At 48.2% G+C, this 144,179-nt stretch overlaps 1 protein-coding gene across 1 annotated transcript; it reads right to left on the reverse strand.

Moving 5' to 3' along the window:
• Window positions 1-1,375: 1,375 nt before the first annotated feature.
• Window positions 1,376-113,718, reverse strand: P3H2 (prolyl 3-hydroxylase 2). The gene is made up of 15 exons (XM_065410940.1): window positions 113,284-113,718; window positions 33,694-33,840; window positions 32,142-32,331; window positions 26,540-26,671; window positions 24,270-24,412; window positions 23,100-23,189; window positions 21,705-21,745; window positions 20,215-20,309; window positions 13,788-13,915; window positions 12,478-12,573; window positions 12,237-12,387; window positions 11,647-11,764; window positions 10,884-10,959; window positions 5,494-5,634; window positions 1,376-1,468 (listed from the first exon to the last, which is right to left on the reverse strand). The coding sequence occupies exons 1-15, from the start codon at window positions 113,716-113,718 to the stop codon at window positions 1,376-1,378; spliced, it is 2,076 nt and encodes a 691-aa protein (XP_065267012.1).
• Window positions 113,719-144,179: the final 30,461 nt, after the last annotated feature.

The following is a 144,179-nucleotide window of genomic DNA, read 5'->3' on the forward strand; positions in this document are numbered from 1 at the left end:
TCCAGCCTGCCAAGGTGCTCTTTGCTTTGCAGCTGATCGATTGGGGTACGACTCACCCCTGTGCATGGGGCCAGCACTGAGGGTCAGGATCCTCACTGGCTTCAGTGATTGCGCTGATTTAGAGCAGCTGAGGATCTGATCCTATAGCCCTCCCAGCCTGGCCCCAGAGTTATATTCACCCTACGAGTGGAGAAGACGACACAGCAAGATACGGACTTAGTGGCCTACCGGAGCTCATGAGCTTAACAAACAGCCTACGCTACCCCCAGAAGAAGCCAGATCCTTCAAGGCATTACACTTCGAGTGAAGAACGCAGTAAGCACATAACACCGACAGGAGCATAAATGGCTTTTGCTGCGGCAGGGCATGCGCTCACTCCCCGGGACAGGATGTAGCTACAGTATCTTGCCCGTGAACAGATGCAAAATGCACACCCAGCAGCATGTCCCCATAACATCCTTGACACTGTCAGACGCTGTACTGCATGGGCCTGGGGCTGGGGACTTCTAACCTTAAATTTCACCAGTAGTGGCACCAGTTAGTGATGGACCAATGATAGGCCATTGATGGACCTATCCAAAGATGACAGCAGGAGGCTGAGTTTCTTTCCTGCACCCCAAGCTGTTAATGGGGAAACTGCAATCACTGAGAGTGCCAATCTCACTGTGGAGCAGCTGGAAATCAAGCGGCTTGGCTTAGTCCCCTTTTCTTCACAGCCCTTTGCCTGGGCCTTGTGCAAAGCACATAGAATCATAGAATATCAGGGTTGGAAGGGACCTCATGCGGGAACCTGCTGCAGAGAAATTCCATCTTGTGCTCAGTGGACATGATTTCTTAAAAGACAATTCCAACCCCCTGGCTGTGCTCAGCAATTTATGGCCAGATCCGAGCCATGCACTTCCCGGAGCAGGATTCAGACCTAACTCCGCGACTGGCTCTGGAAGGGGAGACACCACAAAAAACCAAACCAGCCAGGTCTGACCCCCACTGCACGAGCCCAGGACAACGCAAGCACTGTCCAGTTCCCCTCACTCTGCGGTCAGCGCCCTGCTGGGAATGGGGCGTGTGATCCTCCAGGAACTCTCACTCTATGTTCTCCTTGTCTGGGTCTGAAGAGAGACCCCTGCCTGAGGAATGGGAAGAGAGCCTGCCAGGGGAATAGAAGTGCTGGGGAAGACCAGTGAAGGCAGCCAGAAGAATCGGCCCCAGCAGGAGAGGTGCGCACATGGGGCCCAGAGGGAGCTGTGCCAAAACACAGAGGCGCCATGTTCGTATTAACCACTTCATTTATACCGAGGCTCTGTATAAAAATAAAAGGGTTCTAATAGGATTAACAATATTAAATAAATATTTAATCGAAAGTCCTTGGCCTAGTTTATAGCTCGTCCTTTGGGTTGATGTTCAGGTCGCTGGCTCCTCGATGCTCTTGGTCTAACGTCGCTATCACTTCGTCTGCCTGGATTCGCTCCTGCAGAGAAGAGGAGGAGAAGATTATTTAATCTATTTATTACTGACCTTGGAACCAAATGTAGGAGTGGGCTGATAAAGTTTGCGGATGACACAAAGTTGGGAGGTATAGCCAATTCGGAGAAGGATCGGGATATCCTGCAGGGAGATTTGGATGACCTTGTAAACTGGAGTAATAGTAATAGGATGAAATTCAATAGTGAGAAGTGTAAGGTTATGCATTTAGGGATGACTAACAAGAATTTTAGTTATAAGCTGGGGACGCATCGGTTGGAAGTAACGGAAGAGGAGAAGGACCTCGGAGTCCTGGTTGATCGCAGGATGACTATGAGTCGGCAATGTGACGTGGCCGTGAAAAAAGCTAATGCGGTCTTGGGATGCATTAGGCGAGGTATTTCAAGTAGGGATAAGGAGGTGCTGCTTCCGTTATACAAGGCACTGGTGAGACCTCATTTGGAGTACTGTGTGCAGTTCTGGTCTCCCATGTTTAAAAAGGATGAACTCAAACTGGAACGGGTGCAGAGAAGGGCCACTAGGATGATCCGAGGAATGGAAAACCTGTCGTATGAAAGGCGACTCGAGGAGCTCGGTTTGTTTACCCTAACCAAAAGAAGGCTGAGGGGGGATATGATTGCTCTCTTTAAATATATCAGAGGGATAAATACCAGGGAAGGAGAGGAACTATTTCAGCTTAGTACTAACGTGGACACGAGAACAAATGGATATAAACTGGCCGTCGGGAAGTTTAGGCTTGAAATTAGACGAAGGTTTCTAACCGTCAGAGGGGTGAAGTTCTGGAACAGCCTTCCGAGGGAAATAGTGGGGGCGAAAGACCTCTCTGGCTTTAAGATTAAGCTTGATAAGTTTATGGAGGGGATGGTTTGATGGGATAATGTGATTTTAGTCAATAGGTCAATAACGTGCCATCGCTGGTAATTGGTAACAATGGTCAATGAGGGTCTGGCTGGAGAATCTTGCCCGCATGCTCGGGGTTCTGCTGATCGTCATATTTGGGGTCGGGAAGGAATTTTCCTCCAGGGTAGATTGGCAGAGGCCCTGGAGGTTTTTCGCCTTCCTCCGCAGCATGGGGCAGGGGTCGCTTGCTGGAGGATTCTCTGCAACTTGAAGTCTTCAAATCATGATTTGGGGACTTCAACAGCTGAGTCAAGGGAGAGATTTATTCCAGGAGTGGGAGGGTCAGCTTTTGTGGCCTGCATCATGCGGGAGGTCAGACTAGATGATCATAATGGTCCCTTCTGACCTTAAAGTCTATGAGTCTATGAGGAGGAATAAACATCAGCAGCAGTGTTGGTGTCTCCTCTCGTCTCTGAGCTATTTCTCTATCAAGGAGGAAATTCATCCTGGCACGGAAGGCCAGTATAAGACCTCGGCACAACTCACCTGGGGACACGGTGCGGTCTAATGGATTGGGCACTAAGCTGGCACTTGGGAGAGCCATTCTCAGCTCTGCCATGACCTTGCTGTATGACCTTGGGGAGGTCACGTGACTGATCCGTGCCTCAGTTTCCCCTCCCACCCTTTGACTGTCTTGCCTACTTAGATTTGAAGCTCTTTGGGGCAGGTCTCGTCCGATGCACGTACAGCACGTAGCACAACACAAATCACGACAGCACCGCCATGTACATGTGTCCTAAACTAAGGCCCCAAGGGATGGACGGGCTGTGGTTGCCAGAACCCAGAAAGCAGAAGCACAGTCTAACAACTGGATTAGTGGACTCGGTGTCAGGGCTCCTGGGCTTTATTCTGTTTTGCCGATGATTTGCTGTGTGCCCTGAGGGAGCTGTTTAACCCCCCCGTACCAGAATTTTGCCATCGGTGAAAAGGGCCCCACCAGGCTGAAGTAACTAATGGTTGTTAAGGGCTTTGAGATCACTGGCTGAAAGCACCGTGCGCTCACAAAGCCGGGGTGCGCTCCTGGTCCTCCCCCTTGCTGTGGATTTCCACTGGGATACCGGTCATTAACTGAATTGTCCACTAGGTGTCACTAATGCTCAGCATAAACATCACTCCAAGGTTCTGTCTACACTGCAATTAAGAACCTGCGGCTGACCCCTGCCAGCTGACTTGGGCTCGGGGGGCTTGAGCAAAGAGGTGGTTTAACTGCAGCATAGATGTTCGTGCTCAGGCTGGGGTCCAGGCTCTAGGACCCTGCGAGGTGGGAGGCTCCCAGACCTTGGCCTGCAGCCCGCAGGTTTCTGTCTGCAGTGTAGTCACACCCTCAGAGCCGGGCCCAGATTGCAGGCCCTGCTTCGAGACCTGGCCAAAAACGCAGCCCACGCTAGGGTCACACGGGAAACCCTCTGGGCATTTAACTCAAATCCATTTCCTTTAGCATCCTGACCCCTGTCTGTGCGCTCACTGGCGGGAGCCAGTCTTTGGAGGAGGGAAAAAGAAGTTACAAAAACAGGAGGTGAGAGGACGGCAGAATTGCGAGGTGAATTTGGGTCTGGAACAAACCAGGGACACTGGAGCTATGTCTACACTGCAGCCTGGGGTGTGACCGGCGGCTTGTGCAGATGGACCTTGCTAGCTCACTACAAACAGCAGTACAAGCCCAGGACGTACTCGCTCGCGAAGGCCAAGCCGCGGCGTCCTCGTGGCTATGTACAGTGAGCAGGTCTGCACCCCCGGCTGCAGTGTAGACAGCCCTGGGGAGGTAGAGCTGGTTAATCGCAGAGCAGTGAGCTTTCCCTCCATCCCTGCACACCTCCCTCACGCTGGGAATGACCGATAAGGCGTTGCTACAAGAGACACACGGGCAGATTTTCAGAAGTGCTGGGGGAGCAAGGAACTCCTTTCCCTGGGTCTCATGCAGCTCACTCTCTGAAGACCTTTGAAAACCCCGCCCCCAGTTTTGATGCCTGTCAGTGACAGAGGCAGCTCTAGAAGCTCAGACTGATGTGGGTAGAGGCGGCCCAGGCTTCAAGGCAATACACATGACGGGGTGAGGAAGGAGCGTGTAGCCCCTGGCCCACAACAGGGCACAACGGGCCAGGTGCACTATGGGTTTTCTTTGTGTTCCTCTGAAGCGCTTTGTCATGCTTGGGGCAGGAGGGACCTGAGGAACCACTGAGCTGATCCAATACAACAAATCCTCTTCTAGGGTGACAGTCCCCTCTGGGGAGAGCCCAGCACTAGGGCTATGCACCAGGCCAGTCCCATTCAAGGACTAGTCCCAGGACTTGACTGGTGCATATGTGATGGCTGCCACCTTGGCCCAACCCAGGGGTCCAGCCGGTGCATGGGTGACTGGGTGGTGTTGGTGGCTTGTGAGATACCAGAGGTCAGCCTGGATTATCTGGTGGTCCCGTCTGCCCTTACACTCTACCACTTGCAGAACAAAGCGCACGAGTCTCTACAGCTTGAGCCAAAGAGCCCAGCTCTGTAACAGACTGACCCCCTCAGACCAGGCACAGCAGGGGACATAAATCACACTAGCTAGTGGGTTACACAGAGACCTGGCACTTGCCCTGTCACCCTCTAAGTGGAGGTTTCAGTATAACCACGATCTGCCCAGCCCTCCACCCCCCCCAGTGTCGTAATAGGCAGGTCCCAAACATGGCTGAATTTATCAGCGCAAGCCCCTCTGAGGCAGGACAGGGTACTGTCCCCACTGTGCAGATGGGAACTGGGGCCCAGAGAAGTGAAGGTCACACAGTTCAATCCAGATCTCCTGACTCCCAGTCCAGGCCTGCTACAATGCATTTATTGCATTCATTGGGGGAAGGGTTCATTTTGCTTGGGGGAGGCTGGTTGATCCCAAAAGTCACTTTCCATCAGCATGACAGTATCCAAAGCCCTGAAGATGGGTTCCACCCAGCTATGGAAACATCCCCTGGTTCCGAGGCAGACACAACACCTCTGCCTAGGCAGGCATCTTTGTGGCTAGGCAGAGGGGCCTCTTTGCTGCACATGACGGAGCTCCCTGGTTTTCCACTAGCTCCCCGCTGTACCCCCCGTGCCATTCGTGACTGTCTCTGCTCCTGCCACGATGAAAGAACTCACCAGCTCTCTGTAAAGTGGGTCCAAAGTGAACCAGAGGGCCACAGCGCACCGCTGGCCTTTGGTGACTGCTTTGACCCCATGGGGGTTCTCCCCGCCGGATGAGAAGCTGATCATGCGCCCACACTTTGGCTTGATAGAAGCCTGTAAAAAAAAAAAAAAACCAAGTAAAACATTGCAAACACAACCAGCATTTAGACTCATGGCAAAGAACCAGCATACTGCAGATCTCTTGTGTTGCCCTGGATTCCCGTCAGTTCAGGCCCTTGACTTTAATGGATCTCTCTGGATAGCTCCAGGATACTCAAAAACTTAGTGCCAAGATGGGCATTTAGCTCCAGAAGAAGGGCTCCGTCCTGTTGCAGAGGAATAACCCAGAAAATATGATGCAGTGTGCAAAGTCTGTGCAACATTCAGTGCAACACATTCAATCATTGCAAACCAGCTGTGCTCAAACTAGGTAATAATTAGATGTTCCTTCAATGAGATCAGGTTGACCATCACACTCTGACTGCATACAAGGAAATAAGGCATACATTTCTGACAGTGAGGGTAACTGCTCCAATGTTTAATTTACCAAGGGTCACAGTGGATTTTCCATCACTGACCATTTTTAATCAAGGCAGGATGTTTTTCTAAAAGACCTGCTCTGGGAATTATTTTGGGGCAGTTCTCTGGCATGTGCTATACAGGGGTCAGACAAGATGATCACAAAGGTTCCTTCTAGCCTTGGAAACCAGGAATCTATGAAACACGAGCAATGTTCCTCTTCTCCCTCTTTTGGAGCCATATGTAATTTCTGATGGGGCCAGATAATATTCAGAGATGGCTGAAGCTGGCTTTGGGATAACTTATGTCTTGTGGCTAGCTATATAAACAACATATAAAGCAAACCTGACCCTGATGCTGCTACAATCTAGCCTGGCTGAATTCACACTGAATCACTGCAACGGCGCTGCAAGGGGGACTGGCAAGCCCCCAGGAAGCAGGGCCCTGCCTGATGTCCTGCAGCGGGTGTGGTGACTTTAAACTGCCTGCTTCAGCCTGGTCCACATGGCTCAACGTGGGAGCAGTTCTAGAGTCAGCAAAATGACCAGCTGGGATAATAACCCCCCCCCGCCCCCCCCCCCCCCCCCCCCGCTTCCTGCAGAGTCACTCCTAATATAGGGTAATCTTCAGTGCTGGAATACAAAAGACTCCTGAATTTCAGGACAATTGGACCAGCCCCGGTCAATCGATCTGATTTCCCTTGCAGCCTGCGTGGCTGTGGAGCTCCTGCAATATCTGGGCTGAACTGACACACCATAGGGGTGACTAGCACTTTTGAAAACAGACATTTCTCTAAAGGCCTGGCATTGGACTCCTTATTCCGAAAGTGCCTTTCAAACAGAGAACTGGACAGTTGATATTTCATACATAAGAACATAAGAACGCCCAGACTGGGTCAGACCAAGGGTCCATCTAGCCCAGTATCCTGTCTGCCAACAGTGGCCAGTGCCAGGTGCCCCAGAGGGAATGAACAGAGCAGGGAATCAAGTGATCCATCCCCTGTTGCCCATTCCCAGCTTCTGGCAAACAGAAGCTAGGGACACCATCCCTGTCCATCCTGGCTAATAGCCATTGATGGACCTGTCCTCCATGAATTACAGGCAGTCCTCGACTTTACAACGTTCGACTTAAGACATTTCTGAATTGACACTCTGATTTAACTTACGACAATTGGTTTTGACTTTATGACATTCGGTCCCGAGTGGATTGCGGTTCCAAGTTACAACATTTCGACTTACAACGCAATTTTCAGGAACCAATTGTGTCGTAAGTCCAAAGACTGCCTGAATCTAGTTCTTTTTTGAACCATGTTATAGTCTTGGCCTTCACAACATCTTCTGGCAAAGAGTTCCACAGGTGGACTGTGCGTTGTGTGAAAAAATTACCAGGTACTTCCTTTTGTTTGTTTTAAACCTGCTGCCTATTAATTTCATTTGGTGACCCCGAGTTCTTGTGTTATGAGGAGGAGTAAATAACACTTCCTTATTTACGTTCTCCACACCAGTCATGATTTTATAGACCTCTATCATATCCCCCTTAGCCGTCTCTTTTCCAAGGTGAAAAGTCCCAGTTTTATTAATCTCTCTTCATATGGAAGCCGTTCCATATCCCTAATCATTTTTGTTGCCCTTTTCTGAACATTTTCCAATTCCAATATACCTTTTTTGAGGTGGGGTGACCACATCTGCATGCAGTATTCAAGATGTGGGCGTACCATGGATTTATATAGAGGCAATATGATCTTTTGTCTTATTATCTATCCCTTTCTTAATGATTCCCAACATTCTGTTCGCTTTTTTGGCTGCCGCTGCACTCTGAGTGGATGTTTTCAGAGAACTATCCACAATGACTCCAAGATCTCTTTCTTGAGTAGTAACAGCTAATTTAGACCCCATCACTGTATATCTATAGTTGGGATTATACATAACCAATGTGCATTACTTTGCATTTATCAACACTGAACTGAATTCAAAGGACTCATAGCAAGCACAAATTCTGTCTTTAAATGAAGGTGGCTGGAGAGTGGAGGAGACAAGGATGGGGAAACACTTACAATCTAACCCTACACTGTGATTGGCTTATTTCTTTAACAGGATATCACTTGTATCATTCTAGGTGGGTTAACAGGAGTGTCGTATGTAAGACGTTGGAGGTAATTGTCCTGCTCTACTCAGCACTGATGAGGCCTCTGCTGGAGTACTGTGCCCAATTTGAGGGAAGATGTGGACAGACTGGAGAGAGGCCAGAGGAGAGCAACAAAAATGATCCAAGGTTTAGAAAACCTGAACTATGAGGAAAGTTTAAAAAACGGGGCAGGTTTAGTGTGGAGAAGAGCAGACCGAGAGGGGACCTGATAACAGTCTTCAGATATGTGAGAGGCTGTTATAAAAAGAACAGGGATCAAGCGTTCTCTATGTCCACTGAAGAGAGGATCAGAAGCAATGGGCTTAATGTGCAGCAAGGGAGATGCAGGTTAGACATTAGGAAGAACTTTCTAACTCTCAGGGGAGTTGAGCTCTGGAACAGGCTCACCAGGGAGGTTGTGGAATCCCCGTCACTGGAGGCTTTTAAGAACAGGATGAACAGGGATGGTCTAGGTTTTCTTGGTCCTCCCACAGCGCAGGGGGCCGGATTTGATGACCTTACTTTTCTATGATACAGTGTTGTTGAAGCCATGTTGGTCTCGGGATAGTAGAGAGACAAGGTGGGGGAGGTCATATCTTTTATTGGACCAACTTCTGTTGGCGAGAGAGGCAAAGTTTTGTACCTCACCCACCTTGTCTTGCTTGCTTCAAATTTGACCACTAGGGGGTGCAGAAGCTCAGTCAATTGGGCAACCACATGAAGTAGGATCCTCGGCCAGCCTGTCTGGTTTTTTTTAATAAACTTTGTGTCTTAGTCTAAACCTTTTACTTAATGGATCAGAGATTCCAAAAATCCACTCTGCAGAAGTCAGGAATCCTGAGTGATTGTAGGCGCATGGGCTGCCAGCAGCAAGGTTACGACACGGCTTTAGTAGGGAAAGTAACAAATACTTTCCTCATGGATTGTATTTTCTAAATGGACAACCAACCTAATTCTCAATCAGAGAGGGACAATCCCCTCTCATTGATATATTTTGCTTTCCACAACCAAATCTCTGTCCAACTTCTCATGAGTGATGTACCCGAGAATTCAGATTCTAATATCTAAACTGTATTGTTAAATCTATTCACCTAAATGTGGGTTATTGCGGATTATGTACTCTACGTATCATATGACTTTTAAAAACTAACTTTGTATTTGTGGATAATCTAAGCACTATACCCAGATGTACAGACACTCTTTTCCCAACCTATGTATTATATAATTTTTTTAACATTAGCTTTAATACGAATTTTAAATTTGCTTCCACTTGTATCTCCCATAACTAGGGTGACCAGATGTCCCAATTTTATAGGGACAGTCATGATTTTTGGGTCTTTTTCTTATATAGGCTCCTATTTGCCCCCCCCGGCCCCCTGTCCTGATTTTTCACACTTGCTGTCTGGTCACCCTACTCATGACAGAGGAACAGAAATTGCTTGTTAGCTTAATTTGGTAGCAATAAAAACCCTCCCACCGGTTAAGGCTGTCCTCATTGGCCGTTGTAGAGAGGGGGTGGCTGTGGGCCACACTGAAGACCTCACACTCTGGGTAGCCTTGTTCTGCAGCATTAGAACGGTGAATGTCTTTTCAGATTACACCCAGAATGGATTCTAGTCTAAGGTTACCAAAGCTAGGGATGTGACTGTTTTATGGAGGGGCCCACTCGTCTGAGGTCATAGCTGAAGTCATCTGAAAAGCCCTGGCTGTCCACGGCCCCAGCTGTGGCCCTTTTACTGGATCCCAGAATGCGTTACCCTTTTCACTCCTGAGGGCCCAATCCTGCTGCCACTGAAATCACGGAGTGTTTTTCCATTGCCTCCAAGGAGACCAGGGTCAGTTTTGTTCAGCAACAGCGGCGTGTATCTTTCCCGCACTCCGCCCTGCTGTCTCTCTGTGTGACTCAACTTGGAAAGGAAGTTAACAAGCATCTTCCCGAGTGGCTCGACCAATCCCTGCTCGGCTGACACACGCTAGCAGAGAGCGGAAGAGCTCTGTGAACACGTCCCAGGGAATGGAGTTAGCAGCTTGACATTTGTGCTGCCTTATGAACAGGTTCCCTCTAGACCATCACTGGGTGGCCAAAGAAGAAGGCTGTTTGTCAGGACACCTGGGTTCTCTTTTTAGGCTTGATGCTAACCCGCTGCACAGCCTTGGGCAAGCTGCATCACCTCTCCGTGCCTCGGTTTCTCCATCTGTAAACTGGGGTAATCACCATCGCAATCCTCCTCACCAAGGCATGAGACTTATCTAATATTTCTCAAGTGCTTCGAGCTCTTCTGACGGAAAGCACTGCTGAATATCAGCGTCATCGTCAGACCGTGCATTTCGTCTAACTCCTCTGCCATCAAACGTTGGCCGATGGGAAAAAGCAGTAGACCAGCTCTGTTTACTGCATTGCTCAGCGTTAAGTGTAGGGAACAAGAACTCTAAGGGCCCAATCCCTCAAAAGGGTATTCAGGTGCCGAACTCCCATCGAACTCCTAAATACTTCCGAGGCGTTGGACCAAAGTCCCACGCACCATGGGCAGTTCATAGTGTTGGACACTTGTGAGACAAGATAGGCGGGACCAGCCTCCGGTTCAGGAACTCCCATGGGGCCTCCTCTCCCCTAGTACAAAAACTGGCGCTCTGGAGGAACGGACTAGGAAGGAAAACAACGTGGATCTCCTCAGCCAACCCACTGACATCGGCTTTGCCAGCCAAGGCGGTTTACTTACAGTAACAGTTTTGGCATCCATCTCCGTGAATATAAACTCCCCGCCTTCGAAATCCGTGTTCATGTACAGCAGAGCGCTGGGGGAAGAATGACAAGATCCCAGTGAGGCTGGCTGGCCGCCCCTGGGCGGGAAGGGAGGGGCTCACAGTGGACATTAACACATACAGGATTTGCCCCAGCAGATCTGGCCCGTGGGCCAGTGGGAAGAAGAATGCTCACCACTCTCCCAGGGCCCACTCCGCCTGCCAGGGAAAGGCTCCCACTGACGTCAATGGGAGGTGGCTGGGCCCACAGGATTTCAGGGGTTCGAGTCCCGCCTGTCCTGTGGGTGCTAGCAGGGGCAGGTATGTGGGGGATGGAGATGGGGTGGGTAATCTCCCCTCTGGGTTGTATCTAAGCCCAGCAGGGACGCACCTCCATCCTTCCTGGCATGGATGTGCTGACCATGTCCCCAGACTGGCCAGCCTTGCGAGGTGGGTGAAACAGCCTAGAACGCCATGGGGCTGCCGCAGCCAACCGCTGCCTGGACCTTGGCCCCAATTCCTCCTAAAACCACGACCGTACCATGGATCTGGAGCCTGCCTCCTCAGCCCATCGCTGGCTGGGATCTACCTGCTCTAGGGCGGCCGACCTTTACCAGGCATCAAAGCGGGCTCTCCTGGTCACGCCCCACCGACCTGGTGCCCAGCGAGGAACATGCCCGGTCTGTTTCCCCGGCCTGGCACCTGCATCTGGCACACGGCATCTCAGCCCCGCGTTCCTACCTGTAATCCCGGAAGGTGTAGGCCGGGGGCTCCTTCCAGCACTCGCTGGCCTCAGGATCCAGCAGGCAGTTGTCGGCATGGATGGGATGGCTCAGGTCGTTCCTTTTCTCCTGCTGGCCTAGGCAGTACCACGCGGGGGGAGAGGAAGAGGTGAGATGAGTGTGACAGGCTCTCCGAGCTCAGCTCCCCACCGTGGCCTTTGCACTTGGGAGGGGTCTCGCTGCCAGCAAAAATGCAAAGACCGCGGGCGAAGAGGGGGACTCCGGGGAGCCCGGAGACAAAGAACTGACACCTGCCTTGAGCCCACCGCAGCAAGGCAGGAAACACCGTGGGTCAGATGGAACAGACACGCCAATCTGGGGTGACTGAGAGCAAAGGGGGGCACTGAGACAGAGAAGGGAAGGAGGAGAGGCAGACGAGAGATGAAGAACGAAAGAACGAACAAACTCATGCCCCCTGCAGGTGGCTTCCTCCAGGGAGGACGTGGGGGAGGCATCTCCGAGGCAGGAGACAGTACAAACAGCGCCGTTCCCTCCCTCCGGACTGTTTCTTTAGCACTGAGCCGCCAGGCCGGCCCCTGCCCCCCTTACCCGGCAGGGCGGTGCGGCACACCATGTGCGTGTAGGAGAAGTAGAGGGTGGAGTTCAGCCGGAAGTAGGACTCCACAATCCTGCGGGCCTTCTCGCTGACGTCGTAGAACAGGCGGGCGCTCTTGAGCGGGACGCGCCCCTCGTAGCCGAACTGCAGGGCAAGCACACGCCAGAGTGAGCACCGGCCGCCCAGAGGGCAGCAGAGCACCCCCCGAGCCCCGGAGAGAGGGGCAAATCGCACCTTGAGAGCTTTGAGGACGGTGGCCCCTTCAAACTTCTCATTGGGGGTGTGGGGTGAGCTTTTCCCACGATAGCCATCTCCAGCCAGCATGATCCCCTGGAAGAAAAGACATGAGCAGAGGTCAGAGGGCAGGGACATCGATTATCCTGAGCAGAAACCCCCAAATCCGGTTTATCCTGCTCTCCCCACCCAAAATATCTAACCCTCACCAATAAGAAATACTGATGGAATTAGGCGAGTTCCCTTCTGCTTTGGTCACCGTCAATGGCAATGGCTAAGGGCCGATTGCAACATCGTTACTGGTTGAGATGACAATTGAGCCGCCATGGCTCTGTGACAACCCAGAGAGATTCAGGAGTGCAAGGCTGTGTTTTTAGCTCAGCTACTACTTTGCTTTCGGGCAAGCCACTCCACCACAGTGCCTCAGTTTCCCCCTCTCTAAAATGGGGATAATGGTCCTTATCTCCTCTGCAAAGTCCTTGCAGATCTCTGGGTTGAAAGCACTATGTAAAAGCTGGGTAGTATTGTTCGAGAACACAGCTCAAATTTTGCTAAAGAAGAAAAATGGAAAATTATCCTCGCAACTCATGAACTTTCCTTAAATGTCATCCAGTTTTTTTAAAATGAAAATATCTGCTGTGGGATTCAAGGCTCCCCACCAAAGTCTTGTTGAACTCAAAGCTTACGGCCCTGTGTGCAGAGAGAAACCGGGAGAAAATGATAGACAGCTAGCGAAAACGGCCCGCTGCTATCACTGTCCCCTCTGAGTGAAATGCAAAAAGTAAACAAACTGCACCCCTCGGGGAAACGCGAATGAGATGATTCAACTCACTTCAGGGGCTACCTGGAACCCAGGCAAAGGGATTATTTAGGGGTGGGCTATTCCCTAATGGGGTCTTCTTATGTAACCAGCAAACACAGTGGGCCACATCCAGAGCTGGTGTCTATCGGCGCTGCATGGGCCGGCAGTGGGGCTGGAGAGGACTGCAGACGGCCGTTTGATATGCTCCCCTAGTGCACGGATCACACCGTTTTGTAACCTCTGACCCTGGATACACCCACGCAACTCCCAGAGACCTCGTTAGCGGTTACGTGCGTGTGGGAGGCTGGAATTTGGAGACACGTTCTTTGTGTTTGCTGGGGGCCTTGTGCAGTTAGGCAAAACCAGACAATTACACCCTCTGCACATGACTCCCCAGCCCAGATCCTCTGCCCACGTGGTTCCTCTGCAACCAGCAACCCCTCCGACCCCGCCCCTCCACCCAGCAGCCCCCCCCCTTACAGCCCCCCCCGCCATCTCAGATGCTCACATTGGCCACTCTGCGCAGCTCCTGGCACTCCTCCTCCGAGATGACGTTATCCAGTAGCACTCGCTGCGTGCCGTTCAGCTGCTGGGAGTTATAGATGAACTGCACGTCGCTGTAGAGCAGAGACCCGCCTAACGGAAAGACAGATACAAAACAACCCTGAACAGGACACCTCTTCACTGGCTTGTCAGTCACACGGAGGCACCAGGCCAGCTGAGATCACCCTGGTGGCGTTCCAGAGGCCTGGCTTCACAGCCGTGTAACAGAGAGCAGGATCTGGCCTGGTGTCAATAACAAAGACACAGAGGTGAAATCCACTCACTGCGAGAGTGCCAGAGATTCCCACTTTCTCATCAGGCTCTTTGGCAACGCACGGGCCAGACTCTAAAACGCTGCACAGAGACGCAACGGGGCCCCGGACACCAGCTAACTGGCTTTTTCGCAGAGCAGCCAATAGAACCAATTCCTATTTTAAGTCGACCCTAAATTTCCACTGCATGCGTTCTGTACGAGCCTTTTTGTATTTGGCTCAAGGCACCGGCCCCTGGAATAGTCATCAGCATTTTTTCTGTCTTCTTTTTACTCTGCGGCTGCTGGGAGCGAGCTGCATTACTCCTACCTAATGCTGCTGACGGGAGCTTTCATTGAAGGCCAATCTGCGGTCATGGAGCGGATCTGCCCCCCACCCCACCCCACCCCACCCCCCGCAGGGCTCCTGGGAGACCAGGAAGCTGTGGAAGTGGCAGTTCTGTGCCGCTGGGGACCACTCCATTGTGCTGCTCCCAGTAGCCTCACCCCTCCAGTGTCCCCCCTCCAGTTTGCTGAATCCTTCTCGTCTCTCGTTTTCTACGTTCTAAGCTCCTTAGCGCTGGGCCGGTCTCACGATGCGTGCGCAGCAGCTCGCACGAAAGGGCCTGGCTTCCCAAACGGGGCCTCCAGGGGCTAGCGCATCACAAATCAGTCCTAGTCCTAAGGCCCCATTACTGGAGGGGTCATTCCTAAAGGCCCTGGGAAGGGCTGGAGACAAAGCTGACTGCTGCCATCACAGGCAGCTCGAACACCAATGTTCCGCCCCCTTCTCGTAGGCCTGCAGCACCCGATTCGGCCTGGCCGCCCTTCCGTCACGCCAGAGAGGCGGCCGGGCCGAACTGCAGTGAGCAGCATTGCAACCTGGCCCGCAGGGTCACAATGCCGCTCAAATTGTCCTGACAGAGGAGCCAGATCTGCTGCCTAGTTTATCTATTGCTAGAAGCGCCCCTGGCTAGATTCGCTCTATGAAGGCAGGCCTGCACCTCCCTCTCCCATCATGCTCTGGGGCAGACCCCCATTTTCCAGGCCTGCAAGCTCGTAGGGGCACTAAAATTATTTCAGGCCAGCAAAACTTCATCCCGGTGTCCTGGCGCTGCAGCCGTACGCAAGCCTGCTGTGACTCGGCCTGATGCGGTATGCTTTGGCTACAGGAAAGCCGTCAAACACCAGCTGAAGAGACATCGCATGTTTTACTGGGCATGGGGACGCACACAGTTGTTTCCTGTGGTATTCCCTGGAGATTCCAGCCAAGATCCCTTTTTTGTGGAAGAATTTTACATAATCAATTCATATCTGTTCACAATGGGTAATATCTTGGGTTGGTTTTGAGGTCCCCTTGAAATCTACCAGGCAATGTATTGTCCCGATAGCATGGAGATAATGCCGTCTTCACTTGGCACAAGTCTGCCTTGGGCCAGCATTCCATACTGCAGATTGGGGTCAGGACAGGTTTTTTGTCCTGGGTTTGTACAGCGCCTAGCTCCTAGGAGCTAGGGTATTACAAATAAATACTAGGCAGTTGGTGAATCGGACGCGTACCTTGCAGGGAGCGGGGAAGTGATTAGCTATTTGGCTCACACGCTCGCTCTCCTGCGCACGGACACGGGATGAGGCCGCCCTCATCCAAACAGAAAAACAAGACAATGAAAACAAAGTCTGTGTGTTTCGAAAACTAAATCCTTAACCAGATGTTTCTCGGGGGGGGGGGGGGGGGGGGGGAGGTGAAACGCTTCGGAGCCACGGGAAACAGAACTGCTGTTGGAAAGCTGCAATGAAAAGCAGGCAGTGGCAGCACAGCACGTCTCTCGAAATGTGGCACGATGGAGCATTTCTACTAAATCCTCCTTTCTTTGCCAACTGCAGCACATTGCTGGTTTGGAAGGGCTCCAGGCCAACGGAGGAGACACCATAGTGAGTCGAGATCCCATCGCTTGCCGAGGAATGATCTGCAAAGAAGATTTAGGTTTCTTGGACGGGGAGCATCCCTCACAGTCCGTTCTGTCGCTTGATGATAATATTTATTATAAACACGCACGTATCAGAAAGAGAGTCCTGGATCCAAACCTCCCACACTCGGGGCACTAGTCAATTGGGCTCTGAACTTCCTGGATCAGATTCGTCTCTTATACATACCCAATACAGTGGGCACCTCTAAGAAAGTTTTTGTTCCTGCTTCCTTCTGGATTTGCTTTCAGTAGCTCCCCATTGCTGGCAGAAGATCAACTTCAATAACCAGGATGGAGTTGTTAAAAAGTGAACCACAAATATCCAGCAAGCTGACATGGATGTGCTGCATGCCCCCGCCAGGGAAAGGAGGGTGACTGCTACGTCGCAAACATGAAACTTCATTTTCCTTCGGTTTGTAGGTGCTGATCTACCTGGCGCCTGTGCTGTGCTGGGTCCCAGCATGCACGGTGCTGGTGAGCTCTCCAGTGCAAACGGGGAAGTGCTAGGGCTTTGCTCATGGCTAGACTGTCTTTACAAAACCGAAGGATTTGCCCTGGCCTTGCACTGTTCACGTGGAGGTCTCCAAACACTTTACAGACATCCACCGAGCCTCTCACTGGGAAGCAGCAGCATCACTACTTAGAGGATGGGCAAAGGCAGGCCCAAAGGGGTTAACTGGCCCCATGCAGCTGGGAATGGAACCCAGGAGCTCTGACTCGCAGTCCTCTAAATGTAACCAGGACCAGCAGACACAGTGCTGAAAGCGATCTGTCCTTGTCGTCCTCATCTCATCTAACTCCGGGCCTCCCAGTGGTTAGGATAGCTCCCAGACAGGCCCATATAAGCCACCAAACAGCTGACCAAGGGCTCAATTCTGTTTGCTTCACCCAAGCGAACAATCCAGTGGAAGCGAACAGGACTCCTTCTGGGAGTAAAGCGAACAAGATCTGGGGCCTGATCCACTGACCACAAACCAGCGGGGAGTCAGACCAACGGTCCCAAGCAGTGAAAAGATCAAGGGATTAGGAACAGAGCCTATTACTAATCCCCACCCTACGCCATTCAGGAATGGAGCTCGGGAGGCTTTTCATTTTTGGCGACATTTTTGTAATTCCAGCCATCTGCTGGGGAAAGCCACGAATGACGCCGACTGTATGTTACGGTTACAACAGATCATTTGCAGCCAAAAATAAAAAAGGAGCCGTATTCGTTCTGACAGCTCACATGTGCTGCGAGATTCATTCTGAATCAATCCTCCGGCCAGCTTTGTGCACACACGGGGGCGGCCAACCCAAAGGAGTTTGGCCTCAGAGTTTGGAGGCAAAACCCAAGTACTCAAATTCTGAGGAGACACCAAGACCTTCTGAGGATCAGCTGTTTGGAGAACCAGCAGCTCCATTCCTGCAAAGCCCAGCAGCTCTAGCCCCATGGAGCCCCTAAGCTTTGCAGCAATGCAGGTCCACGTCATGTTCAGGACTGGAGAAACCCTGCACACACCCCACAGGCAATGAAACCAGCAGCTTCTGGAATAATGCTAACGCTGGGAGTTCGGCTAACTTCGGCAATCCTCATCCCTTCCCTGCTCTGCTCCGTGCCCTCGCCAGGCTCAGAGGACACAACCAATCTTGGGTTAAACCTGAATTTGAGTGAATCAAGGTTTGCCTGTAACTTCAAAGCCAGGTGAACCCTTAGCTCAAAACAAATGTGGTCTTTGCATCCCGAGTGCCTGTTCCATGTGGCCAGGGCTGAAGCGAGGATGGCAGGAGGTGGCTTGGTGCGTGGAGAAGCTGAAGCTGCCGTCCCTTTCCTCCAGGTGCTCTGGGAGCCCATCCTCAAGCGCAGTATTTTCTGGAGAGGCTCGTGATGCGCTGGCTGGCTTTGGCGTCTGCCAGGGCTGACCCTGCAACATTGGGATGTTTATCCTGGCAGAGAGGAGCCCAGTGTGGGTCGAGATCAAAGACCAAAAAAGCCTGAAGGAACAGAAGGCCTTACAAATGTGTTTTGGTTCCTTACAGCCGGTTTGCACAGAGCTGACCCAGCCAACTTGCAGCCGCCGCCTTGGGAGCTGTAGTGTGAACACTGCATCCTTGTATCACACCTTCGGTATGTACTTGGCTAGGATCCTCCAGCTTTCCGGGCCTGTGGTTACAACTGCAGCGGGATCAAGGGGAAACCTAACATCACACACACACATTGTGACGGTGCTAATGATTTGTTTCGCCTCCAGTGTGTCTCGAGACTTTATATGCTCATGAAAAGAGGGGCTCCGTTATCTAAGGCAGTACGTGCGTCAACACAAGCTGGAATGGAACAGGGCAACAAGATCACTGGCATTTTCTTGGGCTAAATCTAGACACCCAGGGGGCCAGATTCTGATCTAAATGACACACGTGGGAATCTGCAGCAAGCCCACTGAGCTCAATGAAATGATGCCTATGCAAAGCCAGGACGGGAAAGAATCAGGTCCCAAATGTGTCATGGACAGAGTCTGTCACAAAGGGTTTTCTGGGCAAATCTCTGAAAGGAATGAAAAATAAAACCCATTTTTTGGAGAGTGATTTTTCAGATTTTTTACAAACAAAAAACAATCCTTTTTCCTTATGCCCCCCTTTTCTCTTTCCTTTCTTCTCCCCTTTTTTCACTGGAAACAGGGAAAATAAAAAGGAAATTAAAGGTGGGGGGAGACAGAAACTGAAAGTCTTTTAGTTTTGGTGTGTGTTTTTTTTACTGAAAACTTGGAGAATTTCAGCTAAAGTGAAAATTTCCCACAAAAAATTAAAGAAAGAAAAAACAAACCAAAAAGGATTCGACTAAAAAATCCCAATTAGCTTTTGTACCAGGCAGCTTACTCGGGAGCTCTCAAGTACCAGGCTTTCCGACATTGCCTGTGCTGTGCGAGAGCAATATATGGATCGCTTTCCACGATGGTGGGCCAAACGCAGCCCCCGGAGAGACATGCAGCGTGGTCCAAGACTGCGGGGCCACTCAACTCAGGAGGGAGTGTTTGTTGCTGCTGAGAGTTGTGCCTGGATATTAAAGACGACGGTGGCCGTGATGTGCTTCGTTGCACGCAAACTGGGCACAGCCGCTGATGATCTGAACAAGTAGCTGATGTGGCCCTGGCAAGTGCAAATGTTAGTTTCCCCCAGTGTTGATCACACAGTGTTATTCATGCTCTGCGTCGTTTTTGCCTGCCGCTGCTGACCATGATTTCCAAAGGGAGCAATGGCCAGGATTACCCAGGAAGCATTGCAAGATCTTGTTACAGTGACAGCCACAGGGCAGAACCCTCCCTTCCCCCATCCAAAGAGCAGAGCAAAGGTCCTCATATTTGACGTGATTTTCTCTCCCGCCCAAGCAAGGTGGAGCCGGCTCAGCGGTGGAGACAGGAGATCTGCTATGGCTGGCTTGCTGTCAGGCTGCTTTGTAGCGAAGGAATGGCTTTGGAGTTTGGCAAGAGCGCGCCTGATTTCAAAATCATCCTAGGGAAAAGCTCAGCTGTTAGTATAATAGTTGGTGGCTATTCTCTCTGGCTGGGAAACAATTACTGAGCCAGCTGAAAACTGGCAGATAAATGTGCCTACCAGGCGTTAGAAGGAAATAACTTGAACCAAGCCAAGATATGAAATTGCGAGCAAGGAGAACAAGTCAGCAGTGCTTACTGGAGTCGGAGGCTAGGCCTAGGACTACTAGCAATGGGGTGGGGGCTAGGAATTCCCCAAAAGTCTAATGCTTCACGGTCACTCAGTGTGCGACTCTGGGCGACAGGGAAATATTCCCCTCCCGGGGTATCGTGTGAGGATTAACGGCCGGACCACGTTTGGAAGGTGAAAGGCGCCCCAGAGCACTAAGGGGATAGAGTGCTCAGGCTCAGTATAAATCACAACACGGGAACGGCCATTTCCGAGCCGCACCTAATCCAGTCTCCCATCTCCAAATTCTGAGCTCAGTGGAGAATGCTCAGCAGCGTGCAGAGTTAGGCCCTAATTGCAGGGCATCATTAAGTCCCTCACTTTGGCACCGTCACACAGAGTTGTAACAAACAGAACTGCAACTCCCACAGCAGACACCAGGATGTGACTTGGTGGCTTCGTCCCCTCTATTGACAGAACTCGTGTCTTCATTGCTCCCAGAAAGCCTCTGGTTTGGGTGGAGATCCCTTGTGCAGACTTACCCTCCCGCAGTTCTCGATCCATTTGGGGCGCAGGTTTCTTTCCCACAGACAGGGCGGGACCGTCTGCCAGCTCACTGTTAACACCCGAGGGGACTCTGAGGAGCAGGAGACAAGAGGAAAAGCCACGAGCTTTCAGTGGTTTCAGATTCTGGGAATGCTGCTTTTTTTGCAGCTGTCAGAAAATCAGTAAAAGAAATACATTGGAAAGGAAAGGTGGCGATGTTCAATACAGAGTAGGCATTTTGGGTGCCCAACCTGAGACTCCTTCAAAAAAAGAAACCTGAATTTTTTTGGCAGGGCAAGGTCCTGCACTTGCTGAAAATTGGACCTCTTTACAGTGTCTGGGCCCCTAAAATCATGAGTCACTTTTGAAAACATTGGCCTCAGTGCTGGTTGCATGATCTTGACCAGGTTGGAACCGGTGGCCTGCAAAACGTTTGGGAACACGTCTAAACCGGTACCACCAGAAACTAGCACTTGAGGAAAAGAATAGCATGGGAGACATGCTTAATAATTCAAATATCCAGTGCTGTCCTATAACAGCACAGCTCCTAACAAACCACGGGATTGCCACTGGAGTAATGGGTCACAATCCATGTGAACTGCCTTTTTAAAAAAAACCAAACAAACCCAAACCTTTGGGGTAGTATTTTGTGCTTTTGAAAGGTGTCATATTCACACCAAAGAGACTGAAGCTCCCCAGAGCAGGTTCCTTAGGTTTATGGGCAGTAGCTGTGCATGCCACAATGCCTCACCCATGGAGTTTATCTGTGACCCAGAGGCACTGCAGAGACACGTACAGCCCCACCCCTGCTCTGTGCTCTCTGAGCCCGTCAGGTGTCACAAGCTAAACGCACTAGGTCCATCCTTATGGCAGAGACCTCCCAGGAACACCTACATGCTGCAGGAAGGCTAGGAGAGCTTCCACAGGTGGTGCTCTCCCCTCTGAAGGAGTCCGGAGCCCACGGCCCAGCATGGTGCAGGGAGGTGAGGTGCTAGGCTTTGAATGAGATGAGAGCGTCTCAGAACCGTGTGTTCTAAGAAGAGCAGAATGTTCTCCGCACTCACACACAGCACTTGGGCTCAGGAGATCTGGGTTCTAGCTCTTGGCTGGTTGGGTAGCCTTGGTCAAGTCACTTGGGCACTCCGTGCCTCAGTTTCCCCATCAGTAAAACCTGGCTGACACCATTTCCCTACTAGATAAGGGTGCTGGGAGGTTTAATTCATTAATGTTTGCGAGACACAAACCACGATGGGTGCTACAATCTAGTCTGTAACTAGATTGAAAAGGGACCCATCGTTTCTGCTGAGTTACTGTGCTTGCTGGGACATTTGGAGTTCAGGACTGGAAACACCAGGTACCGCTCCAGCTCTCTTCAGCAAACAGACTGTTCTCTCGATCACAGCAGCGTCCATTTTAAAACCCGGTGTTGATTCCTGCGTAACCCTAAATTCAGAAAACAAGGTTGTGCCTTTGGTCAGTGACTTACCTGTGCTCGTCCTGACGGGCGCCGGAGCTGCTCCAGTAGCGCTGCAATGAGAGAGGGGGGTTGGGTTCTTTACACGGAACCAAAGTGACTCATGAAAACAATTCGGGAGGAAAAACAAAACATTTGAGTTTTTAAACACTGGAGATGGGAATGTAGAAAAAACGGGTTCCTGGGAATGTGCAGGTGATGTCTGTGCTGGCATGTCCCAGGGAGCACGTTTACACACCCTTTCTGTGACCTTCTCCATGGACTGTAGTGGTCTCTCTCTCTTACACACACACACACACACACACACACACACACACGCTTTTCTCCATCCAGCTATGCCAAAACGCATGCAGTGGTGCTTGTGTTGCATCTTGCTGATCTCTGCAGGAAGGGCAAGCAACAAACCAGACGATGTTAGCAGCTCTGACATACTCCACAATACCCTAGAGATGGGCCAAGATGTCTTTGGTTCTGAACTTGAGTATTCCCCAAGTCGAGCTGTGTTCAGAGTCCAGGTATTACAGAGACAAGCCACGCTATGAAGTCTACCTCCACATTCAAACTTCTACAGACTGTGAGAGGGTCCAGATCCTCCTATCTCTATCAGGACCATTCCTCCCTCACGCGTTAGGGAAAGGTGCACAGGTCACAGTGTCAGCAAATGGCACAAAGTCCAGGTAACAGCCACAGCATTGGTTCTCCCGAAGAAAGGCTGAGGCAGAAGGGAAAGGAGCGAAGAATCCGAGTGCATATTCCACTCTGCACTTCCACATGCGTGGAGTCATGGGTGCATGGCTTTGGAGCACTGTCGCAGTCCAGTGGCATTCAGGATGTTCTCTAATCTGCAAATCCATTACTTCAGCTGCTTACAAAGGATGTTCCAATGGCTAACACACTGGCCTGGGGTCCACGTTCAATTCTCTGCTCTGCCACAGCCTTCCCTTGTGCCCTTGGGCAAGTTACTTCGCCGCTCTGTGCCTGCCTCAGTTTCCCCAACAGCAAAACATGGCTAACATGACTTCCCTAGTAGACAAGAATGCTGGGAGGTTTAATTCATTAATTGAGTGCTTCATGGATGACAAAACCACAATGAGGGTCATAAAAAGGCCTGTAACTAGATTGAAAAGGGGCCCATATTAAAGAATGTGAGACAGCCACCTACTACAGTGATGGGGGTCTAACAGGTGAGGTCCGTCTCTTTTACACACTGGTAACACCTATATGCCTTGTCAGGCTAATAAATTCTTCTGGACTTAAACGGACATTGATAGACCGCTCTGAGACATACTGCACCCCTCACCTCACACGCTTGGCCTTGCTAATGGGGACAGAAAACCGGACCGAAACCAAGCGGCAAAGTTTGGAACTAACAAACTGTAATGGCCAGGAAGAGCTACATGTCGTTACCGGCTCGGTGTATACGAATCCCAGGCCAGTTGCTCCCATCTGCAAGAGGTCAGATTCCAGCTTATGACGCCTCAGAAACTTGGCAGCTTCCTGCAACAGCCAAGGGAAGGGAGAAGGAAGCGTTAGGCTGGTCAGGGCATGAGCCTCCAATTCAGGATTCCTGCGTGACCTCGGGTGATGCACTGAGGCTACAAGCGCAGATACTTGCTGCAGTGATGGAAGGGGTTTTCCGTCGCAGTAGGAGCCGCCGAGAGGCAGTACCGAGGAAGAATTCTTCCATCGACCAAACGGCGTCTACACTGGGATTTAGGTCGGCTGAACCATGTCTCTCAGGGGTGTGCATTTTTCATACCCCTAAGCAAAGGAGCTAGGTCAACCTAAATTTTAGGTGTAGACCAGGCCTCAGGTTCTCTGTACCCCTCCTTCCCCTCGGCACACGGGTATAACAGCCCTGCCCTACTGCACAGGGCTGTTGTGAGGATAAATTCCTTACCCATTGTGAGGCACTAGGCAAATGGGAGCCAGATAAGCATCTAAGATACATCCAGCTCTGGCAGGATGACACATCTCTCAGGGCTGTGACGGGAACATTCTCCAGCATGGGAAAGGTACCCACGACGGGAAAATTATCGCTACAAAGACATTTCCTCCAGTGGTGACTCAATAAGTCCTGTTTCGTCATCTGACCCAAGGCTAGTCCCCACCCCACCTACTGCAAAGCTGTTCCCTGCAGAACAGTTTGGAGTGCTTTGCCCAGTCTAGCTTTAAATGACTCAAGCGATAAGACTGGCTTTCACCACTTCCCCAGCTGACTAACAGCCGTCAATGTCTGGAGTTCTCCTGGTGCTCCTTACCCTATTTCATCACACTGCTCCTACTCCTGTCCTCCTAAACAATCCCTCTCCCTCCTTGGGCCGTACACATACATGGGCATCACATCCGCCCTGCTTGGCTGTCATTGGGCTAAACACTGTCACATCAGCCACTGGCATTAATCCTGATTTACACCAATGTGACCGAGAGAACCACCTGGCCCTTAACCCTTTAACCTTTCCTCAGAATTGGTGACGGTACGAGGAGATTGCCAAATTACTGCATCGATTGAGCTACTTCCAAACAACGCTTCAGTTGTGGTGCCGTGCAGGGTCATTTCAATACGTTTATTCTCACCTCTCTGGGTTTGATGGTCTCCGGGTCCATAGTCTCTTCCAAAAGGCTCTTGTAATAATCCGCGTTCTCCAAGACAGCTTCATCGTCCGGGTGGAACAGGAGGTAGGACTTGGCACACTCCAGGGCTTTCACGTACTCACCAACTGCAAGGGAGCAGAGCAGAGGTTGGGGACGGCATGGAGATTACCTGGCATGACCGATCCAGGGGACTCAGGTGTGACAGGTGCATTGCATTGCACTGAATGATGAGACTTTTCACTCAGACAGACTTTCACCCGATGGTCCCCAGGCTCATGACAGACATTTATGAATCAGCTCCACCACAGCCTTCTGCAATAGCTCTGTCTTATACTCTCAATTTTACATAGAGGGAAACTGAGGCACAGAAAAGTGGTGTGACTTTTCTGAGGCCACCCAGCAAATCAGGGACAGAGCTAGGACAGAAGCCTGGAATCAGCAGCAGACCACAATCCCCGAGAGAAAATAAGGGGGATGGAATTCAGTGAATATGAGAAATGAGCAACCTTCCAGTTTTAAGTATGATTTATGATTCTCATGTTGTATTGCCACATTTGCTTATTTTCCCCTTCTCAGGCTCTTAGTATATTCCTCTCTAGGACACTGTAATTGTGGGTGCTTTTAATAAACAAACAGACCATTGTCTTATCCTACATGTTGTTTTACTATCGACAATAAGCACAAGTAATTACTTTTATGGTCTTGCCAATGCTCGCGGTTTTGTTGCGACTCTCGCAATCTTTGGTGTTTATTTTAGGTTACTACACGAGATTCTCAGTTCACCTTTCGTTAAAAGAGAAGTTTATAGCCCTAGTGGTTGCAGTGAAAAGCTCACAAACATGAACTCCAAAGGCTCAGAAACCAGAAAGCCAATGAAAAGATCCCAAAATGTATCATTAAAAAAAGAATCTCGTGATTGTTAAGCTAATCTCAGGAGTTTGTGGTGGTTGGTTGTGAGCAAATGAGACTTTTTAAAGCTTATTTAGGGGCCTAAAGACACAGATAAACCCATAGTGGGATTTTCAACAGCGCGTTGGCATCTAACTCCCCTACCTGGTGCCTGTTTAGGCACCTAAATACCTTTAAAAATCTGGCCCTTCACTCTTTGCACTTCATTCAGCTTGGAGAGTAACACTAGACAGGGCTTTTCCACTCTCCGTTTCTAACCGGATTTATTTTCTAGTTCTCATGCTCTCATAGACTAATGTCAGATGGGACCATCGTGATGATCTATTCTAGTCTGACCTCCTCCACAACTAGGGTGACCAGATGTCCCGATTTTATAGGGACAGTCCCGATTTTTGGAGCTTTTTCTTACATAGGCACCTATTACCCCCCACCCCGTCCCGATTTTTCACACTTGCTATCTGGTCACCCTATCCACAACGCAGCCCACAGAACCTCACCCACTCTGAAATAGACCCCAACCTCTGGCTGAGACACTGAAGTGCTCAAGTCATGGTTTAAAGACTTCAAGTTTCAGAGAATCCACCCTTTGCACTAGTTTAAACCTGCAAGTGACCCACACCCCAGGCTGCAGAGGAAAGTGGAACCCCTTCCCCCCCCCCCAGGGTCTCTGCCAATCTGACCAGGGGAAAAATTCTTTCCAGACCCCAAATATGGCGATTGATTAGACCCTGAACATGTGGGCAAGACCCATCAGGCAGATACCTGGGAAAGAATTCTCTGCAGTAACTCAGAGCCCGCCCCATCTATTGTCCCATCTCCAGCAGTTGAGTATTTTTGTTACTGGCAGTCGCCAATGGGTCACATGCCATTAGGCAGTCTCGTCATACCGTCCCCTCCATAAACTTATCAACCTGAGACTTGAAGCCAGTTAGTTTTTTTTTGCCCCCACTACTCCCCTTGGGAGGCTGTTCCAGAACTTCACTCCTCTGATGGTTAGAAACCTTTGTCTAATTTTGAGCCTAAACTTGTTGATGGCCAATTTATCTCCATTTGTTCTTGTGCCCACATTGGCACTTAACTTAAATAAATCCTCTCCGTCCCTGGTATTTATCCCTCTGATGTATTTATCGAGAGCAGTCAGATCTCCCTTCAGCCTTTGTTTGGTTAGGCTAAACAAGCCAAGCTCTTTGAGTCTCCTTTCATAAGCTAGCCAGTGCCATTACGTTGGGATGGCACACCCCCTAGAGGAGAATATTTAAATCCCCAAATAAAACAGTCTCCGCTAACCCAAAGAGTAACAAAACCAAGCAAGGGCTGCTAGAAATGGAGAAGCCCAGCTTTACCTCTGTAATAGGCAAACTGCAAGTAGTCGTAATGGAGGGGAAGGTAGTTCTCGATGGGTGATAAACGCCCGGGACGGGTGGCAAGTTCTCGGACACACTCATGTTGACACACCAGGATCTGCATGTAGTGATCTGCAAGGGAAAGAGAGATATGACAGTGTCTGTGCTCGGAAGGCTGATGATCAGCTCTTGAGAGGTGAGCTCAGCTGGGTTTATGGAGACCAACTTTCATGTCACAAGTAGATCAAAGACACAGGGGCCCCCATCCTGTAAGCTGCCGAGTATATCCGGAGAAGCCAGTGGGACATAAGGGTGCTCAGCAAGTTACAGGAACACATTGTCCATGCCCAATATCTGGGACTTCTGCCATGTTCTAACAGGACCCGTAACTAAACTCGGGTATTGAGCATCTTGCAAGCACATAGTCTGCAGACACAACTTGGATGCAGGTGTCTGATGTTTTACTCCATGTCAATTTCCAAGGGTGTTAATTTTGCACAGGTGGTGAGGAGAGACTATACTGGAAAAGCTACTATTTCTGTCTAAAGCCACAGCAAAGCTACCTCGACGTACAATAGGCCTCTTGAGAGATCTGTGCAATGGGAATTAACTGAAGTTGTCGGACTCTGAGGGTCAAAATGAAGTTGAGGGACACCAAGAAAGAGATCAAAGGAACTTGAGATGTGAAAGCCTTATGAAGTCATCTAGCCCATCGGGTGAGGAATAGGGTAAGATTGCTCCCTACTGCATATTTTCCAGTGGGTTGTTCAATCTGTTTTTAAATGTGTCTTGCAACAAGGTTTCCACTGCTTCCTTTTGGAGACTAATCTACAAAGGAACAGGATCTATTAGAAAGTTCTGGCTGATGGGCAGCCTATAATTTCCCGTGTTCAATTTCATCCCTTGACAACGAAATATACTCCTGTCGGAGAACTCTTTCAAAAGACTCTAAGAACTGGATCTTTGATCCTTTTTCTATCGCAACAGCATAATGCACAATAGGGGACACATACCAGCTGAGTGACATTCTGAGATTAATACTGCTGCGAGTCAGGTTGGGAAGTTCAGTGCGAACACTCAAGCTAAACTGGCCGGAATGTGTACTGCTAATATTAAGGGGGGAAATGCTATCGGCAGACGACCTCTGTTCATCGCTTCTTAAAGACGACAAATGTCTCCGGTTAATTTAACGGACTAGCAAGCATCTGCCATAAACAAGATTTCTAATTAGTGAAAGCATACAGTACATGTGCTGTGTCAGCTGTAGCATTTATAAGCCAAAGCGGACATCTGATTCCACTTTGGGACCTTTTCTGCAATGTACTTACAAATTGACTTTGCTTGCTGCATCTCTGTATACAATTAAAATCTTTAAGGAACAAACATGGGTTTGAAATAAAACATGCGCTCTGCTACCAGAGCGCTCCCCCAAGCTGCCAGAACGCCGGCTTTAGGAATTTGCATTGAAATCAAGTGGAAACTCAAAACTGTCCCCGTTTTGCTCTGGGGCTTCAAAGAACTGTTAGCGTGAGTGGACATTTGATTGTCCACACACACACAGAATAGTGCACTACAGAGAGTGGGGGAGGGGGAAGCTAAACTTTAAATCTATCGGGAGCATCCTAGATCTGAAGGTTGGCAGCAGATCCTAATATCAATCATCACTGACATATAGTGCTTCCCCTCAATGCTCTCAAAGAGTCCTTCAAAATTTTACAGGCTATAGTGCAGGAATCATTACCCACCATTGAAATGCAGCCATCTCTGGGGTGGAGAGTGGCAGCACCACAACAGCCCACAGCAGCACTACAAAATAGCTCAGGATAGGAAATGAAACACTGTTTTGGAGAAACTTAAAACTGTTTTCTCAATAGCATCAGAATTCCTTCTTTCCATTAAATATAATGAGTCTGGGAACCAGAGACCTGTCAGTAAATTATGGAGTAAGACATCCTGTAATGTATCACTCTCAATCCTATGTAGGAAGACAAATAACAGCAATGGGAGTCTACATTATTTTGCCTAGCTGCTTCAGTCAAGCTGGTTTCTATGGGTGGCTGGATGGCTCTGGGACTTGGTAACGGGCTATAAACTCTTTCACCTCCTGGCCATGGAGTTAAATCTAAGTGAGAACTGAAAACCTCTCTCATATGATGGCTGTTCAGTGGCCTCTGGGAAGTGAGTTTCTTGGTCTTTCCCAAGTTCCCAATGGACAGCCTCACAAAAACCATTCGCACCACTGGCCCCAGTAAGCAGCAAGGCCAACGACTGAGTGGGCTACGGACACGGAAGAATCTTCTCCGTCTAGATGAGGTCCCTCTGCGTCCATTGTGAGAAACAGTGACAGGGCGCGGGTGGAGGGAGGTTGCACTGCCCACACTTTATCTGCTCCGGGGCTTTACTTTCCAGAGCAGCGGGTGTGGCACCCTTCACTAATGCCACGGCAACGCTCCTCTTCCTCCTGGCACGACTTGCTGCTCTGACTTTTCCCCAAACGACACCCCCGCACACATTGCCATCAGAACGTAACGCCACCGAGCGCAGCAAGCACAACATACGTGCACTAAACCAGCGTGACTTTTTCCCACTGGGAATGAGTCCCACCTGCAGCTTTGCCAAATGATCTCCCCAAAGGAGGCTGATCAAAGCTGACTGACGCTAGGGCTGTCTCCTTGGGACTCTCAGCAAAGCACCCTCTGTTTGGAAAGGAGGTGGGACCTCAGCAGTGCTGGTCTCTGGGAGCATACTCCAGGGGGAGGAGGAGCAGCAGATTTTCCTGGTCTCATGCATGGATGCCCAGGGTTTGGTACAGGTAACCTGAGAGGATGGATGGCAGAGCGGTATTAGCCTATCACGTGGAGACTCTTAGGGCTTATCCGCACACAAAAGTGGGACTTTTATTATATTGGTGTAGATTTAACTATGTTGGTATAGTTAAAGCACTACAAGCCTCCTAGTATGGACACAGTTACCCTGGGATAGCTTATTCTTGTAGGGGAAGGGGAATAAGATATTGCAGAAGAAGACACCTTTATGGCAATATAACTATAGCTACACTAGGGTACGTACTGGTATATCTATATTGGGGGGAAGGGGGAAATGACATCCCTAACTGACATACAGGTATGAAATCTACCTGTGGATCCGGCCTTTGAAAACTTCTCTTTTTTTCTTGCATGACTAAATATTAAAAACAATCTGCTGTCTTGTTCCAAAAATGATCAATCGATAAATCATCAGACAAAGTCTTCCCTCTTGTTTTACTAATTGTTTCCTGTCTCATTGGTCTCAGTTAGGCTCTCAACTTTGTGCTAGCAAATGAGTTTTGACACAAATAAAAACTAATCTGCACTTGAATGGAAATATTTTCCCTAGCAGCAGACGAAAAACAATCCCCCAAAGACCGTGCATCAGCTCTCAGAGCTGACAGGCCAACTGCAGATATAGGACTTCTGAAGCCAAGTGGGCTTTCCCTTACTGCTAATTACAGGCAATCCAGTTTATGGAGAGAGGGTTCCCACTTAACCCTGCCTTGCTCAGGGCCACACATGCAAATCAAAGGACAGTATAGCGGCAGTGTTCAATTCCCTGCATGGGTTTCTAATCTCTAGTAATTCTTTGCTGTTTTCCCATTATTTTAGCATCTATCCTATTTTTTTGTCAGTGTCCCCAGCCTTTTCAGACAATGAACTGTTCAGAATATGACCTGACAAAATCCCTCCCTCCCGGATGAAAACAAGGGATGAGGTGTGCTGGGCCTATTTATCATGCCTGCCTGTCCCGGGACCCAGCCGTGTAGCCCTCCCCACCTCAGGAAGTCTAGGCAGATGGAAGGTAGGATGGCCATGTGGGTGAAAGTACAGGACTGGGATCCAGGAGTTTTGTGTTCCAGTCTTGACCCTGCCAATGACTCGCTGACTGATCACAGGCAAGCTGCTTCCTCTCTGTGCCCCCGTTTTCCCCTCTTTATAAACAGGGGGGTAATTCCTCTCCCCGGGGTGCTATGCAATGTTTGCACAACGCTTTTAGCTCCCTCCGCTGGAAAGAGCGATAGAAGGGCAAAGTCTAGCGGTTATCATTCACTGGGTTGTGAACACATTATCCTGACACAGGGGCCGTGTTGCTCCCAACTCCAGGCTCCTGCATGCCCGACTTTGGAGCATGCCAGAGGGCCCTGCAGGTCAGCAAGTGCACAACTGGCAGGATCTGGATTCCTGACGCTTGGGGGTTTTGGTTCAGCCTGTTAAGGTGACAGGGACCAGTCGTGAAATTCAGATGCAGACTCATCGTGGACTTCAGGGATGAACTTGGACCCCTGCATGCACAAGCTCAGGAACAGCCTTCCAATCCGTATTCGGGGAGCACGAAACCGGGCTAGTTTTAAGATGGAGCATGATAAGTTTACGAATGAGGTCCTATGACCGGGCCGCCTCCAATGGCAGGCACCGGACTCTATGACTGGGGCCCTACCAAATTCACGGCCATGAAAAATGCGTCATGGACCATGACATCTGGTCTCCCTTCATGAAATCTGGCCTTTTCTGTGCTTCTACCCTATACTTCACAGATTTCATGGGGGAGACCAGCGTTTCTCAAACTGGGGGTCCTGACCTAAGAGGGGGCTGCGGGGGGGGGGGGGTCGCAAGGTTATTTTAGGGGCGTCGCAGTATTGCCACCCGTACTTCTCCACTGCCTACAGAGCTGGGCAGGCAGAGCGTGGCGGCTGTTGGCCAGGTGCCCAGCGTTGACAGCAGCACCCAGCCAGCAGTAGCGTAGAAGAAAGGGCGGCAATACCATACCATTGCCATCCTTCCTTCTGCGCTGCTGCCTTCAGGGCTGGGCGGCCGGAGAGTGGCAGCTGGGCTCCCAGCCAGCAGCCGCCGCTCTCCAGCCGCCCAGCTCTGAAGGCAGCGCCGCCACCAGCAGCAGCACAGAAGTACGGGTAGCAGTACCACAACCCCCCCTACAATAACCTTGTGAACTCCCCTCCCTCCCCCCCACAACTCCTTTTTGGGTCAGGATCCCTACCATTACAACACCGTGACGTTTCAGATTCAAATAGCTGAGATCATGACATTGACGATTTTTAAAATCGTATGACCGTGAAATTGACCAAAACGGACCGTGAATTTGGTAGGGCCCTAGCTATGACCCAGGAGGTTCCTTCAGTCCTGTGTCCTTACGCACATTGTTCTAGACCCCGTAGCATCTTCAGAACACTTTCCACACAGCTAGCTAGCGCACGGCACGCAGCCCGCTGGTCAGGCAGACATTAATGTCCGCATTCGGCAGAGGGGAAAACGGAGGCAGAGAGGCGGAGAACCCACACCACCAACTGTAATCAATGAAAATTACAGGTGCTCAGCACCTCTGAACGTCAGCCCCAGGCCCACTGAAGGAGACTGTTTCCGATTCAGGATTAAAAGGAGGAGTCCCTGGGTCCCAGCTGGCTTCACAGTTCAGCACTGCTGGTTGTTGAAGGGAAGCTGCTTTGCCAAATTCAGCAAAGGTGTTAAAGTTTCTAGTTGAAAACACCCCAGGAGCCAAGGCACATACACGTCCTGTGCCTCAAAGGGACTTGGGGACTGGTTAGAGACCTCACCTGCAATTGCTTCATAGAGGTCAGCTTTATACTCCAAGTACTCGTACTCCTCGAACCGCTGAGGCCCCTCGCACATGACCCGGCACTCCACATCCGCGGTGTAGTAGCCCCGCAGCGCTCGCTCCAAGGACTCGATGGCCAGCGCATACTCTTCTTGATCATAGTGCTTCACCCCTGCGCTGTAGTTCTCCTGCAAAGAAGCCCGGCAGGCTCATTAGGCAGCCGGGAAGTATGGGAGGTGTTGTAACACTGGGACTAAATCAGTGCCCGTGGGGCACATTGGTCTAAAAGAGAATCCTGTAGAACTGCACATTATGCTGAATGAACGGTGATGTTTGCTTAACGAACCTCCTGTGTGTACATTCTCCCGAGCTCTACGAAATCATTAGCCAGTGACTGCGATGAGCCCAGTTTTGGGGTTCATTTCGGTTGCTTCGTAAAGCAGTTGTAAAGCTGGCTTAACCGGCTGGGCACCACTAGATAACACGTGGCCATATCCAAGACCTTACGGAGTCAATGGGAGTTTTCCCATGGGCTTCGGATCATGCTCATGGACCTGACTTAACGCCGGTACCTCGCCCAGCATTGGCACTGGTGGCATGGCTGGGAAAAGAGACACATCTGTGCTCTGGATCAGTCCTGGGGCTGGAGGAGGCAGGGAATGAAGATGGCTTAAATACCCCTTTGTCACTCCCACCTCACTCATACCATCCTGTGCAGGGTGCATCTCAGGCGGTCTGCAGAATCTGGCCCCATGTAAATGTGTGAGAGCCAGGATGGGTAAACCCATTTACAAAACGTGTGCAAAGCCTGCCATTTACTGAGCCGTCCGTCAAACCCGGCCATTGCTGAGACTGAGAGCAGTCAGCGCGTGAGTCAGCAGCTCCGCTAAGGAGAGAACAGGTTGGAGCGTTGGGTCACCAGGCATACGACAGGGGATACGTGTAACTGAGGATGTGCAGTCAGCGCCAAGAGGACACACATCGGAAAAGAAAAGGGAATTCTGACAGATTTGCTTTCCCAGTTGAACCTTCACAACCAGGGAACACTGGCATGACCACTGCCAGCCAGGGCTTAGCCCTCAGAATTTCACATTTGATGCATCGCCTTGGATGTACATGGATAAAACAGGTGGGTGAATGCCCTGGCTAAATGCATATGGCTGGAATACAGTGAAAATACAGGTGCACAGATGCCCGTATGGAAGTGTAAATGAATGCAAAATGAGCATGCTACCAGGTCTATGCTTACTGACGTAAACCAGAGACACTGTGGTTACCTCTTGGCCATGCACAGGGTAACGGCGCAGCCAGGCAGATGCTACGGGGTGGAAATTGACAAACGCTGCCTCACAGACATGGCAGAAGACTCGCACACCGATATTCTCGTGCTAGCCCGCTAGAGCTCACATCACAGCATTGTAAATGCCGTCCAACGGAGCTTGGTCAGTAGCCCGTGTTACCTTCCTCCAGGCCCAAAACTCGTCCCCAAGCTGGCTGACATTTGACATACTTGTTCAGCTGAGTGGGAAACCATCTCTCTCCAAACTCACCATGTGCGGCTTGGCTTCTCGATCAACCAGACGGACCTTCCCGGCCATGGTTTTGTAGTTCTCAATGTCCTGCTGCATTTCCATGTGCTCAGGGTTTGCCATGAAGAAGGTGTGAGCTGCATCTGCTGCCTCCTCCAGCTGGTTCAGCTAAAACAAGGGAAGAAACAGCCAACTGGTAAGTGCCCTGCTAAGACAAGCCAGAATCGCCCTCCGTGTGAAGGCACCACACTCAAGATTTCTTTCGCCACCTGCCACTGCTCGGCATTCCGGGGGTATCTGGGCCCACCCCACCAGCTGCTGCTGAAGACAGGGAGGAAATCCTGCCATTTCGTCTGTTCTAAGGGTGAATCAATGGCCGAAAGCAAGGATTGGGAAGGGACCAGCAACAAATGAGATAAACATTGAGTGATGAGCGAAATCAAGGAAAAACTGAGCATGAAGAACGAAGGAAGTGATTTCAATGCCATAGCCAGCCTGGTGCAGGGCAGTCAGGAGATTGGGAGTCTGTTCCCACCTGCCTGCGTGACCTTGGGCAAGTCACTTTGCTTCTCCGTGACTCAGTTTCCCCAAGTGTACTATGGGGTAGCAGCTCCTTCAGAGGTGGGTGCAGGCACAGAATGGCAGTAACTGCTGCTTGGAGCCAGTAAATATACACAGCCTGGTGCTGAGACTGGCTATGCCTAAACCATCGTCGCCACGTCCCCCCAACACGGCGCAGAACGCAAACCCTAGGGGACTTGTGGAAGAAATCTGGGAGGGTCTCGGGGGAAGCTTGAGAGGCCACATGAGAGCGAGAGAGAGAGAGAGAGACCAGCCACCCCTCCCATTCTAGACCCCCCCTCAACTCTCTGACCGAATCCCCACAGAACCCCGCACTGGGAGCGGCGTGATTGTCCGAGAAGCGTTCTACGCAGCAGGCCCAGCACCCCAGCTGCCAGGCCACGGCTGTGCGGTTTGCAGGCCCCCCGGGAGAAGTGAGTTAGGAGGAGGGATTTCCCAGGTGCACAGCCCTGACTCCATGATTGGATGTTATCTCCCTGAAATGCCTCCTGCCTGCGTACGACACCAGGAAGCAGATTCCAACCACACTTGTGCACATGTGGGAAGTTCATTCTCGATTACCACCGTTTGATGGAGACCCAGCACGCCAGCCTTCCTGCCAGAGGGACCACAAAGCCTGGCCGGCTCCCAGAGGATGTCGTTCTCTCCCGGGAAGAGAACAAGAGCCCGTGCTGGACGTTGGCCAGTTCACAGTGTCACGGCACAGCATGACTGAGGGTGTAGGGCTGCGAACACGAACCGCGTGCCACTTGGACAGCACCGTGGGTTGTCGGTAAACCACACTGGTTTGTTTGCTTTGGTCCTGTCTGCTGCTCAGATTCCCAGACCAGATAATCGGCGTGGGGGCCCTTACATCTGTTGCCTTCTTTCTTAGTCTATGCTCTGGCTCAAGACGTAGGTTACAACGAAGTAGCACGCCCTGCATCAGCAAGTTGTCTGCCCAGCACACAGCTGGACCAGCTTGCACCAGCCGGACTTTGATTTGTGTGACTGGTCACACTTCATATTACGCTTCTATTTAGCAACAGTTGATGGAGGGTTAATACATGACTGACAGATGTTTCAACAAATGGTCAAGCAATTGTCAGCGTGTTTGCCTGGTCTATAGGTTGCTTATGACATGGGCTATGGGAATTTATAGCACCTTCTACAGGTGTTCATACCCCTCTATAACATGTACTACTTGTGTCTAACATTGATCAATCCTTTCTAAACCATTCATCAATGGAACCTAAGTAATAATAATTGTGACCATTTTACGTACGGACATGCCTCACTAACATCCCCACACCTCATGAACTTAATTGAGTTTGCCCTGACAACTCTCCTGTGAGTATCATCAGCTACATTTTATCCACTGGGGAGCGCAGACACGCAGAGGTTAAGGCCCAGATTCATAAAGGGAATTAGGCACCTAAGTTTCACTAATTTCAATTGGTGTTAGGTGCCTAAACCCCATTTACGCCTCTGGGCCTAAGTGACTTGCCAAAGGCCGCGCAGGAAGAATGTGGCAGAGCTCCAAGCTCCCAGCCTTGTATCCTAACCACAGGATAATCTTGTCTCTGCATCTCTCGCTGCTTTTGCACGTTTCTGACCCCTTTCCTCCATTGGTTTACAGCACATTCCGGTCAGTCCCTGAGAAACAAGCTATGCTGCTAGCAGTGGTGCAATGCGCTGAGCAAAGGGGCGAGGGGAACAGACACACTACGTAGCGTGGAGCATGGCATTATCTCTGCACAGAATGTTTACGCCCTATGGCGGAATTGCTAGTTTTGCATCAAAGGCTTGTCAAAGCGCAGCCGTGACATTCGCTCTGCAAATATATTTTCACATCTCATGGCAAAAGAAATCAAAACCTGAACTGCTTCGAGGGAGGGGGAACCTGTGATGCTTTAACTTCACACTGGATGAAAACAGGCCCATTGGCAAGCTGGAATGTGCTACGTTCCACTAGGAAACCAGCCACGTTTCGAGCGAAGGTCAGCCCGCTCTTGAGCGAAGAACATGCAAGAAAAGTCATGTTTTTATGTTCCAAATGCAAAAAAAGGTCCTGGGAAATCCCACAAGGCATTGATGATTTGCAGGCACGACACTGCCCCAAACTGAACGGGTATATTTAATATTAGCCTAGATCATCCCAGGGAAACCCGAAGGCAGGAGGACACCTCCACAGGCAGATCTCTCTTGCTCAACGCAGAAGCTGCTTCCGTGATACTAGCCCCCACTGCCTGGCATCCAGCAGAGGGCTCTCCACAAGGTCAGGAGCTCAGCGGGAGTTTGGGAGGAGTGGGGTCACCCCACCACAGCCGTGTGGTAATTACCTAGAAGGGGTGTCCATCTGCAGCTCTACTTCTTTTCTTGTGGCTCCCTTCAGCATGGGAACCCGAAGCCATCCCAGCTCGTTGGGATCCCCTGGAGTCTATTGAGGACAGAGCAGCAACTCACTCCACGGGGGGCGGGGCAAACTCCAGAAGTTGGTGCTCAGTGGCTTTTCCTTCCCTGTGCGGCTCTCAGGCTACATCTGCACGACATGCGAGGAGTGCGATTCCCCCGGCTCGAGTACACATACGCGAGCTCTCCTTGAGCGAGCGCGAGTATAAAGAGCCGTGCAGCTGGTGGAGCCCAGGGAGCTGCAGCGGAGGCACGGCTGAGCCTGAAACCGGGGGGTACGCACGTGCCTAGTCTAGTTTCAGGCATCCGCTCCTGCCCGGCTCTTTATACTCGTGCTCGCTGAAGGAGAGCGGGCATGAGCCTGTGCACACGAGCAGTGGAATCACACCCCTCGCCTGTAGTGTAGAGGTAGCCAGACTGGCCTGTCTGCCCAGTAACTAGCTACCAAGGGACAGCGGCGGGTGGCTGACTCCGGCTCGCGGGGCTCCCATCGTCCAGACAGCAATGAAACAGCCCCGCAGCCCGAGCCCCGCACACATGAGTCAGCTGGCACGGGCCAGCCCTGGGCTTTTCTTTGCTGTGTAGACATACCCTAAGTCAGTGGCTCTCAAACTTTTGTCCTGGTGACCCCTTTCACACAGCAAGCCTCTGAGTGTGACCCCCCCTTATATATTAAAAACACTTTATAATATATTGAACACCATTATCAATGCTGGAGACAAAACGGGGTTTGGGGTGGAGGCTGACAGCTCGTGACCCTCAGTTTGAGAACCTCTGCCCTAAGTGGTAACTGGGCTTGGCCACAGCTGGCCAGATGGCACGCACAGCTGTCGTCTGCCTAGCAGGGCTGCAGTGCCCAGGATGCCTGGCTTTGGCGAGGGCTTGTTCACGGGACGTTGTGACCAGAACAGCATTGTAAAGAAGCCCCGTGTTTATGTTTAATGCTGCTTTGAGCAGGCATGGCCTGGAGCTGGGTAAGAGTGGCAGCTGGGAGCAGAAGAATTCCTCTGGACGCAGCAGGCCCGGCTGAGTTGCTGCAAACCTGTTCCCATTCGGAAACTGGAGCTGGCTGCCAGGGTTCATAAGAGAGGCCAGTTGTTTAACTAGCATAGCGACACCTCCGCCTGTACTATATGTACGGTTCAGCGGGGCTTGGGAAAATACAAGGCTCAATGAGGGTGTATATTTTTGTTCTGAGGCAGCTTTTTCTAAATGTTTAGTGGGAACATATTTTGGCAGCAAACAAACTGGCTAGTACCATTCGAGTCTCCTCTCACAAACAGAAATTCAAAGTGGCAAAAATGCATGAAGAAGCTACTGAATTGGATTTCCTTTAGGGCTATAAGAACTAGTAGGGAATTAAAAAGTACAGCAAGCCACTGAAAATAATTTCACGTGAACAAAAAGCAAGCGAGCAAGCTTGGGGAATCAGAGAAGTGTCCCCAAGTCCAGCCACTCATTTTCCAGACTTCCTAGCGTTCTCCCAAAATGAGGCCCTGTGTTCGTGGTGTAGTGTGGGGAAACTTGACTGTCCATCTAACTTGACTGGTCAGAGGACAAAGAAAGTTGGCCTGTGGAATCATGGGATACTTTTGGCATCTTCCTAGAGCACAAGTCCAGTGGGGCTGTGTCTACACTGCAAAGTAATAGGGCTTGAACCCTGGGCCCCAGCTCGATTTAGGCTTGAACTCCACACTCTGGGTCTGAGCCCTGGGTTAAGGTGATTTGTGTGTAGATGGAAGGGGGGTTAGGGTTGAACCGGAGTTTGAACTCTGGGCTTACATTGCAGTGTAGACATACCCAGAGGGATAAAACACCCGCGGTCCGGCAGTCCGAGCCTCGCGAGGCCGAGTCAGCTGACCAAGCCTCAGGTTTTTCAATCGCAGTGCAGACATGCCCTAAGGGACTTAGCCTGGGGGCACAGGAATCAATTGCAGAGCTGGGAACAGAAACTGTGTCCTTACTGTCACTCCCATACCTTCCCCGGGTGGCGTGTGGAGGGGACGCTGCAGTCCCATTTCGAACCCATTCTCAGATCACATGGAGTTTGAAATACAAACTTGGGTGAAAACAACTTTCTTCCAGGGGCTGGAATCCTACAGCAGGTGCCCCCCCGGTCGCATTCAGAATCCTCCTGGCTCTGTGGCAAATGCTAACATGGAAAAACACTCCAGATGAAGATGGGGACCAACTTCAGTGGCATGCTCCATGCACTTTGCCTATCCTGTCACACTCCTGCTTTTCTCATTGGTAACAATGGGCTGAATCAGGCCTCAAATCAACACACGCACTTTGCCTGGGAACTGAAGCTCACTGAGATTTCCACCACTGTAGTCAAGTTTCAGACAATAAAAACCTCTAAACTGCAGATTTTGTTCTATTGCCCTAACTCAGCCAAAGTCCACTGGCTGGTCCAATTCCCAGCAGACCCAGAGCAGGACTGCCTGAGAAGGAGCATGCGTGATTGCCTTTGAAAAGAAAATGCAAGCCCCAGTCAGAAGGCTTGTCATAACAGGCTCCAGCTTTGTCCTTTGATTGAACAGCGAAGCGCCAGGGCACAGCAATGCCCAGAGGAACTTGAACAATTTGCCCTGTGCAAACTTGAGAATAGTTTTGGCTTTAACCCTGTAGTTACAACCCGTGCAGGAAACAGAGGTTGGCTTTGCTCTCCCTGCAAAAACAATAGCTCTCCCGTTTGTGTATTCAATCCAAACAGAAGTAAAGGTTTGAGCTTACACTACACTCAATTACAGACCTAAAAGTGGCAATTCTTCAACAAAAATATAACTTCAAAAACAAACAGACTCCAACGAGAAACTGCAGAACTGGAATTAATTTGCAAACTGGACACCATCAAAGTAGGCCTGAATAAAGACTGAGTGGATGGGTCATTACACAAACTAAAAACTGTTTCCCCATGCTAATTTCCCCCCCTACTGTTACTCACACCTTCTTGTCAACCGTTTGAAATGGCCCATGCTGCTTACCACTATAAAAGTGATTTTTCATCCTGCTGAATAATAGCCCACTTTAATTGATTTGTCTCGTTAGAGAGGGTAAGGCAACTCCCATCTTTTCATGTTCTCTGTATAGATCTTCCTATTGTATTTTCCACTTCATGCATCTGATGAAGCGGTTTTAGCCCATAAAGGCTTATGCCCAAATACATTTGTTAGTCTCTAAGGTGCCACAAGGACACCCCATTCTTTTTGCTGATACAGACTAACACGGCTGCTACTCTGAAACAAAAGAGACAGTGAGTGAGAGAGAGAGAGAGAATTATGTCTTGCAATGTAGTTGAACAGGTAAATTCTACTTCATCCATTTTACAGATGGGGAAAATAAGGCTCAGGGAAGTAATGTGATGTGCCCAAGGTCATATTATAAATAGGGGTCAGTGCCAAGAACTGAACTCGGGAGTCCTAACTCAAAGTCTCCCCTAAACCCTAGCCACAGAGGGTACGTCTACCCTGGAATAAAAGACCTGCTGCACAGCTGTGGCTGGCCCGGGTCAGCCGGCTCGGGCTCGCGGTGCTCGATTCACAGGGCTAAAAACTGCAGCGTAGACATTCAGACTCTGGCTGAAGCCAGGGCTCCGGGACCCTCCCCACCACGGGGTCCCAGAGCTCAGGCTGCAGACGGAGCCCGAATGCCTACACAGCAATGTTACAGCCCTGCAGCCTGAGCCCCGCGAGCGTGAGCTAGCTGACCCGGGCCAGCCAGGGGTGTTTAATGGCTGTGACATACTAGAGCATCTCAGTGACACGGTTGTAAGAATGTTTTTAACGTGGACAAAGCAGCTACTTACTGAGAGCAGAGTATCAGGAATCTTGGGGTCCAGTCCGGCTTCTGAGGGGAGTGATCTCTAGTGGTCACAGACCTTTCTGTCTCTATCCTTGTCCCGTCTCTTTCCACCCCAACCCCAGATCTCTGTGCCAGTCTTCTTGCTCGCTCTCAGTCTCCCCCACAGGGGCTCCTTGCCTGATCCGTCATACCCCAAACCCCAGCTCCCAGTCTCCCCTACTCAATCTACTCCCTCTGCCTCTTCCTTGCCTTCCTTTGCCTGAAGGTGGGGAATTGAGAGTACAAGAGAGACAGGCTCCCTGCTCTCAGTTACAGGGCCAGCACCCTTGGCCACCAGGAGTAGCAGTTGCAGGAAAAGTCCTATTCAGTCCCTGCACCCCCAGGCTGGAGCATGTCGGTCACTGTGTGGGATGGTGCATGCATAGTCTGGTCACATGCAGTAGCTGGGAGAGATTGGAGCATGCTTTGTGCAGATGGAAGCTTCAGAGATTTAGCTGCCAGCATCTGTAAACTGAGATTTTTCCAAAGTCTTATAATTTGGCCAAATTTGGATGCATTTTCATGAGAACAATAAAAGCCACAATCCTGGCACCAGGGCGACCCCCTCCTCCCTCACCAGCTCTGTTCCAAAGCATGGGGGCACTAGCGCTTGTCAATGAAATGGTTATACAAATGTTTTTAATATGGACAAAACAACGTATTTTCTCATTCTGAGAAAAGACAGCCATTTATGCTGAAAAACTGTCCAAAATGCACCCACCTGGAAAACGTCATCCCCAGTGGTTGAAGTTTGGCAAAGTTATAAGTGAAACCTGGGTCTTACAGTAAGAAGTGTCAGGCAACCTTCACTAGCGGCAGTGCTACCAGTTCAGCCTAAAATTGCAGTGGGTTAATTGGTGACAAGAGGACACTAGGTTCATTCGAGAAAAAGAAGCCACTGATTTGAGAGTACATTGATGATTGATCTGAAGGAAATCTTTGCACTACTCAGAGCTATTTACAGCGCAAACTTCAGCCTTGATCTCTCATTCTTGTGAACTTGGCAGCCCTTCACAGAGTTATGCTTCCAAAGGTTGTGTATTTATTTCTACCACTAAGCTCACTCCAGCCCTCGGCAGCACCAGGGTCGGAAGCAAAATGCTTTGGGTTGTGATGGCATTGTTCTTGCGCTTTCTTTTTGAAAGGCGTAGAACCTGTGATGGTTTCAGCTCTGCCTGGGGAAACTCGCGCTTGTATGGAGGGCTAGAATAATCCCTGGACGATAGAGAAGTTCCACCTAACTCCTCAAAATAGGGTGCAAGCAGTGTTGAGCTCGAGTGCTGGGTGAAACTCAAAACAGAACATCTGAGCTCCACCCTTTCAGGTTACCCCCTTCTTGTTTGCTTCTGAAATATTCAAGTTCCCATAGAAGCCAAGCACCGATAAGTTTCTACTTGCCTTGGAGTGTTTAACTAGAAGCACATATATAAACAAATTCCAAACTGGTAAGCTATTCTCAGAAGCTAGGGTACAGAGGTATTATGAAACACATTGGGGTCTGCTGCCAAATTCCTTCGAGCCCCAAGGGAGAGGAAGAATGGTTTAAAGTACAGGACTTGGACTCAGGAGACCATGGCTCAGTGTCTGGTGCCACTGCAGAGCTCAGGCAGGTCACTAACTGATGGAGAGCTAAGTCACAAAGTAGAATAGGAATAACAATAAATAATGCTTCTTTCCACCACCTTTTCTCGGTCTTGTCTATGTACAATTTCCCTGGGACAGGGACAATGTCTTACTAAGTGTACGTATAGCGTGTGTGTAGCATATGAAGAATCCCATTCTTGATTGGGGAAACTATAATATTAACAACAACTACTAGTGGATGGAAATAGGCAATGGAAAAACAGGATCTCAAAAGCTATATATTAGAATTTGAGAAAGTACAGAGAAGGGCAAGAAAAAGGATTAGGGGTGTGAGACAGCTTCCATGTGAGGTGAGATTAAAAAGATGGGGGCTGTTCATCTTAGAAAAGAGATGACTAAGGGAGCCTATGATACAGCAAGTGAATAGGGAAGTATTATTTATGCCTTCACATAACAGAAGAACCAGGGGTCACCCAATGAAAACAACAGGCAACTGGTTTAAAACTAACAAACGGAAGTACTTCTTCATACAAAGCACAGTCAACCTGTGGAACTCATTGCAAGGGGATGTTGTGAAGGCCAAAAGTATAACTGGGTTCAAAAAAGAATGAGATAAGTGCCTGGAGGATAGGTCCATCAGTGGCTCTTAGCAAGATAGTCAGGGACGCAACCTCATGTTCTGGGTGTCCCTAAACCTCCAACTGCCAGAAGCTGGATGACAGGGATGGGTCACTCTAAATTGCCCTGCTCTGTTCATTCCCTCTGAACCATCTAGCGCTGGCCACTGTCGAAAGACAGGATCCTGGGCTATATGGACCATTGGTCTGACCCAAAGTAGCCGTTCTTATGTATCAGGCCCTTACAGTACAATACATCTTGAATTACACTAACACTCCCGGAATGATGTTGCAGGAATATCTTCAAAGTTTTACATCAAAACCTTTATATTTCAGCTGCAAGGTCACAAACACAAGATCCCTGAAATACTATTGCAGGGTCAGTTTGGCTACGGCAATGATTAGAGCAGGAAAAGGAGAAAAAAAATTGAAACATTTTTTGAATTTTGAAAAAAGAAATTAAATGTTTCAGCTCAAAACCAAAACTCTTGTTTCATTTTGTTGGCAAATGGAAAGATTTCAAAGGAAGTTTGAAAACCCATTTTTCATCAAAAAATGTTTAGATGAAAGAATTTCAACTGGTTGTAATTTCCACTTCTCCTGCAGGGGGTGGACAAAACTGTGGCAAACTACTGAATACAATATTTGTTCTGTGTTTGTACAGCTCCTAGCACAAGGGGGTGAAATCCAGACCCTATTATAGTCAGTGGGAGTTTTGCCATTGGACTTTAATGGGGCAGGATTTCATCCAAAATTAGTGACTTTCGGAAACTTAGATGGGAAAGATTTGAACAGAGTAAGGGCTGAAGTCAGACTGCAGGATGGACCTCAAGTTAGTACCTGCACGGTCTTAGCACGATTTATAGTGTCACTGGACTTCTAGAGTGCAGCTAGTTGGTTTACTTCAATAGTGAAAATCCTAAATGGGGAATGACCACCATTGCTCTCTCAGGCTGTATGGTAAAGTATCAATACAGTGTTAGCAACTCGCTCATAATTCACCCTCTTTCTGGTTTCTATTATGAAGCCAATACAGTCTTTCCCCAGCAACCCAATCTAAATCCTCTGCCCTTCTATGATTGCAGTGTAGCAACCAGCCAGGTTTAATACATAATATTCTCTAATGTCTTCCCATTTGCTGCCATAAGGCTGCCAACACTGTACCACCCAGGTATCTGGAACGTGTCTTCACATAGAGTATGATATGATCAGCACTTTGGCTGCTGCTTCATTTTTAAAAGGATAACATCATAAAATAATCGTGTAATCCCAATCCTGAATGCCCACCTGCAATCAGCTGTGGCTAGCTCAGCTCCATTCCAGGAGAGGTGTTTTTAACTTGGACTTGTGCATAATAATAATTCTGCTACGGACTTGGGCTCATTCACATGGTGATAGATCCTAAACACCCCAGACTGATCCCAACTCGCTGGGAAGACTCCCATTGATTTCAGTAGGGTTTGGATCAGGCCTCCAGTCCAAGGCCCCGTTGTGCCAGCTGCCATTCAAATACACATAAAAACAGTCTCTTCCCCTACACAATCCGCAACAAGACTCAACGACAAAGCAATGATGGTCAGCGTTTAGCTATTATGACCCTAACCCTGCAATCACTTAGGCACGTACATGACTGGCCCTGTTCACCCGGGTACATTGAGTGCAATTGGACCACTCATCTGAGTAAAGCTATGCATGTGCTTAAGTGACTTCAGGATCAAGATCTACAGTGCTGGAAACAAAATGAAATGATCTATTGCCAGATTTTTGGAGCAAGGGATCCATGGTGTTATAGTGGCTTCTTCCTGCATTTTTCTCTATGTGTGTTTACAGACAGACAAACAAAGTGCATATTCCGTACAATGTAACTAAGTCACAAAAACATTTTCAGGTTGCAAAGTGAACGACTCTGAAGTTAGGAACTGCCAGAATGAAATGTAGCCTGTTCAATGTTAATTCTAACTCCTTTTCCATCAAGTACACGACACAGAATTTAATTACATGGTCTCCTATGACTTGCCACAGGCTGCCCTCCCTCTCCCATCTCTTATTTCAATACATTATCATCTATCAGGATCCGTGAGCTGTCCAGTGTGACTGGCCTAATTCATCCCATTTCGATGATCGATTTCAGGGCCAGTCATGCAGTGTGGGAAGCTGGGGATAGCGGGGAGAAGGGAGGGAGGAGAGAAAAAATAACAAACACACATCTAAATTCAGCAGCCTCTGGAAACTTGGAGAGACCCACAGTTCTCCAACTGTGCCTGAAGAATTTGGTCTTTTCTTTGCAAATGGCTTGGCACAGCTGATCGCTGTGCGCACTTCAGACGTTATCAAGCACACAGCTACTTCTGTCGGGGGTCAATTTATAATGCAGTCCTAATTTCCTCTCCAATTTGTGTTTATGAAACGCACTTAATGTTCTGCACAGACTACTTCCCTGTGAGAAATGCTAGGCAAGCAAACACAAACAAATCAAGCACTTCCCTCGTCTTGTAGCTTTCAAAGGCATAAATACACTGCTTTCCCCTTGAAATAGCAGCCATTCCTCACTCAGACGAGGGCTCTTCAAAAAACGGTTTGAACATTGGAGCACTCACTCAAGGAGGAATGTGCAGTGACCACTGGCCAAAGCTTATTTCATTCCACAGGCCAGACCTGAACGGACGCTTAAAGAAGTGAGGCTTGCCCATCCCAGGTCACTGTGGTGGAACACATGACTTTTGCTAGGGCATTTCTCACTGCCGTGGCAGACACAGAAAGTCACAGCATCCAGATCCATCCAAACACATCCCTGTACACAACTCCCTCCCATGAGACGTGGCGCCCACCAGGGTAAACACAGTGCAGCCTGGATGTGAGTGGCGCTGGTTGAAAGGATGTAGGGATACACGGCGATACTATGGCGCCCAACAGCATAGAAATACAACAGACAGAACATCCTGCAGCAACCGCTTCCGGAATTATTTATGCCAATTTACATTCATTCAAATACATCTCTGGGTTACCTAGGGAGGTGGTGGAATCTCCATCCTTAGAGGTTTTTAAGGCCCGGCTTGAGAAAACCCTGGCTGGGATGTTTTAGTTGGTGTTGGTCCTGCTTTGAGCAGGGGATTGGACTAGATGACCTCCTGAGGTCTCTTCCAACCCTAATCTTCTATGATCTCATTGGTAAGGATGCTTTTCCTGTGCTAAACTTTATGGGGTGGATTGCAACTGGTAGCGATGCCGGTACATAGGTTAGGGAAGATGTGCCAGAAGATACATGGTTCAGGAGCACAGGCTGACGCTCCAGAGGGTACGTCTACACTGCAATGTAAGCCATGGGTTAGTAGAGCAGACCCTAGGTTTGTTAGCCTAGGGCTTGAACATCTACACTCATTTGTAACTCCAGGTTAGAAATTGTTGAACCTGGGATCCAACCTGGAGCTCCAGCATCGGCAATATGAGTCCCTGAGTCTAACCACCCATATCCCAGACTTCCTAGTGCACTCCCAAAATGTGGCCTCTTTAGCCCTGTGTTTGTGGTGCAGTGTGGGAAAACATGGCTGCCCAGAAGACAAAGTCAGCCCGTGGAATTGTGGAACGCTTCTGGTGGACTCCCAGAGCACTACTCTGGAGGGGCCATGTCTACACTGCAAAGCAATAGGGCTTGAACCCTGGGTCAGACCCTCCACCACCCCATGGGTCCTGGGTTAGCGCGATTTGTGTGTAGACCAAAGGGGGGTTAGGCTTGAGCCTTAGTTCAAACCCTGGGTTTACACTGCAGTATAAACGTGCCCAGAAGGTTTGACCATAACGTGTCTCATGAGCCCGGGCCTCTGAAATGAGAGGGGCTGGAAGGGCATGGGACATCCCCCCTCTCCCTGGGGCATCTGAAGTGGCTGGACTCAGAGACCATAGCATGTGCTGTGTGGAAGGCCTGAGAAAGGATTCCAGCTGCATCAAGCGCACCAGTTAAACTAATTGATCCAGTTTTCATAACTTCAGGGTGAGTGGCCGGCTCAGGGATTGGTAAGAAGTTGTGGAGCCTGGTGTGATACTGACAGTCATTCCCGTCTGACATGGAGTAACAACATGGGGGTTCAATCCAGTTCCAAGTGGCCAGGTGTCCACATCACATGAACCAACACCACAGCCACTGCTCAAGAGAGTCTCGGAAGTCCAAGGGCTGAATGGACGGTGGAGAATGGAATGATCTCCGGGCACTGGCTCCCTCCAGCTCAGGGGTTGAATAGCATCAATGGGCAGCCGGGGGGAAGCTTGTATGGTTGCTGACCCCTGTAGTGCCCGTTTAACCACAGAACTGACATCTCCCTTTGGTACCGGAAAAATCTGACCTCTTCGGTCTTTTTAATCAAGTTGCCAGCTACACTTCTAGCCCAGAGAGCTTCTCCCTGCCTAATCTGCAACAAGACCATAGTTGAGACTAGGTCGCCAGCTATTTACATCTGTCGCCTTGTAACTTGCTTCTGCCTGCTCAGGCTGAATGCTCTGCAGCAGACACAACACAATCATTGTCCAGTCAAGTGAACATTTTAATTCCCCTGCTCTCTGTGCTGATGTGCTCCACAACCCTGCGGTGTCTCTTGCCGCTCAGCACTCAGGTTGCTAGGTCACTTGGGTAACGTTTTCAAAAACACCAAAAAAACCTACGATCCAACCCCAGATGCTCAGCTGTACACTAGGGCTACCAGCAGGTAGCAAGACGCCCTGCCATGCATACTGCAGTAAGTTGTCAATGCACTCTTACATTAGCAGGTGTTTACAGAAATGAGAGTTGCCGAACCAAAGAGGGGTTTTCAGACTGTATATTATTGCAACCTGCATCACACAAATTGACTCAAAGTACACGAACTCTGGCAAAGGAGTGAAAAGGAAGCTACTTGAGTGGGTTTCATGCATCTTTGAAAGAGCTGAATGGGCTTTTCTGTGCCTTCCTTAACTTGTTTCTGTCTTTTGTCAGAAGTCTGCAAGCTGTTTTGTTGCCTTTCAGAGCAGAGATATCCTAGGTGTACGCAAACATATCTTGAAGCAGAACGGTTAGCGCTGCCCGTTCATGCCATTACTGAATGCTGTACTGGGGGAAGAAGGAAACGTTAGACGGGAACCAACCACCTCCAATTCAACGTGCCCTGGGTGTGATGATATTCACCAGGTCTAAGATGGGTCTTATTGATACCGCTGTTCCCTCGGACACGCGCTCCTCTTACATCTGTCCCGAAATATCACTCCAGACTTTAGCATATTAAAAGAAGGTGACAACCCTAGTCTGCTTCAACTGTGTCCCAGTTACCCCAAGTCCAACATTCATCGCCAGGCATGACCCGCTTTGAGTTCAAGAGAGGTGCCAGCATCAGAGAGAGAAATCTGCCCTAGAAAACTATATTCCAAGAGGGGGCCTTTGTCCATAGGTCTCAGATTATTAGGTGGCTGTATAGGCCTTCAAGTGTGAAAATCCATTTCCTTCACAAAACACTTGTCTATTTGCTGTTTACCCGCTCCGTTACGCACAACTGGACTCTGTGCTACAACCTGCTTAGACAGAAGGTTCTTACCTTAAAAGATTTAGTCACGACATTGCTTTTTCCTCATTGCCTTCGACATGCTCACGAACCAGGACAGAAACGCACATACTTTATGACTCTTTGGAGGCCCCCAACTTTTTTTTGGAGAGACTCTTCCATCCCCAAAATGGAATCAATCTCCAGTTTACTCTGGATGTTCCCTTTTTAAATAGTTTCAATGTGTCTCAAACTAGCACATTAGTCTTCTGTTGGAGGAAAATGGAGCAAATTTGTGAATTGGCACGAGATAAACTCATCACAATAAGGGAGGGTTGGCCTGGGTATGTCACTGAAAAAGCTATCTTGAGAGGCAAATTATACATACTACACAATCATACTTACCAGTATGCACACCGGCATGGGCATGCACACACAGTAGAGCCAGACTGCATCAGGTTTTGGAACAGTCTCCAAAAGGAGGTGGCCCTTTTGAGCATCCTTACTTTGGAAATTTATAACTGGGCTGAACAAACTCCAAGAAAATATTCCACGGGGAACAATCCTGCATCTGCTGCAGGGAGCTAGACTAGATGTCATAACGGATCTCTCACTTGGGTGATTATCTCCATGTTATATGTTCACATTCACACACAATGGACCAAAAGAGTCTCCAATCGGATAAGGCCACTTTGTAGTGGGTAAGCAACACAGAGTGGCCATAAAGCAGCCGGAGGAGGTCATCAAAGAATTCCCCCTGTACCAAGGAACTCTCCACTAGGGTAAAGCCAGTGGAAGCACCGTACTACCTTCTGCACTAGCTACCCCCCATCCCCAGCATAAGGGGAGGAGCGCGCCGGGGGCATTCCAGGGGTGGTGGGTGATCAGATTAGGGTGTGGTGGAACACAGTTTGCTTCGCCCCATCCTCTGGTGGTTTAAGGTAAGGTTGCACAAGGACAGTCCCAACTTGCACCAGGGCTGATGAGTCCTGAATCAGAGAGCCCCAACTGGCCCCCTGCAGCTCCACACTCTCCACGCTGCCTAAGCTGTGCTCAGATGGAGTTGAGAATCAAGCCTTTCGTACGTATATTTGTGCTTGTGCATCACATGCCTTACACACTCGCACGAACACAATTCAGCAAGTCAGGCAAAAGGATCATCACTCATGTCCAAGTGACTTGCTAAACCATTTCCCAGAAGAAAAATACTTCCCACACTGAATTTGATTCCTACAATATGTCAGGGGAGCATGCAGCAGGAGATCTGCTTGTGTTCATGGTTCTGTACCGAGCCTTCAGTGTGATTGATCATGCAAAATGCGCCAGTTGGGATTTTCTCCCAAGAAAACATTCGATTCTGTTTAACACACTCAGAAGACGGCTAAGTCACGCATTAAATAACACTTTATAAAGAAAACTTTCCTATAACACGCCCTGTTGGCTCTCTTGGCACATAGTTAAGGATGAAGCTGAAAACTGTAAAAAGAAGCCTGTGCCGAGAGAATTTTTTCCTCCATGCCAGTAGGTACAACACACACAGCCCATACTCAAGTTGAAGTCACGCGAAGGATGCATCTGGCAGTACGCAAATTCCACCACCCTATTTTGTGGTGCAATACTTGACCAGGAAGATTCACTCATACCAGTGATACATGGCCAATGGGACATCTGGCAAAGTTGAGCCCTTGCAGCAGAAGGGAGAACTGGGCCCAAAGAACCTACTATTAAAAGAGATCAATCTACAGGAACTGAAGACACCAACTAGCTATACTGTAGCTTGTGGTGCAAAACACTATACATTTGACAACCCAGGTGCCTCATCAATTTCTCCTGCTTGGGCCTGGTAAGAAATGTATGTATTCTATGTATTTAAATGGATGCAAACATAAATCAGATGGCAAATGAGTAAGTGGCAAAAGCTTCTCCTTTCATAACTCCCATTGGGACAGGCAGAATTTTATTCAGCCCTTGGGAAATGCCGCAGAACAGTTTACCTTTTGGAACTTGTAAGAAAAACACGTCACATATTTTTTGGTCAAGCTAGATCAATAGACTTACAAGCGCAATCCCGTTCACTTCCTGGGCCTCTGAGGTCTTTTGTGGCCAGGCATTATTGCCTTTAAAGCCAGACGTGAACAGCAATACACAGCACCAAACACTAAAACGCTGTTTAAAGACCAGTGCAGATGTTGCAAGGCAGGCATTCTATGCTGCAGTACAGACGATGCCCATGGGCATCTCCCTATTCGCGAACTTACAAAATCCCTCTGGCAAGTACAGCTATTAATCACATGGAAAAATATCATTCAGAGAGGAGTTCATGTACTTTAAGTTAATGAAATTCAGCAGCTGGAAATAAGTGGGAGGAGTCAGCGTTGGGGGACCAGCCAGCTCCCAACAGACTACCAGCAAGCATCCTATGGACCACAGTTTGAGGCCCTCTTTCATAAGACAAGCACAATAACTGGCTTTAATCTTAGATTTCCAGGATCTAACGTGAGGAGTTATAAATGATACACCTGTATTCACTTTAGAGAGATACATGGATGGGGTCCACTGGCAAAAATATCTGAGGTAGTGGGTATTAATCTGCACAGACTAATGGGTGGGGTACTTGTATGTGAAGGGAGGAAGGTCAAGGATGAAATACTTCAACCTGCTTGAGGCCTAAATTGGCCTATGCTTTCGGGAAAACACAAATGTGCAGCAAGAACAATTGTGGCATATGTCACAGAAATCTGACAAAGACAGGGAAGCAGGCCTGTGCTTTTATTTTATTCCTTGCAGCCACTAGGCATGAGAGCATGACAATACTTGATATTTATATCGCACCTTCCAACGTTAAAGATCTGAAAACATCTCACAGAACCCACCACGGAAATGCAGACGCTTCCTCGGAGATGAGGGGCAGTAACCAAGCAGACCAGTGGCACGCAGATCAGAAGAAGTTTGAAGGAAGAAAACCAGGGAGCACTCCTACATTTACTAAAAGGCTTGTGGGATCCAAGGTGCAGGCAGAGCAGAGATGACCTCCGTTTTTAAGGCCTAATCCCAAAGACATGTAAAGTGCATAGAACCCAATTTACAATATGTACACCAGCAAGGATGAAGGGCTGATCAGAATGCCAGGATCGGAACCTGTGTTTCTCATATAATTCTAATCTAAAATGTAGGCCACTCAAACATCCCCTTCATTACAGCACAGAACCTCTGCTGGCTTGCAGACTCCTGCTGTGATGGAACAGCAGTTCAGACCCATGCTCTTGTAGTTGAATTGAGGAAACATGTTGTATAGGAAGATCTATGAGCGTCACAGTAAACTCTGCTGTACACAATAGGCTGTTCTACCTACCTACCAACTATTAACAGAGCACACGGAGCTTCACAACAGCAGGCTATGCCGGTTTTCTCTCAGGGTACAGCAATTCTTCTACCTGTACTGTACCCGCTGACACCTCCCTGCAATCTCTGTAAAAAGCAGTATTGTAGGTGTTAATTAGGAGGTTCACGGTGCAATGAGAGAAGTCAGAGAATGGCTCACAGAGTCTCTCTACGGGCACGACAGTCCCCTTGACAGAAGATGCATCAGACAACAGACCACTGATATCAACCATCCTCACTTCCTCAGTCTCAGCTTATCCATTTCTCTTGCCTTTTTTCATTTTTCCCTTTCTGGGAAGACATATGCCAACAGGACTTTTTGAGGTGAGGGGTTCGTCTGCTCGAGCTTCCCGCCTCTCATCCAATGTTCTAACACACCATTTCGAACACCACAACCACTGGCTCTTGTGAGGTTTATGGCGTCATAAGGAGAGGCTGCATGACACCAGGTGTGGGAGCAGATGAAGAGCTAAGCAGCAGGGCCGCTGTTTTCATGCTGATGTCTCTAGCAGTAACTAAAAAAAAGATTGAAGAAAAACAAGACAGAAAACTGTAGGAGCCAGAAATACTCCAACAATAGAATGTTTTCCCCCAGAGTGCAACGAGGCTCAGCACCTCTTCAAAGACTCAAATGATGAGCGCTTCCAAGAGCTGCTTCTTCCCGATGCCCTTTCAAGAGAGAGCTCGAGTTAGTTACAACCATCAAGCGCAGGCAACCATGACACGACAGCGATCCAGCAAGTAAGAACACACTTTTTTAATTATGATTATTGACTTTTCTGACTTAAAAACAGACTTGTGTCTAGCTGCAACTGGCTAGTCTCAGCACTGCTCCAAGCCCGAACGTGGCTCTCTGACAAAAGACAATTTATCTTCCCAGGAACGTATCAACTGACCTTAATAGTGAGTTTGGTCCATTTGTTATTTTTAAACTCCACAGTATTTATTTTAAAAAAGTGAATCAGTGAATAACCCGGAGGGGCAAGCCAGGAACAGGACTGCGCTATCTGAGAAAGAAGGTGCTATCTGCGTACACTGCAAGCAACACCACCCCTGCAAGAGGGGCAAATAGAGAGAGGCAAATTAAAACTGTAAAATCCCAAAGAGAAAAACAGACTTCCCATGTAACTATTCCCACCAGAATCTTTGACAGTCTTTAAGGAAATGGTTTTGCCAGCCACAGTGTTTTCAGAATGGCTTTTCCAGGGCTGGATTCATAGCTCAGTTCATCACGCCTACCAAGTGCTGAAAGCATGAAAACACAAGGATGGCAGACAGTAAAGCCACTGCAGATTTAATTAAATAACCACCCCCATCATTATTTGATAGAAATTATGCAGAGACTAAACAGCATTTAACCAAAAAGAAGACTTCAGGATCCTTGAAGGGACGAAGGGAAGTGAGAAAGGCAGCCAAATATTCAGCAGCCGTCCGGTTTCAACATTCATTTTTGGGAGGGCCGATAGTTCTGTTTGGGGTGGCCTGGATGGATCTCTGAACCTCTCCTCATCCATCCTGCAGCAGTCTGGAGTGGATATTGACATGCTGAGGAGCGGTAGAGGCTGCACACTTACACACTTCTCTAACCCAGGCTGCTGATTCTGCTTGCTTGATATAAGATAAATAATACCTCACTCCATAGCTAATCCCACTAGAGTTGATGGAGTATGGGTAATGGGGGCTGTCAGAGTTTCAGCGTAGCTTCCCCTGTCTTCCTGCTCCGTGATCCACCCAAGGGCCCCCACTTAAAGGCTCCTGGCTCTGAGCCATCACCTCTGTTGGGCAGAGAGCCACGTCTCTCTCCCTCCTGACTAGGCTTTTTCAGGCTGCACAGTTTCCTGCCTACACGGTGATATCCCCAGCAAGCCAGACTGCCGAAACAGGCCACTGTCTGTGCTTTGCTTTCTCTTCAAAGGCTATAAACAGTGTCATTGCCAGCAGGAATAAGTCACCACACAGCTCTTTCTAAGCAAGTACATTTATTCTTAAGGTGAAAGCATTACAGAGAAAACCTATACGCACGCTAAAAACTTACCAGCGATCATCACCAGCTCCAACCTCAGGCGCCGGTAGGTGTCAATCCTTCAAAACCCACAACTGCATTTTGCCCCGGGTTACACGTTCATAATTGTCTCCGATTCAGAACCGGAACCGAGGCTGGACAGTTCACCCATTTCTTTATACAAACCAGGGCCTTTGATCTCCAGTCTCTGGGAACAGTCAATCAGCAGACAGTGACATACACCTCAAGGCGGAGCTTAAAAAGGCAGAGCTTCTGCATAACCAGAAGTGGGGCGTTTGCATTAACTTCCACCTAGGGATGCACTTAACACTTATTGCACCAAGAGTCCATTCCTGTCCAGCACATTTTCAAAATAGTCCTTTGACCTCCCAGGCCTCATGTCACATCTCCTCCCCTTCCCTCCCCCACCCCCGGAGAAGTTACATGCATTCCTGGCCCACAATAACACGTAAACCATTCATTTACAACTACGCACCTCAAAGATACTTAATTCAACAGGGGTTTCCAAGGATATTGAAGGAAATGGCCATCTCTGCTAGCTAATTTTAAGATGCAGCTTGATAAAATTATGAACGGGATTGTATGATGGGCTTGCATGCAATAGTAGGGGACTGCACTTATGACCTCTGTTCCTAGAAACTTCTCCTAGAGTAAGGCTCTACTTAACATGAGGATGTGAGCTTGCAACTAACTCAATTTACAAGATCATTCTTTCTGGAGAGCATGGAAAGCTTTACAAGAGACTTCAACCCTGATCCCACGAACCCTCTAACTTCTGGGACTCCAAACAGCCCCTTAATTTGCTCACTGCAAGAGAAGTAACATACGTAGAAGTGTGACGAACTGGGACTGTTCTTAATGTGGTCTTTGAATGCTGAGTGGGGAGTGTTGGCTGGGAAGGCAGGGGAGTTTGGCTAGGACGGTCTGCATTGGGGGATGGGAGACTGGCCGAGGGAGAATACCTGAGCATGTAACATGAGAACCCAGGAAGGGGTTAGAGGCCAGGTGACACCTTTGCCCGGGAAACTGAACAAAGGCTGGGGAGAGAGTTTCAGGAGCTGGCTGGTGGAATGGCTGGCAGGCAGATGGGGCTCTGATCTTCCCCCCAGGGGGCTGTGGTGCCCCTGGGACCCCAAGATGCATCTAATGGGGGGGTCCTGTTGTCTGTGCCTGCAAGACCTGTCTTGGACTGTATTCCTGTCATCTAAATAAACCTTCTGCTTTACTGGCTGGCTGAGAGTCATGGTGAATCGCAGGAAGCCGGGGGTGCAGGGCCTTGTGTCCCCCCACACTCCGTGACAAGAAGTCAGGAGAAAAAGGCAATTAGGGGAATGAAAACATACCTACAGTTCTGGAGCATTAAAATTCCACCTGGCTCGAAGGGTGAATTCCACTGAACACCCTGAATTCCCGCTTACAAACAAAACCAAACAAATGACACTCCCTTCCTGCTCTAAAGGTGGGATTTGAAGACTTCAGGACAGTAGAGTACATTATTCTCCCTAGGGTTTGGCTGAGGTCATGGAATAAGTAAAGAGCGGAAGCTAGGACATAGTTTTTTGGTTTTTTTAGGAAAGAGGCTTGTAATGAAAACAACACACACACACTTACTCTGATCCACGCATCTAAACGTGTAAGACTCCTGCAGTGAAACCGGAAATGTGTGCAGATTCCTCCATAACTTCACCGAAATCCACAAGCATTTGGGTAAATCAGGGCAGATTTTCACACAAAGTTTCATGCTGGTTGTTTCATTGTTTGGAAACCAAACCAGGAAAAACAAGCGACAAGAGCTGGGTTCCGGGCTCATGAAAGCAAAAACCCTGTGGAGAGTTCCACACCAGCATCAGAGAGATTGATCTCGAGTAAGCACTCAGATTGGTGGTGGAGTGACAGGTGCTCTGGCCAGGAGAAGATGGGAATCAGCTTCGTCAGGCAGAGGGAAATGCTCTCAGCATGGCAGATTTCACACTGAAACGATTCCTGTGCATGGTCCCATGCAAAATTGAACCTAAGCACTCCCTGAAGGAAAGGCCCTCTTTCGACGGCCCATGAATGTTATAGCCAAGGCTGACTCACAGGAATAAAAGAGCTGTCACGATCCCTCGCATAGATATCATGGTTTCCATCCGGAGGGTTTCCAAAGCATTTTCCTCACTCGATAAAATTTCATCACTCTGAGGTGGAAAGGGTCAGCTGTTTAATAATGCACAGTGAAAATCCACACTACCCTTCAGAAGGAGATCTAATGAAGGACTTGGACAATGGGCAATGAAGGGAAATAGGTGATCCACTAATGTGTTCTCTTCTTCTGTAAAGCTTCTGGTGCCTGTAGAGTCTGCCAGCAGGAGACTTTCTCTCCTTCCCTCCCCACAGCAATCAAATAGCTAAGCAGCATAAATCAGCTCCAGTTTCTATATAGCTGAAGCTAGCATAGGAAAGGACCAAGCCTGTGTTCCTTTTGGAGGGGGCCCGATTCTCCCCGCAATATGCCAGTTTTACACCAATGCAATTCACTGACTTAAGTGGAGCGACTCCTGATTTGCACCAGCACGAGAGAAGAACCAGCACCAGTGCCCAGCACGAAATACCTCTGCCAAGAAGTCCAGCAATGGAGCTGCACTGGGCTGACCTTGGCCCACGCTTTCAGCGAGAAAGGCCGCATGCTGGCTGGACAATCACCTCCACATGCTACAGGAACCACAAATCTCAGCTGGATTTGCGGCTTCTGAAATGAAAAAAAAAAACCTTTGCTTGCATTCCCGGGCCGTGCCTTGGTTAGAATGACTAAACACTTATCAAGTGGACAGCTTTCATTTCCTGAGAACCTGGATCCAATTACTCCAGAACCCCCCCTGCTTTTGACTCAGACACGGAGGCACACGGGTCTCCGAGCCCTCCTACTACAAAGTTAAACTTTGCTACTGTCTGACGCGGAGAGAATCCAGCCAGAGTCCAAAATGGCCAATTACTGTGATGATTCAGAGTGCTGGGCTTGCTTCACACCACGCAAGAATAATAAATTATAATGCTTTGCAATGTTCCCATACAAGGTTCTTTATTAACCTTTACTAAGCCCTTCAAACCCCCTGTGAGGGAGGTGTCGTTGTCCCCATACCACAGATGGGGAAACTGAGGTCACATGGCAAATCAATGGCAAAGCCAGAAATAGAACCCAAGAGTCCTGACTCCCAACTCCATTGCTTTAAGTACCCAACCACAATCCAATGCACGTTTATCAGGACATTCAGTACAATGGGAGGTTAAAGATTCTTTGCATAACGTTCTGAATAGAACGCCATTGGCCGATCATTGCAGTAGAGCAGTGACATTAACACAATCTCAACGCTCATTGTCGCCGGTTTGTAAAGAGACGTGATACCTCACACCCCACCAGGTTATTCTTGGTTAGACAACAACCACAGCATTACAGGGCTATAATTCTGTTGTCAAACCACAATTCAATCAGTGCGGCTACAGAGGCACCTGCTCTATCCCTTGAGCTAGAGGAAAATTCCTCCATCAGCACGAGCAATCTCCTTCCAAACTTCCAGTCAACCCCAGGGCTGGAATCTCCTCATGATGAAGAGGTCTACAGCAAATCGTGGTATGAAAAGGAGGAGGCAGGTGGAAAATATGTGCCAAGAGAGATGCCCACGGATAGACTTGTGTGAAACCCTGCACTCACAATGCCAAGACTAGGGCAGGCAAAACTAGCTATGGAAGCACAGAGGCAGTTACAAGAAAATGGCACCTACCCCACCCTACCCTTGGGGGACATAATGGGCTTAACCCAATTGGAAGTCCCCCTCATTCCTCCTGTGCATGCACACACCACGTATGGCCACTCTCTTCAGGGACTGTGCCACAGGAAAAGGTGGCTGTATCTACACTGGAGGCTGGGCTACACTACACAGTTAGGTAAGTGCCCTACTACACCGACATCATAACACCATCTCCACGACAGACGGAGGGCTGATGTCAGTGTAGTTAGGGTGACAGAGTCTGTGTAGATGCTGTGTCCCTTACATCCACTGTTGGTCGCCGTGACATTGACAAGAAAGCCAGGCAGCTAGAGCCCAGGTGCCCCCCCTCTCCTGGAAAGCTGGGCGGCTGGACCCTGCTCCCAGATGGGAGCCAGTGCGAGAAGGGACCAAACACGGGACCCTTAATTCTCTACCAGTGCAGCTCAGTAGTGGACAAAGCCTATGCACCAGCAGAGCTATGTCGGCACGGCCCCTGGTGTAGATCCAGCGAATGCCGACAGGAGTTCTTCTGCCGACACAGTCACACCACCTCTCTGAACAAGGTTCGCCAAGCGGACAGTAGCACCCTTCTGTCGGTATAGTGGTGTTCACACTGGAAGTTCTGCCGGCATGACTATGTCAGCGGGGGGAGGGTGAGATTTTCACACTCTTAGCTGGCACAGCTTTGTAGACCAGGCCTAAGTTGCGTTTAATAACACTAAGCTATGGCCTGTCGGATGCTCTCCGAAAATTGTATCTCCTGTTCTCCTCATTTTTCCAACTCCAAAAATTAGGAAATACCACAAGAAAATACCATTGTTTGGGGAGGTGGGGTTACAAGTTTCCATAGGTTGAATTCTTGCTTTTCTGGACACTGTCTGTCTCTCTGGTAATCCAGAAGGCTAGGGAGAGCATGATGGGCACATCACGTCTCACAAAACGACTCCACTGCTAATGACCACCACACTGAGACAAAAGGTAGCTTGGATGAGACGTAGGGGAGTTTTTATACTAGCGCGGTCCTGGGCCTCTCTTTAGCAAACTCACTGCCAGCCATCCACAGCTCTGTCTTTTTTGATAACCCACAGCACGAAACCATAAGGCAGTGCGCTCTGCACATGGTCTGAGATGTGCTGTGCATATTAGAAAACACTTTTCTTGGAACGTCTGGCTGGACTCGTGGTGCAGACATCGCAGTGCAATGCCAAAGAAACATCTTTTCCCTCAACCCTCCACGCAGGTAGTCAGAGTGCCAGCTTCTTTCTCGCTCGTGCCCAGGAAGTTTGAAACAGAGTTGCGGCACCCTCTGCTATTCCATGCCTTGGCTCCCCCCCTGTTCTGCCAACTCCCATCATTCCTGACCTGCTGCACCTTCAGTTCCTCCAGTCCTGAGCAAGTCGCGCTGCTCTGCTAATACCTAGCCCAGCCATAACACCGCAGAAGGATTTGCAGGCTCGGGGCACACTGGCAACGCTGTTCCAGTCTTGTGAGTGCCACTTGGCTGTGGGCAGCGTGGAACCAGCCCTATCCCAGCCAAGCTCTGACACGCACAGATCTGCCAATTCCTTCAGCAGCAACTTTTTTCCTAGTCCCAGGCCTCGGCTATGCCAATGGGACTCCATTAATTGCCCATGTCGGCAGATCCCTTTGCAGGATAGGAGCCATGAACAAGGTCAGTGGTGGGCATTCCTTAATGGTCTCCTACCCTCCTTAATTCGTAAGAGCTGATGGGCTCTCAGCACAAGCGCAATGGCTGGAGGAACACACAACCTGGAGTTATGTGCCACTGGGAGGAGTGAAGCTGGTTCAGTTGCCTGCTGCTTTACTTTCCCTCTCTGACATGGAAGAAAGCAGGCGACTTGGTCCTGCTCCAAGGAGCCCAGTGGGTTGCCAGGATGAACTAGACAAACAGCAGCGTAGAGCCCGCAGAGAGCAGGGTGTGCGTTTCACCTGACTGAACACAGAGGCTCTGCTGCATGGCTCCACGCGATGCCAACACGGGTTATTTCTCCCCTGGAGTGAACCTTAGTACTTCTGACAAAGCTGCCATTATTCATTCAGTACAGTATGGCGGCTCCCTCCTGCGTCCCCACCAATGACATCACCTCCGAAGACCGAGACATTACCCGCTGTCTGGGACAAAGCCATTCCCCGGGATGTAGAAAACCAAGATGAGTATATGCCTTTATTCGCAACACAGGGGGAGTCAACTCTGGACAAGAGGCCAGTGTAGTCTGTGCTTAGCCCAGGGACCTGAAAGTCTGAGCTGGTTTCTAAATCCTGCCTCTGACTCGCTGTGGGCTCTTGGACAAATCTCCAACCACCTTGTCACTCAGTTTCTCCATCTGTTCAATAGGTCTAAAACCCACTTACCTACAGACCCACGCTGCTGGGAGGCTGAGTAACCGCACTGGAGACTCTCAGATGCTATTTTAAGGGCCTAAGATGTTGCAATATTTTCCTACTGACCTTAAGATCGTTAATTAGTCCCCTTCAAGGGCTCACTCAGCCCTTATAAGTGGCGCTTTGTTGCTGCTCCTGTCCACACCCTGGTCCTTCTTTGAAAGTCAAATACGGCTAACTCCATACAAGGCTGTTTAGAGAGAGACTGTGAAATCCATCAAGGGGAAGTCAAACAGGGTCAGGCTGGTTTCGTCTTTGCCAGCCTGAACTGTGGCCAGTGGTGGCTCTTCCTTCCATCCGTGACCTGCGACTAACAAGGCTCTGCCTGTCTGCAGAGTCACCAGCGTGGGGGGGGGGGGGGGCCTGTTTTACTCCCAATAAGGGAGTCCCCAGCTGCGCAAAGAGCTATTTCAGCTCCAGATGAAATAGCTACAGTGAGAAAGGTTTCAGAGTAGCAGTGAGAAAGGGAGATGATGCCAAGGTAAAGTCAGAGAGTTAAAAGGGAAAATCCCCTCCCCTTGTTCCTAACAGCTGAAACAGGCTGGAAAATGAGGGTAAGGGGAAGCCCGCAGAAAAATTTGACTTTTTGTTGAAAAAATGAAACCCGAGAAGCAAAAATGTTTTAGTTTTCAGCTGAAATTTTTCAATTTTCGGGTTTTCCAACACTTTCCACAAAAATTTGTTTCGTCGAAACGCCAAAATTTCCTTCCAAAAAGATTTTTGATGGAAATTTGTCAAGTAGGCTCAGTGACAGCACTCGAGGCTGATGAAGCCAAAATAAGTTTGCCATCTAATCAACTTCTTAGCCTTCATCCAATTTACTGTCCCCGCTGTGCTGGCCAAGAACAATATAACCGGAGTAGTCCATTTCACTTTCTGCGTACAGTGAGTTTCACTGCTGTTTTCTCCTTTCTCTACACAAGGGTCTCCTGTTTGGGTTTCCAACAGCGTAGCTCAGGGAGGGAAAGAGGAATAAATAAATAAACTCAAACACACCAGTTTTCGGGGACATTAAAGACAGACAAAATTTCTATCAATTATATTAACAACAATGATTTCTTGTAACACTCTGATCTCCACAATATTTCACAAGGATTCCTACAGCTGGCTGTGTGGCAGCACCAGTTCAGGATGAACTGTGGAAGGGCAGGGAGTACAAATGTGACGCAGAAAGGTATTGAGGTAGCCAGAACGTAATTTGGAATTTGGCCAGGATACCAGGTCTAACCTCTGTCGACCCAGGATATTTGGTGACTACCAGGAGTAAGGAGCATGGTTCTGCATCTTCTCTAAAAGATGGTCCCTCCAGCAGCACAGCATTTGCTACATCAAGGCCCGGCACTGGTCCAGGAATGACTTAAAGAGAAGGGCATCGATTATGGAGGAGTTACTCACACCATTTCTGGGCTCTCATCCAAGTACAGTTTTGCTTTGCTTGAGTGATCGGTTAGGGCTAACGCACGGCTGGTAGGTACAGCGGCACAAAAAGGCACGATAACATTCCTTTTAACCAGGTGCCTCATGACAGGCCCAAGGCGGCACGTACCTATAGCCAATAGAACTAGTGTGCAAAGAGGGGACAACAAGGAAGGGCAGCGGACTGAGCAGAAGTTTTTGAGAAGTCACACGGAGAGTGGTGGGAGTTGAAGGAACTTTATCTGGTCAAGACAGGGTCTCCACTAGGACCCAGCTCCTTTGTCCCCCTGTAGTGATGGCCCCTGTTACACTCACACCTCAATGACTGTCTGAAGTCCTCCAGCTAGTGACTAAGCGCTAGAAACAGCCTCCCCATCTATTGTGATGGTTTAAAGGAGGCAGAAAAGTTGCCTGTTCACTCAAAGGCCTGTTAATATAATTGATCATTCAGTCTGATCCCAGTCTCACAACATGGGCCAAGAAAGTATGCTAAATGTCTACAAATAAATGAAAAATGAAATCAGGCCATGCGGGGCTTTGGTGCAGCGCCCACCCTGTGTTTAATTTGCCAGGGTCTCTGAAAGCTCTGATCCTTCAGCACTGGGTCTAAAGCTAACAAACGGGGACGGGGGGGGGGGGGGGGGGGAGGAGAAGAGGTCAGAAGTCAATGTACCATGAAGTTGGCTTCCTTCAGAGCAGCTTCCGGAGTGGATACAAATATTTGACTTTTCTCTCCCTTCTAAGTTTTAATTTACATGCCACTAAACCTCTGGGTTTGTTACAGGAAGCAGCAGTTTGCATTTTCATTGACTTAATCTCAACATTATTTCTCCAAGGGTCTGCATGTTTGCTTTCCCCGGTCGTTCTGCAGAGCAGGAGTTAGCCCTCGGCACAGCATACTGTAAAGTTCCCCTGACTCAGAACACGCAGGGATGCGATTTCCAGGAACTCTCTGATTTCACAGAACTATCAAGTAGTACGTACCCTGTCAGGGCCAGTCCCAGGGGCTCCCAGAGGGTGTAGTACCACTGCACCGCTTGGTTCTTTTTTTTCTTGGCCGCTGGGGGTGGGCGGGGAAAACATTTTCCACCCCAGCCAGCGGCAAAACAGCTCGGACTGCTCCTGTACCCAGCTACTTCCCCGTGCAAAAACAAGCGTAATTATCAAATGTAGATGTAGTTCACACACAGATACACAGTGCCAGATCCGGTAGGATAGAATACCCTCACTAGAAGTAGTTTCATTGCACCTTGTAATATACCAGGTGTATCCCTAACCCACAGTGCAGACCCCACCGGCACTCCTAGAAAACCCACCTGCCTCTGAGCCTTTGTCTGCAAAGTGTCATCAATACCCTTACGGTGCTAGGGAAAAATCGAAATAGCCCCATTCCCCCACCAGGGAAGCTGAGCGCTGTTCCCTTAAAGAGTCTCTAATGTAATTCATCCACAGCTTCACTGGCCTCTCCTCTCCACCCATGGAGGCTCAGGTTGCATCTAGCAGTCTGAGCAGAGGTGAACCCATCCTCTGATCTCAGCTGCTCCGAGCCATCAGCGGGCTGCCCGCTTGCTATGCTAAGTACGATACGTTACTCCAGCATAAGGTACTACGGAAGAATCCCTGCTAAGAAATCAAGGGCCTATAATGAATATTCATCTATAATAAAAAAAGTCCGCCGCCAGCATTGTCTGTAAACCACACACACAGGATATCACAACCGCACATCAGCACGCGCTGTGCAATACCCACCAAATCTAATCAGAAACCACAGTTTAAATCCTCGCTTACAACTGGGTTTCCTTTTTCAACTCACAGCATCCGAGGTTGTCTCCATAGACACAGGGCTCCCATAGGATTTTACGTTTACAAGAATTATTTCATCTGGGGGCAGGAACTAACAACAGAGTACAACGGTCCCATAGAGGCTATAAAACAGCCTGGCCCCTGACCTGAACAGAGCAAGCAATTTACTGGGGGGGGGGGGGGGCGGGAAAGAGAGGCATTTATTAATCTATTAAATTAAATCAAATGAGGATTCCCTCCCCCTTTCTAATGGGCTGAACCCGTCAAAGGGCCAACAGCACAAGAAGCACGGCACAATGGGTTTGTTTGGTTTGAAACGCTTTACACTGCTGAAGCTGACCCAACGCTGCCTTCCAAAAGCAGGCGGTGGGATTACAGGCTTAAGGCATGACTCACCCTCCTGCCACTGCCAAAGAAGTAGTTCTGGAGTGAGGAAGTCACAGGAAGACTTAAATTAGAGAGTGGGAAAAGAAGAAGAAAAAAACCCTCCCCAGACTGACATGTAGGTTCTGCTCTCAACCAGATAATCAGAGGCCTTGCGGGGAATACAGCATATACTATGAAAGGGAGAACTGTGTCTATGGTTTTATATATGTGATTATATAATTAACATACACACTGTCTGAATTTATACATACCACATATACATGCACACACACTTGCCTGGAATAATTTTTTCTTTGATAGGTGAGTACAATTTCAATGTCACCAACGTTTTCTAACCAGCTGTAATGTTGCTTTGCCTGTGTGTCTCCTTAGTCCATGTCTACACTATAGGGCAGGGGTCGGCGACCTTTCAGAAGTGGTGTGCCGAGTCTTCATTTATTCACTCTGATGTAAGGTTTCGCGTGCCAGTCATACATTTTAACGTTTTTAGAAGGTCTCTTTCTATAAGTCTATAATATAGAACTAAACTATTGTTGTATGTAAAGTAAATAAGGTTTTTAAAATGTTTAAGAAGCTTCATTTAAAATTAAATTAAAATGCAGAGCCCCCCGGACCGGTGGCCAGGACCCGGGCAGTGTGAGTGCCACTGAAAAATCAGCTAGCATGCCGCCTTTGGCACACATGGCATAGGTTGCCTACCCCTGCTATAGGGACTACTGCAGCATCACTACAGAGCCACAGCCATGCAGACATAACCCCACAGGGTAGACCAGTACACACATCCTTGTGGGTACGCAGAGGTCTTCCAGGGGGGAACATCAACTCATCTAGAGATTTGCCTAGTTTTACAACAGGCTCCATAAAAAGCACTAGCGAAGTCAGTAGAAACTAAAATTTCATTCAGACAATGACTTGTTTATACTGCTCTGTATACTATACACTGACATGAAAGTACAATATTTATATCCCATTTGATTTATCTTATAATTATATAGTAAAAATGAGGCAGTCCGCGATTTTTCAGTAAGAGTGTGCTGGGACACTTGTTTTTTTATATCTGATTTTGTAAGTAAGTCGTTTCGAACGGAGGGTAACTTGGGGTATGCAAGCCAGATCAGACTCCTGAAAGGGCCGCAGGAGTCTGGGAAGGTTGAGAGCCACTGGTGTGGACGCACCCTACAATAATAAAAGGGGTAGGGACAGCACCGCCCCGAGCGACAGTAGCTAGGTCAATGTAAGCATCCTTCTGTTGACCTTGCTTAGCTGCATCAACTAGGGGAGTTGGTTTATAGACCCCTCCGTGGCCTCCCTCTGCCTTCTCCATCACAGAGCTCTTCCTTCTGGTCGACAGCAACAGACTGGGGCGCGCTGCTTTGGAGTCCATGAGCACCACTCCAAAACTATGGGGTTGCTGCAGCGTAAATCAAGTTGCATGCTACCAGAATGCCCACTACCCTAATCAAGTGTTTGCAGGAGTGGGGCCTTAGATTATGAGCTCTTGGGGGTTGTGTCCATGCCTTGCTTATTTGTCTGTTAAGTGAAGCACCTGGCATGATACTGAGTGACAATCACGTGGGAACAAAGGCCAACTCTAAGGAACCTAGAGCCTGGCTTGATAATATTTCCCAGCCCCGACCCCCGCATAGGTATGCACTTGGCTGACAGTACAGGATCTGATGCACTGCAGATCAGTGTCCAGTAGGAAGCTGACAGATCAGTGTCCAGTCAGACCACTAATGCGGAGAAAAGAAATCTAAAGCTGGGGCCAACACTGCCAATAATTCAAACTGCTGCAAAAAAAACCCACAGAGACGCAACAGTGAGAGTTAAGGAGGTCATGTTAGCAGGGCTTAATTTGCTCCAGATCTTGCCAGAGTTTGCCCCTCTGGGCTTGGACGTTGGGAGCCTTGGCCCCTCTGGGCTTGGACGTTGGGAGCCTTGGCCCCTCTGGGCTTGGACGTTGGGAGCCTTGGCCCCTCTGGGCTTGCCGCGTCAGTTATGAAAGTAAAAAAAATGGCTTGAGCCCCTGCGCCTCTCTCATTACAAATTAAGCCCTGCCCATTAGCCTCGTTACTGAGACGTCCTGCTCTGTGTTTGTTTAAGGGAAGCCCCCGTGTTTCCGGTCTCTCTGGTCACTGTGTATTTTGGCAGCCTTTTTATTTTGAATCTGGATGAAGAATGCATAATACAGTCTTAAGGAGTTTGTCAAAGAGGGATAAAGTTTAGCCGGGAAATGGGGAGAGTCTTTTCTCTGTAGCTGTTCTTGTGGGTAAACATTGTATTTGCCGTGCTTAGGTAATCTGAACAAGAAAACACATGCTAGGTGTCTGATCAATCAGGAGAAGCCAGCCCTGATATAAACCTACCGGCTATAATCACAAGGTCTGTTGCTTTACAAAACTGTATTGCTACACTGATTATAATATTCAGGAGCGGTTCCTATAGTGCAATTATTAGAGACAGTATCAAAAGCCGTTTCTCCTCCCTTGGTGTTCACACCTCAACTGCTAGAAGAGGGCCTCATCCTCCCTGACTGAACTAACCTCATTATCTCTAGACTGATTCTTGCCTGCATATTTATACCTGCCCCTGGAAATTTCCACTACATTCATCTGATGAAGTGGGTATTCACCCACAAAAGCTTATGCTCCAATACGTCTATTAGTCTATAAGGTGCCACAGGACTCTTTGTCGCCTTTTTACAGATCCAGACTAACACGGCTACCCCTCTGATAGTATCAGGTTGAAATCCCACCTATATTTAAAAAAAAAAAAAAAAAATGGACCCTAATCCACTTTGGACTCAACACCTGCACCAAGCCTGGCCCTACCAATGTTTGTGATCTTACTTAGAACTGGTGTGGAAAAAAAATTTCCTCACAAAAAAATTAGATTAAAAATTAACCTTTTTCTTTTCTGTCAAAAATTTCTCTTTGAAAACAATTTTTTTTTTATAAAAATGGAAATTTTGGTATGAAAATTTCTGTTTTTGCCAAAAGGTCCATTTTCCTTTGGGAAAAACGTTTGGAGCTGCATTTTTCAAGCCAGCTCTAGTTTTACATTTTCTCTCACCTGTTGCTGGGCGAAAGACCCAAGAAACCCTGCCCCTGAGAGTAACCACTAAACTGTGCTCCCTCCTCAAGCAGATGCTCTCTCTAATTTGCAGATCTTAGGTAAAAGAGGCTGAGTGGAGGCGGGGCTTGGGGGGGGGGCAGAGCCTTGGTGCAGTGCAGCAGGCGGCACTGGGGCCCACAAAAGACTTATCCGGCTTTGTGGTGCTGAGCACACCTGATTTTTTTCAGTGACTGCTTGAGCCCCGGAGCACCCAAGGAGTCAGCACCTAGAGCCGCCCCAAGGGAATTCTCTGATTGCTCCCCTTGCAAAACTCTGCACTTCTCTTGTGCCAATGGCAAATTAGAGCCTGCGGCCTCAGAACCATGTCATAGAAGATCAGGGTTGGAAGGGACCTCAGGAGGTCATCTAGTCCAACCCCCTGCTCAAAGCAGGACCAATCCCCAGACAGATGTTTGCCCCAGATTCCTAAGTGGTCCCCTCAAGGATTGAACTCACAACCCTGGGTTTAGCAGGCCAATGCTCAGGTCAATGCTCAAACCACTGAGCTATCCCTCCCCCCCAGGGAGGTTCTTGAAGAGGGGAGAGCAGGCTGGGAAAGGACAGCAATCAAGCAGCCCTGATTACTCAGCCTCTGACAGTCAAGAGTGCCTAGTCCTCAGCACCTAGGGGCAAATCTGCAGCTCGGTACACAGTCTGAGCGTGCTGCGGCTGTGCAGTGGGGTACTCTGGGGGTGGGGGAAGAAGGGAGCGACCGCATCAACCTCCCAAGCTCCTCGAGCAATTCCACAGCCTGCCAGGCTCTCGCAGACGGCCCACCGCCATGCCCCACCCGTGGCCATGAGCTGCTGACCGGGAAGCAAGCTGAGCACGGAGGACAGACTTGCATGTCAGGTGTGTGCAAATGCGAGCAGGCACTTTCCAACCCATTGAGACCACCCGAGGTCAAGCTGCTTGTCAATAGCCAGGCCAGGGAAAAGAATGCAGATACCTAGGGCTTGATTCTCCACTGCCCTTCTCTGTGTAGTTATTTATACCAGCACAAAGAAAGATACTTACATAGGAATGTGTGTATGTGCGTACACACACCTCCATTCCGATACGTCAGCATACACATATATACAGAATATAGGTACACTTACATATGCAATATACAAACATTATATAGAGACTAACTTTTTATTTAAAAAAAAAAAATGTTTGGGGCCCAAGCCAATTTGAGAGGGTCCCTTTAAAGCTAACAGGAATGGATCTCAAATCCAAGTTTTGAAGAGCCAGCCAGACTTGTAGTGTTTTTTTCCTCTCTCTCATTCTGCTGACTCCCCCACGAGAGGCAGAGTTTATAAAATATCTGGTAATTCCATTTCAAGAACAAAGCCAGCTGAAGCAGCAGCTGGAGGTAGTTCTGTGTTCAATAAAATGTCTTGCTTTTTAGTTCGAGAAGTGGAAGCCGTATTTTAAGCTACAAACAATTATGGCTCAGAAACCATCTGGGGCTCTGAAAATGGTGCAAAATCTTGATTTTAAAAGGACTGTTTTAAACTTCTGCCTCCGTTTCAGTTGTGACTGTTGGCGAAAGGAACCCTGGGTAGCAGCAAGCCAGTAAATCCTTAAGCTACTACAGAGATATGAGGAAGGGGGGTAACGGCAGAGACAAAGGGGACGTTTTTGTCAAGGTATTCTGCATCATTTTTTAAAATTAGCTTCAATCACTGTTTAAAATAAACACCCTGGACCTTAAAACTAAGTAACTGAGACTCCTGTTGCACTGCACACATACCAACTTGTTATTGTAAGGTTGCACAAGAACACTGGGTTGTAAACACTGGCTTCTTTCTGTCGGGCTGCTGAGTGTACTGCACTGCATACAATGGTTTGTTATTGTAGGGTTGCACAAGAACACTGGGTTGTAAACACTGGCTTCTTTCTGTCGGGCTGCTGAGTGTACTGCACTGCATACAATGGTTTGTTATTGTAGGGTTGCACAAGAACACTGGGTTGTAAACACTGGCTTCTTTCTGTCGGGCTGCTGAGTGTACTGCACTGCATACAATGGTTTGTTATTGTAGGGTTGCTGACAGGTTTTATCTTCTGAGAGCCCCGAGGTATTTATTTTTATTTTAAAAAACCTCCTACATATGTAAAGTTTTAGGTGGATTTTGCAAACAAGTAAGAAAAAAACAAACTAAGGGAGAGATGTTTTTAACCTCTTGTCTCCCCGCCCCACCTTGGCACTGTCTCCCTGAAGGGAAATATTCTTGTGCAGTGGACAAATAAAGATTCGAGACCTGAGCCCAGCTATTTGTAAGAGCTCAGCCTGCAGACTTTAGACCTCCCCACCTTTGCTCCCCACTAAAGTGTGCAAGGGTATGTCTACACTACGGGATTAATCCGAATTTATATAATTCGAATTTAGGAAACCGATTTTATAAATTCGAATGTATTCGGCCACACTAGGCACCATTAATTCGGTGGTGTGCGTCCAAGCTACCGTAGTAGCATCGATTTCCAGAGCGTTGCATTGTGGGTAGCCAATAACATCTAATTGCCAATAACATCGAATTGCGGCCACACTAACCTTAATTCGGATTAACAATACCGATTTTGACGCTACTCCTCTCGTCGAGGAGGAGTACAGAAATCGAATTAAAGGGCTCTTTAATTCGAATTAAATGGCTTCGTTGTGTGGACGGGTCAAGCGTTAATTCGAATTAAAGCAGCTAAATCCGAATTAAAGTCGTAGTGTAGACCAGGCCCAAGTAAAGCATGTTACCAGCATGGGCTGAAGATATTCCAGTCACTGACTCAGAGAAGGCAGCCAGGACAAGGGAAAGGGGAGAAGCAATCGCAGGTAGAAAGAAAGACCCATTCGAGTGGCCATGTGCTGCTCCCAGCGGAGCAGTTTACTCAACGCAATATTCTGTCTGGAATAAAAACCCACAGTCTCAAATTCATCCCTATCAAAAAGAAGGGGGAGCCGCGGAGACCACTGCAGTCTAGACAGGTCCTCAGCAGCATAACCGCTGGCCAGACTGCACTGAAAGCACCTGCCGCCCACCAGCAAGCGGTGGGGTGATGGATGGAAAAGGCCACGCTGCTGCTCCATGTAGCTCTTCGCCATCCCCCTCTCGGAGGCACAGCAGGGGAAGGAGAAGTGCAGGAGGCCCGGAGAAGGCTCCTAGCCCATATGTCAACTGGGTTTGAACCATCCTTCCAACTCAATGATCGCTGGGTGCAACTTGCATTGACTTCAATAAAAGTCACCTGTGTTTACATGAGGACTGAATTTTCTCTTTTTCTAGGCAGCTGGTTTAAAACCAGCCCAGCTGCGTAATAAAATAAAAATAAATAAATAATAATAATAAATACCTAGCTCTTTTCATTCCTAGATCTCGAAGCGCTTTACAAAGCAGGTCAATATCGCCATCTCCATTATACAGATGTGGAAACCGGGGCACAGAGTGATGATGTGACTAGCCCAAGGTCACTGAGCAAGCCAGTTTGCTCTGCTGCTGCCCGTGCTGTCCCTGATCTGTGGGTAACCAGAGGAGGTTAGACTCTGGGGCTGTCCATCTGAGCAGTGACATTCTCTGCAGAGAAGCCGAACGGGACAGAGAAGCATTGCAAGAAGAAACAGTGAAAGGCTTAGACTTCTAGTGACTCTAGGAATGTGTAGGAGCTGCTTTCCAGCTGGTAAACCACAGTCGTTATAAAACCAGTTATGAAGCCTGGGCTAAAAGCAGAAGGGAATTCTGTAACACAGACGCCACGAGTCTAGGGAGTCAAGTGCTGTAAACCAAAGCCTGAAATTCATGCAGGCCTAAGCACTGCTCTGGTAGGAGACACCCAGGACACACAGCATTCACACAGCCCACCCCGACCCCATCTCCACTCGCAGCAGCAATGAAACAAGGCTTCGGAAAATCTGACTTCACGCACACGGTAACTCGAGATCCTCCGGAACACGACCGGCTGGGCGTCTGGTCTGGGGTGGCGGGAAGCAGGGAATCGCTGAATTGCATTTAGAGGACTCCACAACCAGCTCTGAACAGCCAACTTGACAAAACCTCCAGGCTTCATTTTGTGCAGTCCTAAGGCGCGTTCACAATGCCACCCGCAGAGTGGGAATCAAACCCTCACCCTCAATGCCATCCTATAGCAAAGCGGTGGGCTTCAGGCGGGGCAGTCGTACCCAAAGCTCCTGGACAATGTGGAGCAACCCTGAGGCCGATGTAGACACCGGACCACGAGACCCACCGAGACCTGGCAGCATACGTGCCACAGAATAGCCATTAGATGGTAGCAAGGTTCAGTCCCTTCTGAGCTGGGCTGGATTTGAACTGGCAGTCCACAGGGGAAAGGCACCACCAAACCCATAACAATCTCCTCTCCCACATCCCACCCCAATCGCTGCCTTACACCTCCCTGGCCCTGCACACAGCTCAGATCATGGCAAAAAGGAAAACAGGTCAAACAAATCCTTTGTTCCTAGAGCTACAGAATGGCTCTACAGCCAGAGGGGACGTGAGTTCACGTGCCCCTAGAACTCGGAGGCGGCAAGAAGAAATGCTCTTCCCATATTTCCCTGCTTCCCATATTTCCCTGCTCCCACAACAGAAACATTTCTCTCCCCACTTCTGTTCAGCCTCCTGTACATTTCGGGGGGGGGGGAGGGGCAAATATTCGGGGTCGCCCGCGAGTGATCCCACCTATGACCATCTCTGCACGCAGCTGCCCCTGAACCTGAGTCCCCAGGGTGCTGAGACTCACACGCTCTCTTGGAAGACGGCTAAGCAGCCCCCTTTCTGCTGGACGCCCGCCCAACGGAGGCGCCGTCCTCTTGGGGGGGGGGGGGGGAGAGGACAGGCCGGGAATCTGGTCCAGGATTTGGGTCTAGCTGGCTGCAGGCAGGACTGCAGCTGGCTCCACAGGGAATAGTGAAGGGGGAGAGGGGGAATTAATTCCATGAAGTATCTGACAGCTGGAAAATCTGAGCCACCATTGTTCTCAGCCCCTTACTACCCCCGGGCCCTGCCTTCCCCTCTCCAAGTCTGTCGGCTGAAGAACTGCGGGGATGAAAGAGTAGGCGTTGGGCTGGAAACACTGACTCCCCTCCCAGCACAGAGGAAACCCTCGTTGGAGGTTCCAGGCTCCCCACCGCCCCCCTCTCGGGCTGGCTCCGCGTCTGAAGGGTCAAAGGCTCTCGCTGCTTCTGGGCAGCGGCTTGCTCCCATTTTGCTCGCTCAGCGCAGTTGTGCTGCATCTCTGCACGGGGCGCTAAACTCGCTGCTGTTGCTACGGGGTGAAAATACTCCTCCGAGGCCACAAGGCCGCTGTCCCCTCTGAGCTGCCGTGCGGGTGGGCAGGAGCGTGGCCGGACGCGTCCCACAGCTCCAGCCTGGAGAACGTTACCTCCCCCACCGTTCCCAGCCCTGCTAACCCAAGAGGCTAGAGCAGTAGCTAACCTGTGAGCTAACCTCCAGAGGGAACCTTTGGGCCTTTGCAGGGACCCGGCCTGCCCCTCTCCACAATGTGGGAAACGAGGCCTTTGCCTCAGTCCGGCTTTGGCAAGTCAAAATTCACAGGCTGGTTGTGGGGAAAGAAGGCAAAAGTTCCAGGTTTCAGCCAGAATCGCCAGCTCCCAGTCGCTAGCAAAAGGGCAGCGCATGGTACCAGTGAGAACAACCACCCACCTACCACCTACCCTCTGCCTCCTCAGTCTCACTCCCCTTCCTGCTAACGAGCCCTTCCAAAATGCACTAGACCCCAGGCTACCTCCCAATAGCAAAGCCCTCAATCAAATCCACCACTGAAAGCACCCTGAGCTGCCCCCCATCCACCACTGATTTCAGGCCACCCTCATCATCCAAGAAGATGGGAAAATGCCTGAGAACACAAGTCTTAGACTATCAGGGTTGGAAGGGACCTCAGGAGGTCATCTAGTCCAACCCCCTGCTCAAAGCAGCACCAATCCCCAGATAGATTTTTTTTTTTTTTTTTTTTATTACCCTAGTTCCCTAAATGGCCCCCTGAAGGATTGAACGCACAACCCAGGGTTTAGCAGACCAATGCTCAAACCACTGAGCTATCTCTCCCTCCCCACCCAGATCACCCAGAGGAAAAGGTATTTCCAGACATCCAAATTCACATCCCCAAGGGATACAGTTAGGGTGCTAACACCAGGACAAGGCTCCTGGTTACACTGCAGCGATTGGTCAAATTTTAACCCCCAGGGGTTAGAAAGCGATTTTTATCTGAACCGTTAAAATCGTTCTCTGCGTGCTCCCGAGCTCTGCCCTCACAGGACTGAAATGACAGCAGCATCTTTGGCCTTCCGGACAATGTGTAAGTAAATGAACCACAGAGATTGTTTTCAAAGCGGATGCTCATACGCAGCGTCAGACCCAGCACTGACCTGCCTTCCTAATAAAAGTCTTGTCTCTGGTTCATTGGGGGGGGGAGGGAGAGGCTTTCACCTCCTGAATGGATCTGGATGCATCATTCACCAATAAAGAGCTCATGAGCAGCGTGGTGACTTCATCATCTCGCAACTCGCCCAAACTTGAATTTCCCCAGCCACAGATGGTGGCAGGTGGCGGTTGGAAAGTGGCACTTGCTGACAATTTCCCCAATTACATTTCCTTCTCCTGGTGGAAGCAGGCAGATTGGATTGTTTTGCAACTGGAACTAAGAATAACAACTCTCAAACCACGCTGATGGAGTAAGACAGGCGCAACCACAAACCCACGCACACACCACAATGGCCTGGAACACAGAAATGACATGACATACACAATAACCGTAAGTGGCTTGAAACTTACTCATTACTGAGCTATTAAAAAACAGGTGGGGAGCGTTCTCCCAGCTATATACACAAGAGAGAACAAATGTTAACTATGGTATTCTACTCCCTGAGCGGAGTTAAAGTAATGGAGAATGCTGGGCCACACACAATGCAGAGGAAACCTCGATATTTGAAAACGTATCTTTAAAAAAGTTTGACAGCACCTATAAGTGCGCGCGCGCGCGCACACACACACACACACACACACACACACACACACACACACACACAGAGTTCAGTACAAATTTCTCGCCATCTCCTCTGTTTCATCTCACACAACGTACATGAGCCAGCCTGATCAAGATGAAGTGCTTTAATACAAGGCACATTCTGCATGGCACCTTCCCTTGGTACCCACTGTTCCCCCATGCTAGCTAGCACATCCACATAAAAACAAAAAACAAAAAAAAACCCCACCCTCCTAAGGAGAGAGTCAGAGCATCTCCAAGCCCTCAGAGCGGCCCCTCTCAGAAACACCGCCGTGACTTTTCCCACTGTTCACATTCCTTCACCCAGCTGGGAAACATGCAATTATTTATATTAATTTATGTTCACACCGGCCAGCGTTGGTCTGGAAAAAGGCTTAAATCCTACTGAAGGCTGCGTGGTTAAGGTATGATGTAATACAGGCAATGGAAATTCTCCTGTACAAGGGACATGTAGATTGTCAAGTTCCAGCAGCAGTTGGCCAGGGGCTCACATAGCCAGCTTACATCCGCTTCCCCCCTTTAGGTGTTTACCCCTTCCTTTCTTACAGAGCCTAAACAGATATTTAGCAATGCTGAAGGCTCATTGCATCTCTGCCCAGAGGTAAACGGTCAACTGAACCTGCAGGGACAGGAACCGACCCTGTTTATCTCAGCTCATCAAGAGACTATGCCCAGCCTGTCACTCCATGCTGAACCTTTGGCTTCGATTTGTGCCCCCACTGCAGCAGGTGGTTAATGCTACATAGAGCCTGGCTGGCTATTGAGCTCACCTGTTATCAACCTCCGGTTTGCACTGATCACTGGCCAGAGCTCTGCAAAATGTACCGTTTGGTTTCCAAGAAACTCCAGCCTCCCTGAAGAACATCCCCTTCAGCTTGGGCAGACATCACCTTTTCCACCCCTCGATCTCAAAACACTGTACCGAGCAGAGTAAGTACCATTATCCCCATATTGCAGATGGGGAAACAGAGGCACAGAGAGTTGAAGGCACCAAAAAGCAGAGGCCTGCATTTTTAAAGGTCGTTAGGCATTGCTGAGCTCAGCCAATGGGATTTGGGCTCCTAAAGGAGACTTGGGCCCCTAAATCAGTTAGCCATTGCTGAGCTCAGCGTCACCATACGTAACGACCTTTAAAATCTGAGCCAAAGTGACTGGCCCAAGGTGTCACAGTGCATCAGCGTCAGTCAGAATTCAGTTCTCTTAACTCCCACTCCTATGCCCTATCTGTTGGACCAAAATCCCTCCTGATTTACAGCAGGGGTGGGGGTGGTACTCTGGGCTTGTTCGGGGTAGGGAGAGGAGAGCTAGGGGAGGAAGAGCTTGCAAATTCTGAACCTGTGTGAACCGGCTCCCCCAATGTTCAGAGAATCCATCAGCCTCAACCCCAGCTTTGAAAGCAAAAATGTTTTGCACAGCTCTTATCTCAGCCCGTCTCTGCAAAGCCCCTGTAATGCAGCCAGGAGTTTTGGCCTAGAGTTTCCCTTAATTAAGCACTGGGAATTCTGTAGTGAAATGTTAAGAGGCTCTCACATTTGCAGAATGCTGGTACTTGGAAAGGGCTGGCTGAAACATTAAGTCACCAGCTCTCTGCAAGTATAGGATCATCAGGATATAAACAAGGAGCTTGACATGTAAACAGCTTTGTCATTAATTTCTGCGGCCCCACCTCCTCCCCCGCAGGGTCTGGACAAGAAGGAGAAGGCAGCTATAAAATGAAGAATTTAACTTGGCTTTTAATTCAGCGCTGAGGAGATGCAACAGAACAATCAGATCGAGTGGGATTACATACCAGAAGGTAGATGTGTGGTGTGGATCTGTTTTTCAGCAATGCAGCCTTGGAGGATTTACATAACCCAAAAGCTTTAGGTTCCCTTTTAACAGAGAAAAGCAACAGAGGGTCCTGTGGCACCTTTAAGACTAACAGATGTATTGGAGCATAAGCTTTCGTGGGTGAATACCCACTTCGTCAGACGCATGTCATGCCACAGGACTCTCTGTTGCTTTTTACAGATCCAGACTAACACGGCTACCCCTCTGATACTTTTAACAGAGAGAAGACAGAATCCATCGGAGGTATTATTCCTCTTCCCACTCCTTTTGTGTTGAACTCATTGGCCACTGAACCTTCTGCATGAACTTCCTATGGTCAAGGAAGCCTACTGATAAGGGGTAATGTTTCAGCACCATATGCAGGGAATTACACACATAATTCCTGCTAACATTAATGGGAACCGCAGATCTCCTGCACGTGGTGCTGAAACCGTATTTGGAAGCGCAATAAAAATCAGAATGACTAACTCACACATGCTATTCAGGATCAACAAATGTAGACTATATAACATCTAGAAAGAGTGAAGCGTGGTATGCCTGCATAGCAACATAGTACATTGTCTGTTAAATTCTATAGAATTTATCTGTTGAAGACGATGATGTCCTTCCCTATGTTTTTTTTTAAGCCACCCCTATAACAATTCTCCATTCAATTTTATAGGGTGATTAAAAAAAGGTAATGATCACCCTCCTGGTTGGCTACAAAACATTAGCAGGTCACTTTTTTGGTTATTTCCCAGACCTCCAGAAGGAAGAGAATGCTGAGGGTTTACCGCTCCTTGAAAGCCATCTGCAAAGATAGCACAGCAGGAATTTGACCGTTTATGTCAGAAGGGAGGCCAGGTCCACTGGAGAGGTTGATTATTTTCCTAGCAAGCATCAGCAGTTCAATACATTCTACATTAGTTAAAAACTGGAATGAATCTCGCCCTCCTGTTTAGTGGGACAAACTAGATATGGATGCTAAGGAAACCCAGTAAATATTACAGGTAAAAGGAAAAGCTTAATTACTTGTGTGTAACATCTAGAGTACTTCTGAGATCTTATTGCTACCATAGGGGGGAGGGATTTGAGCATTAGCCTGCTAAACGCAGGGTTGTGAGTTCAATCCTTGAGGAGGCCACTTAGGGATCTGGAGCAAAAATCAGTACTTGGTCCTGCTAGTGAAGGCAGGGGGCTGGACTCGATGACCTTTTGGGGTCCCTTCCAGTTCTATGAGATAGATAGGTATTTTGAATTATGGGCCCAGAAACAAGGCTACAGAGGAAACCCTAAAGATCAAACACATCATTTGGCATGAACGTGCCAAAGCGAGAAAACAAACATATGGAGCTTACTCCCCTTGTACAAGGCGGGGGAATGAACTGTAACATCTTAAGGCAAAGTGAGAGCCCTAAACTAAGAAGGGAATAATTAAAAAAAATAAAAAATTGTTTCTAACCTTCTATGTAATTATGCCCGCAATTGTACCAAGTGATGCCTTACTAATGTACATCAAACGACATGGGTGGTCCACATTGACCTAAATTATTTTGTCTCCTCCCCCACCCCCACTTCCAAGGGCAAGTAAAAGGTTATTATTATTATGGGACAGCTATAGAAAAGATTTTGCATTTGTTCCTGAAGGTGTGAGTGTCATGGCCAAGGTTCACTCATGTGGAAGGGAGTTCCACAGTCATGGGACAGCCACTGAAAAGACTCGATCTCCAGTCCTACCCGTGCCATTGAGAATCCCATTGTTCTTGGACAATGCAGCAATCATGGAAGGATTTGGTGGAGAAAGACATGGGGTCTGAGATAGCCTAACCCTAGCACATTGAGAGCTCTGAAGACCAACACCTAGATCTTAAACTCGCGAGACTATGGACAATCATTGAAGCAATCAGAGCCCTGTGGTGACAAGCGACCCATATCTGACAAGCAAGCAACTTGTTGTACTTGCCAGACTTTATTTTAGGTATCTGGTTTCATTCCCAAGCACAGTGTGTGGTTATAATCAAGCCTGGAAGCCAAGAATGCCCAGAGCACCGAGACCTGGCTTACGTTGGACAGGATGGGGTATGGACCTCAAGCCATTCTGAGATGGTGAAGCCTAACCCTGCCCTGTCTCAACCAGAGCAACCCAACTGATACCAAACCCCATTGGGGTCACCAAAGGTGTAGGTCAAAGACAAATGTAGCCCAGGGTATCTTGTTTTTAAGAAGTCTGAATTATGGGGACCGGACAAGAAGGCTCCCTGATAATGAGTGAGTGTACTTGGGCGAGATGCATACAGCAGAGGGGTTATGTGCTCTTACCCGGGCTAAAGGAAAGGATCTGGAGGCACTGGATGGCTCATAAAGGAGCCTCTTCCAGGCACTCATCAGCTCCAGTGGGGATACAGCAGCCACAGGCCCATATTCATAGCCTGTTGAACAGCCTGGTGGTGTAGATACTCTCCTACTTTCCAAGCAACACGTATTGCATGCCCTAATCAGATTCTTCTTAGAGACCTAGGCCCTAAGCCAATGCATAAAAACAGGCAATCCTCAACCTTTCGGTGGGAAGGGGAATAAATATATTAAACCTTTGTATGAATCCAATGTTTGTCAGACATGCTGGGTTGACAGCCCAGATCAATGAAATCCTCTCCCCCCCACATCATAGGGCAGATACACCACTCCGGAAGCTTTACCACACTGCACTGACAATGCGCCTCAAAACTCCAGCCCCTGAAAATACCACCTCTATGGATGGTGACGTTACGGTCTCCAGCTATGTTCAATCCCCCCCATTTCTGCCAAGACAATGCCAATTGCAATGGTGGTTTTCACCACATGGGACGACTAAGAAGAGGACTAAGATTACCCAACTCATTTCACATGGGCCCCAAAATACCCTTTGGGTCAAAATTACCATCAGTCACTATCAATGGCCTGAGCTGGAGTGGAATGAAGGACTCAAAAGGTTAAGAAGTGCCACAGATCATTACTAATACCCTGACCTGTCCTGTTCCCTTAAAAGCAGTTTCACAAAAGAAATCCATATTTCTTATTCCCCCAAGTACTAAATTTCCACTACCTCAAAAGGCATCAAATTCCATCCCTTTGCTACAGCTTCAAATTTTCACACTCTGGTTCCAGACACCTCATTAGCTTCCTTGCCACTGGTCCAAGATACAGGGTGTTTGCTCTTAAACATGGCAGAAGCAGTCATCACGACTGTCTGAATACATGCTGGCTCCAAGATGTCTCATCTATTTTTTAAATACATAAAGATTAAATTAAGCAGACAGTTGTAAAGCCATGGGGTTTGCAGTTTTCTTCCTGGAAAACTCATGCTAATCCCAGTTCCAGAAATAATACCAGCGATGGTCCTCAACGTTGGAAGGCAACATCCTCTAATATCTTTGAAGCCACCTGTTAAACAGGGCAATCAGTGATGGCCGATGGTGCCTAGATGCCTGTTTAGGACGTATTGCAAAGTCACACCCGTAGGGTAAAAGTGAAGTTGGTATTTGCAAGCTGGTGGGCCAACTCCTTGGCCAGTATGTTGAATAAAGCTCGGAACAGCAGCAGGGATTTCACTCCCTTTTTTCGGGATTTTCTCTATTTAACAAAACAGTTTCAGCTCAGCTCAACTTCTATAGTTCCTTCCTGGCCTTTCCTATTGCCTCTCCCCATTAAGTTTTCTGCCACTGCTTCCTGCAGGTATCAGTCTTAGCCCTCCCACTGCTGTAGCTGAGCACCTCACAATCTTTCACGTCTTCATCCTCACAGTACCTTGTGGTGCAGGGCAGTGCGGTTATCCCCATTGTACAGATGGGAACTGAGGCACAGAGAGACTAAGCAGTTTGCTCAAGGTCACACAGGAAGTTTGTGGCAGAACATGGGTCCCCTGAGACCTAGGTTAGTGTCCTAACCACTAGACCATCTTTGCTCTCTGTCTCCTATCAGACCTTCTGCCTGGCTGGTGCAGAGAGTCCCTCTTGGTCCTTCCATTTTCCTCCCTGAGTAGATTCCCTCTTAGAGGAAGTGTTGTCTCAAATTTGTCATGAGTTGGCTGGTCAGCCAGAGCCTTGAAACAGGGCATTGGGTCGCTTGCATATGCCCCAGTGCCCTGTTACAGTACTGCTTTCATCTTTAGAAGCCATAAACCAGTGGTTCTCAACCAGGGATATGCATACCACTGGGGGTACGCAGAGGTCTTCCAGGGGGTACATCAGCTCATCTAGATATTTGCCTAGTTTTACAACAGGCTCCATAAAAAGCACCAGTAAAGTCAGTACAAACAAAATTTCATACAGACAATGTCTTGTTTCTACTGCTCTGTATACTACACACTGAAATAGAAGTACAATATTTATATTCCAATTGATTTATTTTATAAGTATATGGTAACAATGAAAAAGTCAGCAATTTTTCAGTAATATTGTGCTGGGACACTTTGGTATTTTTAGGTCTTATTTTGTAAGCAAGCTGTTTTTAAGTGAGGTGAAACGTGGGGTACGCAAGACAAAGACTCCTGAAAGGGGTACAGTAGTCTGGAAAGGTTGAGAGCCATTGCCATAAATTGACGGTGTTTGCCTTTGGTTCCCTTCTCGTATCAACTGGTATTTGAAACACTGGCCTTTCTCCATTCCTTCTTCCACTCTCCCTCTGTAATACGAAGCAATTTTTTTCTACAAAAACTGAAAGAAAAATTATTTAGAGCATATGTCCTTAATTTTGAGACATTTATATTTTTTGGCCTGCATGTTTTCAGCATCACCCCGCCAAGTGCTCCTTGCTGCTTGGCAGGCGGACAAAACCTGCTCAGCCATAAACAAATGAACTTCAACTTTTTTTTTTTTTTTTTTTAAGCGTGACGGGGGAGTTGGACAGTTGTTAATATGATAAGCTTTTTAACTAGAACTTTTAAACATTGGGAACCTTTCATGTAAACAGAGTAGAAAGACGACATGGAAAGCTATTTGAAACGGTTCTCTGCAAGGTGGCTGATGCTAGTAATTATTAGCCATCCATTCGAGTTATCTGTTCTGCAAAGGTACAGAGGGGAAACAAAGCAGGCAACTGTATTCATTTTGATTTATCTGCAAGTGCAAATTAATCACTTGCTTTAATGATAAGGCCAGGAGGAATTCAGGGCTCACACCACCTCTCTTTGTAGTGGGGGAATTAGAGAAGTGTGGAAAAATTCCATTTCCCAGTTTCCTAAAGGCATGAGGAGGTTTGGGGAGAATCAGACAGGATGGCCCCTCTTCCGCACACAAGCTGGTAATTCCAAGTGGTTTTCTCCAGGAAGCGCTCTAGCATAGAAGGGGCCTAAGCTGCATAGTTCAGTGCTGTCTACATCTGAAAACACAGAAGGAATTTAGAAAGGCAGAAAGCTAATCTTCCAAGGTGGAGTTTGACAAAGACGTGTGATCTAAAGGACTGATCCAAAGCCCAGCGAAGTCAACGGGAGCCTTTCCGCTGATTTCAAGACCAGACCCTAATCCTGAGGTTCCAGTTAACTAAATACAGTCAATTTATAAAGAATCCAAGCTAGCTCAGAGGAAGAGAATGGGGAGAGACTTCCTCTGTCTGGATCAGATAACTCTAAGTTACCCACTTGAGAAGACTTTGCTTACATATACGAGACCACAGACAACTCGGCAAGAAACTAAGGAATTCAGAGTCTTCAGCTCCAGTTACTGTCTCTATAGTGTTATGAAGCCCCTCCGAAGGCAGCCAGCTCAGACTCAGTGATGTCATCTTATTTTGCTGGGTCCTGAATCAGAGATCTAGCCCCATGCCTTTCCGCTTGTGGAGGTTCTTCTCATGCCTTCAGTGGGCACCACGGCTGTGTAATACCCAGCAACGTGTAGCCTATGCTCTGGAATGCCCCTTTGGCACGTCAGCCTTATTTTCCACTTTTACATACCACATGCAGAAATCCAATATGTCCTGTGCCTGTTACTGAACTGCCACTCAGGGGGACCTGGTATCACACAGACCTGTGTGCGGCAAGCCAGGGAATCTGCACTGGAAGCTGAACAAAGTCAGTGTTATCGCGGAATAAAAACCCAGGCCTCCCCTGCTATTTATTCAGGATCCTTTGGCATCCAATGCAACTTCCTCAGTGATTTCAGCATTTCTGCCCTAAGCCTTGTCCCACGGCCTCTTGCTTGGCTGTACATTTTGCACACCCTGTCCATGTTAACACTGGCCATGTTCATCCCCTGGTCTGCACCCATAAACGATTGCTAGGTGGGAAGGACCAGTTTTAACCCACTCCCCATCTGTGAAGAGATTTATGGATACATTTGCAATCCCAGGTCTATGTAACTTTATGCACAACTGTGGGCGCGCACACACACACACACATTTGCATCCACTTTGCAGAGAGTTCAAAAGAAGGGGGTAACTCCCTCCCTCACCACACATTCACACACACAGCACAACTACTGATGCAACACTGCACTGTGAGGAGAAATAATTCTTACACAGCTCTGGCTATGGCTACACTGGCGCTTTACAGCCCTGCAACTTTCTCGCTCAGGGGTGTGAAAAGCGCCAGTGTAAACAGTGCCCCAGTGCTGGGAGCGCGTGTAAGCTAATCCCCTCGTGGAGGTGGAGTACCTGCAGCGCTGGGAGAGCTCTCTCCCAGCGCTGGAGCGCGACCACACTCGCACTTCAAAGCGCTGCCGCGGGAGCAGCAAAATGAACTATAAAATAGCAAGAGAGTCAGAACTTAAAACATGAGAAGGAGATTGTATGTAGAATGTATTGCGTATTGGTGACTCAGTCCACACACACACACACACCCCTACCAAGACACTGGGAACAGCACCCAGACATTTTCCAAACTGTCCAAAAAACTTCTTTGAGCACAAACAAAACATGCAGAACAAATCCCAAACCCCCAAGTGTTCACACACTATGCAAGATACCATCTGGTAACAACTGCATTTCCTCATTCTTGGATCTGCTCCCTTTTCGGCATCTTTCCTCCTTTCTCAGGGATTCCTGAGGGTTCTGCCAGGGGAATAAAACAATCTTCCAAGTGCACATGCACACAAAATAAAAGAGGCTAGTTACTTTAATTGCATTTCATTGGGATCCAAATAATGGCTTGGCTTCTCAATGTCAATAGATACTAAGCTTATTTATCCAAATAACATAATAGAGGATATCACACTAGGAGAAATCCACCAGTCCAGCAACTTGGGACAACCAAAAATGCTGGGGCCTGGAAAAGTGAAATGTAATGACTTACTGCCCACAGTTATGCTTCTCATTTGCACTTAAAAATCCTGGATCCTTTGACTGACTCACGTCTGATATGAAACGGACCATGAAAACCACCCTTTCCTCACGTTTCCTCCCAGAAAGGCAGACGTCATGGAAGATGTCTGCAAAATTATTTTGCTAACTCCACTAACCAGTTGCATCTTCAATGGTAAGAATATAGGTGAAAAACAGCAGCTACAATAAAAACCTGGGACAAGTGGGTTTTCCTGTCAGATGACCTCATTTGATATCCAAGTTGCACTTCACATTTTTTTTGTTTTTAGTCTGAGGGACCTGAAAATAATACATGGAATGGGTTTCAGGGCAAGCTGAAGAATACACATCTGGGAATGTGACCTTGTTTCAAATCAAATGAAACTGGTATATATCAGAGTGGAATTCACAACAATCCTCCCACCTTCCAAACAAGCTATTCCTGGTAAGAGCCTGATCCTGAGAGGTGCCCAGAGCCCTCAACTCTACTGAAACCAGAAGCTGAGAGAACTGGGCATTTTCCAATAGCTTCTCAGTCTCTTGCAGATCAGGACCTCAGTTAGGAGCAGATATTTAGTGTGAACCCTTGGCATCTGTAGCACCCAATGACATGGAAACGGAGAGAAAGCAGGTGAAAGAAAGAAGCTACTGAAGAAATGGGCATCTTTCAAAATACAGGATTAGAAAGTCCATCTGCAGTGCCAGTTCCAAGGCACTAAAGGTTCGCCCAAAAGATGTCAGGGCAGTTGGCTAATTGTGTAAGTGTTGGAAGTAGTACCGTGGGTGGATGCCCATAAACACTCTGGGTGAAATCCTGGCCTCACTGAAGTCAGGGGCAAAGCTCCCATTGACTTCAGTGTAGCCTGCACGTCACCCTATACCTACAACGTTCACCCAGTCTTCAGCTCCCCAACAGGGACTCCGATAACCCTGACTTTCGTTTCCCTTGTACGTCTTAGTCAAAACGTTGCTTTGCACACAGGATCGGCAAACTGCATCATGTTAGTCACATCGGCTCTTTGCATCTTTCAGGCTAAAAATAACCATTCGGAAGGTGCTGGGATTTATCCTAAAACACACAAGCCAACGTCCACATAAATCAATAAATAATAGACCGTCATTTCCCACCACCTAGCTAGGCTTGCCTGGATTGGCCTGGAGTCTCCAGGAATTAAAGGTTAATCTTTAATTAAAGATTATGTCATGTGATGAAATCTCCAGGAATACATCCAACCAAAATTGGCAACCCTACCCGCCTCGGCAAGACAAAGTCAAAGCAAACAAACTGACACCGTCTGCATGCTTCTTGTACAAGGATTAAAAGTTTCAGGAGACTAGAATGACTTCTGTGATTTGGGATACTAACGAGGGCTCTACTGGTCCTCGACGGGCTGACGACCAGATGAAGAGTCTGTGCATCACCACGAATTACACAATCCAAGACTCTTTACACTTTCCAGACTCTACTCCAGGAGGGCTGCTTCTGATTGAGCTGCTGGAAGAGAGAAACGCTACCCCTTTCTCCTGACACTCCTCTCTCTTGGATGACCATCACGATGCAGGGGCCTTCCCTGTATGCCTTTCCACAACAGGGCCTCAGAATAGTTTCTCTGGCTGGGTTTTTATAAGGTCCCCTATCACCAGGGCATAAGAGCACCTAATGATTTAGAAACATTAGGGTCAGACTGTGTCATTACTATATGGAGGTGTGGCAAGAATACGTTCATCTCTCCAACACCAAAGCAAAGTTAGTAGCTTGAAGCTGAGGTTAATGGACTCAGGGTTTCTGAAGACCAAGCTACTTATTTGGGGTATGTCTACACAGCAGCTGGGAGCGTGCTGCCCAGTGCGGATAGACTAAAAATAGCATGATGGCCACAATTGCACGGGAGGCCGTCTAAGCTAGTTGGCTCCGTACAATCCGACCCAACCGCCTGAGTACCTATGGGGGTGGCTAGTCCAACCTGCCTGCCATGCATTTGTGGCTACATTGCTATGTTTAGCATGCTAATTTAAGCACAGCTGGTGGATGCTGGTCCACCCGCACTGGGAAGAAAGCTCCCAGCTGCTGTTTTAAATATGGATTTAGGAGCCAAACTTTCAGCACCCATTTTCTAAAATCTTGGCCTGAGTAACTCCAGATGAAGATAGGGCCTTTTTGGTCACCTGCCAGACAGGATCTATATTGCTATTTCGACTCGGAATAGAAGTGTCCCTTCCACAGATGTAACAGCTGCAGCAGCCATTAGCTTAGCACAGCCAGGGGCTAAGAGTTTACAGACAGCTACAACTGCCCAAATAATCCTACCCACAGCCAGAGTCTTGGGGGAGAAGCCTTCACTGAGGTAAGGCTGATAAGGTCCCATGTGTTAAATGAACACACAATACAGACCAGATTCTCCAGAAGGAAATATCTCTTGGTCAAGCAATGACCTGTGTTCTATTCTGGGCAGAAACCACCATGTCCAGCTGGGGAATTTGCAGGGGTGGGAAAACTGGAATATACATGAAACTTCGTGGGAGTCAGACCTCAAAGGATTTTGCAGTGGCAAATGTTTGACTCAGCAAAGAATAAGGGGTAATAACACCAGAGCCTGTGGGAAACAGAAGCTTACCTCTCCCCTCGAGAAAATGTGCAATTGTCATATGGCCAGTTTCCAAGACAGGGAGCATATCCGGAACGGAAGCTAAATATCAACAACCTTCCTGATTTAGCAGAGTACAACAACGCTTTCCTGAATGAGCATGCAGCATGTGAGCTGTCTGAGAGAGAATCCTCCCTGTGTTACGCCACCTCCGGAAACGACAAATTCATTTCTTGGTCTGCCATTTGCCTCACGTAGGACACCACTGTTTATTGGCCCTGCGAGAAGGCACCCAGCGTCGGCAGAATCTGCTCCCCCGGAAGAAGTGAAAGCTCCCATAGACTTGAGGGGAAGCAGAGTCAGGCCAATGTTGTGTGCTTTTGAAAATCTTCCTCTTGTCTCTGCTCAGAAATTCAGTTCAAGTCAGTTTAATGAACCAGGATGTAAGAGTCAGTAAGTGCACTAGTTATATAAGTACATCGAAATCACAATGCTTGGAAGAGTGGTTCTCCTCTGAAAAGTGACTGTATGAATGCCCTGCGGTGATCCAGGCCTGCTGTCTCCATAACAAACGGGCACAGTTTGCAAGTACAAAGATTATCCTTTCCTAACTGCCAATGCAGCAAATTCATCGTCAAGCTGGGTTCCTTCCTTCTCATGTGTTATTTGCAAAATCTACCCTCAACGACACCTGTGCAGCGCCATTCCCTTCTGTGGGTTTGCAGGGGTGTATCTAACTGGAACTATTTGTTAAGGAGGCATGAGGAGAAGTGGAATCCATCTTAGCACTCTGAGCACAGCTAATTAGTCCAGTCCGGAAGCAGTTGGTTTGCTACTGTTAACATTCTAACACTCCGTGACACAATTGCTTACAAGTGAAATATAAATAAATAATTACTAATTTATTTGGACTTTGTATTTATTCTCCAGACTGAATAATGCGCATTTACAACAGCGGGTGAACATGGGCTGTGGCAACATTTGTGACACAGCCGCGTCTATTCAACTCATCCCTATTTATTCCACCTTTATTTCTAGATTCCAGGTCAGAAGGGACCATTGTGATCATCTAGTCTGACCCCCTGCAGAGCACAGGCCAGAGACCTGCCCCAGCGTAATTCCTAGAGCAGAGGTTTTAGGAAAACATCCCATAGAATCATAGAATCTCAGGGTTGGAAGGGACCTCAGGAGGTCATCTAGTCCAACCCGCTGCTCAAAGCAGGATCAACCCCAACTAAATCATCCCAGCCAGGGCTTTGTCAAGCCGGGCCTTAAAAACCTCTAAGGAAGGAATTAAAAACTTCTAAGGAAGGAATTCTTGATTTAAAAATGAATCAGTGATGGAGAATCCACCACGATCTTTGGTAAATTGTTCCAATGATTAATTACTCTCACTGTTAAAAATTTACACTTTATTTCCAGTCTGAATTTGTCTAGTTTCAGGTTCCAGTCACTTGATCATGTTAGACCTTTCTCTACTCGACTGAAGAGCCCATTATAAAATATTTGTTCCCCATGTAGATACTTGCAGATTGTTATCAAATCATCCCTTAACCTTCTGTTGGTTAAGCTAAATAGACTGAGCTCCATGAGTCTATCACTGTAAGGCAGGTTTTCTAATCCTTTAATCATTCTCATGGCTCTTCTCTGAACCCTCTGCAATTTATCAACATCCTTCTTGAATTGTGAGCACCAGCACGGGACACAGGATTCCAGCAGTGGTATCACAAGTGCCAAATATAGAGGTAAAATAACCTCTCTGCGCCTACTCACGATTTCCCGTTTATGCATCCCAGGATCTCATTAGCCCTTTTGGCCACCGCAGCACACTAGGAGCTCATGTTCAGCGGATTAGCCACCATGACCTCCAAAACCTTTTCAAGGTCACTGCTTCTCAGGATAGAGTCCCCCATCCTGTAAGTGCAGGCTACATTCTTTGTTCGTAAATGTATAATACATCTACATGTAGCCACATTAAAAAGCGTATTGTTTGCTTGCGCTCGGTTTACCAAGAGATCCAGATTGCTCTGAATCAGTGACTTGTCTCTGTCACCATTAGGTTAGAGTCTGTCAATAGTTCACACACTCATTATGGATAACCACTGTTCTCCTATAGGAGACTGCACTGAATACCTTGCCAGGCAAATATAAATGAAATAACTTCGGTATCTCCCATCTAGTGCAACCCACATTAATCCAACGTGAGCCACTGAGCTAAGGAACTAGGTCTAGCCTCTAGACAGGGGACAAAGATCCACACTGGTTTAGTGTGGGTTACACATTAGGAATTCATTGGTCAGAATAAAAAGAGTCATGGCTACAGTGAAAGAAGGAATGCTATGAAAGGAAATTTACGTACTTTAAACCAAGGTGATCTTCCAACAGACTATCTACAATATGTGCACTAATAACAGCTCTTCTTACTTCACACTAATATACTCAATCATTTTCTATTCCATTCCAGTAAAATAAATCAGTTCATTTCTCCAATTACCATCCTCCTGCTGCTTTACATTTAATGGGATTAATGGACCCTGTAGAAAGAAAAAAAGTTCCTAATAAACATTATACCACAACTCTAGAACTGAAGACTTTGCTCAAATACCATAATAATCCACAGCAGCTGGCTGGCAGAGTTTCCCATGACAACTATACTTTTTTTAAAAGTTCGACATGCTTCTTAAAATAGCATTTTTGCACAAAAAGCGATAATTCAGTAGCTTTGCAAGGATTTAAATAAGAAAACTGAAAATGATAAACCCTGAGCATTTACACATCAGGGTACATAGAATGCAGGGTGTGTCGTAACGCTGGAATTATAGGATGCGTTCAATTCACATTTTGGTGCCGTACTACCTTGTGTTGTGACCCACTAACTGCTAGCCAGGTTGGGCCTAGTCATGACGTGGCTGAGGACTGAGTTCATTCTAGTGTCCATTTAACTCAATTGTTTTTTCCCCATTCACTTCAATGGTGCTGGATCGGGCCCTAGACCTATTTAAGAAAATCAAAAAGCAGTAAAGGTCCCAATCCTGCAGAGTCCTGAGTATCATTCCATGGGAAGAGAGGGACCTCAGCAGCTCATCCATCAACCCATGAAAGCAGTTCATCTAACCTTGCTAGGAGAAGATACTTATTTCATGAGCTATGAACGCTCATTTGTGATCCACTTTCTGCGAGTTGAAATCCTTGCTGAAGGAGAATCTCTATTAAAGCCCTTTGCAAGCAATCTGACCCAGCATATGTATATTTGTTTTGTGAATCTGAGGGGAAAATAAACAGTCCTCTGTACATCACAGCTGGGTATTCAGCTGTCATCCACATACCCTCTTGCAGTGTGAAATGGGGCTTCCACAAGGATGAACAGCCAAAAGAAAAAAACACCCAAAAAAGTGTTTAGTTTCTTGGCATCTGTTCTGGTCTGTGTTACCACCAGCAGCAGCAGCAGGAGCAGTTATCAAAGAGTCTATAATTGGTTCAGTCAATGCTCCTTTATTAAACCTAATGGCGTCTAACTAGGAAGGAACTGCAAGCCCTGAGGATTTGCGGGAGAACAATTTCTGGGAAAAGAAGGTGGCCGCTTTCCTCAGAACAAGATGTGATGCTTAGAGGTTTCTTTAAAGCTAGGAAACAACTGACAACAACTCAGGACAGGCCTTTCATAAGCAAAAGCTGGTGACTGCATTAGAAAAGCTAGTCATAGAAAAAGCTCAGAATTTCCTATTTATGATAATTATACAGCTAAATGTTCCTTCTCCATACATGGTCCAATGAAGTCACACAGCCTTAATCGGTGAATGAGACCTAGCCTTTTTCCAACTTCAGCAAGGCTCCCACCCAAATCCATATGTGATATTGGCTTTTTACCTTGTATTTAGACTACACCACACTATGCTCTGCCTACACGGGATGAATCCAGACCTTTGTGGGGAAAAGTTTTCAGTTGAATCGCAGGCTGCTTTTCTGTGGCTAATGAGGTAAGACAACTTTAGCAGTGGTTTACTTTAAATTCCTTCCCCTCTACGACACTGCACATCTCCTAGAAGAGTCATTATCTTAAGTTAGTCAAGAGCCTTGCTGATAGGTCTTCCAAACTGGCCACTCTAGTACTGATGTGTAAGTTACCACATATTTCAAAACCACATGCTCCCAGATTACACATACTCACCAGGGTCTTGTTTTCTGCCATTCATCGGTATCGGCATAAAGCAGCAGGGCAAATCAAATAAATTACTTCATTCCTCCTGAGACAAAAGTGAATGTGAACAAAGAAGCAAGCATTTAGACATTCAGGCAGCCATGTTTTGCCAAGTTCTCCTCCAGCTGGGAACTCCAAAAGGCTCGACGAAGTACAACCGATAGACTTTTTCCCTAAGGCTGTGCGCATGCGCAAGACCCAAATCCACGTCTGTGTAGCCCGGGAACGGAGGCTTCCAGGAGTGCAATGGTTTAATACATTTTCCCTGCTGTAATTAGTGAAGTGCAAAGATAGATGGCTCAGGTGAAATAAGTTTCAGGATCTCCATCAAGTGCCAGGGGACATCTGTCTGTTCCACCACACCGAATGGAAATCTGCAACAAAATTGTGAAGACTAAAATCTACGGCTCCTGGGCATCCTCCCATCCTGCAACAGCACAGGTGTTACTGATCAGGACTGAAGTGCATTACCACAGCCGTAGAGTGGAGGGTTGTCCCAGGCCTGGAATAGCAAGGGGGTGTCATAGGTCTGGTTTGAGGTGGAAAAGTTGTTTGGAAGATCCAAGACTAGAGAACTGCTAAATATTTGCTCTCACTCATCTGGGTTTCCATACCTACGTAGCTCCACTGACTTGGATGGAATTACTCCTGTTTTTCACCAGCGTAACTGAGCAGGTTCGGCTCCCCTATGAATTTACTCCTGTGCAAAGAGATATCTACAACAGCTGCCACAGTTACCAAATAGAGAATACATTAAAAAAAAAGAAAGATAATAAAATGCCGGAGTGCCAAGCAGGAGCTGAATGCAAATACTATGGAATCCCTCCTGAATCTTGCACTAGCAGCAATGGCTAAGTCAGTGCAGAACAAAGTCACAGGCAGCATATGGCCCACTCTACTTGTATATATGTGTGTACACACACACACACACACACACACACACACACTAATCAAATGGCTGAGACACCTGCCCAACTCAACCAGGCTTTACTGAGCGGAGCACAAGGAGGGAGGATGTTGCTAGAACAAGATTTCAAAGGAAAGCCCAGAGCCCTGGGGCAGACGGATGGGACTGGGATGCAGATGCAGCCATTCCGAGGGGATTCACAACTGGGTGGGTTGCAGAGCTGCTCAACAAACATTTTTTGTTGTTGAAAATAGCTTCTTTATTGAAATGGACGTTTCGGCAGAACACAACCACTTTCAAGAAAAACTTACAATTTTTTGCTGAGAACAGGAAAACCTTTGACCCAAACGAAAGCTTTCATTTCCATCACCCTGCGGGAACAAAAACCACTTTCCCGACCAGCCTTAGGGGACTGATCAGACTCCTGCTGTTTGCTGTAGCTGTTTTGGGACATACGGCCCTCAAGCGGAGTGGCCAAGAATATAATAGGGACCGATTGACCAGTGCTGTTACACAGTACAGACGGCAAAGCCTGGAGAGCTGTCTCATCACAGGAAGCTGACGGTTTTGCAGCTGAGCATCCGGCAATGGACGCTTACAAATCCAGGTTCAGGATACATACATCAGCTAACCAGAGTAGGTCCCCTTGGGTTGTCGTCCTTGTGACCCTTGGCTCCAAGAGCCAGGACCCAGCACGCAGCTCAGTAAACCTATAGCACTGCTATTCCTGGTGGCATTCTGTTTGTACCTCTGGCTAGAGTGAAATTTTCTAGCACTGACATCCTCCTGTTGTTGTCATAGGTCACTGGCAGGGCAAAGTCTTTGCCTGCGCCAAACAGCGTTCCCAGATAAGAAGAGGGGTGGGGGTTGCATTCTGCATTGGTCCAAATAAAAGCCGGCCAAGGAAGGAGCGTTCAGGAATATGAAGCGAGAGCTCTGAATGCAATAAGCACAAAGACAGGCTTCCTGGTGCAGAAAGGGGAGAATACACCAGGGGCTTAACTCTACCATACAACCGTTGTAGCAAGGAAAAATGACAGAGCTCATTCAGAGAGGGCCTGTTGTCCTTGCTTGGACTTGACTGATACCCGCAGAAAAAGGAACCTGTAGCTATAGCCAAGAGAAAAGGATTTCTCCTTCCTCCCCTTCACATACTAGTCCTCCTGTCTTTTTAATGTTTTTAACTACATAGGAGTCAGATCCCAAACAAACACCCACAGACCTCGGGGGAGTCAAAAATCTCAACTGGAAGTTTGCAATCTGAGCCAAGCACCCAACTTGGCCTTTGAAAAATAAGGCTGCCAGTGTAGTAGCTTTTATGTACTCTGCAGTCTACAGCACTATTGGAGTGCTATAGCCACTCCTGTATGGGGAACAGATAGCTAAACTGACTCTTAGCTTCAATACAATACAGTGTTCTACTTCACTTCCCAAAGGTGCTGTCCTCCACCCCAGCAATGGCTGCATTTCAGTGCTGGATGAAGTAAACCTGCAGATACTGGGCCAAATTCTGCTTTCATTTACACCTGAGCAAGCCCTCCTGCTTCAGTGGTGCAGCCTAGGTGCAAGTGAGAAGAGAATTTAGTCCTTGTGACCCTTGGCTCTAAGAGTCTCAGTGCAAATGTAGAATAGGTCCATGAAAACGTACCGAGCATGTGCAAGGGTGCTCTTGTCATCCATGCATCTGATAAGACTTCCTTTTGCACGTTTTGCTTATTCCAATACTAAACACACACAAAAAACCTAAGAGCATTTGAATTCTTCGGGTAACTGTGCTCATTTATTCAGCTCTCCAAGGATCATTTTCAAAGTTGCTGGTAGTTTATTCCCAAACAGGAATGTAAATAATACATCTGAAATATGCCCCAACTTCAGTCCTTATCTAATGTGTCTCATTCCAAACACGGAGGGTGGTATGGCTGTACACTGCATATTTTCTATTGCTCTAAGGCAGTGCAAGGATTTGTAAGAACTCAGAAATAACTTTAAACCCTGTAACTTTCAAGAACAGAAATTAACCTAAGTGATTTTTCAGGTCTACGTAACTGGTTTTGTTCCAATTCAAAAAACTTCAAAGGGACTAAAGAAGCGTGTTTGCAAGTCTATCATATAGCAGCATTTCAAAGAGAGGATCCAGAAATAGCCATGGAAAACAGAAGCATGGTGCTTAAAACAACAGTGAACTGGAGTTAAAAACAACCCCTCAGATAACCTCATGCTCCAGTGCAAAGTCATTTTCCAGAGCATGTTCTGCTGAATGTTTTAAACTCACACAGCAATCAGGCAAGGAATGAGTCCCCAGAGATGGGTTGCTCTCCTCATCTAAGTTCAGGGCCGGAGTTTGAGAACATTCGATTCCCAGAGCTTTAGCGGTCACAGGATGGGTTCAGATTTCTGAGGCTTAGTCATAATGCACCCTCTGGGCCTGCCTGTGTGAGGAGGGTGGGACTGAGCCCTCTAGGATTATAGGTATTGCAGGATGTTAGGAGACATTTAGTATCCTTGGCAAAGGGTCAGGTTTTGATGCTATGCCTAAGTGAGGGCACCACTTGCTGAGGACAGGGGGAAATCAGCCCTTCACTCAGACCCCACATCTCACACCCGAAAGCAGCTGCCGTTTCTTCTTTCTAGCAACTGTGAAGGATTGGGGGCTTTGGGGGGCACTAAAAATCCTCAGCTGGTTTGTGGACTCTTAGTGGAGAAAGTTTGAGGGCTACTAGACCAGATGACCCAGCAGAAACTATAGCTGGAAAATCCCTATGAAAAAAATCCCTTGGAAAAATCTCCGTGGGGTGGGTGTGGCAGCCAGGAAAAGCCTGTTTCCTCCTGGATAGCAACAGGCCCCCGGGTGATGGCTCTATTTACACCGTGTCTGGCAGGCGCAGACTGTGATCTTTAAAAGGCCGCAGCGGCCATGCCAGGGAGGAGACGTGGGGACAGGGAACATGGCCTGCACTAGCGGAGGGGTTGCAGGAACAACACAGGAAGTTTCTGTAAAGCACTTTAACCCCCACTTAGTGTTCTGGTTTGGCGATGAGCTGCAGATCAGAGGCACACACAGAACATCTGCCTCCAGTCAAGGAAATGGGCTAGAACTACAAATCCAGGGTTCAGGGAACCTAGGCCCAAAAGTATCACGTTTCTGCCGACAGCGACATTGATTTCCTACACTCAGCCTTTCTTCCATTTACCTGCCCATGGTTCTGGTGACAGGGGCAGGACTGACAGTCCGGGGAACTCGCAGCCTCTGTCCATCCACAGACAGGATACAGGCTGGACTGCGGACAAGTTGCCTACCACACCACTCCCTGCCAAGATGCCTCAAGAACAGACCTACCCGTAGCAGAAAGAGGCCTCCAGGGCCCACTCTTGGGTCCTTGATCTCTCTACAAGGATGCCAGTGCAGTACCAGCTGGGAGAGCTGTGTGTGAGATGTGGACATTAGCAACTAGGCTGAGCCCTGCCCTTCCTGCACCCATTCCACATGGCGATCAGTTGGCAACAATTCATCACTACTGACCGGCTGTGCACAGAACCAAAGGCCAAACACCCCTCCCTCACCGCCCTGCATTTTCCCAAAATACGTATTTTTACTGGCTACAGAAAATTCTGCACCACAGGGGTAGATGTCACAGTCCACTTCTACGCCTGTGCCAAGAAGCTTCTGGGAGGCAAGGTCGGTTTTATTTCTGGTGCAAATCTCATGAACGATACAATGCTATATGTGAGGCAGGCCCGTCGGAGCAGCAGAGCAACCCACACGCATAAGAAGGGTGTGAATGCTATTGCAGAAGCAAGAGGTGAATGCCAAGAATGTCCCGTCCCCTTATGGCCCAGAAGCCAAAGCAAAGGGTAAAGCTCAGTTCAGCCTAGCCCTGGGAGGGAAAAACCCCAGTTGTCCACTCAGAGATCCTTCCTCCTGGGCTGTCACTACCAGCCGCTGTGCCAAAGACCCACAGCACATCTGACAGTGTGCAGGGCAGGCAGAATTAAGTCATTCCCCACAGCTGGCCTTACCCCGCTACCCTGCAAATTCCCCACACTCAGGACAGGCAATTGTCTTTCCCCAAGCCAGAGGGAGATGACTTAACCCCTTCCCTTCCAACCCCTGGATCGGCTGCACCGCCCCTGTGATAAAGCATTACTCCTTTTCCGGCGTATTAACTTGTTCAGACAGTTACTCGCTGCCTGCCCACACCTGCATTAGACTGGTAACACTCACAGATCAGGCACGTAAGCGGGGTCCTAGGCACTGCGGACATAGTCACTTGCAGGTTTACACACGCCATGCCGTCATTTAGATCATGATCATTCTTAACACACGGCTGCTCGGACCTCCACATATGCCCGCTCTTGCTGGGCTGCTGTGTAATCCGCTCTAATTACTGGGGAACAGAGGAAATAGAAGGGAGTGGTAATGGGGGGGGATATGATAAAGAAAAACACTAGTAGGCTTTACACAATTCTCAGCTTAATGTGAGACAGAGCTTTAATTGATAGAACAGGCTTGCACGAATAAATGAACACTTGCCATGAATCAGCGCTGCCCACGTTTGAGGCAGGCTTATGTTCTGAACGCAAAATTCCCTCTGACTGCACTGCCCTGTATGTTCCGAGCTCAGCCCACGTTTCAAGAGGAACCCCCGGAGTCCCGATGTCGGGAGGTAAAAGCATTGCAATGCACAAATTCCCCTATTTAAAAAAAATCCAGTTTCCTTAAAATAGTGTCTAGTCCTAGAAATGTCCTGTAATACATTCCTTTAAGGAAACATTTTATAAGGGTTTTTCCTGCTCCTCCATGGATGTCAATGTGGGTCTTTTCCACAAGGGATAATTGACTAAGGCCTTCCTTCTGCAAACACTTATGCACATAACTTGACACAAGAGAGTAGCTCCATTGGGCCAGATTCTGCCTAGTTACACCAGTGTAAATGCAGAATAACGCCATTGACCTCCCTGGGGCTGCAGCAGTCTGAAACTGGAGTAGTGAAGAGCAGAATCTAGCTGGTTGAATTCAACGGGTGCAAAGTTACTCAGGTGCTTAATTGTTTTCAGAATCGGGACCTTACTGACACGGCAGGAGAACACAGGAACTACCCAAGGCACCCATCTTGCAATGGAAGGCACCCGGGCGGACGCCAGGGCCTGCACAGGGGCCCGTTCACACCAGAACCATGGCCCTAGCTGGTCTATAGCACCCATCCCTGTAGAATCCAAACACAGATGACAGGCAAAGAGCGGTCATGTCCAGTTGTCACTGTCCCTTTAAGAATGTTTTATGGAAACTGGGGAACTCCTCAGCAGCAGCAGATTCATGACCGTTCCGAATTGAGTATCTCAAGGCACCGGGCCTTACAACACACGCTGATGCCACGTGCCTTCAGCACCGGAGCAGGGACTCTCTGAGCAGGAATCCTCAGGCCGTGGCTCGCTCCCTGGGCAGCCTTTAATCTCAGCAACACCTTGTGCAAATATTTGGAAGGTTGTTCCGCGCAGCTTTGCTTCTTACCACGCGGATGGTTTCTGGGAAGGAAGGGGACTGGCTCAGTTTTTAAAAAAGAAATGTCATCAAGTTCCTTGCCAAAGCGTTAGGCTTTGTACCTCAGCGTCTCGTCATGTGGCTCCCTACAGAATCACGCTAGGGACTTACAGCTGCGGTACTGGTCAGTGACTTGCTGCCCCCATTTTAAACATATCTATGCCCCCTTACCCGCAGTCCTGCAATGAGCCCTGTGTGGGTAGATCCCTGAATTCAGTGGAGTGCTGCGGGTCTGTTTACATGGGGCTCATTGCCGAAAGGAGGAGCAAGGGACTGGAGAATTCATTTATTTTCCCCCCTCACCATTTAAACAGAACCAGTCTCTGACCTAAGGAAGGAGGTGGCCCAACTTGGCAAACAACCTGTAACTGTAGCCTCCCTGCAATTCCAGCAGACAGACACAGTTGCAAGAAGAGAATCCACCTAGGGTACGGACAGCATGGCACGGCCTTCAGCTCGTGCGGTGAGAACAGGCGTGGAACACAGACTTTTTGCAGGGAGGTCTCACCTCTTCCAAGACATTTTTTTTCCATGGCACCCATTTGGACTAATCTGGTAAACAAGAATTGCCAGATTGGATCAGAACCAAGACCCATCTAGCCCAGTGTCCTGTCTCCAACCTTTCCCCAGGGATTGAACCTTGAAGAGGTGGGAAGGCTTGCGTGCTCCAATAACCTTGAGAGCTATGCTGGTGGGAGCAGAACCCCTGGGAGGGCTACCCAAGCAAGACAGGGTCAAAGAGTAGGAGCCAGATTATAGCTAGTCCACCAGTCCTCCTGACAAGGGGCTATAAATCAGGCTAATAACCTAGCCACATAAAAATGCTTTCTGTTACAGAAACAGCCCAGACACAAAATAAGTATCACAGATTTGCAAATACAGACATCAACTGTGGAGATCCATGATCTGCAGGACATAAGACAAGATATTACTGGTCAACCAGCAAATCCAGCCACCACTATGATCCAGAAGTTCTTCCTCTGAAACAGGATATCTTCACAGCTAAGATCAAGACAAGAATTGGATGTCGGAATGTTAGATTGCTTTGGAGCACAGGTAGATTGATACAAGTTATCAGAGACATGAAAATCTTTGGCCTAAGTATACTTGCACTGAGCTATATTAGGTGGGCTGGATGAGGCAAATTACTGTAGGAAGGTGTGATTGCTTTATATTCTGGAAGAGAAGATGACAAAACACCAGGAAGGAATAGGTTCATTATTGAGCAAGGAAGCTACTAAAACCACTGAAGGAATGGGAACCTGTAAACTTAAGAATATTGACTGCTCACTTTGTCACAAACTATCCAAAAAAGTCACCATTGTTCAGTGTTATCCTCCAACAAACAATAGCAATGAACAGGTCAAGACTGCAGAGCGTCTGCGACAAGATCAATAAATATGACATTTCTATCCTCGGGAGAAATCTAAATGCACAGGTTTTAGTGATGATAATACTGGATATGAACACATTACGGGAAGAGACAGCATCTTAGGACAGACTGACAATGGAGAATGTTTTGTTGAACTCTGCAGCATATGCAACCTTTGCATTGGAGGGTCTACTATTACTACACGAGGAAAGAAACGGACATGGAGATCATATGATGGCTTCACCCAGAAACAGCTTGACCATGTTGCTATTAGTAGGCACTGGAGAAGTTCACTGTTGGATGCCAGGGTGTATATGGCTGGTGATGTCATAAGTGACAAAGTCTTGTTATTGGGACAATCAAAATAAAACTAAACTAAAGAAGGTAATACCATGCAAGGCTGAAGGAATGTATGATACCAGAAAGTTAGTAGATCGAGCAGTGAAGGTGCAGTTCAAGCTGCAATTTAGCAATAGATTTGAAGAGTAGAAGATACTGATGGAGGACAGAAACAAAGGGCAGTTCTTCAAAGACGCAAGTGTGAATGCAGCCAGGACTACACTGGGGGTGGGAAGATCTAGGAAAGAAGAGTGGCTCCAACTAAATACATGGATGCTTGTGGAAGAGAATTAAAGAGAGAGAACTGAACAAGAATGAGACAAGCAAAAAAGAGCTATTCTGCAACAAGATTAGGTGGACAAAAGACAAAGATAAAAGATCAGCCAGAAGAGATGAGAGAATGGATGGAAAATAAAGCAAGACAAGCTAAGGAGTTGTACAAGAGAGGGGATTCTAAAAAGCGTATTCCAGTAGCTAAACAACTGACATCACAATTCTTGAACATTTTGGCATTGTGAAGGCTCAAGATGGTACAATTTTAAGCACAGAAGAAAGACAGTCTGTTGGAGGGAACCTTTCCAGGCTGTGCTTAACCAGCCAGAGCCACTAACACACACAGAGATAAGAGATAGCGGACTTGCCTAGATCATTGGATGTAATCACCTTTGAGGAAGTAACTAAGGCTACAAACCAACTGTAGAGTTGTAAAGCACCAGGCTATGATAACATAGATGGTTGAAATGTTAACAGCTGGTGACGAAGTGATGGTGAATTACATGAATTGTCATACATGCACAGGTTGTACAGAATGGTTTGGGGAAAGTAGAACTGTACTAAAGACTGAGGAAGAAGAGGTCTGTAAACTTCCTAAAAAGGGGGACCCAACTTCTTTGTGATAGCTGGAGAAGAGTGAAACTTAGAGTTGCCAGTTTTGGTTGGACGTATTCCTGAAGGTTTCATCGCATGACATAATCTTTAATTCTTGGAGACTCCAGGACAATCCTGGAGGGTTGGTAACCCTAATGACACTCCTATCTGTTCCTGGAAAAGCATTTTGCATTATCATTTTGAACAGGATGAAAATTGATGTTGATCAAGTACTCAGGGAAGAACTGGCTGGATTTTGATCAGGTGGGCTGTATTCAGACCAGATTTGAGAAGACTCAATGAGAAAGACTTAGAATACCAGCAAAAGATGGTTTTTAACTTTGTTGATTTTATGGAAATGTTTCCTAACATCCACCAAGAAGCCTTCTGGAAGATCCTGACACACTATAGAATTCCAGCAAAGATGTTAATTAGATAAAAGCTTTGTAGGACGAGTGTCTGTGCTGTGTGAGGACAGAGAGCAGGCACACGGAGTGGTTTAAGATTGTTACTGGTCCAAGGCAAGGTTGCGTACTGTTCCCTCTTCTCTTCTGCACAGTTACAGACTTTGTGATGAGAAGAGTGATGGCTGCTGCAGAGGACTCTGGCATTGTTTGAGCAAGAGATAAGCTGTGAGGCTTGGATTTTGCCGATGATATTGTTTTGCAGAGGATATTTTTATACTGGACATCAACTTGGATGGAATGAAAAGACTTTATGAGCATAAAAGCAAAAGAAGCCAAAGTGGGACTTCATATCTGTATGCAGAAGAACAAAATCATGGAGCTAGGAGAGAATGCTGTCAAACAGCAATGGATATGTGATTGATAGAGAAGAGTACAAAAGAGTTGATGACTTAGGACATCTTGGAATTACATAGCTCACTAAAGTAGCGAAGGCAAGACTGGGCCAAGCCAGTGGATCATTTTCCCGTTTGTCAAACATCTGGAAGATTATGTAAGCGGGGGAATGGTCCCGCTATTGTGGGGAACTTTCCTGGCTTCTGCACTACCCTGGTGAAGTGGGCTAGCGAAAGGATCCGAGTCCTCGCTCCCACTTCCTTTACCCAGAGGCCTCCCTGCCCTTGAGGACTCCCCTTCCACTCTCCTGTCTGGCAGAGTCCTCATAAACCCCGACAAGGCTGGGCCCAGGATTCCTGGGGGGCTCGACCCCCAACCCTGCTGTGGTCACCTAGGACAGGGGCTAGGGTGTCCCCACTCCGGGGTACTCTTTCTGCACTGGGCACCTCCCTGACCCACTGATCATTTTATACAATTTAAAGCAAATACAAGTTGTTTAATTAACAATTACTTTTAAAAAAGAATAAGGAAAAATGGGAAAGGTTAAAGGAAAACACATCACCCTGCTCTGTGGCAGGGAATATCACAAGCAGTGTCTCTGGAACGTCAGGGCAGTTCACAGTCTGTTCCTTGTAGGTCCCAGGCTCCTTCTCAGGCCCTGGCTGTGCTGCAGAGACGCTGTGGGTTGGACACTTGCTCTGGCGGTGGCCACACGCTCTCAGGCTCTAGGTGGCAGGACCCTTCTTCCCAGCGTCGCCCCCGCCCTGTCAGGGTTACGATCCCCCTCCAAGTCTGGCCTGCAAGGCCTCTTGGCTGAGGTATCTCCCTGCGCTGGGCCCACTGCCAGGGTCCCCCTCACTCTCCCCAGCTGCTCCCCGCACCCAGCTCCGGACTGCTCCAGCCCCAGCTCCACTCTGCCTCAGCACGGCGGCTGCTGCTGCTCTGCCTCCAGCTCCCTGGGCTGCTTCTCTGGCCTCTCTGGCTCTGGTTGCTACAGCTCTCCTCCCAGGGCAGGTCTGCTCTGCAGGCTGCTTCTGTAACTCTGCTCCCAGCTCTGACCTGCTTCCTGGCTGCTTGTCTGGCCCCTCTGGCTCTGGTTGCTGCAGCTCTGCTCCCAGGGCAGCTCTGCTCTCTCTGGGCTGTGCTCTGGCTTTTTGGGGGGCTGCAGCTCTGCTCCCAGCAACTTAGCTCGGGCCCCTGCTCTCTCCTTAGCTCGGCCCCACTCAGTCTGACCCAGGCAATTCCAGCTCACACGGAGGACGGGACCCCCCTCGCCTCCTGATTCTCTGATTAGCCTGCCCGCCCTGTCAATCAGGCTGATCTGGAGCATTGGCCTCTCCCCATTGTTCCTGGGGACTGTCAGTCTCAGGCTCCTGATTTGCCATCGACCCCTCCCCTTTTAGTGCTGGGAGCTAGCCAACCAAACCCCCCCACTGAGTGTTAGTAAGGGGGCAACAGTCCCCTTACATGTAGAAAGATACATCAATGTACTAAAATGAGATTGTACAATGCTATTGTCTTCCCAATACGACTGTATACCTCGGAAACATGGCAGATGGTGGAAGTACTTAAAAGAAGCTGAATGCAGCGTTGTTTAAGAAGAACCTTGGGAATTCATAGGATAGATTGTGTAACCCATGTGGAAGTGTTGTACACACAGGTCAGTGGACTGCAGATTCAATAATCGGACAGAGACGGCTATGGTGGTTTGGCCATGCCATCGGGCTACCGCGTGGCACAAGCACAAGGCATGTCTTACATTGGATCCCATCTGGAGAGAAGAGAAAGCATGGAGGACAAAGAATGACCTATCAGAGGATGATCGAAAAGGATATTACCATCATGGAGACAACTTACGATGGGGTAAAACATCTTGCTCCGGATAGGCAACAATGGGGGAAAATGGGCTGCCTCAAGCACCACGAGGCATGGGAGAGTCTAGAGTTAAACCAGATGCTTCAGAGGATGATGCAAGAAACCCGCAGCAGTAGATGTTGGATGATCCACTCCCCCCACATTAGATCTCATCCTGATTTCTAATAATTAGTGATTGGCTTAAGTCCTGAGGCACAAGCTTTAATATCCCGGTCAACATTTTTATTGTCATTAATTATGATATTCTAAATATTCTTGCTATTTATATATTCAATCCCTTTTTGAAGCTTTTTAATTCTTAGCCTCAACAACTTCCTGTGGGAGTGTTTTCCACAGTCTAATTACACATGTTGAGACAGAGTATATCAGTTTTGAATTTCCCAACTCTGTGTTTCACCAGATGTCCCCTTGTTCTCGTATTATAAATCAAGAAGAGCAGAAGTTCCTGATCTACCTTCGAGACAATTCATTATCTCACATACTCTTAATCTGTACCTCCTCTTGTTCATGTCCTTTCAAAGATAAATAATCCCAACCTTTTCAAATCTCTCTTCAAATGAGAGCTTTTCTAGGCCTTTGATATGTTCCAAAGGTAAAATAAAATGCTCTCCAGAAGGATTTGTCTGAGCCCTGGGAAAGAGATCCTCTCTGGTTGGGATCCATACATGGAATGACTCCAACACAATCTCATTAAACTCCCTCTTCAATTTGGTGAGAAGATTATAACAAGGGACTCCTGGAAGCTGCCTCCAGCATCTCAGTTATTGGCACTTCCTTCTGCAAAATCCTCTGAGTGCATTGGCAAAAGCCAGGCCAGCTCATTCATCTAAAGTCTCCATACCATGTACAGCATTATTCTGAGTCTAATTTCAGTTCTCCGGTTATGTTGTTAATGTAATGTTGTTTTCGGTGCTCGGGAAAAGGCATCCAGTCAATCTCAAGAGGTGCTGAGTCCCTGCAGCTTCTACTGACATCACTTAGAGTTGTGAGCATCCGGCTCGGTGTCCATAGAACTGATACACAGCATCGATCACATGTGTCTCCCCACAATGCCCAACTCCCGACTGAGGGGTGTGTGGGCACCTCTATGCACAAGGGAGTGCTACAGTCTCTGTTTATGCCTATTCAGCACTCTCCCAGGAGAGCCTATTACAATGTTGACACTTGTGCATGAGGAACCAGACTGAGACCCACCAAACAGCCATCCCAAGTCAACAACTCTCCATCACCTCTGAACCAGGCCAGATTCAAACCAACAACACACAGAGCTGGTTCACACAGGATGAGATCTAATGTGGGGGGAGCAGATTATCCAACATCTACTGCTGTGGGTTTCTTGCATCATCCTTTGAAGCATCTGGTTTAACTCTAGCATCTCCATTGCCTATCCGGAGCAAGATGTTTTATCTTTGCTGTGTGTGTTGGTGATGGAGGCATCCATACGGATCCCCCCTGAGCCACCACATCACCCTTAGCTGAGTGGCCATCAACAATAAACCAGCACTCCATTCCCCACGAACATTGGGCAACGCTCTAGGAGACATGCAATGAACTTGGGTTAGGATTTTGCAAAATAGAGGCCCGACATTAGACTCCTGGGTGCATACAGAAGAATGTAAATAAGTGGCCTGAAAGAGCGGAGCATCCAGCAGCCCCTACAGTCTTCAGCAGGTGTTGTGGGCACTAGGCACAACTGGAAAAGTAGGCTATTTATTTGAGGAGCCTAAATATGGATTTAAGAGCCTGATGTTAGGTCCCTCGTTTTTGAAAATCTTGGCCTGCATGTATAGTTCATCACTTGCATGTGTTTCATTACTTATGATGCCTCGGTAAGTCTGATTCCCTCTGTCACATCCAACCTTCAATGCTTTCTGTTTTTAAATACAACCTTGAACACCACAATATTAATTCTGCCTGCCCATGCCTGTTGCAAGTTGAAAGCTCACCACCTGCCGTGAGACCTATCACGCTAATGAAGCAAGCCTGGTGCCAGCTCTGCCCTTTTTACTCCTGAACATCCCATCTGCATGCTTTACATCAAGAAAGATTAAGCTTAAAACGCACCACACCGGGGGGCAGAGGGGCAGCTGAAGAACACACCAGCTTGCAAAGAAAATTCTGCTGCATCTGCACGTTGCAAGGGTGGAGTTGCAGAGGGGGGAACAATGCACTGGCATTCTCGGGGTGAGGGGCAGCCAGTCACCTGGTTCCAGTCCAGTTATGAACACAAATCATCCTTTCACCCAGGCCTGAAGGAACATTTTCCTCCTTTTTTTAAATGAACAAGAAGCTACAAGAAAATATTTGGCCTCCAGATCTGATAGGCCACAGCCAAACTCTGCCCTACATTCCAGTTAAGACATGTGGGTTTGGCTTTCCATCCAAGAAAGGAAAAAAGGACATTGATGATCTGGGATCAGGATACTATTTTTGTTGATATAATTATTCAGTGGCTAATCCACGACCCTTGACGCCAGCCTCGGAAGGGCTGTTAAGTGCCCAGTTGCCATGGAGAGGAGGTGGTTTGGCTGGGAGGTATGGTGCGGCTAAGGAATGCTGTTTAGCTACCTGCCCTTTGCATGAATACACTCAGACCCCTCACCAGCATCAGTCATCAGAGACCTAGGAATTAAAGCCGTTGCTTCATGGGCGTTATTGCCTAGGATTGGTCAGAAACTAAAATAACCAAGGAACTTTGAAGGCTGTGCTCCCTGCAGTCAGAAATGCTATTAAAGACCACAGGCCTTCCCCAGTGTAGACGCAGAGTAACTCTGGAGACTTCAGTGGAGTCATTCCAAATTCATGTGGGTGTAACAGAAATCAGAATCAGCCCCGTTCCCCTCTTAATGCCTCTGAACACCTATTTAGGGAAGTGATTTGATAGAGGAACCAGTTATGTGCAATATCAGTTGATATTAACAACCCTTTAGGATCCAGTCTAGCTTCCTTTGACTTCAGTAGGAGCAGGAACAGGGCCCTGGCTAGAAAAGAAAGGATGGATTCTTTTGTAATTACCAGAGCTGTCCGTCCCATCCCACCCCCTCATCATGACCCTTATCCTCCCCACAACAGGCTTCGAGGAGAGAGGAGACCCCAACATCCACTTATGGGAAACTTTACTCTCCAATTGAAACGGACAAAAGGAGGACTAGACTCTAGAGCATTTCAGCTCCAGGCCACTGGTTCAAATCTAGCCCAGGTGCCCGATACTGCGAGGTACTTAGGCCCCCTGCAAGGGAGCTGAGGACACTCTCAGCACCTCGCGGGATCACATCCAGTCATCCCCATCGGGTGGTCGTCCAGTGGCTTTTGTGAAATGAGCTGGGTGGATTTCAGCCCAACTTGTAACAGTCACGTATGTTCACACTACAAAAAAAATGCCACCCTCCCTTGGTAGCTTTGTTGCTTAAAGAAGGGCCTGATTTTGAGAGCCCAGAGCACCTGCAGCTCCCATTGACATCAATGGGGGTGCTGGGTGCTCATGAGATCTGAAAATCAGGACCCAAGTAACCTTTTTAACCTTCCAAGCTCCCTCCCAAGTCAGCGTGGAGACACACGAGGGGGCCAGTTGGGGGGGGGGGGCAATTTGCCCTGCCACAGCCCGCACTGCATCTGTTCTGCGGATAGATAAAGAGCTTCAGTCTTCAGAGCGGTGTATCCAGCGCATTTCTCCAGCCCTCAGTTCACTCTCACTCCTCAGGTTGAAAGCCAACAGCAAACTCCTGAGTGTTCATCAGTAAACCAAGAAACCCGCGTGGCTGCACCACTGGGCCTGCTAGTGGGAGTAGTTTTCATTCAGGACACCGCCACCAAGAGCGAGCAGACGATAGCTGCCTAAGTCCATGGATTCAGGGTGGAGCTAGTCCTTATAGTTAGGTTTATTTCTCATACAAACCGATCAGAGTCCAATACCTTGTTACCTTGATTTAAAGGTCATTCAGTGCATCGCTACTCTGTCCAGAGAAGATGAACGGATGGGCTGTGTCTGGACATGGGCCGAGTGGCTTCGATTTGCAGAGTTCCTACCCTCTCCTTCTTCGGAGACTGATGTGACTGACAGAACATTCCCATCTCCAGCCGATTTCAATGGCAGCGGGATGATGCCTTCAGGGCTGAAGGCCTGGGTCGGGTTCATAGGTCCATCCCACAAGGCTCAGAGCATTTCCATCCCATACAGATACTGTTTATTTTTGTACTGCAATACTTTTAACTTCGCTGACCACCAAGATGTTTACCCTCTGGGTGAGGACTACGGATGCTATTTTAGACAATCTAAATTAAGAGATTTTTCCAAGAACCCAGCTCTGAAATCTCTTTATTTAGTCAAGAGCAGAGCAAAATCAGTCTTCAAGATTAGAGACAAAAGCAGCCCCCTATTATTACCGTATATTTCTATTTCAACATTTGTCTGGGATACAGGACATCTGTCAGATGAAAACAAAATGGACAACCCCCCCCCCCAAAAAGCATAGTGGGTGTTACCTCTAATGAGAAATAAGTTAAATTGTTTGTGCCAGCACAGATTTTGAACCAGTGGCTTTTTCTCGTGTTATTATTTGCCACTAGGCATCAGGCATCCAAAGGGAATGGATTACCAAGAGAACAGCATTTTCCAGTGGTTTGGGCAAATTCGTTACAGTCAGCGATGTAGACTTAGAAATGCAAATACTACCATTACGAAAAATCCTGTCATACCATGAATCCCAAAATTCTTTATATTCTCCAACTGTGCTATACAAAGTACATGAGGGTAACGTCCTCCACTACTGAAATTCACCCCCGTGAGGTTGAACCCTGCAGCTGTTTATAACACACAGCAAGTGATCTTAGTACCAGAAATTAAAAGTAGTGTCTTGTGTTGAAACTTCAGAGATTAGGCAAGAGGAGCCAGATTCTAGTCTCTGGTGCAAATCCAGAAGAAAACTCCATGATTCCCATCTAGTGATTCCAGCGTTACATCAGTGTAAGAGGAGAAACTGGCCCAATATAATTACGCAGTTTGAAGTTTAGGTTGGCAGAAAGTAATTTTGGGAGATGGAAGGAATTTGGCACAGGGCCCATGGTAAACATTCCTAGTCTTGCAACAAGTGCCAGGGGACCTTTAATGGCTGCAAATGGTCCATTTCAAGTCTCACTCTGGTGCTAGTGACAGATGATATGGGTGATTTAAAGTGGTAAAAGTGATTTGATCAAACTCTCCTGCAGGACTCCTGAATTACTTAGATTGTAAACCCGTTGGAGCAGGGACAATCAGTTTGTTCTGTGTTTGTACAGCACCTAGCACCCTGGGGTTCAGGCCCAGGACTGGGGCTCCTCGGTACTATGATAATACAACTAATAAATAATAATAATTCCCTTCCTGATCCATCTGCTGCTTTGTTGTATGGCCTTAGTCAAGTCATTTAATTGCCCATGCCTCAGTTTCCCCATCTGTATTAGTTAATGTTTGTGAAGTGTTTTAAAATCCTTGGATGAAGAGTATTATACAGTATAAGAGCAATGTAGCAGTAATAGCTGTTCACAACAACGTATTACTGGTAGTAGGATGCAGTAGTTAAAGGGACATTGCAAGGTCAAAATATAGTGTTTTTACAAACACCTTTTTAATAAAACAAGATCAATACAAAGTTTTTCATGTTTTAAAAACAAAAACATCAACAGCAGCAGCTTTATTTAAAAAAAAAAACCAAACCTTCTCCTGCTCTACTGGTGACCGAAAAACAGCCACACTGTACTAATGCATGAAATCCTCAAAGTAATATTGGCTAGAAACAAGTTATGCTGGTTAATCTGTAATCCTTATCCTAGCCAAAAGAAATGCAGAAAAGTAACAGAACAAAGAGTAAACATACATTCAATTTTTAAAACTCTTCCCATTTTGATGATCTGTGGTGTTTGATCCAATGTCCTTGCCTCTCTTTCTTTGTCAGGATAAAAAAATATTATTCTTCAGAAACCCATGAGCTTCCTACGCCCCCCCCCCCGTCCAAATCTCTCTTGAATGTATTTGGTGGTTACAGGCTACAGAAATAGAATTTACACTGTGTCTTGTCATGGTGCACAAAGAGGAGAGGCTGAGTAGACAGGCAGACATGGGTTTAGCGATGGATAGCTAGAAAAAGGTAGCAAGCACTCAGGAGCTGCAAACAGAAAAGCAAATGTGAAATGAAGCAAAGGCTATTAAGATCATATGGAAAACAATGCAGGCAAAAGGGGGACAGGAAAAAGACTAAAGGAGGAAATGAAAACCTAGGAGAAAAGTTGGAGAGGGTAGGTTAGAAGGAGCAATTGTTTCTGATCAACCTGTCAATTTTTTCCAGGAAGTTACTAGTTATTTTTGGCCAAGGATTCCCGATTTGTGGGAATCCGTGCAGGGAATGGGGAGCTCCATTCTGTTGTGCTGTTCACAGGCAGAACATCCGCAGCAAGTTCCAACAAGGTTATTAACTCAGCAGTTTGTAACCAGCCAATGCCGTCATGTCACGCAATTGCCTACTTCCCCAAAACACATGCATAGCAGAAAAAACCCCTAAAGAGGGCAAAAGCTTTGGCCTCCAGGCTACATTCAGACACAAACAAAAATTGCTAAGGCAGCAAAAGCAGGTGGGTCATAATTCAAATCAGAGTCCAGAGGACAAACAGCACCAGTGATCCCCCAATCCCCTCCTACCAAAGCCTAGCAGGTTTTCAAAGGACAGCAGCCCAGCATGTAATAGACAAGTCATCCTGTCTCTAATAGAAGTAGAGCGCTCCCAACATACTGCCTCTTCTGCTGATGAGACGGGAGTTTGGGAACACATTACAGATTCTTCTCTTCTCCATGGGCTGGAAAACTCAAATCGTCTTTTATTCCCATTAGTGCCTCCCCCCCATTCTCTAGCCTTATCCAAACACTGGCCCACCCGGGCTGTCTCCGGGGTATTTCTGGCCCAACTGGAAACACTGGCGATCTCCTGGGGAAGCATGAGCATGGGACGTTTCCAGCCCAGTGACTCCAAAGGTCAGAGGGCACATCTGAACTTTGGGGTGCTTGGCCAAACGTCAGCACTAGGGCCCTGATCCAAAGCCCACCCAAATCAATGAGAGGCTTTCAGCTGACCTCAGTCAGTTCTGAATCAGGCAGAAGCTTGCTCAGGGCTGGGGCACACCTCCTTGTATCAACATTTTGGGCAGGAATTGGATTGTGTTTCTTTTTTAAGCCTTTATGGGTTAGCGGAAGCCAGACTTTCCCCCCTTCCCTCTACTGCCAGAGAGTTAAAGGCTGAGTTGCTAGTGGGTTATGGTCCAACAGGGTTGTATGGTATCGTCCATGAACCTAGAAAACCCCACCTATCATTGCAGGAGTGTTTTCCGCACACATTTAGAAAGACAGAGGCAAGGTGCTCCAGTGAATTGGCCAGGACAGCGCAGCAAGTAGCACTGGGCACCAGAAAGCCTCAGTTTCTAAACCCAGCTCTTCCACTGACTTACTACAGGGACTTAAACAAGTGACCTTGATTATTGGGCCAGATTCTGCTCTCACAGAGCTACCCCATTGTAACTGAGGCTCTCGGAGCATCATTCGGATCACACTTTCACTGGTAAACTCCACTGACCCAAAGGAATTACTGTAGCTCTACAGTAGTGTGAGATGAACATTTGGCCCTCTGACTCAGTTTCCCCCCCTGCAAGGCAGGGATAATAGCAGCTGCCTTCCCTACTTTGCAGGGCTGGTGTGTGGATGAGTTCATATTTATACAGCACCATATTTTTTAAAGCACTGTACAAGTGCCAAGCCTTATATTTTTCATTTATTCCATGTTTTGTCATTACCAAATAGGAGGTTCATTCCCCTCCCCTCCATAGAGCTTCACAAGCAAGTGAGAGGTCACTAGGAGTGGGACGGAGAAAGCACATTCCATACAGTTCGTTCTCTCTGAAAATGCAAATGACATCAACTCCTGCCGTCCAGCCACACAAGGGAAGCGATGGAAGTACCCAGCAGCCAGTGACCCACCCACTCCTGGCAGAGCGACAGGAAGGAATTGTCCAGGATACACAGTGGGATGTTTAACCTAAATCTCATTTCCTCTTCAGTTTCAAGACAAGCAGCGAAAGCAAGACACGGCTTGGATCTCCAGAAGTGTTTTGTGGCAGGTTGATTACAACAACCACCACCAATAAACCCTTCCCCGCAAAGGCACAAAGAGCCACAAATGCGAGGAAATCGCGAGCGGAGAGTGAAAATGCATGTCGAATGAGCCAACTAAGAGAGAGAACTACTTAGCGGGGGGAGGAGGGGTTCACGGTCTGCCTGCCTCTCTCCCCAGATGTCATACAAGTGCAATTAGAGAGACAAGGCAGGTGAGGGAATATCTAGTGTTAGGCCAGCTTCTGTTGGGGAGAGACATGAGCTTTCAAGCCACGCAGAGCTCTGCTTCATCTCTGTATGGCTCGAACGCTGGTCTCTCTCACCAATAGAAGCTGGTCCAATAACAGACATTATCTCACCCGCCTTTTGTGTCTAATATCCTGGGACTGACAGGGCTACAACTACACAGCATACATACAAGTGCACTGTGAGTTGTACTCGTAGAGCCTGCAGCCACTGGCAGCTGCTCGGCATGTCTGGAACTCAAGGCCCTACTTGCTAAAGTGAATGAACAGATAACGTGGTTGTAAACAGCAGTTGCCAGAACACAAATGAAGCCTCCCCCTGCCCCCTCCCTAGAGAGGTGTGCAAGTCTCGGTAGCAGCAGAACCAGCGTGCAGAGGGGTTATTAGGGGAGGAATTCAGGGAGTTCTGCACACCCCAGCCATGTCTGTCTGCTGCACTGGACAGGACTGTGTGTGGGTGAACAGAGCTGGGGTGAGTTGTGCTCTGTGCATCAACCCTTTTCCCAGCGTCCCCTCCCCCAGCTTCAGGTTTTAGTGGGGTGGAAGAGGTGTATTGCATCCTATGGGGAATAGGCCAAACCTGTTTACTCAGACTTGGCACAGAAAGAGGATTTGGCTCTCAGTGCACGTACGTCCAGGACTCGTGGTCAGTACAACTCCAGGCAAATCCAGTCTTGCACAAGTGACCTGGATCAGTCTCTGCACCGTAGGGGCCCATGCAGATACATCATTATGGAGAGAAATTCTTCCAGCTAGCAGATACCCCACTAATGGTTTTGCTAAGCAAGAAAGGTGCTAAACCAAGTGGCTCACTGGAGGCCAAGGCAGAAAAACCGGAGATCAGAAAAAAGTTTTAAAAATCATTTTACGGAAACCTTCCAATTAAAATAGTTGCAGTCAAAGAAAAAGAAAAAATTCAGAGGCAGCATCTGAAACCCAAACATTTATACAGCGAATGAGAACATCCCCAGTTACATTAGGTGGGGATAGACCTGCTCTGAGAAGGAATACAGGCTCACATTCTTAAAGGTTTCAGGCACCAAAACTTTCAGTGATTTCAATGCGAGTTAGACCCCTAAATACCTTTGAGGATCTAGGCCATAAACTTCGGGGGCTGTAAAACATTGGCGGGGGGGGCTCAGAGACTGCTGTGTAATATCTGAATCTTCTTTCAACTCCTCTTTTTAAAATGGAGTCGTTCTCAAGTTCACTGTATCCCTTTAAATGAGGAAAACTGACTCGGATGGCAGAAGCAGGAATGGAAGGCAGCCCATATTTGACAAACACAAAAAAGACCCTAAAGCATGGAGTAATTTTGCTGAAAGGGACCCAGATATAACCGGTTCAATCCAGATCCTTCTGAGAAGTCTATGCAGGCAGACCCCTGAACCCATGGGCAACCCCTTTGACTTTGCTGGATTTGCTTCTCAGTAAATCTTGAAACTGTGTATTTCTCAGGAAGGTGACTTTCGCTGAGCTCCACAGAGGTGAAGGCATCCGCCCACAAAGAGCTCATTGCAGGATCAGCATCTAAGGCACTGGCAGAAAGTTCTTCCGGCTTCAATGACACCAGAATTTGGACCAAATTATAACCCTGTTTCTCCGGTGGGATTTCTTTCTACGGACGCACATTATGCATGCTGGGGTTCTTAACTTCCTGTAAATCCTTTCCTTGGCATTTCCAGCCCTGCGGTTTGCAGAAACCTCAAACTAAGACATTACAGAACAGGAAGCAAAGCACAAATTGTAGCTAGGATTTTCAGCGGGTTCTTAATCACAGGGACTGATGATGGTCACCCACGTTCTGTCGCTGTGTAGTTAATACATTACAAGCGTTTATGCTTTCTAGTACGGATGTTTGCTTCTCCATTTGGCTTCAGTGGATTGCCGCAGAATCGCCACCACCAAGCCATGCTCTACATTTTAAAGGGCAGATCTCCACTTAATACCTGCCTTTAGCAACTACAGCCTTGTGTCAATTAAATAAGGAAAAAGTCCAGAGGGAACGTCCCAGCAATGTTTTAAATTTTCAGCTTGGCATAGAATAAATTCCCAAAGAGTCTCTATACTGTTGGCCATAAAAAGTCAACTTACTGCAGGTACCCGGTGGCTCAGCAAATACAACATCAGCCTTGAATTAAAGGAGAGCCAACCTCAGCTGTCGAGGAGATTTTCTGCCCACGGGGAGTTCATTAAAGACAACACAGTCTTCTTCATGAAGAGTAAACAGTGATGATTTGGGAACGATTGTCAGGACAAGGGGCAGATAAGCAGGATTTCAGAGGCTACAAAAACCCTGATCCTACTCTACCCTGCAAAGTATTTCATACCAGAAAAAAGAGGCAGATGCAATATGAGAATAGAAATCATATATCCTCTTGCTACATGCACAGGGAGAGAGAAAGGAGGTTTCTCTGAAGTGACAGGGGTTTAAGGTACTGCTGCATTAAAATGAAAAAGCCTCTTGTACCATAACTTCACGTGGTTTTGCTGGGTTTTCCTTAAAACACTCCTAGTAAGGAAAGTCATTTTCAACCCTAACCCAGTCCCCTTTAAACTTTCATTAGGACAAAAGAACATGCATGCTTTAATGATGTACTGAGTTTGTGAGTCCTCAGCCAAAGAACAGGAGAAGGAACGCAACAGTCATAAACCATAGCAATTCAGGACACAAACTAATGTCTTAGCATAGATAATCGCCCAGGACCAGCTTATCAGTCCATCCCTTCGGATACCATGGGTTTCAATTTTCCTTTGACTTTAGGGGGCCAAACAAACACTTGGGCTTCACATTGGCCCATCTCTCCCCTAGATCATTCATTATTTTTGCTTCATTGTACGTAGTGTTACCAATGAGATGGATAGAAACTGTAAAGACAGGTGAATGGCTGAGTGGGGAGACAGAAGAAGGGATGGACTGGCTAGTTCCTCACTTGGGTTCACACCTGCTGAAGTGGATTCTAGAGGGCACCATAAGCCAGATGAATGGATGGATGGGAGGGAGGCCTCAGTCTCACCTGATGTATGCCCACCGCAGGTAGATGCAGGGCTCCAGGTGCCAAATTTTAAAGGTGTTTAGACACCCTAAAGATGTAGATAGGCACCTAGTAGGAGTTTCAGCAGCGCCTAGGAACCAAACTCAGACCGATTTCATAAACGCGTATGCCTTTAAAGATCTGGCCCCAGGTGCTGGGGGAATAGGTGGAAGGGATGAGGAGGACAGACAGGGATGAAGGAAATTAACAGAAAGGCAGGTGAATGGATGGAGAGGCTGGCTGGCATCTGTCACCTGGATGTATATCTGTTGCAAGTAGGTGGATGTGGGGGAAGAATGCATGGAGGGGGTTGCGGGGCTGGCCAGGGCCAACTCTCACCTGGGAGTACACCCACTACAGGTCGTTGTAGGACACCCTGCATGAAGGGATGGAGGGGTGTGGGGATCGATGGAAGGGAGGAAGCTGGAGGTGGATGTGGGGTGGGGGGGTATAGAAGGAAGCAGGGGGTGGATAGATAGGGGGCCTGGGTCTCACCTGTTTGTAGGCCCGCTGCAGGTAGTTGTAAGGCACCCTGCAGGGATGGATGGATGGATGGAAGAAAGTAGGGGGTGGATGCGGGGTTGGGGGGGGGTGGATGCGGGGTTGGGGGGGGGTAGATGAGGGGCCCGGCTCTCACCTGGATGTAGGCCTGCTGCGGGTAGTTGTAGGGCACCCGGCGCAGGAAGGGATGGATGGATGGGCGGATGGAAAGAAGTTGGGGGTGGAGGCGGGTTTGGGGTGGTCGGGGTGTATGGAAGGAAGCAGGGGGTGGATGCGGGGCCTGGGGGGGTATATGAAAGGAAGCTGGGGGTGGATAGAAGCAGGGCCCGGCTCTCACCTGGATGTAGGCCCGCTGCAGGTAGTTGTAGGGCACCCGGCGCTGGAAATCGGCCCGCACGTCCTCGCTAGCGCGGTGCCGGGAGGCGGCCCCCAGGCGGCGCCCCAGACACTCCCGCAGGCAGCGCGCCCGGCGCAGCACGGAGCCGAAGAAGGGCAGGTCCCCGCCGGCGCCCGGCCCGAGCCGCCCCAGGGGCTCCCGGCAGCCCAGCCCGCAGCGCAGCCGCGCCTCCCGCAGCTGCCGGCGGCTGCTCAGCGCCCGCTCCAGCCAGCGCACGGCGCCCGCGTAGTCGCCGCCGTCACAAGCCTCCACGCCGCGGGCGAAGAGCGCGTCGAAGGGCGGCAGGGGCTGGGGCTCCGCCGGGCTCCCCGCAGCCTGGCCCAGCAGCGGCAGCAGCAGAGCCCCCCAGAGCCGGCTCCGCCAGCCGGGGGCCATCCGCGCTGCGCTCGGGGCGGCCGGGCAGGGCGCGGAGCGGGGCCGGGACCGGGCTCCCCCGGGGCAGAGGCAGGCGGGGACCGGGTGCAAGCGGCTCTCCCTAGGCTGCAGCCGCGGGGCTGGGCTCCGGCTCCATGTGCTGCCCGGGGACCTCCCCGGCTGCTGCTCCTTGGGCGTGAAACTCCAGCCCGGGCTCCGCCGCCAGCCGGCAACTCTTAAAGGGACCCGCGCGGGGTCACACGCTCCTCCCGCTCCGGAGCGGGGCGGGCCGGGCACTGCCGCGGGCTCTGCCGCTCCGCCCTGGGAATCGGAGCCGCCCGGGCTGGGCAGGGTCACGCGGAGTGCTGCATGCCCGAGCCCCTTCCAGACAGGAGTGAATGGGGAGCCTGCTGCTCCCCTCTCTGCCAGAACCCCCAGCCGGATCCAGCCTCAGAGCCTCCTACACCAGACCGTCCGGCTGCAGCTGACCCAGGAAGCACGCCCCCGACGCCACCCCCAACCCGTTTGGGACTCTTCATTCACTTCACTGGTCATGCGGCAAGTTGTCATTGGGGGAGAGTCGGCTAGGGGCCAGGAGCCATCGCAATAGTCTGTGTGTTCGGTTCTAGGGCATGACCGAGAACAAAAAGGTGTAAAGATGAAGGAAGCCATGAAGCTACTACCAGATAGGAAGTGGTGCTAGGGTGACCAGATGTCCCGATTTTATAGGGGCAGGCTTGAGATTCGGGGCTTTGTCTCATATAGGTGCCTACCCCCCAGCTCCTCCCCCCCCCCAGCCCCATCCCAATTTTTCACACGTGCTATCTGGTCACCCTAAGTGGTGCACAGACTTCATTCCACCCCAGGTCACTATTGAGCTGACCCCAAAAGAGAAGAGATGTTCAGCAGCACTTAGTTAGAGCCCCCACTGAGGGTCAGAGCCCCATTGTGCTAGGTGCTGTACAAACAGGTAATAAAGACCCTCCCTGCCCCAGTGAGCTCACAGTCTGCACGAGGGGAGAAAACTGATGATTAGGGTGTGTGAGGGGGGAGAGGGACTAGCCATAAATCCCCAAAGTCTCCTCAATTTGTTGCAGAAGTGCCCCTCTGCAAACTGTCCCCTCTAGTGCAAAGAAACTGGGGTAGCTCTGATGTCTTTAAGGCACTGTGCCCTGGGCAAGATAGGTAAGATCAGGCTGAGCTGGGGCAGGTATGGGGATAGAAGATCATGAATAAGTGCTGTGGGAAGGAAGCCCAGTTTGTGTACAGATTTCTAGCTACATGCCCCACTCTAGCGGGCCTGGGAGGGACAGTGTTTGGTGTGGTGGGGGGTGGAGAAGCCAAGGAAGTCCCTCTTAAATGATCTGCTTCATGGCTGTAACCATTAAAAGAAAACTTCCCAGCTGCAGGCAATGTATTTTCCTCTCTCCTGCTCCCCTGTGGTTGCCTTACTATTTGCTAAATATTTTATGACACACTTCAGTCTGCTGCTTGGATACCTTGGTGTCTGGCTTCTCTGTCCCCCTTCCCACCTACACAAGCCTCCAACCTCTAGGAATTTTGCAAATAAATCATCAGGGATGGGTATAGTCAGCCAGAATGGAGAGGTCGGTGAAGCATTCTCCTCATCTCCCAGCTGTGTGTATGTTGCTCTCTTCAGGGTTCCCTCTTCCAAAGCTACAGCACCTGCTCTGCCAAAATATTACTCATTTTGGATTCATTTTAAGGCAGTATTTTTTGTCCAAGCTTCTCATACTTGCAATGAAGTATTTGGCAAATGCAGCTCAATGAAACATTCAAAAATCTCACTTGACACTGGGGGGGGGGGGAAATCTAACTGTAATTATAAATCATATTGTTGAATCCCTGACAGCAAAAAAGTATTTAAAAGAGGTCAGATGATGGGGGGGAAACAAGCTTTCAGTGCACAGGGTGGACTGGGCAAAAGTCTGTTGGACCTTTTTTTTGAAACCGAAGGAGATCCAGGGCTTCTGACTGTCAGCTCTTTGGGGCCCACCAAACTGATTGTGGCCTGAAGGCGCTGCTGCAATATAAATGGTTAATAATAATCATGAGAGTTTAAACCTAGACCAGCCCGGGCAGGTGTCTGTCCAACCGCGTCTTAAACACCTCCAGTGACAGGGATTCCACAACCTCCCTGGGAAGCCCCTTCCAGAACTTAACTACCTTTATAGTTAGAAAGTTTTTCCTAATATCTAAGCTAAGCTCTCTCAGTGCAGATTAAATCCATTACTTCTTGTCCTACTTTCAATACAAATAGTTTATTTGACAAAAAGTGTGACTGAAAACTAAAATAGTTTTGTCCAATCACAAACCAGCTAGAGGAAGTGATGGTGCTGCCATCCCAACCCCCGTATCCTGATTCCTCCCACATTATACCTAGATGCTGCCGCACCCCCTGCCCTGAAATGGTTTCTATTATGTAAATGGTTTACAGTTTAGTTCAATAGGAGGGGGAAAGGGTGCAGCTGGAATGCATTGTGCTCTGGGTATTCTGGCCTGCTGAATGCTCCCTTGGGTTTAACCAAGGGTTTTGGGGGCTAACCCAGGTGTTCAGGGTGACTCTCTCCCACCTGCTCACAACAGGAGGGAGCCTTGTCTGTGCCCACCAGACTAAACCCTCCTCAATTGCTGGTAAAAGAAGCACTCTGCTGCGGACAGTCCCAACGCAGGCTACACCCCACTTCGTTACACTGGCGTGCCTAGTCCTTATCTTCTGGACCCCTGCAGTGTTCTCCAATCCCCAATCGCTGGTTTCACCTCAGTTCAACCCTCTCCTTAGCACAAGCCACCTAGATGTGGCTACTGTCAAACCAAATTGAAGTTTGTTTAACAGAGCTCGAGATAGAGATTCAAATAAAAGCAAGTAAAAAGGTTTGGAAACATAAGGCTACAGGTTAAAAACCCCATAAAACACAGTCGATAGCTTATCTATTTACTAGCAAGTTACTTTCCTGTGTTTTTCATCCTACGGTCAGGCCTTACAGTGCTTGTCCAGTCCAGGAAGCTGGAATCTTCCTTTCATCAGATAGTCCCACTGGCAGTGTCTCCTCCATAATGGAAAATATCTTATACCCTTTTCTCTTCTCTAATACAGTTACAGGCAACCCCCCGCCCCCCCCCCCCCACACACACACACCCGGGGGTCCCCTATTCACAGATTTTGTATTTGTCTGGTTCAGACAGTAAATTTAGGGCTGGCAACAGTTCTTGGAGGTGATTGAGTTGGCCCCGGGACCCGCCTCACCTCGGGACAAGTTTCACTTCAACAGTTTGAAGACCTATTCGTCTACATTTTACATCTCTCACAAACTATTCCCCATATAAACACCTCACAAGAACTACAACGATCAGTTGTGTGGCAAACCCAGGACAAACAGCTACAAAAGGGGGTAGTAATCAGTCCCGGGGGTTAAAAAGGCCTCTCCCAAGCCACTGAAGAGAGAGAACCATGGGGAAATAAGGTTCAGCTGGGCAAGGGGTTACTAGGGAACTAATTAGGTTCAGCTGGCTCCAACTGCTTGGGACCTTTTTAAACCCTCCCCGGCGTGGAAGGGGTGGGGAGAGAGTGAGAGAACCAGGGAAGCTGCCAGTAAGTTAGGAGCAGCAAGGCTCTGAACCCTTCCAGCAAGGAAGGCCGCACTCTGTCCCCAGAGGGGAAGACAAACAAACACAGGGAGCTGACTGAGGGAAGGAATAGCCAGCCCCTGTGCTACCTACAGGGTTTTGCTTTGCCCAAGCCTGGGTCTCCAAGGCTAAAAAGGACTGAGCCTGCCGAGGAGAAGGAGGTACTTTGCCACACGTGCCTCACAGGATGCAGTGAGGCGCTGTGGCAAGCTATCTTAGGGCAAGGTAAATCACACACACACAAAAAAAAAAAAAAAATGGAGGACGTAGTGAAGGCGTTGATTCAGGCCACTGCGGCCCAACAAGAGGCTACCAGAGTACAGATGACGGCCCAGCAAGAGTCAGTACGGGTCCAACAGGAGACAAACCAATTGCTGATGAGCCAGGCAGCCCAAGATCGAGCCACTCTGAATGAAGTAGTGAACCAGTTGAAAGCCCTGACCACGCTGACGCACGGGCCCCAGGGGACCCGGCCGCTACGCGCAAGCAACTATTTACAGAAGATGACAACGGATGACGACATAGAGGCGTATCTCCTTGCATTCGAGAGGACGGCACTGCGGGAGGCCTGGCCCCAAGACCAGTGGGCAGGCATCCTGGCTCCATTTCTGTGTAGGGAGGCTCAGAAGGCCTATTTCGATATGACCACAGAAGCCGCTGTGGATTACCCCCAGCTGAAGGCGGAAATCTTGGCGAGGTCAGAGGTGACGCCGGCCATAAGGGCCCAGCGCTTCCACGAGTGGAAGTACCGGGACGACAAAGCGCCGAGGTCCCAGCTATTTGACTTGATCCACTTCGCCCGGAAGTGGCTCCGCCCTGAGACCCATGGGCCGGAGAAGGTAGTGGAAATCCTGGTGTTGGACAGGTACATGAGGGGGTTGCCGCCGGGCGTACGAGGGTGGGTCCGCCAAAATGATCCCTCCTCGTATGATGAACTAGTTGCCCTCGTAGAGAGACACTTAGCAGCCCAAGAACTTTCTCGGACCACCGGGGAAGGAAGGCGCCAGAATCGGAGACCAGTCTCTGCACCGAGGCCCCGGTTTGCCCTAGCGCTAGGCCGGACAATGGAGGGGCGGAAGGAGGCGGAAGAGCAGCCATCGGTCCCGGAGAGACTTGAGGACTGGGGGAGAAAGACTTGAGAGATAAAGCCCAGCAGCCCGAAAAATAGGGGGCTGCCCCGAGCGGGGTACCGATGTTATGCCTGTGGCGAATTGGGGCATATCGCTGCCCAATGCCCGAATCTGGGAGAGCCTATGCAATGCGAACTGGGGGATATAGTGGGACCATGTGATCTAATAAGTCTAGTCGGGGTTGTGATGGTCCCTCATAGATACACTAGGCCAGTTAAGATGAATGGTATAAAGACCACAGCCTTAGTAGACTCGGGAAGTGCAATCACGTTAGTCTCGGGGAAGCTGGTCGGGCAGGACCAACTATCCCGGGCTAAACGCTTGGGAATATCCTGTGTACATGGGGATGTCAACTATTATCCAACCATCCCCGTAACAATAGAAGTTCTCAGAAACCCCACTAGGTTGACGGTGGGAGTAGTTCCAAAACTCCCCTACCCTGTCCTTATCGGACGAGACTTCCCGGGGTTTGATAGCCTACTCCCCGGGGAGGAGGTAGAAGAAAATAATGACCCTAGGACTCAGGGTGTGGCCCGGATCGTTAACCCTCCCCCGGCCTTCCATGAATTTAGCCAGGATTTGTTCTCCCCGCGGGGGAAGTCCAGGAAGACTAGGAGGGAACGGAGGGCGGATAAAAGGAGGGGGACAAGGGTCCTGACCCAGTGCCAGAAGTCTATGCTTGTAGGAGAAAGAAGGGGGCCCGACTGACAGTGGGACGGGGTCGGCGATCAACAACCCTATCGCCGGACCTGGTTCCCCAGGGGCTTTCCCCGAGGAGGAGACGGAGGTAGACCCCCCCGAGTTTGGACAAATGGGGACTGCACGCGGGAATTTTGGTCAGGATCAGGCCAATGATCCGATATACCACAATATTCTCAAAGAAGTAGTCGAGGTAAATGGGGTACCCGTGGAGGGGAGAGTTAAGGGCCCAGGGCCATATTATATGATTAAGAATGACCTGCTATACAGAGTAGTCCGGGTCCAAGAGCAAGTCATACAACAACTCTTGGTCCCACGGAAGCATCAAAGAGCCGTAATGGATCTGGCCCACAGCCATCTGTTCGGGGGCCATCTAGGGGTAGATAAGACCCTGGATCGAATTCTACAGAGGTTTTTTTGGCCTGGCATTTTTGCAGCGGTCCGGCGATATTGCACATCATGTCCAGAATGCCAGATACATGGGCCCCGACCACACTTAAGGGCCCCTCTGGTACCTCTGCCAATTATCGAGGTCCCATTTGAGCGTATAGCTATGGACATAGTGGGGCCATTGGAAAAGTCAGCCCGGGGCCATCAATACATTCTGGTAGTACTAGATTATGCCACCCGATACCCCGAGGCCGTACCCCTACGGAATACCATGTCCAAGACCATAGCCAAAGAATTAGTCCAGATTTTTTCCAGAGTAGGAATACCTAAGGAGATCCTGACGGACCAAGGGACCCCCTTTGTGTCTAAGCTGATGAAGGACCTATGTACAATGCTCCACATATGGACCCTTAGAACATCGGTCTACCATCCCCAGACCGATGACCTGGTCAATAGTTGGTTGGTTAATAGTAAACAATAGTTTACTTATATATTATAGACATAGAAAGAGACCTTCTAAAAACGTTAAAATGTCTGACTGGCACGCAAAACCTTAAATCAGAGTGAATAAATGAAGACTCGGCACAGCACTTCTGAAAGGTGGTCGACCCCTGCTCTACTTCCAAGTCAATTACACAGCACATGGTCAGCATTGAGGCCATGAATATTTCAGTGTGTTACCTTTTCTGAGCCAGATGTTCTTTTCAGAAAAATCTTTTTGAAACAATCAAAAGGGGTCTTAGGCACAAGGTCTTATTTTAGAGCTGGGTCCTGTAACCTTACTCATCGAATGGGCCTGATTCTGATCTCACACCAGATTTACACCGGTATTGCTCCATCCACATCAACAGAGTTACTCTTGAGTTACATCACTGTAAGACCAGAAGACATGCATGAATGAGGAAGAACAGGATCCCACCCTTAGTTCCAGCAATACCAATATTAGTTTATCATCATCATAATTTGTAACCAGGCCCCAAGATGCCCGAGGCATCTTTCAAGCCTTTAATGAAAGGAATAATTCTAAATATGCAACAACTCAACCCGTGTTCAGCTGCTGTTGATCCTGGCTCCGGCAAGGTTGTTTTGAACGTTTTTTTTTTTTCTTACATAAACAGATTCATCAGAAGCTCCCCTCCCAAATACACCCTGAGATGTAGGTCAAATCACCGATGATTTGGCAACATGACAGGAGAAGAACTTTCCCCAAAGAATGCATTTTAAGTAGAACTTATTTATCCGGATCCATGTGTCAAGCCCCCTTTCTGTTTTCATTAGCAGTTTTTGCCCTGATTAAGTCACCTTAATTCACAACTGAACTTTGCAAATCCTAAATCAAACACTCAAAGCTATGCAGCCATGTACCTTAAGTAGAGATCGAGCTTTCCTTTTCGTTTGAAGGTAACACTTCTAAACTGCAGGGGCTCGATCGTCAGCTAGGGTACATCACTGTAGCTTTATTAAAGTCACGGGATCTCTTCTGATTTACAGTAGCTGAGGATCTAGCCCTGAAATCAACAGCTGATTTTTGAGGCATATACCTATCTGTAATCATAATTCCCTTTGTATGAAGAGGATTGGTGATGGTGAAGATGGACGGATGAAGGGAAGGTGAATACAAAGCTTATGAAATGCAAAAATAAATGTGCGGTACAGATTTGGAATATCTTTTTATGGAAAACTCACCCCTTGAGTCATTTAGAACTAGATTAATCAGAGCCCTGGAGACTCCTAAGGGGGAGAACCATTGTCATGGGAGGGAATGGTGAGGGGACTTCTCTCTCTCTAATTCTGTATTCTTTGTTTTACTCAGAAGGAAATCAATAAAATGACATGTTGCAAAAGATCAGGAGGAGATGGAGGTGAAAATACAGGGCACATCATGGCATTTAAAGGAGGGATGAGAACGCCGCATCATCTGTCCTATGGATTTAGCCATCATCTCTTTGCTGATGACTCATAAATTACTCCTCCACACCTGACCCATCTCCCTCTGTCCAGTCCTGCATTTCAGCCTCTCTGACATAGCATTCTGGATGCAGGGGCAGCTCTAGGCACCAGCAAAGCAAGCAGGTGCTTGGGGCAGCCCATTTGCAGGGGCGGCAGGGATCCAGCATGGGAGCTGAGAACCAACAGGGGGCCCTGGGAGCTGTAGTTCCTTGGTTAGCTCCCTGCCTATAGAGCCAGCCCTGGAGCAGGGAAAGAACTACATTTCCCAGCATTCCCTTGGCCACTACCAACAGGAAAGAGGGGCAGGGAGTGAGGGAGCTGAGACCCCATGCTGCAGCCTGCCCTGAATGGAGAGCTGCACTCTGAGTAGGGATACCATATAACATTCAAAAAACAGGACACTCCACAGGGAGGGAGGGTAGCCCCACCCTGCCACCATCCACTCCCTCCGCCTGCCCCCCACAGAAACCCCAACCCATCCAACCCCCCTGCTCCCTGTCCCCTGATCACCCCTGCCCCTAACTGCCCCCCAGGACCCCACCCCCATCTAAACGCTGCTGCTCCTTGTCCCCTGATTGCCCCCTCCCAGGACCCCTGCCCCTAACTGCCACTTGGGACCCCATCTAAGCCTCCCTTCTCCTTGTCCCCAACTGCCCCCTCCTGAGACCCCCCCAACTTCCGCCCTAGGACCCCACCCCCTACCTGTCCCCTGACAAACCCCCGGGACTCCCTTGCCTATCCAACCACTGCCTGTCCCCTGACTGCCCCCACCAAACCCCTGACCCATCTAACCCCCCCTTCTCCCTGTCCCTGACTGCCCCCCCGAACCTCCGCCCCATCCAACCCCCCAGCCCCCTTACTGTGCCACTCAGACCAGCGTGTCTGGCTCCGCGCAGCGCCAGACACACTGCTGCATACATGCTGCCGTGCTCCCCCGCAGAGCCACAGCCCCCTTCCCCCTCCCACCCCCCAGCACCTGCCTTCCAGATTTGAACACCTCAAAATTCAGGAGTGCTCAAGCTCAGTTTGTGCAGCTGTTACTTCATTTCTCCCAAATCAAATATGCTGATTCACTGTAACTTGCTGTAGAAAAAGTAGGATAAAATTGAGCAAAAAATGCTTCCCAGTGGTTATTAGGACTGGAATTGCTATTTTCAACAGCCATTGCCTTTTTTGTTTGTTTGTTTGTGTAAAAGGAAGACAGTGATATTGCATTGGCAAATTCCCCATAGAAAGAAAGAGTGGAACAAAAGAATAATAAAGGCACCTCAACTTTTCCTCATTTATGTAGGACAGTCTTAAAATATTCATCCAGATATCCTCCAATCACACAAGCTGAAAATTGTTCCACTTTACTGCAGTTCTGTAACCATATGGGAACCAATCCTGTCTGTGTTCTGTGCACATCTAAAATTCCTGCTGAATGACCTGCCGTGGGAGCGAGTTACCAGTGACCCAGGGCTGCGGCGGAAGGAGGGTGCAGGTGGGGGGGTGGGGTGAGCCCAGGGCTAGGGCGGCAGGAGGTGTGTGTGGGGGGCAATGGTGGGGAGGAATGAGGGAGCCCAGAGCTGGGGCGGTAGGGGGTGTGGATGGGAGGGGGAGAGCCCAGGGCTGGGGCAGCAAGGGGGTGCGGCGAGGAGCCCAGGGCTGGGACGGGGGGGGGGGGGGGGAGGGCAGCCAAAAATTTTTTTGCTTGGGGCAGCAAAAAACCTAGAGCCGGCCCTGCTGGATGCCCCACCAACAACTCGAGTTCAGCTTGGTTAAGGTGAGCTTCTTATTCTTCCTCCCAAGCCCTTTTCACTTCCGCCTTCCTCTGTTGCTGCTGACAACACCTCATTGTCACCCTGGGGGTCATCTTCAACTTCTCCTTCTCCCCCGAGATGCGGGCCATGATCAAATACTGCATTTCCTCCTCCACAACATACACTATCAAGAGCCTGACACTTCCTCTCTGTCCTGACAGCTGAACCCTTGTCCAAGCCCTGCTCATCTCTCGCTCATCTTGATTACTGCAGCCGCCTCTTCTCCAGCTCCCTCTGTCACCCTCTCCGGTCTCTCTAAAGCTTGCCGCGTTACTTTAGCTTCCTTGCTTGTCCGTCTGACCACGCCGCCCGCTCCTTGTACCCTTCCGCTTGTTTCCCGTCACGTACAATTTCAAGTCTAAACTGCTTGTCCTCACCTTTGAGATCCTACACAACTCTGTCCTGGTATAAATCTCAGACGTTGTCCCTTAACCCATCTTCCCCACCCTCTGTGCTCCACTAACAATGCCAGTCATGAGAACATGTTCTATTTATTGCTCCTCTTCCCACCCCTGTGTCTGGGCTGCCCTGTATGCATACGTAACCCACTGGCAAGTGTGTGTTACAGGTCCCCTCTGTGTTCAGTCCACAGAGGATATGATTTGTTAGCTCAAGCTGTAGTCCCTTATGCTTTTGCTCTGGAGGTTCATGGTTCAATCCCTGGTATGTTGGCTAAGAGGGTGGCCATCACATATAAAAAAAATTAATGGAGATAGCCCATCTCCTAGAACTGGAAGGGACCTTGAAAGGTCATTGAGTCCAGCCCCCTGCCTTCACTAGCAGGACCAAGTACTGATTTTGCCCCAAGAGGTCTCCTCAAGGATTGAACTCACCACCCTCAGTTTAGCAGGCCAATGCTCAAAGTACTGAGCTATCCCTTCCCCCACTTTTATAGGTCCCACTTTGCAAAGTAACCATCCTCTCCCCTTCCAAATTCTTCCCAAGATACCCTAGTAAGAAACAAAGCCAGCTCTGGGTTGTTCCCTCCTCTGGATCTCCCAGGGTTCCTCTCTTTTCTGATGTTGTGTTTTTGGGTATGTCTACACGGGAGATGGAAGTGTAATATCCAGCTCGTGTAGACATACCTGTGCTAGCTCCGATAGAGCTAGTGCGTTAAAAATAGGAGTTCAGACATGGAAGTATGAGGGGTTTGCTACCCCAAGTGTGCACCTAGGGTCTTGGATGGGGGGGTCATTCTCAGGGAGGCTGGCCTTTTCCACCACTTGTGCCACAACAGCTCCACTTCTATTTGTAACACCCTAGCTGTGATGGAGCTAGTGTAGGTATGTCTAGATAATTTAATTTAATTAATTAATGGATGGATGGAGATATCCCATCTCCTAGAACTGGAACTGGAAGGAACCTTGAAAGGTCATCGAGTCCAGCCCCCTGCCTTCACTAGCAGGACCAAGTACTGATTTTGCTCCAGATTCCCAAGTGGCCCCCTCAACGATTGAACTCACAACTCTGGGTTTAGCAGGCCAATGCTCAAACCACTGAGCTATCCCTCCCCCCACTGATCTCAACTGATCTCAACTGTAAGCTCTATGCAGTGCTCAGGTACCCGGGTGATGGATCAGACATAAATTACACACAAGAGAATAGAATTATACAGTACCAAGCACACTGTTGGCACTGAACAAATTATCTATCCATATATCTATATCAATATATGGATAGATAATTAATAAACAACAACATGAATCACATGAATAAGAGGCTTCTCTGTGTTTCCATGTGCAGACAATTGTATAACTTTATTAAATGCCAAGTGCCTGCACACTTTGCTTATGCAGAAACTTGGACTGCAGTGCAGTTATAAATCAAAAACTAATAAAAATAAAGTTTAACAAGTATATACAAAGTACACAACCACAGGCACACTAGTGACTGGGAGGGGCTGGCCAGCTGCCTGTGTCTTTGAGCACAGATTTAAAATAACTCCAAAACACCATGCTACTTATTGTGCTAACAATTACTAATGCTAACAAATAATTAAACTACATTTTACATTACACCTTTCCTACCTTAGTATCACAGAACGCTTTACAGATTTAAAGAAAGTTGCAGAGCTGAACAGAAAAAATTGGCATGATACTAGGAACAGCAAAAATATATTCCTGGAATCGTACAGATATATTCAATACATAGTCCAGAGTTAATGAGGCTCTTGAATGGTTTCAGTGCATAACTTTTGTCTGAACTAAAGCTGTTCGCTACAGTTATCTATCTTTTTGGTTGTATTCTGTACACAAAGGGCCAAATGTATCCCTAGTGTAACTCCACTGACATCATTGGCATTACAAGAGAGACGAGTTTAGCCCAAAGCGTATATATGCACAAGCACGCACACGCTGGCGCAGGCTGTATGTTCGTGAGAGCGTGATCTACACCAATGAGTTATGGCTTGATTTCAGCAAGGCCCCAGTGAGTCTGTTCAGTGGAACAGAGGGAGAGGCCAGTAAGTGAGCTCTGTTTTGGCAGTGCGTGAAGGATGAAACTCACCCAGGTTATCCACCACAGCATCAAGCCCTCCATTACTCCTCCTCTAAGGGACGGGGAGGAGGGACTAGCAGCCATGCAATGGGTCCCTCTTGTGTGACCTGCAATGGGCTTGTGGTAGCAAGGCTGCAGTATTTGCACTACCATAGAGCTAGTGACCTACACTTCTGCCCAGGTGGCTCAGAGGAACTGTGGTGTTAGCCCAGGGCTGGCTCCAGGTTTTCTGCTGCCCCAAGAGGCAAAAAAAAAAAAGAAAAAAAAATTGGTGGCACTTCGGCGGCAGCTCAATCGCGCTGCTCCATTCTTCGGCGGCAGTTCGGCGGCAGGTCCTTCACTCCCCCTTTTCCTCTTCGGTGGCACTTTGGCGGCAACTCAAAGAGAAAGAGAGGGACTGAGGGACCCGCCACCGAATTCCCGCCGAAGACCCGGACAGGCCGCCCCAATAGTGGACAGAGTGCCCCCCCTTTGTATTGGCCGCCCCAAGCACCTGCTTCCTACGCTGGTGCCTGGAGCCGGCCCTGTGTTAGCCCCAGTCCCTCCAGTGTAACTCTCAAAAAGCCTGATTCCTCTTGCTCTAGGCTGGGTGGCGTGTGGGATTTCCCCGTGAGCACCTAGGAGTTTATCCCCTACGATAGGGTAGCACAGCACATGTAAGACACGCTGATGCATGCATAGCTGCTAGAACTAGGGGTGCTGGGGGTGCGGCAGCATGTCATGGCTTGAAGTGTTTTCCATCATATACAGGGATTACAGTTTGGTTCAATGGCTCTCAGCACCTCTACTGTACAAATTGTTCCAGCCGGATGCATGCAAATGGAAACAATCACATCTGGTTACTATTGGCCTAGGTGAGCTTGGGTAGGATCTGTCCCTGCTGGGGCTTGAATCAAGAACAGTGGCCACAGCAAACAGCAGCTACTGTGTATGCTCTAGTCATGTTCCACTATTGGGCACTACAAGCTTTTGCCTGAATTCACACACATTTCTGTCCTGCTGGCTTTGTCTTTAGCCACAGAGCGAACCTGACTATGGCTGGCTTCCCACAGCAAGAGAGAGATCTCCTTCATCACCGTGTATAATGAGCAGGAACCAATTGATTTCACAGAGTACTTTGGTTGATCTGCCTCATCAGTGTCTTCTCATGCTAATACTCCCCATGCCCCAAAACATTGCCCATTGCTCAGGAGATAGGCCAACGGCCAAGGCGATGGGGGGAAGAAATCAATACCTTAAAGAAGGAGCTACCATTTCAGAAGGTCACTAACTACTAGCAGTTGTTCTATAGGCAACAGATTCTGGAAGGCAGGTTGGAACTGTAATAAAACACAGAGATGGCTCTGGGACAAGATTCAGAACTGAATCACTGCCTCGAAGATATGCGTGAGAAACTTGAGGGGGTTTGGGCAGAGACAGATAAAAAACATGCGTGCCGGACGTTGGGGTGGGGCGGAGTCTACTTGTGTCTAGGGCAACAAGTAGTGATTCAAGAAAAACAAACCCTTATTTGAGATTTCCCTGTAATGTGGGTGATCAAAGGGAGTTAGAACATTCCACATGTCAATGTAGTACCGTAGCTAAGTGACTGGACTGGGTATAAGGAGACCAACCTTTTAGTCCCAATTCTGCTTCTCATTTACTGAATGACCAAGGATTCTTCAGTTTCCTGATCTGTAAAATGGAGAGGGTGCTGCTCATGTATCTTTGTAACATGATTTGATATCTATGGAGCAGATCTTCTGGGGATGTAAATCAGGAAAGCCCCATTGACTTCAAAGCACTAAGTGTTATTATCAGTGACAAGTGAAGAGCCAGAAGTAGGCATTTGTTCATATTGAACAAATGAATATACAATGGATATTAGAGAGAGTAGGAGGGGGAGGTAGTATCTTTTATTGGACCAACTTCTGTCACTGAGAGAGACAAGCTTTCAGGTTGTTCTTCAGGTCATAAAATGGATATTACATTTTAGCACCAAGTTAAAATTGTTAGGCAGGTAATATACGATACAGATTGTGTTCTCCAAGGATATTGGCCAAGAGAGGGTAAACAAGGAAGCTCATAAATTGATGGAAATTAAGAGATGGAAAAGGTCTATTAGAAGACCCCCTCAGGTGCCTGAATGTAGTTCTCTAACTTAGGGCATGTCAATTAAAGAAATATTAAACTGAGACCCACCTATCCAAGAAGCCAAAAGTAAGAGATACTTATACAGAGAGAAATAAACTTTGGGCTTCATTGCTGATTTGCACCCTGTTCAATGCGTTGTGTACTGCCTTGTATAATCCTCTGCCAAGAACAGCATGCTGTAACTACTAAGAATTGCCTGTTACCAGCAGAAAACGCACCTATTGATAATGCAGCTTGAGGGTACTCCAGTGTCACTGCCTTTACACATGCCCATGCTGAGAGAACTAGAGGCCCTGTTTGAATGGAAGGTGCCAAAAGAACAAACACTGGAGGATGAAGTCCGTTCTCTCTATGGGCCAGGCACTGTACTTCCATCCAGTCTTTCATTTAGAGGATCATTTCTAGGGATGGGAGAATGCTTCATATTGCCCGTGTCCTAGTCATTTCTTCGTCTCGCTCTCTTGACTTGCAAGGATGGCCTTGCCCATATGCTCATATGGAAGCTGGTATAGAAGTGGTCATTATTATTACTGTTACCCATTTTTAGCCTGAGTGTCCTGCTGCCTTCTCTGTGTCTGCTTTGGAGGACTCACAGACACAGCTGCACCAAACATTGCCCAGTCCCTGTGTTTGAGTCAGTCCCCAAGGAACACTTGTCAGGCCACACAGCTCAACTTCTATTTCCACCTTGCCAGGCTGGTCTGTGATTTGAGCAGTGGCTTCTTGTGTTTCAGGTATCACTAAATAAAGCGGTATTTAACTGCTCCCTCCTTTAGCCTGAATGGAAGGTGGGTAGCATGGAAGGTTGCTTCAGTGAGGTGTGGGACTGCCCATAGATCAAAAATGCACTCCCTGGGAGCCACTCAACCTCCAGCATAACATGTTCTTATTTCACATAGACCACCAGATCGCAACAATTTTTGATCAATGTCACCCCAAGCTAGGTTTAGACTTGTGACCCAGCATTCAAAGCCCCCATTATTTTTATTTTTTGGGGGGCTTAGGAAGTCACAAGTCTTCTTAAGTCTGTGACTCTGATACACATTTGAAGAGTAAATCCATCAACCTGCTCTCATGCTGTTAGTCCCACTGACATCAGTGGGACTATTGGAGTGTGTAAGGACCCCTTGTGCAAGGACTGGGAACAAAGGGTGCATCACTCAATGTGGGGTGGGGGGAGAGACAATAACAGAAAAAGTGGAAACGACAGAAGTGCTAAATGTCTTTTTTGTTTCAGTTTTCACTAACCAGGTTAGTAGAGGTCAGATGTCTAACATAGCGAACGCCAGTGGAAATGAGGTAGGATCTGAGGCTAAAATAGGGAAAGAACAAGTTAAAAATTACTTAGACATGTTAAATTAGATGTCTTCAAGTTGGCGGGGCCTGATTAAATATATCCCAGAATACTCAAGGAGCTAACTGAGGAGATATCTGAGCCAGTAGTGATTATCTTCGAAAACTCATGGAAGATGGGAGAGATTCCTGAGGACTGGAAGAGGGTAAATATAGTGCCCATCTATAAAAACGGGAATAAAGACAACCCAGGGAATTACAGACCCGGCAGCTTAACTTCAGTACATAGAAAGATAATGGAGCAAATCATCAAAGCAATCAATTTGCAAACACCAAGAAGATAATAAGGTGATAAGTAACAGTCAACATGGATTTGTCAAGAACAAATCTTATCAAACCAACCTGATAGTTTTCTTTGACAGGGTAACAAGACTTGTGGATAGGGGGGAAGTGGTAGGTTTGGTATATTTTGACTTTAGTAAGACTTTTGATACTGTCTTGCATGACCCTCTCATAAACAAACTAGGGAAATATAGCTTAGATGGAGCTACTATAAGGTGGGTGCATAACTGGTTGGAAAATTGTTCCCAGACAGTAGTTATCAGTGGTTCACAATCAAGCTGGAAGAGCATAACAAGTGGGGTCACGCAGGGATCAGTTCTGGGTCTGGTTCTGTTCAATAACTTCATAAATGATTTGGATAATGGCATAGAGAGTACAATTATAAAGTTTGCGGCTGATACCGAGCTGGGAGGGGTTGCAAGTGATCTGGAGGACAGGATTAAAATTCAAAATAATCTGGACAAACTGGAGAAATGGTCTGAAGTAAATAGGATGAAATTCAATAAGGACAAATGCAAAGTTCTCCACATAGGAAGGAACAATCAGTTGCACACATACAAAATGGGGAATGACTGCCTAGGGAGGAGTTCTGTGGAAAGGGATCTGGGGGTCATAGTGGATCACAAGCTAAATATGAGTCAACAGTGTAATACTGTTGCAAAAAAAAAAAAAAAAAAAAAAAAAGCTCACATCATTCTTGGATGTATTCGCAGGAGTGTTGTAAGCAAGACACGAGAAGTAATTCTTCCGCTCTATTCCACACTGATTAGGCCTCAACTGGAGTATTGTGTCCAATTCTGGGTGCCACATTTCAGGAAAGATGTGGACAAATTGGAGAAAGTCCAGAGAAGAGCAACAAAAATGATTAAAGGTCTAGAAAACATGACCTATGAGGGAAGATTGAAAACATTGGGTTTGTTTAGTCTGGAGAAGAGAAGACTGAGAGGGGACAGGATAACAGTTTTCAAGTACCTAAAAGGTTGTTATAAGGAGGAGGGAGAAGGATTGTTCTTCTTAACCTCTAAGGATAGGACAAGCAGCAATAGGTGTAAATTGCAGCAAGGTTGGGTTGGTCTAGGTTGGACATTAGGAAAAACTTCCTAACTGTCAGGGTGGTTAAGCACTGGAATAAATTGCCTGGGGAGGTTGTGGAATCGCCATCATTGGTGGCTTTTAAGAGCAGGCTAGGCAATCACCTGTCAGGGATGGTGTAGTTATTATGTAGTATTGCCACGAGTACAGGGGACTGGACTAGATGACCTATTGAGGTTCCTTTCAGTCCTACACTTCTATGATTCAATGGGAGCAACTCATTGTCCATGAAAATAAGGCTTTGCTAGTGCACTGGGAATGAGACAGTAGGTGAAAATACTCAGCAACATCTTGAGGTTTGTTTTAAATCCATTTGTATATTTGGGTGTGAATGTTTAATGGGCCAAACCCATCCCAGAAAGGAAAGTCAACAAATTTATACCAAGATTAAATTTGGCCCAGTTTGTTTTTTCATTGGCTTATTTTTTTCTGTACATTTTCTCATATTTCTGTTGCCGTGGTGCATTTATTATTTTTGTCTTTAACTTTGTCACTTTTGGTCCTGTCTCAAAATGCCCTTCATCAATTAAACAGTGTTTGAAAATAAGATCATGTGAAACCTGTGGGGCACCTGAGCCAATTAAAATAGACTCCAAATTCCACTCCGAAACACACCCTGAAAAGAGCAAGGTTTTTATCAATAGACCCGTATCCCCAAATTACCCAGCAGTGGAAGACTGTAGTAAATAAAGTAAGTATTTCCTTTCCCAGCACAACTCTCAACTGGATTTAGATCCCACTTTGAGTGTGGGAGGAAAAAGGGACATTTAAAAAATGAAAGACCCAGAAACAATATAAGGGAAATTTAAGCGCAATATTAGGGAAAACTTTCTATCAGTGAGATCTATTCAGTTAGGTTTCCCTGGGAGAGCAGTGAGAGCCCCATCACTTGGGAAATCTAAAAATAATTTAGACACGCATTAGATAATGTACTTTAGAGAACAATGCACTGAGAGAAAGATGGATTAAATGCTTATTATTAGCACTATGATAGCATCTAGAGGTCCCAGATGAGAATCTTACAGTCTAAATAGCCAGACAGACAAAAAGTGGGAGGGGAAATGATCTAATACAGTATGTCTTTCCTGGTTTTAATTATGATTCTATGAAAATAGAGGAGAGAAACTAGAAAAGATGAGTTCACTTAACATGTCTTATGTGTCCTAAGATTTTTGTGTCAAGATTCAGCATTCTTCCAATTACTACAGTTCTAACAAATCTACCAAAAGACATAAATCCTTATTTTTAGATTACTACTTTGCAATAATAAAGAATATGAGAAAAACGATCTACAGCTAAGAGGTACAATACTCAGTGGCTCTTTCTGATTATTGTGGTGTATTGAAAACATAAGATGTCACTTTAAATCAGGGGTGGGCAAACTATGGATGAGCTCTCACTGGGGAGTGGGATCTGGTGCGCCAGCTGGGGAGCAGGGTCGGGGGCCACTTCACGCAGCTCCCAAAAGCAGCAGCCTGTCCCCCCACCGGCTCCTACACATAGGGGCAGCCAGGGGGCTCCGCTTCATATGCTGCCCCCACCCCACAGCTCCCATTGGCTGGGAACCACGGCCAATGGGAGCTGCAGGGGCGGTGCCTGCATACGGGGCAGTGCGCAGAGCCACCTGGCGGTGCCTCAGCGTAGGAGCTGGAGGGGGGACATGTCGCTGCTTCTGGGAGCTGCTTGAGGTAAGCGCTGCCCAGAGCCTGCACCCCCGAGCTTCTCCCTGTGTCCCAACCCCAGCCCTGATCCCCCTCCCAACCCCTCAGTCCCAGCCCGAAGCACCCTCCTGCACCCCAAGCCCCATCCCAGAGCCTGTTCCACCAGCCACAGCCCTCACCCCCCCCATGCCCCACCACCCTGCCAGTTACTCTACAACACCTGCCCATGCAGCATAAGGGGAAAGGCAGGGGCAGGAAGGGGTGTGCCTAGGAGAGAAGACGGGCATGAAGCCAGCCCTGCCCACCTCAGTTCTGTGCTACGCATGACTCAGCCAGACCCCAGGCTCTGGTGATGACCTGGTGCTGTCAGTTTCAGAAAGGAATATACCTGTCTCGGCAAGCTTGGGGCACATGGCATTGGCATCCGAATGTACGACTCAGGGCTCCTCCTGTCGCCCCAGGGAACGAATAGCGTCCTGGGGGGGAGGAGTGGAAGGCTCGCCAGCCTTCTGGGATGGATGGATGGATGGATGGCGGCCAAGTGATATCGAGTGTTTGCAGCGCCACTGACCCCTCATGGAACACATTCTGTTTGGAAACAATTCTGCTAATATACACACAGGTTTTTTCTCTTTTTGTTTTTTCTTCCCTTGTGCCCCCGTTCTGCTCTCAGTTAAACTGGAGTAAATCCAGAGTCACGCCAGTGAAGTCAATGAATTTACTCTGGCATGAGTGAAAGGAGAGTCAAGCCCTTTGCTGCTTATTTCTGGAGACAACTGCATGAAGCTTTCAGGCCAGAACCTTATCTCAGTGACTGCCAGGTGAATCTGGAGTGACTCCAGTGACTTCAGTTGGGTGACTCCAGATTTACATCTGGGTACCTGAGATCAGAAACTATCCCTTAGTTCCTGAGGGGTTCCTCTCTGCTCCTACCATATTGTTCCAATCTAAGGTGATACAATGTGCCATCAAAACCAATTGCACGGCAACCAACTGCAATATCAGAGAGTATGATTCTGGTATCTAGTGGGAAACAAGCAGCAGCAGCAGATGGTGCTGATGAACTAGTGAGGAACAAAGACCATCTTTTCATTCTAATGTCCCTGGTAATTAAAAAATGGAAGAGAACTGTAAATAGCTGCGTACGTGAAGCAGAATTGTCTCTACGTACAATGACGGATTCTCCCCTCGTGTATATTAGCACAATTCAATTAAAGTCAATATGATTATTATTGTTTGTATTACAGTAGCACCTAAAGGCCTCAGTTGGGATCAGGACCCATTGTGTCAGGCACTGTACACACAGAGTGAGAGAAAAACCTTGCCCCAAAGATTTTACAATTTAAGTATACAGAGGGTGTCTGGGAACCAGAGATACAAAGTGATTTGCCCAGCGTCACTCAGCAGGACAGTGGCAGAGGAGGAACTAGAATGCAGCTCTCCTGACTGCCACTGCAGTGGCCTGTCAGCTGGACCACACCCCTCTCCATGGCAAGACCCCCCCAGTTGAGACTGGCATGATCAGCATCGCTCCATTAAAGCAAACGGAGCTGGTGGGGTGCTCCCCTGGTCTGTGCAGCAGAACCTCAGTGGTTCCTCCCAAACCCTACTTGGCAGTGTGTGGGTGTTGGGGGAGCAGGACTTGACCTTCAAATAGCAACCAAAAATAGAGCCCAGTTAGTCTCCCTTATCGATCTTGCCAAATTGTATAAGCTTTGGGACCTGTCCAGAAAGGGACACCGAGTGGGAAAGAGGAGAGGATTGCTGGAGACAGTAGCAGGACCTCTGGCTTTCTTAATTTACTACTTACTGGAATGCAACTTCTTGTCAAAACTATAAAAAAGTAACCCACAGACAGCTGTTTTTAGAGCTCCCCTTCACAAAGGCTCTCTTAGAGACTAGGAATTATAGCATGTGGTTGCTTGTGTGATCCCTGCGATCTCATTAGGGAGCAGCAAGCGGGTCTCACTGCTAGTGCTTGGGGTTGGGAGTGAGGTTTTCTGGTATGCCAGGCCAAAGGTGGCTTTCAGAGCACATACCCAGGGGGAGCCAGAGCAAAGGGTTGCAATGATCTTTCACTGTGTAAATCCGTCAACTAGTGATGGCTCCGGAACTGGCTTGATTCCGATGCTGGCGCACGTAGGGGACAGTTATTAATGAGAGAAGAGGTAGCAATGGGAGAAGAGTTATGTGAAATCCTTCATCGCGGTGCAGGGAGCTCTAAGGAGCTTCTGTCTCTGTTATTCATTTGAAAAGGGCTCCGTGAAACTGGGCTCAAATGGTTAGTTGGGCAGAATCTCTCTCTCTTTAAGCAGTTTCAATTGTTATAAGCTGAGAGGGTTGCTCCAAATGGCGGCCGTTCAAGTGGCTGGCGAGCATTTCACAGCAGAGGTCTTCTGAGCATTGAGAGCAGGGCATAGGGCATTTCCTAGGGATTAATGACTGGCTGGCTGGAGATGATGGCCTTGTGCAGCAGCCGAGAGGATTGTTAGCTACAGCTGCTTGCTAATCGCCAGCTGCCTCATGCTGAGTGAGTTAGTGCTGTTATGAATTAAAACAAGCGTTTCAAACAATACATCCTTTTAAATGACTCGTTTGGATTTCAAGGCTTTTGACGAGGGCTGCAGCCCTGAAGTCTGAAGTTCCCCGTCTGCCTGTAGCGATAACAGAGGCAGTGGTCATGTAGGTTTCCACCATGCTTGGTGGCCAATATGCCCAATGCCTGTGTTAGAGCGAGTACTTCTAAGGTGGCATCTTCACTGGCAAAACTGGGACCCATGCCTCATCCCCGGTGCTGACTGGCACAGCTGCAGCAGTGGTAGCAATTGTGGTAGCTGTAGTGCAAGATTAGAGGGCTCCTTGGTAAAGATGCCTGAGCCTGTCTGCACTACAGCTTTGGCTGCTGCTACAACCAGTAGAAAATTGTGGCTTCTGGTTTTTCCAAGTGTTAAGAAAGCCTTAGAGTGGAAAGGGAGCACAGTCTCCGTGGCTCATTTAAACCACGGCCTTCCTGCTGAAACTGCAGTCCTTGCTCAGGCAAAATCCCCATCGAAGTCAGTTGGTGCCCAAGGCTGCCTGTTGTGGTGGTGGTTTTTGATCAAGGACATTTGTCTACTGGGAACTGAGCTGAAACCAGCAAATGCAATTCATTCAGGTTACAAGTAAGTCATCAGAAGGCAATAGCTTGTTGGCCCTGCTGATCTAGGCTAGCTTTTGCTACCTAGTAGTTCCCTGATTAGCACCTTTTTTACTTTGGTCTTTGATTTAAGTCGGGACAGGCAAAGAGTTTCTCATCTGATCTTGTGTGGAGATGCACTCCATCTTTCATGTCCTTAAACGCACAGTTCAAGAGTACCGAGAGGAAGATTCCAAAGAGTGTAGGGGTAAGAACACATCCTTGCTCCACTCTGCTTTTCATCTCAAAGCTGTCCAAAGTGGACCCGTCAAACTGGACTGTCGCTCTCATGTTGTTGTGGAATGAACACCTTAACAGGGTTGGTGGGCATCCTATCTTTTCTAGTATTGCAAATAGACCTGCTCTGCTGACTGTGTCGAATGCCGGGAACGGCGAACGGCGGCCACTGGGGCTGTGGGCAGGCATACCTGCAGATGGTCAATGCAAACAAACTGTCTCATGGCCCACCAGCGGATTACCCTCATGGGCTGCGTGCGGCCCGCAGGCTGCCCACCACTGATCTACATCATAGGCTGCAATTCCCACCGTCTCTCGCAGACGAAAGGATGTCAACAACAACTAGAGGGGAAAAGACTATGCTCGACTCTGCCAGTCTTCCAAGCCATCTTGTTCCACTGGGGTGTTTAAAAATTATATTGCACATTTGCTGCCACTAATGTCATTTTTATTTGTCTGTACCGGGCATCTGGAGAGAAGGACTTCTCAGTTGGTCTGATGTATTTCCTAGATCTCCACCGGACTTAGAATCTTATGGAAAGTCAGGCCAAGTTCTGCTCTTGGATTGGACAGTAGAACTGTGTGGAGTTTGGGGAGAAGGAAGAAATGAGATGGATGGGTAGGAAATCTCATCAATCTGAGAATATTTGGATGCTTCTTTTTATACTTATGCCAAGACACTTTAATATTTGGGCCAAACTCCACTGGGGGAATGCCAACAAAATCAGTGACATTTGGCCTGCAGAGAATGTGGCTCTTTTCCTTTATGTTCATGTCACTCCCCTTTACAGTAGGATGGTATGTCTGCTTTTCATCCCAAACAACACAGTGAGTCTATCCCGCGACCCACTACAGACATTTTAGGGGTGAATTTAGTCATCATTCATGTTCAGGAAAGTTGTCATTGGAGGTTTGCTTAGGACTAGTTTAAAATCCATTTGGAAGTCAAGATACTTTTGAATTGAATGAAGCACACGTACTGAAAGAAGACTTGCCGGGGTGTGTGTGGGGGGGTAGCCCTTGAAAGATCGAAGCCCAGTTAATAGGCCCCATGGAAGCTTTTCCCACCTCACCAAAGTTCAGCCCAAACCAACCTACATCCTGATTTGCAATCAGCTCCCAGCTGTGCCAGGTGGGCGGGACTGGACAGCAGGTCGAGATGGAGGCAGTACATTCAGTTTCATTTGGGGAATGAGTCAGATTTTGCCTCCCAGGCGAGGTGCTATCAAAAGGCTAGTGCACTAAATCATTAATATAGACATCCAGCTTTTGCAGCCATTTCTTTGTAGATGTATTTTGGGGGTGTAACAGGATGCAGACTCACCGCCACGGCACCTCCTGCTGGTCATCCAGGAATTAGCTCAATTCCAGAACCCAGAGCGCCCCCTGCTGGCCATCATCTCCCCTGCCTCCGGCCCCCATGTCACCCCTGGACCCCGGTGCCCCTTACCTTGGGGTTCTGCCCACAGCAGTACCCCCACCCTCTGGGTCTCCCCTCCCAGGGGAACCCCCAACCCTCTATACCCACCTGGCCTCAGTGGCTACTGCCAGTCATCATCTAGCCCCCTGTCACTGGGGCAACCTGCAGTCTGTCATGGCCACTCAGCATTGGCAAAGGGGTTGGACCAGCTGCCTTTCCCTGCAGCCCCAGTACCTCCTTTGGCCTTCAGCAAGGCCTCAGCCTGGGGACTCGCCAGGCCAGAGCACCCCAGCACTGCTCTGTTTCAGGTACCCTGTGCTCCTAGGCATCTAGGTCCTTCCCACTCCCTTTTATGAGGGCGAGTAGTGCCCTGATTGAGCTGGCCACACCTGGGGCCAGCTACCCAGCCAGCCTCCCTCAGCTGCTCTTAATCCCTTTTCTAACTGGGTCCCCGCCACAGCCCTCTCCAAGGGCTGCTTTTAACCCCTGCTGGCCTGGAGTGGGGCAGCCGTCCCACTACAGGGGGCTGGTTTTAGATTTGTTTGGATAACTTGAGAGTCCCCTGCTAACATGATTAGAGACATTATGGGCCTGATTCTGTTTACACTAGTGTAAGTGAGATCAGAATCAGATGCCACATTCAGAGCTCATTGCAAGTGCCAACATTACACCTTTGTTGCAGCTTTGGTTGGGAGAGCTGGGAAATCAGCCAGGTGTGTGGCTGGTGTATGCACTCCAATAAAGAACAGGCTTGAACAGAGACAGGTTCACACTGCAGGAATACTCAGATAGAAACCTCGAGGCATATGGTTTTAGGGCCCTTCTGATCAATGCTCCACACACAGGGCTAAGTCCTTGCAGCTTCATGGGGTTACAGTCTTCAGAGTCTTCAGATTTACAATGACTTTAGCGTAATATCTAGTCCACTGAGACAATCATGAAGCAACACAACCCATCAGTGTCTAGGTTCCAGAGAGCCATTTATGGGGCCAAAATACCATAAAAATCAGATGTTTCCTCCATATAGTAACAGGAATTCTATTAAGCCCTATGTAGGGACAGATTGCACCAAGTAGCATCAATTCAAACCTCTCATGGCCTACACTGTATGAGTTTGGATACTCTGGAGATGGAGACCTATACAAGAAACATCATAGAATATCAGGGTTGGAAGGGACCTCAGGAGGTCATCTAATCCAACCCCCTGCTCAAAGGTGGACTAATCCCCAGACAGATTTTTATCCCAGTTCCCTAAATGGCCCCCTCAAGGATTGAACTCACAACCCTGGGTTTAGCAAACCAATGCTCAAACCACTGAACTATCCCTCTCCCTGATAGATAAAGAAACAATTCCATGACTCTGAAGAGGCAACAGTATTGGGCCTGGCTAGTAATGGATTTTGAAAGAGGGTTACCATTTGCATCTGAAAGGGAACATCCCAGAGATTCACAGACTAATGCAAAACCACAAGGTTTTGAGGAACTATGACTGGAGAAGAAAGAAATGGTCACATCACAGAATACAAGAATATGTTAGATGTAGCACTATAAGAAAAACCAACTAAAGATGGAGAATAAGGACAGAAGAAAGCTTGGTATTATTCCAGGTGGTGAGCTAAAACTATTGGAGGATGAATCCAAAGAAGATCACAGTTGTGCTAAGATGGTGTCTTCATGGGAAAGAGCGGCTTTGGGACACAGGCAGGAATTGGAACGGGCGGGCAAGCATATGAGGTTTGGTCAGGACAAGATGGTGTTTTCCAGTCATTACATTCTTTTCAGCTCAAATTGTGGTCTTGGAAATGACTGTATTAGGGCAACTAATGTTTGTTAAAGCACTTTGTTTACTTTTCTCTGAGAGACCCAAATCAGTCATTTTAAAAAACAGAATGGAGAAAACCTATTGTATTTCCTTTATGCAGAACACAAAACCAATGGCCAAGGAAGCAAGGCTGTGCCAGGCCTCAGCGGTCTGTAGCATAACAGAAAAGGGTTAGGTTATGGAGAAAAACCAAAACCCACACACACGTACATGGATTTCTAGGATGAATTAAAATAATGAAAAAATATTTTGTCTGTCAAACAAAAAAACCCTCATTCTCTGGGTAGGCAGGCAGCCGTTTTTAATTTATATTATATATATTTAAAACACAAAACTATATTAAAAAAACATGATTAAGGTTGCAAAGTCAAGCACTCAGAAGTTCGGAAATGCCAGTATTAATGTTGCGCAGACAATCTTAATTCAACCCCCTTGTGTGTATGAATTATGAGACAGTCATTAATTACGTGATCACTTGGTATTTTCCCCACAGGACCTTGCCTCATTCAGTGCACAGTGCTGGCTTTTACTGCAGCTATTCATTATTTCATTTTATCCTCGTTGTTCAACGTGTCGCCCAGGTCTCATTTATTGCATGCTCGTCACACCCTGTTCTGAAGACAGAAGAGTGAATTTCCCCATGGGCATTTCTATGGCTCTCCTTGCTCTGGTATCTGAGTGCTTCGTGAACACTGATGAATTGATGGTCACAACACCTTTGGGAGATCAGGGGGTATTATTAACACCGTTTTACAGCTGGGGACCTGAGACACAGAGACAAAAGTATCAAGCTAGTGCTGGGTGGCCAATTTGAGAGGCCAGAGACCTGATTTTTCAGAGTACTTAGCATCGTGTAGCTCTTTATCTGTTCAAAGCACAGCTCCCATTGACTTCAGTGGCAACTATGAGTGCTCAGCACTTCTCCCATGCACCCAGAAAATGTGTGACACTGAGGTTTCTAGGGTCCCCTGTTCTTTGCAAACAACTCTCACCTCAGACCTGACAAACTCTCTACACCAAGCACGTTTTACAGGATTTTTATGCATAAAGAGTAACATGTTAAGGTATCTACAAAAAGCTTGTCCCTTGTCAAGGTTTAGTCACTGTGAGATGTATGTACAGGTAATATTTAAGGAATAATGTATGTATATTGAAAGTATGCTCTATGGACTTGGAATAGAAATTAGTCAGCAGAAGACAAGTTGATTGTTATTGATTTAGTTGGGGATTGGCCCTGCTTTGAGCAGGGGGTTGGACTAGATGACCTCCTGAGGTCCCTTCCAACCCTGATATTCCATGACAATGTGTCTTGGCGACGGTCCATTTGGGTGGGAGGGAGTTGTCAGCTCACCCTTCTTGCTCCATCCCAAGACTTACAATGGAAAACCCATCAGAGACAACTGCAAGCAATGTCTTGAAGGTAAAAAAGGCACATGACAACAAGAGCAGGGTTCACCCTGTCTGTGAATACAGTTTCAGTATAACACGGAGGAGAGAGAAGTCCTCTGAATCCATTCACTGAGGAGACATCTTCAGGAATGAGGTGTTCTCTTAAAAAGAATAGATTCTGGCTCCTGTGAAGCCAGCCAGCTCTGCAGTGGACTGAATTTTGGGGGCAAAACCTACTTTATTAGCTAAGAAAGGGAACAGTTAATAAGTGTAGACTGAGGTTCGCGTTTAAGGGTTGTGTTTTGTATTAGGGTTGTGTGTTTTAGGGTTGTGTAACCTTTTGTTTCCACCACGCTCACTCTCATTTCTCGGTAAATCTCTATTCTTTCTTAAATACATTTATTTTTGTTTTATTCTAAGTGCTCACAAGTGCTGTGTGTCATACATGAGCAGTGATTTAAGGGGCAACTAGTAAACTGGGGTACACTGCTCTTTGGGTGCAGAAGATCTGGGATTTCTGTGAACAGCCAGTGTCAGGTGCTGGATTGCACAGGGGAACAATTCAAATGGACTTGGGGATTGGGGTGCACCTCTTGTTAACCTGGAAGGAGAAGACAGGGCTGGCATAGCCCAGAGGAGAGCGCTTGATGGACTGAAAGGCTGGTGGTGCTAAGGAGTTGACACCCCGCCAGACACCGGAGAGCCTCCCTCATGCTGGAGGCAGGGCTAACAAGGTGACTCACAGTCCTGGGTACCCTGAGAACCATCACAATGAGGCACACACAATTAGCGAATACCTGTGAACAGTTCATTTTAAGTGACTTGCCCAGCATCACATAGGATGTCTGTGGCAGAGGCAGGGACAGCATCCCCTTCTCCAGGGCAACTTTCAACTGCCTTAATCAAGAGACTGTCCTTTCTCTACTTGCAATCTCCTGCTCATTCACTACACACCTTCCCAGATGAACTCCCTATGGTCAGTGACCAGGACTGGTTAGACCAACCTCTCACTCTGGCTGAGTCTTGGAAGCCCTCCATCGGATACCCATACCATGATAAGGGAGAAGACGACAAGTTGCTCTGAGGCATCCTTGGGTTGTCCATGGTCCAGCTGCCAAGCAAGTCTGAAAATGGGACAGGGAGCCGTGAAACTGTTACGCGGAGCCAGTCGAAACTAGACAGAGTAAAGCAGAACCTTGCCAGCTCCTGAAGCACTGAGTGGTCACTGATTACCACACGTAAATCTGCTCGTGGGAGGTGCTAGCTCTGGAGTCCAAAGCCACAGAACATGTGTAGCACAGCTCCTACGGCAAGCTCCCTTGGCCCGTCTGCCTCCTATTAACCTCTTGGCTTGGGAAGAGGGGAATCCCAGCTCCGTCTTCCATTTAGTCACTAGCTTTTCTGCTGGGACTGCCAAGAAGGAGGGCAAGAATGTTGGGTTTGGTGACATGCCCCCTGGGAACTGGACTGAGGTCATCAGACTTGTTTCACAGATTGTTTGCTCTTCACTAAACTCCTTCTCAATGACTTGCTGCTGGCCACACCTGAGATGGTCTCTGACTGAACTAGCGGGCCGAGCACATCTTAGGATGTAAGAAATACTCCAGCCCCGGGTACACAAGGAGGCTTTGCAATTAACTTGCAACTCCCAGCTAATGAGGGGGATTGCTTTCTTCTTCTGAAAATGGCACCCGTTTCTAAAGGGAGCCTGTTTGATGTCTGGCGTGTTTGGGGTTGTGGAAAAATTTATGAAGTGTTCTCTGACCATTTTTTTCCAAGAGGACATTGAGTCAGTTTTCTTCCAAAGAATAACTGGATGCAGACTCTTGGAATATGTGATCTCACGGTGTTTGTATTTATACCCCTCACAAAGCCTCTTTTATAGGCTCGATATCTGTGAGGCACCCAGCGCAGTCAGCGCAAGGTCACTCGGAGAGAATGCTACCTCCTGGCTGGAAGGGATCCGTTTTATTGTAGGGATGGTTGAGGAAAGTAACTACAGCCATTGCCATGAACTGAAGAAATACAGCAATGAATATTAAAATGATGACGTAACCTAATAAAAATATATATGTGTATACTATAGGGAACAATTCTGCTCGAATGGTGGTGGGAGGGGTGGATTATGCAGGACTAGATGATCTAACAAGATGGTTCCATCCCTGATTTCGGTGAAATTCTCGGCGTAAGAGGCTTACTGAGAGGTTTCTTTAGCAACTTCCCTAAAGAGCCCCTGATGTCCTACGACAAAGTAGAGCAAGATTTCTATTTGAAGTGGTGTCTATGTCTAATGCAACCTTGCAAAGCTGTCATGGAAACATACCTCCACAGACCAAATCCATTTGCCCTTTATCGTGATGAGGATCATGGAAAAACTAATATTGTACTTGCCATTTTATCTGGGGTGAGCGGAGAGCAGAGTTTTGCAATCTGTGTCACTTATGAAACCCATGCCGTGGGTAATAACAACAAGACGGAGCTATTATAAAACACTTTTCATCCACGGCTGTCAAAGCGTTTTAGAAAGGACAATGTCATCTCCATTTTACAGATGGGGAAATTGAGGCACAGAAATATGAAGTGACTTGCACTAAGGTCACAGGCAGAGCTGGTCTCCTGCTCTATCCCCTAGACTATGCAGCCATAATACGTGTCCTGGCAGTCTGGCTTTATCTGGACTGGAACTCACTCAGCTTGGGCCAAGAAAACCCAGTTTTGTTGAATCTCAGAGTAGACGTTAATGCACATCTCTTTTCCTGAGGGGACTTGAGAGTGTGCTGTGGTTTGGCTGCATTTCTATTCTTTCATAATGCCCCGGTGAAATGGGTGGCTTATATTTTGCGAGGTGGGGTTGACGTGGGGGAGGACAGGCTATTTCTCCTTTTGTTTTATACATGCATCGTTAATGGTTACGAACTGAGAAGACTATTTGTGGTCCACTGAGCAGGCTTCAGGGATGGGCAGCACTGGACCACGATTAATGGGTATGGAAGTGCCTAGAGCCTTTAAGAAAACTTAAATAAATATTAAATATTCAGCGCCCCTTGCCCACAGTTTTAATGTGAAAGATACCTGAGTGAAAGCTGCACTCTCTGCCTTTAACAGTTCAGGTGCTGCTTGTTTTCCCACCTGGAATCCTAAACCTTTGTTTGGAGGCCTAAGAACTAGTTATGAGGCTGGACAACTTTGTTCTGCCAAGCAATTAGGGCTTGATCCAACATCCACTGCAGTCACAGGGAGTCTCCGTATTGACTCCAATGTTCCTGAGATTGGAAGACCCCAAATTAACTGCATGTGTGGTGCACATTTCTGAAGACTTCCAGATGCTAACGAGACCATCATGTCATAAATGGCTTTTAATAAGTACAACTATGTGAAACATTAGCAAGATTCTGGGTCTGGGCCCAAACCTTGGCCCACTCCAGTCAACTGGAGATTTGTCATTGACTGTAGTGGGGCCAGGATTTGGTCTCTACTATGCAACAAGGGGGACCAAATGTCTCAATAGTATTGGGACCATCCCGATATTAGCGGCTTTGTCTTATATATGCAATTACGCACACACACACACACCCTGCACTGAAAAAAAAATGTCCCGATTTTTCACACTTGCTATCTGGTCATTCTATATGCAACATTGTGGGTTATGTTCCTCTGTGTTTTGCCAGAGTAACTATTCTGGCTTTGGGGTACAGCCTACAGCCCAGAGTCAGAGAAAGGCGAGTCTGTCCCATTATCACTAGTGTTTTCCCTGAGGCCGCTGCAGACCTTTACGCAATGAGCAGGCAGCCCTAACCCGCAGG

This window comes from Emys orbicularis, chromosome 9, assembly GCF_028017835.1.
Source record: "Emys orbicularis isolate rEmyOrb1 chromosome 9, rEmyOrb1.hap1, whole genome shotgun sequence".
Classification (NCBI taxonomy): Eukaryota; Metazoa; Chordata; order Testudines; family Emydidae; genus Emys; species Emys orbicularis.

What these genes read in the sequence shown, in the direction of transcription:
- P3H2 (XM_065410940.1), bottom strand. Translation starts at nt 113,718, where the DNA reads ATGGCCCCCGGCTGGCGGAGCCGGCTCTGGGGGGCTCTGCTGCTGCCG. An exon ending in GCAGTTTGCCTATTACAGAG is followed by an intron (nt 24,413 to 26,539) that starts GTAAAGCTGGGC and finishes GCTCCCTTGCAG; the next exon opens with TTGGTGAGTACGTGAAAGCC. An exon ending in AGCTGCGCAGAGTGGCCAAT is followed by an intron (nt 12,574 to 13,787) that starts GTGAGCATCTGA and finishes CTTTTCTTCCAG; the next exon opens with GGGATCATGCTGGCTGGAGA.